The sequence below is a fragment of the Azolla caroliniana genome, unplaced genomic scaffold (assembly GCF_043228905.1).
Source record: "Azolla caroliniana isolate FFs.n. ecotype wild unplaced genomic scaffold, voAzoCaro1.0.p SCAF_11, whole genome shotgun sequence".
NCBI lineage: Eukaryota > Viridiplantae > Streptophyta > Polypodiopsida > Salviniales > Salviniaceae > Azolla > Azolla caroliniana.
Genome location: NW_028230446.1, coordinates 19,997,464 through 20,111,535, shown reverse-complemented (window position 1 = coordinate 20,111,535; position 114,072 = coordinate 19,997,464). Strand labels below are relative to the sequence as shown.

At 43.9% G+C, this 114,072-nt stretch overlaps 6 protein-coding genes across 6 annotated transcripts; 2 read left to right on the top strand and 4 right to left on the bottom strand.

Moving 5' to 3' along the window:
* Positions 1-2,056: 2,056 nt before the first annotated feature.
* Positions 2,057-4,808, bottom strand: LOC147858394 (multicopper oxidase LPR2-like). Its single transcript, XM_087326780.1, has 4 exons — positions 4,506-4,808; positions 3,753-4,322; positions 2,708-3,595; positions 2,057-2,536 (listed from the first exon to the last, which is right to left on the bottom strand). The coding sequence occupies exons 1-4, from the start codon at positions 4,791-4,793 to the stop codon at positions 2,483-2,485; spliced, it is 1,800 nt and encodes a 599-aa protein (XP_087182906.1). The 5' UTR covers positions 4,794-4,808; the 3' UTR covers positions 2,057-2,482.
* A 3,444-nt stretch (positions 4,809-8,252) lies between these two features.
* Positions 8,253-22,391, top strand: LOC147858393 (protein ACTIVITY OF BC1 COMPLEX KINASE 8, chloroplastic-like). Its single transcript, XM_087327595.1, has 19 exons — positions 8,253-8,486; positions 8,843-8,980; positions 9,901-10,040; positions 10,254-10,312; positions 10,386-10,607; positions 17,348-17,415; positions 18,811-18,921; positions 19,005-19,084; positions 19,179-19,248; positions 19,330-19,403; positions 19,482-19,551; positions 19,651-19,741; positions 19,818-19,940; positions 20,786-20,866; positions 20,946-21,006; positions 21,089-21,143; positions 21,219-21,317; positions 21,409-21,498; positions 22,269-22,391. Exons 1-19 carry the CDS (start codon positions 8,253-8,255, stop codon positions 22,374-22,376), a joined length of 1,974 nt encoding a protein of 657 aa, XP_087183721.1. The 3' UTR covers positions 22,377-22,391.
* A 4,483-nt stretch (positions 22,392-26,874) lies between these two features.
* On the bottom strand, positions 26,875-29,577 carry LOC147858392 (multicopper oxidase LPR2-like). The gene is made up of 4 exons (XM_087326781.1): positions 29,269-29,577; positions 28,553-29,122; positions 27,520-28,407; positions 26,875-27,352 (listed from the first exon to the last, which is right to left on the bottom strand). Exons 1-4 carry the CDS (start codon positions 29,548-29,550, stop codon positions 27,299-27,301), a joined length of 1,794 nt encoding a protein of 597 aa, XP_087182907.1. The 5' UTR covers positions 29,551-29,577; the 3' UTR covers positions 26,875-27,298.
* Positions 29,578-36,111: 6,534 nt separating this feature from the next.
* On the top strand, positions 36,112-38,447 carry LOC147858391 (succinate dehydrogenase [ubiquinone] iron-sulfur subunit 2, mitochondrial-like). Its single transcript, XM_087326689.1, has 2 exons — positions 36,112-36,831; positions 38,107-38,447. Exons 1-2 carry the CDS (start codon positions 36,125-36,127, stop codon positions 38,279-38,281), a joined length of 882 nt encoding a protein of 293 aa, XP_087182815.1. The 5' UTR covers positions 36,112-36,124; the 3' UTR covers positions 38,282-38,447.
* A 6,297-nt stretch (positions 38,448-44,744) lies between these two features.
* LOC147858390 (chloroplastic import inner membrane translocase subunit HP30-2-like) lies at positions 44,745-50,929 on the bottom strand. Its single transcript, XM_087327475.1, has 6 exons — positions 50,607-50,929; positions 46,994-47,112; positions 46,778-46,904; positions 45,522-45,667; positions 45,375-45,437; positions 44,745-45,270 (listed from the first exon to the last, which is right to left on the bottom strand). Exons 1-6 carry the CDS (start codon positions 50,889-50,891, stop codon positions 45,237-45,239), a joined length of 774 nt encoding a protein of 257 aa, XP_087183601.1. The 5' UTR covers positions 50,892-50,929; the 3' UTR covers positions 44,745-45,236.
* A 17,066-nt stretch (positions 50,930-67,995) lies between these two features.
* Positions 67,996-70,702, bottom strand: LOC147858389 (multicopper oxidase LPR1-like). Its single transcript, XM_087327626.1, has 4 exons — positions 70,279-70,702; positions 69,604-70,179; positions 68,530-69,417; positions 67,996-68,237 (listed from the first exon to the last, which is right to left on the bottom strand). Exons 1-4 carry the CDS (start codon positions 70,558-70,560, stop codon positions 68,184-68,186), a joined length of 1,800 nt encoding a protein of 599 aa, XP_087183752.1. The 5' UTR covers positions 70,561-70,702; the 3' UTR covers positions 67,996-68,183.
* Between the last annotated feature and the right edge of the window lie 43,370 nt (positions 70,703-114,072).

The window sequence follows — 114,072 nt, the reverse complement described above, 5'->3', positions numbered from 1 at the left end:
CAGGACCCCATCATGAATAAATATAAGCAAATCCTGGTTGATAGAAATGAAATAAGAAATAGGAGAACATTCATTGTTAGTCCTATTTATACATCCATGGGCTGCATCCACCACAAGCGCTACAAGACCTCATTATGCATGAATATCAGCAATCCTAGTTTATGTCCATGGGTTGCATGCACCACGAACTCTACAGGACCCCATCATGAATAAATATAAGCAAATCCTGGTTGATAGAAATGAAATAAGAAATAGGAGAACATTTGTTGTTAGTCCTATTTATACGTCCATGGTTTGCATGCACCACAAGCTCTACAAGACCTCGTTATGCATAAATATCAGCAATCCTAGTTTATGGAAACGAAGCAGGAACTAGATCATTAATGATTAGTCCTATAAATTCTTTCATGCTAGGTCGAATGAGGTCCTCCTAGGGGTTGACCTTAATTATTATCTTATCTACACTTGTTCTCAATTATTGAGATGGAGCAAATGTACAATCAATTATATCATGTCAATTGATAGACGGTAGGGCATAAGTTTGTCCATAGAACTAGATATAGATGAGACAAGGCATGGGCATGTTCACGTTCCCAATGTAAGAGTTGTGTCTTGTGGCTGGCTACCTTGTCCTCATAGGGGTTATCTTTATGTTCAACCACTATTGTGAGGTCAACATAGGTTAACCACCTTGCCATTAAGAGGATCAATATTATCAAAACAACGTGTTTGATGTAGAACATCATTTAATGGGTTATTGTATGAAGATACTATTACTAAACTTTGAAGAACGAAAAATTGGTCAAATCGAAGAGAATTAACACATAATGACAACCCATTGACAAGTCTTCATCTTCATCAGAGCAAATGAGACACATGAACCGTTATTCCAATTGAGCCTCATGGAATGAATTGAATGTTTATGTATGAGTGTGTCCCATAGTGGTGTACAACTCTCGTGACTACCTTGTCTTATATATGCATAGTTGTGGTTTTTCAATTGGCGAATGATTGGCGTCCATTAGTTCATGGAATTTTCGGCCCTATGAACTGATGTGCGAATGCGGAAACTATTATGACCTTGGAGTTAATGGGGGTAAAGTAAAAAATTAATGCAAACTCTAACCTTGGATTTGCTAATGGAATTCTTTCGATTCATGGCAAGGAAGACCAATATTCTCCTCAATGTTTAGGTGATATCATGTCATTATTTAATTTGCGCGGTGGTCCAATATTGAAAGCTTATGTACTATGTATGTATTCCAATGCTCAAGAATCAAAAGTGATCAATTGTAATCGCCCCTCTGGCACTCCGCTACAATGTTTCTGTATCATTCTGTCTACCTAACAAGGCAGATAATTTTATTAGTATTAGGTAATCTTCTCATGAATGATTATCTTGTCCATCGTTTGAAGCAGTATAAAAAACTACCTAGTTGCCTCATCATGACATTGCCGTTTAACTTTTAATCAAAGCAAATACTTTCTCATTGCGATTTTTTCCCTTTTTATTGTTGAGTTCGCATTTCTTGATTCGTAATACATTTTAAGTATTTCTACTTCTCTTGCCTGTTTAATTGATTGGACCATTCCTGGACCATTCCTGTCTGTGCAGCACATTCCGGCATTCTTGTGTATTGAATTGTTCATTAGTTTTTTTGGCTGAATGATTTTGTTTTCATACGTGTATGTGTATGTGTATGTGTAACTATTATTCACATGCATTAATTCCTCAGGGAAAGATAGAATCAGAACGTTCAATCAAGAGATGGAGGGTATCATAAAGGTTAAGGTGACACTAAGATTAAGAAGTTTGCCTAGTCAGAGGAAGACTCCTCTATGGAGTGAATTTATGGCATAGTATCTCCTTAATTGAAGTGATTTTTTGGTGCTCGACTCTCAGTACTGACATAGTCTGTGTTTATCTTTTTCATCTGTATTTGCTAATGTCTGGTTTTATTTTGTGTCTGCATTATTAGAAAGACTACTTTTGTAATAAGTCTTGCCACAATAAAAAATTCTGTATTTAATGTAGCTGTGGTAGAATTATAATGTTTAGTGATAGATCTAATGTCTGCTATCATGATCATGAATAGTAAAAGTAATGTTTGAACTCTGATGCTTTCTTATGCGCATCAATGGTAGTATCATAGTCTACAGTTAAATTGATCTTAAGGCAGCGAAACCCACAGTCCAAGTGACATTTTATGTACATATAACTTTATTAAATATTAATCAGAACTTACTGCTATGTACATATGGTAGATGTATGTGTATGACCCTCCAAGCTATAATCGAGGTCATTAGTTTTGACACAGGTAACGGAAGTGCACTATTCATACATTAGGCTCATTTACAATTGTATTACAGAAGGAACTCATTAGAAACAAGGAACGAATTATGTATGTTGTACTAAATCCATTATTTCCAATGAGAGCAAGCAATGGACCTGTTGCCCTCCTCTCAAAGTGGGTGCCAATATTTAGTGGGTGATCTGGTAAGGCCTCATCATAGCATTGTCTTCATGGTCGAGTATCTGCATGATGCATGAGGAGATTAGAAATCAGAAATTATGGAAGATAATGATGGTTTTCCCGGATTAAAATGAGATTAATTTTGCAGTAGTGAAATTAATGTGTATACTAAAATTTTCTTTTCGAACAATAATGACATAGTTTGCTTTGAGAGAGAGAGAGAGAGAGATCACATGGCAATGGTATGCATAACCAGGGGCTCCGGTGGGATCGAAGGGGAAAGGGCGGCCGTTGAGCAGCGAAAACCGAATCAGTATGGAGGTCACATGGAAGGGTTTCATCTTGTAGACATTCTTGAAGCCAGCTTCATTGGCTGGGGGTGGCTGGGGAGGCCCATCAAAGAAGCTCTCGAGATTGCAACCTTTCACACTCTGATGCTCCGCCACACAGTTCATGAGATCATCCAAGGTGTCATTGAGCTTCTGCTCATGTATCACCTGGAAACCCACAAGATGCACATGGAGGGGGTGGTTGTCGGGTGTGAGGTTGATGATGCGCCACATCTCGGTGCTTCCCAGGCGGGGTGTCTCTGTCACCGGATCTGTAAACCACCGGAAATTGATCAAGAGATGTGTGGGTTCATCTTCCGGGGTTGTGAACTCTGAAAATATTATGTCCCTGATTTCATGAGTCACGTTCGATGATGACAGTCTCTCTACTTTCATGAGGTACTCGGGGATTCGAGCTCTCTCTTGTGAAGTTCGGTTCTCGATCACGAACTTCATGATCATGCTGTTCCGCTCGTTCACCGGATCTCCATCCGGGAAGGGATACGATGCATTGTTTGTGAGAATTGCAACACTGGAATTCGATGTCGAGAAATCCAGGATGACATCTACACTCTCGGATGGTGCCATCAGGAGCTCTTTCACGTGGACAGGTCTCTCGAGGTAGAAGCTATCAGCTCCGATCTGGACGAAATGCATGCCATTATCCAAGGCAAACCTGTAGAACCTCGCGTTGCTAGCATTGATGATTCGGAATCGGTATTTTCTTCGCTGAACCTTGAAATACGGCCATGCCTTCCCATTCACCACAATAACATCTCCGAAGTACTCGGGCTGAATGAATGGTAAGTACATACATCCAACAATGGTGTCAACACAAATAGCTCTGCATTCTAATGTATGGGAATGAAAGAGATCAGACACACACACAAGCCTAAATATTCATACATACATACACGTATATACATATATATATGTGCAGATACATAACCTGCCATTGAGGGTGGATATGGGGATTGTTTCCTGTTGCATTCATGTAGATTTGGCCCTTCCTGGTAAAGGCATGATCCATAACCACGAGCTCCACCTCGAACCTCTTATGGGGAAGCTTCCAGGTATGGTTTTCGAGTTGGGGATTGACTACCTTATAAACACCCACAAGGCCTGCCAAGAGGTTCAAACGCGTGTAAGCATCGGCATGGTCGTGGTACCAGGTACCGCTCGTTTCTTCTACATTATCGTACTCGTACACTTGCTTGGTCCACCGGGAGCCTTTGCGCTGGAAATCACGAGTGAACCATGCGAACGCATTCCCATCACTGTGTGGTTCGGAAGCAGCCCCGTGCACATGGACGACGGTGGGAACGCCCGGTAGAGAGCTGTTGGGCTCGCCCAGCGTGGGATCGACCACGAAGAGGTGGTGGTCAGGAAGGTGATTCTCCCACTTCACATATGTCTTCACCCCCACCATGGCCTTGATGGTTGGGCCAGGCACTGTGGCCTCCTCCTTTGACCTCCCATATGCAAACACATCGGATAATGGAAGGTCTCTATGGAATTTCTGCAACCCAAGGTTTGTATCAATTTCAATCCATATGATGAGAAGCATATGTATCTATCTATCTAGTATCTATATGTATATATTGGGATCATATATCAAGGACAACTTGCATGGGTGGGTTTTTGACATTACTGTAAAGAAATTCAGACTTAATATTACACATCTAGAGATTGTGTGGGTTACCCATTTCTTGAGGTACATGCCAATGGTGAGATGGGCTGGCGAAAAGCGTCCATCCGATGCTAGGGTGTAGCCATTGATAATGGGCATTCTCGGAAGCTTGTCAACAAACATCTCGAGGCTGGTGGCGGTGGCAGCAAGTGTGTCTGCGGTCTCGTGCTCATCAGTGGAGTGTGATGGGGAGATAAGGAGTAGGAAGAGGGCCAGAAAGAAGCACAGGGTAAGGGCAGGGGCATTGAGGTGTGAGACATTCACATAATTATTGGAAGTGCACTGCCTCTTCCTTGCCATGGAAGAGTAGTTGAAGAAGAATGTGATGGATGGGGAGGGAGGATTGGGAGAGAGAGGGAAGGAGAGATGGTTGCAAAGGGGTGTAGAGTTGACATTACATTCAAGTCATATAAATAGGATATATAGAGGTGACTAGATAGAGAGAGAGAGAGAGAGAGAGAGAGAGAGAGAGAGAGAGAGACTGTTCCAACTATTAGCATTGTCAACGCCCATGAGGCCTGAATTTGTCGATCACAAGCACACAAATATGGTGATTTGGAATAAAATTTAAGAGCTCATAAACAGGAGAAGGTGGGGAAGGGCACAATTACTTACTTAATTACTTATCTCAGTCGTAGGTTTGTTCATCTCAATTATGTTTGATGGATTCAGAAGATTCAGGGAGATGACATGTGAACCAGCTAGCTAATTCAAAAATAAAATCTAATCTTATGTTGGTTGAATTTGAGTGTGTTTTTTTTTTCTATATATATATATATTTTGGGGGGGGGGGGGGGGGGGGGGGGGTTGAATTCCTTGTTCTTTTGTGTGTAGAAGATTTGGGGTGTGTTTTTTAAATATAAAATTTTGCTGCAAAAAGGCAGAGGCCTCATGCGTTGTCCCAACACACGCCTCCACTCCCCCCATCATTTTCTTTTGCATTTCCTCAAATGGAATGGAAACTTGCAGGACCAGTTCAAACCATTGGTAGATGGAGGGACCATGCGGCACCAGGACAGGAAGATTACTCATGCCCATCGCCCCCCGTTTTCATATATATATAAATTAATATAATAATAAATAAATAAATAAATATGTGTGTGTGTATCATAGAATCATCCCAAAAATACTTCTTCCCCTTTTGTTTTTCTTATCCTTTTTTATCCAAACATTTTGTCTCACATTATCGATGATGATGATGATGCTGTCGTAAACAATGCTAAGAATGGTGTGTGTGTGTGTGTGTATCTGGCACTCTTAAAACAAGTACTCATGCTGAACAATAGAGGCTGATCACTTCTTCGCGCGAAACCCAAATTCCTGGACCCACATGTTACCAAAACATGAATTCGCGCGTAATTTTTGTGTGCGATGTTTGTATATACTTTTAAAAACTAGGCGAGGTTTCATCACGGGTCAAGTGACAAACCTCCAAATTTTGCAAGTATTTGTTGATAATTAATTCCATTAAATTTAAATGTGTTTCGTGATTTAATTTATTGGCACTTGGTAACTTTGCAATTCTTTAGCATCGTTACATAATCATCTATCGGTAGGAAGCCTTACTAATAAAACCTAGCTATCTCTCATAGAATATCACTTTCATGGGGATAACCAAGGAGCATAATTGCTAAAGCTCGGGCTATTCATACTTTTATGTTTGTCTTGGAAATTAAGTGCAAGTTCTCTTTTTGTTTCCATTCCTAAAGGACAACACCCTAGATTAAAGTATGGCTTGAAGTCGAAGCTTCCTTTGCATTATGGAACCAAAGTGTACATGTTAACTAAAACGGAAACTATGTTTACTCGTGAATATGTGCAATATTTTCCTATTTGTACCTAGTATGATTTCCAAAAAGTGTAGCAACAATTTCAAATAAGGATTTTCTACAACATCCAACATTGAAAATATTGTTCTTGCGTAATGGGATGACTTTGATGACAACAACAAACTAAATACCATCTCCTCAAATGGAAATTTAACTAGACCTGGAGTGTATAGCCCAATATGAAATTTTACCTATTCTTCAACGAGAGCCCAATGAAGTTATAAAATCATTTATTATTATTATATCATAGATGATACTAATATTTTTTCATCATGAATGCTACAAAATAGACAACCACTTCCACGGTTCCGTTAAGAAAATGTTGTCAAAGTATTTAGTTCTAATAGGATTCCGTATGTCCTTAACTAGAGAGCATATATATCGACTTAAGTGGCCATGGGAGGATTGGTGTGTGTTTGACTTGAGAAGTTGTTTGAGGTTAGTGCCTCTCGTAATTAACAAGAAGGAGCATCGTTGGATGATAATGAATGAATGTTTCACATTCTAGTTATATTATAGTGTGAGAAGCTCCTCATCCTCAATAGATAAATCTAGCTAAAGGTTCAAGTAAATATGTATTGTGGTGAAAATCTTAGTGAGAGCATCCATTGGAAAAAACTAAGGAGCTCACCTAGTTTGAAATTCTAATGGGAAAGTTATGACATTTTCTCTAGTAAGAAACCTAAACATTTGCCACTTATAACCTCTTTCCAATAATGGGAGTAAGATAAGTTGGAAATATTTGAAGTGCTTAAAAAGGTTCAAGATCTTGAAATGGCCTTTCTCGGATATGGTGTTGAGACTAAATTGTAGCTTGTTGTTGTAATTCAATTTTATCCTCAACTGTTATGCATGCTAAATCCAATCCAATGTACATTTTACATTGTTTCATGGTATTGAGTACATGCATGAAGCAAAAGTATCCCATCTGTAATTGATGTTCAGTAGATGCCTTCCCTTTATGATTGATTGATTATCCGAAGCATACGACTTAGAAGCCTTACAACCTTGAGTAAGGAACGACTTTGCAAGTGGCAAAAAACATGATCCTTCAAATTGATCACAAATATCGCTATCATGCTCTTCATGTTAACTTTTTCGCCCATTCTTTATCCCACATAGTTTGGGGAGGTGGTTTGGGAGTTATAAATATGTACCTCATTCTCCTTAGTTTTACATCCTCAATTTTGTATTATTCTCTCCCAACCTCAATAGAGAATGTTGCTTTGGAGGACGTAGGCTTAATTGGCCAAACCTCGGTAAATTTTGGTGTTGTTTTCTCTCTCCTTCTTACTCTATCTAATATCTTTATTCTTGGTTATATATTGTTATTTTGACGCTTCCGCAACAATTGGTATTAGAGCCAAGGTTTTGTCTGAGTATGCTCTGTGGTCCCAACTTTGTCTAATCTTTCACATAAGAAAACAATTACTTTGGTCATTCTGAAACCTAGAGTTGTTGATAGTTGTAATATTGAATATTATTTATCGAGTTTGTAATGACATCAAGAGATGAAAAGGCAAAGAATATTGTGTCAAAGATTCCACTAGGAACATCGGGTTCGTTGTCATCATGGTCAAGGTTCCCGGTGTCCAGTTTGAAACTGGCGGTATAAATATTTGATGGTACTGGTCATTTCGGCATGTGGCATGGAGAGGTTTTAAACTGTCTTTTTTGGTAGGGTCTTGATATTTACTTGAACCTTTAGCTAGAAATTTTAATAAAGATTGGAGCATCATTAATCGGTTGGAATGCGGAACAAGTCAATCGTGCATGTTTAGAAAGCAGAAATATGCTTTCAAGAATGAGACTTCTGCACACAAATTGTGGAAGGCATTGGAGGGCAAATTTTTGAAAAAAAGTGGTTAGAATAAGCTCCTTATGAAGAAGAGGTTGTTTTGATTTGACTACAAACCAGGTACTACTATGAATGAACACATCACTAGTGGTAGACCTGTTAAATTTAGATGTTAAATTTGAGGATGAGGATGTGTGGGGACCCGCCAAGACTCCATCCATTGGAGGTAGGCATTATTTTGTAACTTTTGCTGATGATTTTTCCACGAGAGTTTGGGTGTATACGATGAAGAACAAGAATGATGTGCTTGGAGTTTTCCTTAAGTGGAAAGCTCAAGTTGAAAACCAGACAAAGAGAAAGGTCAAGGTTCTCTGAACAGACAATGGTGGAGAATACAAGTCTAAGTGATCCGTTTTTGGAAGCTTGCCAAGATTGTGGCATAATCAGCATTTCACCATTAGAAGAACACCACAATAGAATGGGGTGTCAGAGCATATGAACAAGACACTTGTGGAGAAAGTTCGTTGTATGTTGTCTAACACTAGATTAGGCAAATTTTTTGAGGTTGTGACGTACGCTCAACATCTCGTCTATCATTTTCCATCGTCTGTTATAGGTGGCAAAACTCCATTAGAGGTATATGGTTTGGAAAACTTGCAACTAATTATGATACTTTGCATATTTTTGGTTCTACTGCATATTATCATGTGACTGAATCAAAGTTGGATCCACGAGCAAAGAAGACTCTTTTCATGGGCTTCAATGTTGGAGTGAAGGGATACCGTTTGTGGTGTCTTGAGGCAAAGAAGACGATTATCAATAGAGATGTTACCTTTGATGAATCTGCCATGTTGAATAAGGTAAGTCTAGGAAAACCAAATTATACTACAATGCATGAGGAGGGTACTCCGAAGCAGGCGGATTTTGAGTAGACAATGGTGACTCCAAGGCGAAGCACCACCAGTGACTCTCCTATGATAGAAAAAGAGTCAGATGAGGAAGAGGTTCCGACCTAAGAACCTTTGCAACAATCATAACCAATTGCAGTAAAAAGACAGAGACGAGTAATTTAGAAGCCTACTCATTTCTTTGACATGGTAGCTTATGCACTTCTAATTTGTGATGATAATGTTCCATCCACCTACCCAATGATCATTCAGAACACAAAAAGTGGCAACTGGGCTAGTGCAATGGAAGAAGAGATGCAATATCTTAAGAAAAACAAGACGTGGAAGCTGACACACCTACTGAAAGGGAGAAAGGCAATTGGGTGCAAATGGGTATTTGCAAAGAAATAAGGATTTTCGAGTAAATAAAACATTTGCTACAAGGCAAGGTTGGTAGCCAAAGGCTATGCTCAAAAGGAGGGAATCGATTATAATGAGGTATTTTCTCCAGTTGTAAACATTCCTCCATTAGAATTTTGTTGGCCTTTGTAGTACACTTGAATTTGGAGCTAGCTCAACTTGATATGAAGAGCGCTTTCTTACATGGTGATTTGAAGGAGGAAATCTATATGACTCGGCTAGAAAGATACAAGGTTGTTGGTAAAGAAGATTGGGTTTGTAAACTTAGTAAATCATTGTAAGGACTAAAACAATCTCTGAGACAATGGTACAAACGATTTGATATGTTCATGAAGGGACAAAAGTACAAGAGAAGCAAATACGATCATTGTGTGCATTTGCGTAATCGTCAAGTTGCTTCATACATTTACTTACTCTTATATGTTGATATGCTGATTGCAGCAAAGAGTTAAGGTGAGATTGACAAGTTGAAGGCTCAGATGAGTAAAGAGTTTGAGATGAAGGATTTGGGGGAAGCCAAGAAGATTCTTGGCATGGAGATAAGTAGATATAGAGAGGGGCAAACTTTGGTAGTCACAGAAGCAATATTTGAAGATGAGACTACAACGTTTTGGTATGTACAATGATACAAAACTTGTAAGTACTCCACTTGCTCCTCATTTGAAACTAAGTAGTCGATTATCTCCAACAATTGATGAAGAGCGAGAATACAAGGCAAAAGTCTCGTTTGCAAATGCAATTGGAAGCTTGATGTACGCAATGTTGTGTACAAGACCCGATATTTCACATGATGTTAGTATTGTTAGCAGGTATATGCATGATCCAGGAAAGGGTCATTGGCAAGCTGTGAAATGGATTATGTGGTATCTTCAAAATACCGTGGATGTTGGATTGACTTTTGAGCAGGATAAATCACTTGATAAATGAGTAGTTGGATATTGTGATTCTAATTATGCAGGTGATTTGGATAAGCGACGATCTACAACTAGCTATTTATTCACTTTGACAAAGGCACTAGTTAGTTTGAAGTCCACTTTGCAATCAACTGTGGTTTTGGCTACAACAGAGGTTGAGTATATGGCAATTACAGAGGTTGTGAAGGAATCAATTTGGCTTCATGGGCTTCTTAAAGACTTGGGAGTTGGTCAGAAACAACTTTATGACATTGTGTATTCTAGCAGTCAGAGTGCCATTCATTTGGCCAAGAACCAAGTCTTTCACTCACAAACGAAGCACATTGATGTTTGTTATCACTTTGTGCGGGAAATTCTAGAAGAGGAGGAGATACTTCTCTAGAAGATTGATACTAAGGAGAATCTTGCAGATATGCTAACCAAGGTGGTTACAAGGGCCAAGTTTGAACATTGTTTAGACTTGGTTAATATCCAACACATTTAAAGTTGGCGCCTCACAACGTAGATTTGAAGGCACATTGTTTTATTATTTGTTTGTTGGAGAAGATTTGTATTTGGAAGGATAAGATATTGTGCCAAGGTGAGGATTTGTTAACTTTTTGGCCCATTCTTTATCCCACATAGTTTGGGGAGGTGGTTTGGGAGTTATAAATACGCTCCTCTTCCTTTTAGTTATACATCCTCAATTTTGTATTCTTCTCTCCCAACCTTAATAGAGCATTTTGCTTTGGAGGATGTAGGCTTAATTGGTTGAACCTTTTTAAATTCTGGTGTTGTTTTCTCTCTCCCTCTTACTCTATCTAATAGCTTTATTCTTGGTTATATATTATTAATTTGACGCTTCTGCAACACTTCATTCTCTCGATTATATGGTATTTGATCTTTCGTTTTCCTACAACCTCAGTAAAGTGAAACTCAAATGAAACTTTATTTCACAAATTGATTTTTCTTTTTGGGTAGCATTTATATGCATCAAAGTTCGATACATTTTTTGTATTGTATATAAAATAACAATACACATACATATAATATATACATTGGTGCATTATCTTGATTCTTTACAAATGGGGGACCTTCAACTAAAGCATGAAGAGAGGTTTCTCACATGTCTCTACCTCAATGCACTCATTTAAACAAATAAATAATATTATATTCATGTACATGACAATGTGTAATATTCTGCGAATGTAGGATAAAATGTGAGTTGGATGTGTTTGGAATAATTCTATAACCATATTAATTGCAGTTTCACATGCCACAATATGTGCCAACGCAATCACACACGTCTGTTTTTTTCTCAATAACAAACATACCCACACACTCGTGCACATAGATAACCAATTATGACCACACCCATGCATGTGCACACATAAATAAACATATTAAAATTATAAATTTAGCCAATATTATAACCTAGAGGGGCATCAAAAGGAAATACATATGTATGGATTCTTTTGTGCTATGATACGGAATCTTAAGCTCTAGTAGAGGAAGAAAAAACAACAAAAAATGAATTCGTGAACGGTAACTTTGGTGTTACTGATCAATGCGTTTCTAGAACTGCTTCCTTTTTGTTGACACATGCCTAAATATATCATATTAATGTCTACTTACTACATGAGTAGATTTGATGAATTAACATTTAGCACTTTGTGAATTATCTAATGGGTTCAATGCTCTAACACGAGAAACACATTTTGTGTACATATCATGAAGAACATATCAAACCCATAACTTAATGGTGCTTTAAGGTAACACTATGGTTGATACATATATACAGAATATTTTGAGGGGGGTATTCAAAGTCACATATGTAATCTATAACAATCATGCTCACACATAATTTATGCTCAGCATGATCTATGCTTTAAAAAACATATTGTCTCATTTTTATGCGTTTATGTTTGAATGTGATTCTTCTTTTTATAATGTATATTTGAGTATGTTGAAGCATTTACGTAGCGAGCTAGTTGATTGTAAGAAAAGTAAGGTTTATACATGAAGCCATTAAATTCGCTTTGAATCATCCTAAAAATGATAAGGTTGGCTCTGATCGTATCTTCTTCCATGCCATTAAAGTACTTGAGTACCATATAAAACATGATATGAGGGTTGGTAAAACATGGTGTTTCATTGAACTTAGAGAAGCCATGAAGCACAATGTGAATTGTAAACATTTTGATCAAAGTCAATATCCATTTTGGCCTTGTAAGTGTAAAGTATAGTTTATAAGTGTAAATGATTGACCCTATTCCAATCACCATACATTTCCCAAGGGCAATTAGACAACTTCTTTTGAGCATAATCCCCAACTTTACCATACCTTTGTAATGAGAACTTGAGAAGGGCCACATGATGCTTGCTTCTTTTTATCTTAATCAAGTGTTCCAACTCTTGCCAATCTTTTGCTTCCTCAAGGACGTTTGATGTAAGCCATGCATGAGACAATGGGTAATTATCTATTCATTACCCATGGATTGTAGCTCAAAATAAGACCTTGGAAGTTAAGGTAGGCTTGATGGTGCTCTTATGTAATGAGGTGAGGATATCATCCAAATGCAAACATAGAAGGCAAGGACAAGTATGGTGACTTGAATATACACCATGGCAAGGATGCATCAATGAGGGTTCTTGGCACTTGCACTCCATAGATCAATATAGAGGATGCACAAGATCCTAATGGTGCATCCTATATTTATCAATGCTAGTAAATTAAGCCTACATACATTTTGTGAAATATCATTTTCTATTTAGTTTTAGATAATCCTATGAACATTGATTTGACTTAATTTTAGTGGATATACCCTACATGATGTACTCTGATGTAGGGCATATCCACATTATCCATCACCTCCACACCAAATCTTCTCTTCATCTCTCTAATAATTTTCTAACCACATCGTTATTTACTAACCATTTTCTACTGTCTATACACTTCTACACCCCACAATGTAAAAGGGTCACAATTTATATTACATTTTCAATATATAGGAGATGAATATTGGTAAGCTCTAATATTTTATCACTGAGTCTAAATCATGATTTTAGTTAATATGGTCGACTTAGAAATTGTCTAACATAATAATAATAGCTTTATAATTACTCCCTTCATACAAAGATTAATTTAAATTCGAAGCTTGAATCGATAATATTTAAGCTATTGGAATCCTAAATACCACTTAAATAAATTACATAAGTTAGATAGTCTTTTTTGTTAATGACAAAGTATATATTAAGAAAATTAAACTTTTTTTTATATAGTTGGGATTAATTAAACATATTTCATATTTTATTACCGATTCAATGTTGATATGATTGAATTGTTTGACTAATTTCTCCTATTTGATATAAAATGGGATCAGCATGTTTAGCTTCTCCGTGTTTCGCACACGATTTTGTGCTAATTCGTGTATTATTTATTTGAAGAAACAGATAAATACCTGGCCATAAAACAAAACGAAATGACGAGCGAGGGTTACACTGTTTTATACGTGGTATTTGTCTGTTTCTTCAAATAAATAAATGGAGTGCGAAACACGCGGAGAAGCAAGACATGGTAATCCCATTCATGAATTTTCTGGGAAGGTGGGGGGTTTGAGTTGATTCCCAGTCTGCTTGTTTTCTTGTGGGTTTCCCATTCATGAGAAAAGGTCGGACGACCTAGTGAGGCGAGTTGTACACAGCTTAAATCACCTTCCAAGAAGACAGACAGGCGATTTCTTGATTGTATCCCTACCAGGCCCAGCTGCCACATATCCTAAGGCCAAAAAAAATCATACAGAAACCCTTTCTTTCTTAATGGCTGTTTCACTTCACATAAACCCTAATTGCTATATTTAGTAGAGGGCCTACAAGCAGTGATCCCTATTTACTATATTTAGTACAAAAGGCTACATGGAAGTGATTGTTAAAGCATGGTGTTCCATTACAACAAAGAGTTATGGCTCATGTGCTCATTCATATGTGAGCATTTTTTTTTACATGTATAGAAAGATATAAACTCAAGAAGTGGAATTTTACAACCAGCTCTAGGTTACACTTCCCATGTTTGGTTAACAACAATTTAACATATATCTACCACATCCAATTCTCCTTCGTTTTTTGTCTTTGTTTGGGTGGTGCGTGTTAGGCTTTGTTGGTGCTTGCTTGGTTACACATAACAAATTTCTTGTCAATAACATATAATTGTGGGGTGTAAGAGAACATCTTGCGGCAAACGTTGATAAATCGAGGGCGAGAATATAAAAGCGTAAAGGCTTGTATATCCGCCACGGAAAAGATGTCTCAACAAAGGCCACTTGCACTCCATCCAAACAATGTGTACTTCAATCGTTTTGGCATCTACCCGACTTGCAATTTATCCCTAATATCGAATCTTCCTAAGACTTTGCGTTTGGATTAAGAACTAATACTCTTAAGTATTAAGGAGATAAGCAAGCTAGAACCAACAAGGAACCTATTAATTATCCTACTTATTAAAGGAGATAATGAGGCTAGAACCAACAAGGACCCTATTAAATATCCTACTTTTTTTTTTGGAATTTAAAAAAAAAAAAAAAATCCTACTTTTTCCATTTCCACCAACATTAAGAGTGTTTTATTTGAAGAACAAAACTTTCACAAAATAGAATAACTCCCATTGTTCCCATTTTTCTTCAATGTGGAGCATAGAAATTTATTTCTCCTTAACTTTATCGACCATGAAAGAGACTACTACCTACATATCGAAAACAAAGTTTGAGGGAATATGGAATTTCTGATGCACATACTTTAGCTACCTACAAAAGGAACCAAACTCTTTACTATATTTGGCCTTACATTTGCAACATGTGGATAAATTATATGTACACGTGTTATATTGAGTGCAAAGAGTGAAAACACCCCCACATGAACAAAAGATCGGCATGTTAAGGGTGCATTCTGTTTTTTCCAAATATAATTTATGTACGAATATTGTGAGATAGTAAGAAATTTCCCTTTTCTCATTATATATATATAGTGTTTGATTATAAGTTTTATATAACAAAGAAAGAATGTGGATGACTCATGAAGACCTAAAAATCGGTAAGAATATATATGGAGTTTTGACTCTGTATTATATCTGCGGGTTTGACTATTTATTAAGATTGATTGTGAATTTCCATGAATATTTAGATAACGTGAATAGTGTAGAATGGCACATTGAGTATTTGAAATGATGACATAGTTTAAACATGAAAGGTTGAGGCTTCATCAAACAATCTAGATACGATCATAGAATGAACCATACGTATCATACGCGCATTCGCATTCGCGTTTGATTCAATAAAACGTGAATGGTAAATCAACTCAAAGTTGGATTGGTTTGACACGTTTGATTGGATTAACTATGGTCTATATTATGGGCTAAATTTGCAATGAAAACAAATGAAAAAAAAAAAAAAGAGCACATATTTTTCCCCTTTCAAACGTGTACGTTTTCAAACGTGTACGTTTTCAAACGTTTGAATGCCTCCACGAACACGAATATTACGTTCTATGGATACAATGTTTCGTTAGAAGTTTTATATAACAAAGAAAGAACGTGTATGACTAATCAAGACTTAAAAATCGGTAAGAATATATATGGAGGTTTGACTCTTTATTAAGACCGATTGCGAATTTCCATGAAGATAACATGAATAGTGTAGAATGGCACATTGAGTATTTGAAATGATGACATAGTTTAAACATGAAAGGTTGAGGCTTCCTCAAACAATCTATATACTTATGTTTTATTTGAAATTAATAATATTCGGATATAGGGAGTGAAAACAATCCACGAATAGGTTAGCTATACCAAAGTGAGGCCTCCTGAACAAATAATTAATCACTCTGGGAAAAGATGGATTTGTCCCTTACCTTGATTAATGTACGTGCCTTAGGCTCCATGTTCTAAAATTAGTTCGCTTTTCATTCAAACAAGCCAAAATATGTTTGATGTGTACAATGTCATAATAAGGCCACATCGAGTATTTTTGAAAACACAAGAAAAATCTTGAACAAGGATTCCTTTCTTTTTAGACACAACATGCATATGTGGATGTGTATCTAACTATGCAAACAAGTATATATATGTGCCTTACGTTGAACTTGGAATTGGGAAAATATGTTTGTTATGTTGGTCTTTTATAGTTGAGATGTCGAGACTTAAACTTAATTTTCAAAATTGGAACCCTAAGGGAATTGAACCCCTTAAAGTGAGAAATGATGTTAGAGTATATTTGGGATCACATGTGATTAATAATTAATATATACAATAGTCTAAATTAGAATAGTTGAGTAATAGAATTGAAGTTTATGAACAAACATATTCATTAGGTTATAAAACACATGGGCATACATTCCATGTATCCTTGAACTTTTCTTTAATGTGGAAATTCTTCCATAGTTGTAAAGGAAGAATTGTGAACTCATGAGAAATGGCCTAGCCCATGACAAGGATTGAACTTGGGTTCTCTCAAATTTATAGCTTTGATGTGAGAGAGACACGAAGACAAAGACATAGACGGAGAAATTTACCATCGGAACATCCAAGTAAAGAGAAGGATTCAACTACCAAATTACAAGTGCTAAGACCTCATACTATGGTCTATCTTAACAAGTCGATAAAGACTCAATGTCGTGTCACTATAAGACCTACTAACCTTCGACATTCAATTACATATAAGAGAAGAATGCAAAATGAATGCATACTTTGACGTAGTTTAGAAACTCGTCAAGCCCACATTAGCCAATTGAGAGAACTTAATGTTGAAGAAGTGCTAAAGTTGAACAAAAACCTTACAACCTATGGTGCACTATAAATTGCAAAAGGAGAACTTTGGGGTACTTCAGTATATAATACAATTACTTAAACTTCAACTAACCACTATCGAAGGTGCACATGTTCTTCCCAACAAGATAAACAACATCAAATAAAAGAAGTGACCAAATGGGTTACTCTCCATGGAATTGTTGTGAACCAATTTTGATATACCTATAAGAGATTATCATGTTTTCGCTAAGGGAGATCGGGTTGCGATTTATGATGAATGTGCCTCTGTTTTATACCAGGTTTGATTTGACACCGATAAGTTTGCTTTGCAATTGGGTAAAGGTAAAACCTTTTAAGAAAATATTATGTGAAAGATGTGTCCTCATGCATATTGTAGTTAGTTTTTAAAGCTTCCACCTACTTATGGACCTTGAAGCTTCACTTACTCCCAGGCACTGATGATATAAGTAACAATCAACAACGGTTTGGTTTGAATTGAACTGAACCGCGAAACCGCGGTTTCAACGGCTTAACGGTTCGGTTCGGTTTCAACAGTAAAAAACCGCGGTTTAAATGGTTTAAAGAAATTTTTTTAAAAAAAAAATTAAAAAAATTGTTTTTAAACAATCTTTTCATTTTTAGACCTTATTCTCACATCTTAGGAACATCTTAAAACTTTTTAAAATTTTAAATCATGAAATATTATAAATTTTAAAAAATAAAAAATAAAAAATTTGACCTATGTTCAAAACTGAAACTGAACCACGAAACCGCGGTTTTTATGGTTTAATGGTTTGAAAAATGTATAAAGGTTCGGTTCAGGTTTATTTTTTAAACGGTTCGGTTCAAAACCGTTTCGGGTTGGACTCTCTCGAACCAAACCGAACCGTTACCGATTGTTAGATATAAGTAGTAACTTGTAAGTAGGATGCTGTTAAATATCGTTGTTCCAAATCTACACTGTGCGTGAGGGCCATAAATACTGTTGTTAAAGATATTTTGACATAAAAGACACAAACAGAGTGTCTGATCTCAACTGTATACAAACAGCGGCATTAGTTTCTTGTGAAGAATATACCTAGCAACAACAGGTGATTGTTACAAATCAGGACTCATGTCCACAGTAAATAGTATGCAGAAATGTATGTCTAAAGAGAGCAGGTAAAGTGTCCAACACTCAATAGAATAGAGTTTTAAGTCAGCTCATAGTGCATGGAAAGAAGGAAGATTTGTAGGGAAATTCCTGAGGATAAAAATACCAAAGCAACAGTTTGTCCATATTTTCCTTGAACTAACATGTGGCTTTGATCATGTAACCTATCAACTCCATTTATTACATTTTTACGTTATGTGGCCTTGATCTTATAACCTATAATTGCATTACATTTATAACATTTTTCCTTTTACTTGTTCCTTTTCTAGCATATAATTGCAATTTGCCTTTTTTTGTGTCGTTGATTGCACACTCTTTTCTAATCCACGATTAAACTATTTATAAAACATAAAACATATTTACATTTTTCATGAAAATGAAAAATAATTAATCTACATTAAACTACGTGGTCTAATGCACATAGTGATTTGGAGCATATGTTTGGGATGCTGAAATTCTCTATGAATATCTTATATCTCAGAGTGCTTTCTGGACAATTGATGCTTTAAGTAATCTGGTGGTAAAACTGTTTGGCTTTCAGGAAATTGATTATAGTAAGGAGGCTGTCAATGCTGAACGTTTTGCACACAATTTTAAGGACTTAGATTATGTAAAGGTTCCCAAAATATATTGGGAATTTACAACACCACAGGTAATTCAATACACAAACTATTGTTTACTTAGAATTGTCTGTTATTGATTGAGATTATAAATGGGATTGGCTTTCTGTTTTAGGTGCTTACAATGGAGTATGTTCCAGGCATTAAGATCAATCGCATTTCAGCTTTGGACCAACTTGGTGTAGATAGACAAATGTGGGTATGAGAGTGAAATTCAAATGGCCACTGAACCATTGAACTGTTTGGGGAGAAACCTCTTCAAATTTACCGCGATATGTATTGATTGCAGTCTAGCTAGATATGCTGTAGAATCATATTTGGAGCAAATTTTGAGGCATGGTTTTTTTCATGCAGATCCAGTAAGCTTATTTTGTGTTGTATGAAATGCATAAAATTCTTACCTTTGTTATTCATATATTACGGTCCATGGTGGTTATCAGCATCCAGGAAACATCGCTGTAGATGATACAAATGGAGGACGCCTCATCTTTTATGATTTTGGCATGATGGGAAGGTTGATTATGATATTGGGTTAGTGCCTATGGTTCATCCATTGATATTCCAGACACTTAGATTTTTTTCTGAAGTGCAACGTCAGCCCAAACATAAGAGACGGCTTGCTTGAAATATTCTATGGAGTGTATGAGAAAGATCCTGACAAAGTGAGTAAACTTGACCCAGATTTTTCTGAGTGAAGAGGCAAAACCTGTTACATAAACTTATTTAACTGACTTCACCGTTTGTTTATTTAACTGTAAAAGGTTCACCAATCAATGGTTCCAGTGGGGGTTCTTGTCCCAACTGGAGATATGACTGCTGTTCGACGAACAGCACAGTTCTTTTTGAACAGGTCTTTACACTTTTGATATGTATCTTGGATTTTCTTGTGGCATTTAGGTTGAATTGCAAGATGTTTTAAAGTTGGTAATTGAGGAACGATTAAGTGCACAAAAAGCAGAGAAAGAAGCAGCCACGAGTCCCCTTGTTTTCAAGAAACCATTATCAAAGGAAGAGAAATTAGAAATGAAGAAGATGCGCCTTGCCGCTATTGGTAAGGCTTAAGTCTCTGGTCTGGAACTATGCTGTTGGTTCTGCTCTATGTTTTCATTGACCTTTTCAGAAAGGATAGGATCTCATATGCTTTGTATTCACATATAGTGGTTTTTGCATATATATATATATATGTGTGTGTGTGTGTGTGTATGTATGTATGTATAATATTATATTACATAGTACGTAATATACTGGAATGCATTCGCAAACATTCTTTTTCATAAGAATGCAAACAAATGCATCTGTTATCAAAACATTCTTATGTTCTTTTTTACACTTTTTACCTTAACTTTCTTACAAAAGTATGGTATTTACCTTACTTCGAGGGTGTTTACCATACTCCAATGCAAATGCACGTATGGTTCATCCTATGTTATATTATATAGTTTCCTTTGTATTTATAAAACCTTGTTATTGTATTTCTTTATTAAATGTATTAACTTCTCTTTTCTTGGTGCCATACTTTAATTTACATTATAGTCATAGTGTATTGTGCCAAATAATTAAGTTGGGCACCTCAATTTCCTATCAAATATTGGCATTTACTTTTATATGTTGCTCATGGGCTACTTCCAAAACCTGATTCCCAATGGGTCCTTTGACTGTCTGCTGGGTTTGATACATAAAAAACGCCTTTATTAAGATGTCTTTTAATTTTTATTTGGCATAAAATTAATGATTCATTAGATGCCAACGTCATGGAGTTTTGACCATTATCTGACACATGTAATACATCAAGATTAAGCACTTCTTAAGATGTTGAAATATGGTTGTCGCATACAACGGAAAATTTCATTACATGACAATGATGTTGGATTTTCTCTGTTATCTGCTCTTGTATAGGTGAGGACCTTCTGTCAATCTCTGTGGACCAACCTTTTCGATTTCCAGCAACATTCACATTTGTTGTACGAGCTTTTTCAGGTATATGAACTTGCATCTACAGGACCTGTTTATCAGTTTAGAATCCGACATGCTTACTCTTCGGCTGTTTGATTGTTAGTGTTGGACGGCATTGGTAAAGGTCCAGATCCAAGATTCGATATATCAGAAATTGCAAGACCGTAAGGAAATTAATCCTGCAATGTTCATTGGTATTAGTGCCATGGGTAATCCCTTACCTGCCCTATATCATAATTTTCTTAGGTATGCTCTGGAGATACTGAAATTCTGGGAAGTTGGTGCTGATGTTTTCATTAGGGTAGGGTTTGTTTGGAGAATATTTATAGGAACCAAGTTTTTTGCTATGGCTGATAAGTGAATTGGCAACATGTAGGATTTCACTAAACGATGGAATAGACAATCTCAAGCATTTGCTAATCTATTTCACCAAGCCGATCGAGTAGAAAAACTGGCAGAAGTTATTCAGCGGATTGTAAGCTTTTCTTTGGTTATTCCAGAAAAGTAACATTTGTTTCAAGATTTGGTCACGTGATGACATGCAAAAATGCAAAAGCTTTCCTCAGGAGCAAGGAGATTTGAAGCTTCGGGTTCATACACTGGAATCAGAACGAGCATTTAAGCGAGTTGCAACCGTGCGAAAGACTATAGGACAGGTACTAACTTAGAGTTGAATTGATTTACTAGTTTACATCACTGACAGAGGGTATTTGTCCTTTCCCACCCATAGTTCTAGCCATACGTCCCATTCGTGTCATACTCAAACGCCAATATTCGTATCATACTCATACGTGAAAAGGCTCCAAGTATGATTGAAATCCATACACGGTACATAGATATATTTTATATACATATGGTGTATATGGTGTACATAGTGTGTGTGTGTGTGAGGGGGAGAGAGAGAGAGAGAGAGAGAGAGAGAGAGAGAGCGTGTGTGGTCTAGAGAGAGAAGCCTTGTTTTGCATGTGTGAGGAGACAGTGATTGAGTGTATATCTAGACTCTAGAGAGAGAGAGAGAGAGGAGCTATGGGTTTTGTCTGTGTGAGGGAGTATGTAATATGTATATTAGATATCTAGATTTTGTAGAGAGAGAAAATCTGTCAGTTCTCGTGTGAGAGAGAGAGAGAGTGTGTGTATGTGTGTTAGATGTCACTTCTATTCACAAAATATTATGAATATCAAAAATTAAAAAAACCAAAAAAAAGTGAAAAGAAAAAAAAGAAGCCAAACGAATATCGCGTATCATACGCGTACGTTTTCAAACGTTCGCGTACGTCCAGTAAACTGGACGTACCCGAATATTAGGAACTATGTTCCCACCTAAGCCAATGTAAAGATTGGGATTACCATATTTTGGTAAAAATCAACTTTTATTATCTTTTGTTTCATGAAGAATTTTCATTTGTTGCATGCTGATGAAATTCAGGGTATTTTAGCTGGAACTTTGCTGAACCTCGCTGCATTGCTGCACTTCAATGCACTCAAAGTATATACTAACCCTAAATCTAAAACCTCAGAGTTAAGTATATTCTGATGACATAAAAACCTACCCTTAGGTGATTTTCTAGAATACCTCCAGAGCACTCTGGAAGTTTTCAAAAATTACCAAGAACACCCTGTCCACTTCAAAAGTTTCCAACACGTGTATATTCTAGTAAATTTTGAGAACTTAGGGGTATTCTGGAGAAAATATGGACAGCTAGTTTAGAGGTATTTTGGTGTTTTTTGTTAGCCTGAATCATATATAAGAGTTGCAAGAGTTGCTGGAACATCATCGGCTTCTTCTGTTGCAAGAGTTGTTGCAACATCCTTAAGATGTTGTAATTGTATTATATACACCCATTTAACATCAGACAAGAGCTGCCCCAGAGCATCAGTATTGGGGCGCTGAGGTACACCAAGACTAGACATCCATCAATTTGCAACCCTTGCATCTATACTTGCAGTGGATGGATTTCTGATGGGAGAACCACCTTCTTCCTTAGAATCCATCCACAGTCTTAACCTCAAGCCCGAAGAATTTGTCATCCTTGCCATTACCATCATGAAACAACATATCATGCATTAGTTTGACTTGTGCATTGTATGGAGAAATCACTCCAATACCTTCCCACCCATTTTATATGTCATTGCTGGACTTTAGAAGCTGTAGAACCTTGAGAACCAGGGTTGCGTCTACGTGTTTAAGCATGGAATTTCCATGAAATGTAAACTCTTCTTTACCATCCAAACAATCCACAAAAGTGATGGGTTTTCCCTTATCTGGCCAATAAAACCCACATGCCACTGGCCTATCAGAGGGTAACAATTCTGTCCTCAATATTCCGGAGTGAAATATTTGCCAGGAAGGTAAAGCCGAAATTTCTACGTGCGTCCTGTATTGTGTATCAAGGAAGCAAGGATTTAGACCACATTCTTGTAATTGTTGATAAAGGCTCACGTCCAAACCTTCCATTATAGCTTTTGAGAACAAAATAGTGGCCCTTAAGGTTCAAATCCAAGTGACCCTCCTTTTCTCTTCCTTGGAATCCTTTTTCAGTGGTGAAATCTTTGAAACGATGAATCATGCGGAGGATGTTAGGCATCAACGACGCGCAGGGGCTGTTGCTATGCATCTCGTCTTCTTTTCACTCTACCGCCATAGACATTGGCCTCTTGCAAACTTCCGCCGCATGTAATTCATCTACTTCTTCTCAAGGGGGGTCGTCCCATCGGGTGTGCCAAGTGTTGATGGGTGGGGTTGAGCGTGAGGAAGAGAGATGGAGAGAGAAAGAGAGAGTGACACAATATTGAGAGACAAAATTTCCCCTACTACTATTCATTTGTACGGTAGGGTTATATAGGTACATTACATGAGGATCGCAATCTAAGAACATCCAATGAGGTTTGCAGGTGAGTTACATAACCTTCTAACAATCTAGACCACTTTACAATACTCTCATTTTTGCACACATTCACATAAATGTGCATGTGTTTACACATATAATGATGTACTAAGTGCTCACACTTACTCATGTGCACATTTGCACATACACTTACACATGCCTTTTAATACAAAGACTTTTTATTTATTTATATATGTACTATCGCTTATACACTCATACACTTATAATCCCGCGGATAACAATGCACCTATGACTAAAGGAGGAATGAAGTTCTCTAAGTCTTATTGCAACATTTGCAAAAGATCAAGCCACACACCACAAGAATGTAAAGCAAAACAAAAGATTCGAAGATTCCCAAGCATCATTCGTTGACCACAAACGCATATTGTAGAAGAATTCGAGGAACAGAGAAATGAAGAAGAAGAAGAAGAAGAGGTTTATGCCGCCTCAATGGAAGAAAAGGATGAATATGAAGAAGAAGGTTACAAGGACTTGATGTAGGCTTTTGTGGTTGAAGCATTTGCCAATGCCACTGTTGCCTTCTGCCGCCTCTCTACTAGCATCGCTAATGCCGCCTTTTGCTGCAAACAGAACAATGTTGTTGCTAACGTTCGTTGCCATCGTGTTCTGCCACCAATAGAACAACATCATTGATGACACCTGGCGCCCTAAACATAGTGCCATTGTTGCTGGCCGTGGACAAAACAATGTTGATGCTGTTATTGCTGCCAACCATCGATCAAAGAAAGTCGCCACTCACTTTGATGACGTCCCTGCTGCTGTATATCGTTATGTGGTAATTCCTCGCCCTTTTATTCATGCTGATCAACCACTACCTCTACCCATTGCATATGCTTTGATCTCCCCTGCACCTCAACCCCTTGCATCTTCTCCCATCTCCTCTGCTCCAAGAACTCCTCCTGTTCGACTCTACATAAAAAACCAACATTCAAATTTAAAGTTAATAAAAATAAAAGTAAAATAAATAATAAACTTTTAAAACTAACCAACCAACTTAAAAGAATTACCCAACTTAAACAAACTAACTACATTCACCCAAATCTTGATATTGGTTTCACACCATCCAACTCTACATATTATCATAACCTCACAAACACATCCTCTACATTGACCTCGTCTTCAGCACGTTTAAATACACTAAATACTTTACCACTCTCTTCATCAAATTTCTTGAACTCTAATCAATAAACTCAAAATCACAATCCTTGGAAGACTATCCAAACTCATCTGATAATGACTCACCACCTCACCGTACCGCAAGGAACTCCTTGTCTGATATCGATAAGGAACTCGACCAATTCAAGGCACACTTTGTGGACTTTGATATGGACGCCCTCATAGTTGAAGAAGAACTGGATACCGCAAATGAATTAATTATTACCGTTCGAGAAGCATTGTCTGGTATCGATGGTCCGAAATGGAGAGCAACTTTGGAAGAAGAGACAACCTTATTGAAGAACAAAACTTGGAGCATTGTCGATCCACCACCTGATCAACAAATTGTTAGTTGTAAGTGGGTTCTTCGAAAGAAGACCAATGCTAATGGAAATATTATAGGTTTCAAAGCTCGTCTTGTAGCTTGTGGTTTTTCGCAAATACCCAGAATCGGCTTCAAAGATACATTTAGCCCTACATTGCAAAGTATCACATTTGGCATATTCGTCTCTCTCACTGTCAAACTTGATTTTGAATTCCATCACTTAGATGTTCAAACTGCTTTCCGTCATGGAGAACTCGACGAAGAGATCTATATGCAACAACCACCACATTTTGAAGATTTAACTCGACCCAATGTTGTATGTCACCTACATCGATCCTTATACAGTCTATGACAATCTCCACGAATTTGGTATCATCGACTTCATAATTTTCTAACTAACAATGGTTATAAACGATTAAAGAATGAACCAAATGTACACATTAAAAGAGATAAGAATAATTTCATCATAATCGATGTTTATGTCGATGCCTTACCTCTACTTGCCAACTCACTTGCGTATCTACAAACTGCGAAGAAGGAACTTCAACAAACTTTTCCAATAACTGATCTTGGTCCAATGAAGTATTTCCTTGGAATGAACCTACAAAGAGGTCGTGCTAAAGGAACCATTTCTCTTTCCCAAACTCAATACATTGGAAGTGTATTAAAACGTTTTGACATGCTACATTGCAAGCCTATCTCTACACCCATGTCAACTCCATACAAATTATCAATCGAAGATGCTCCTAGAACTATGATCCAAGAACGAGATGAAATGCTCAAAATTCTTGCATGTATATGCTACCTTGTTAGTTGTACACGTCCCGATTTATGTTTCACTGTTGGAATTCTTTCAAGATTTATGCAGGATCCCGAACCAAAACATTGGCAAGCATGAAAACAATTACTACGTTACCTAAAACGAATGAAAGATATGGTGTTAACTTACTCTAGATCGCAATCAAAGTCCATCAAGTTCATGAAACTTGAAGGATGGACCAATCCATCACAATTGTCTGGATGGACGGACTCAGATTGGGGGGGAGATATTGATGGTCGTAAGTCAACAAGTGGCTTTGTATATTGTCTCGCCGGAGCCGCTATAACATGGAGGTCTAAGAAGCAAACATCGATCACGCTATCTTCAATGGAAGCCGAATATGTAGTTGTTGCACTCGTTGCTAAAGAAGGAATATGGATGCATTCCATACTTGAAGAACTTAGCTTATTTAAGACTTCAAAGCTAATCCTTCATTGTGATAATCAATCATGTATAAAGTTAGCGTGTAATCCGAATATGAGTGATAATATTCGACATGGGCCGATTTTCTAACAAAAGCCAGTACCTCAAATAAAGCATGTCTCTTGCTGCTGAAAGATTGGTCTAACAATGCCAAACTATTCTTCAAACGACAATATTTTTGAATAAAATAATATTTAGCTTAAGGGGGGGTGTGGAAATATCTAACCTAAATATTATATTATTATTAATTAGAAATATTTAAGTAATTACCAAGTCTAGTTATTTATTATTAAACTTTAGAGACAACTCTTCATTGAAGAGACATAACTTTTTGAACACATCAATGGTAGTACCATAGTCTACAGTTAAATCGATCTTCAGGCAGCGAAACCCACAGTCCAAGTGACATTTTATGTACATATAACTTTATTAAATATTAATCAGAACTTACTGCTATGTACATATGGTAGATGTATGTGTATGACCCTCCAAGCTATAATTGAGGTCATTAGTTTTGACACAGGTAACGGAAGTGCACTATTCATACATTATGCTCGGAAAAAATGACAGCTACCTTAGCTAAATAAGCTATTGGCAGTGCTGTAACATACAACACAAAATGCTCAAAATGAACATCTTGGCCGTTTGGATTTTATTTTGTTGATCTCCAACCCATGAATGAAGATGTTGATTCTCATTTACAATTGTATTACAGAAGGAACTCATTAGAAACAAGCAAAGAATTATGTATGTTGTACTAAATCCATTATTTCCAATGAGAGAGAGCAATGGACCTGTTGCCCTCCTCTCAAACTGGGTGCCAATATTTAGTGGGTGATCTGGTAAGGCCTCATCATAGCATTGTCTTCATGGTCGAGTATCTGCATGATGCATGAGGAGATTAGAAATCAGAAATTATGGAAGGAAAAGAAGGTCCTCCCGGATTAAAATGAGATTAATTTTGCAGTAGTGAAATTAATATGTATACTAAAATTTTCTTTTCTAACAATAATGACATAGTTTGCTTTGAGAGAGAGAGAGAAATCACATGGCAATGGTATGCATAACCAGGCGCTCCGGTGGGATCGAAGGGGAAAGGCCGGCCGTCGGGCAGCGAAAACCGAATCAGTATGGAGGTCACATGGAAGGGTTTCATCTTGTAGACATTCTTGAAGCCAGCTTCATTGGCTGGGGGTGGCTGGGGAGGCCCATCAAAGAAGCTCTCGAGATCGCAACCTTCCACACTCTGATTCTCCGTCACACAGTCCATGAGATCATCCAAGGTGTCATTGAGCTTCTGCTCATGTATCACCTGGAAACCCACAAGATGCACATGGAGGGGGTGGTTGTCGGGTGTGAGGTTGATGATGCGCCACATCTCGGTACTTCCCAGGCGGGGTGTCTCCGTCACCGGATCTGTAAACCACCGGAAATTGATCAAGAGATGTGTGGGTTCCTCTTCCGGTGTTTCAAACTCTGAAAGGATGATGTCCCTGATTTTGTGAGTCGCGTTGGATGCTGATAGTCTGTCTACTTTCATGAGGTGCTCGGGGATTCGGGCTCTCTCTCGCGAAATTCGGTTCTGGATCACGAACTTCATGATCATGCTGTTCTGCTCGTTCACCGGATCTCCATCCGGGAAGGGATACGATGCATTGTTTGTGAGGATTGCGACACTTGAATTCGATGTGGAGAAATCTAGGATGACATCTACAGTCTCGGATGGAGCCATCAAGAGCTCTTTCACATGGATAGGTTTCTCGAAGTAGAAGCTATCGGCTCCGATCTGGACGAAATGCATGCCGTTATCCAAGGCAAACCTGTAGAACCTCGCGTTGCTCGCATTGATGATTCGGAATCGGTATTTTCTTCTCTGAACCTTCAAATACGGCCATGCCTTCCCATTCACCACAATAACATCTCCAAAGTACTCAGGCTGAATGAATGGTAAGAACATACATCCAACAATGGTGTCAACACAAATAGGCTCTGCATTTTAAATATATGGGAATGAAAGACATGACATATATACCTATATATACATACATACATATACATATATATATGTGCAGATACATAACCTGCCATTGAGGGTGGATATGGGGATTGTTTCCTGTTGCATTCATGTAGATTTGGCCTTTCCTGGTAAAGGCATGATCCGTAACCAGGAGCTCCACCTCGAACCTCTTGTGGGGAAGCTTCCAGGTATGGTGTTCGAGTTGGGGATTGACTACCTTGTAAACACCCACAAGGCCTGCCAAGAGGTTCAAACGCGTGTAAGCATCGGCATGGTCGTGGTACCAGGTACCGCTCGTTTCTTCTACATTCTCGTACTCGTACACTTCCTTGTTCCACCGGGAGCCTTTGCGCTGGAAACCACGAGTGAACCATGCGAGCGCGTTCCCATCACTGTGTGGTTCGGAGGCGGCCCCGTGAACATGGACGACGGTGGGAACGCCCGGCAGAGAGCTGTTCGGTTCGCCCAGTGTGGGATCGACCACGAAGAGGTGGTGGTCAGGAAGGTGATTCTCCCACTTCACATATGTCTTTACCCCCACCATGGCCTTGATGGTTGGGCCAGGCACTGTGGCTTCCTCCTTTGACCTCCCATATGCAAACACATCGGATGATGGAAGGTCTCTATGGAATTTCTGCAACCCAAGGTTTGTATCAATTTCAATCCATATGATGAGAAGCATATGTATATATTGGGATCATATATCAAGGACAAGGTGCATGGGTGGGTTTTTGAAATTACCAATGTAAAGAAATTCAGACTAGAGATTGTGTGGGTTACCCATTTTTTGAGGTACATGCCAATGGTGAGATGGGCTGGCAAAAGGCGCCCATCCGATGCTCGGGTGTAGCCATTGATGATGGGCATTCTCGGAAGCTTGTCAACGAACATCTCGAGGCTGGCGGCGGCGGCAGCGAGCGTGTCTGCGGTCTCGTGCTCATCAGTGGAGTGTGATGGGGAGATAAGGAGTAGGAAGAGGGCCAGAAAGAAGCACAGGGTAAGGGCAGGGGCATTGAGGTGTGGGACGTAATGATTGGAAGTGCACTGCCTCTTCCTTGCCATGGTGGAAAAGGATGAAGAGGAGACAATGTGATGGATGAGGAGGGAGGATTGAGAGAGAGAGAGAGAAAGATGGAACTGCAAAGGGGTGTAGAGTTGACATTAGATTTCAGCTCATATAAATAGGATACATAGAAGTGAGTACTAAGTAGAAAGAGAGAGAGAGAGAGAGACTGTTCCAAGTATTAGTGCTATTGTCAACGTCCACGAGGCTTGAATGTGTCGATCACAAGCATGCATATATGGTAATATATGGAAATATTTAAGAGCGCATAAGCAGGAGAAGGTGGGGAAGGGGAAGGTTTTGTTTTTTGTTTTTCTTAATTACTTACACTGTCGAAATTTATTCATTCAGTTGTGTTTGAAGGAAGATTCAGGGTCCGATGCGATATGAACCAACTAATTCAAAATCAAATCTAAATCTTAGTTAGTTGCATTTGGGCTAAATTTGTGATGATTTTTACTTTTACTTTTTCTTTTTGTCGGAAATTTTGCCGGTGCATTTCTTGTTGCAATTACTTTACTTAATTTAATTAGTCACTCGTAGATTTATTCATTCAGTTAGTTGTGTTTGAGAAAGATTCAGGGGAGGGGAATCAGACATGAATTTAGATGAACCTGCCTGCTAATTCAATCATATCAACAATATAATCTTAGTTGAAGGAGTTAAATTTGAATTCCTTCTTGTTTTGGGTGATTTTTTGTGGCTGCAATTACTTGCTTAATTACTTATCAGTCATAGATTGGTTCAGTCAGTTCTGTTTCATGGAAGAATCAGGGGGGGATGAGATATGAACCAACAAAATTCAAAAGACAATCTAAACTTAGTTGAATTCGAGTGTTTTGTTTTATTTATCCTTTTTGCTGCAAAAGGCACGGGCCTCATGCGTTGCCTTCTTGCTCCCAACACACGCCCCCACCCCCCCATCATTTTCTTTTGCATTTCCTCAAATGGAATAGAAACTTGCAGGACCATTCAAACCATTGGTAGATGGAGGTCCGAGGGATCATGCATGGCCCATGCGGCACCAGGACAGGAGGATTACTCATGCCCATCGGGCCCCCAGCCATTGTGCCCGTCCAATCACGCATCGACAAGTCACTCGGCTTGTGTTCACAACGCGTTTATTTCCATTTTCATCATGTTACGTTTCTATTCATACATATATACATATGTATACATATGCATACACACACACACACACACACATATATATATGTAATATACATACATATCCATATATATAGATGTAATATGTATGTATCATGGAATTATCCCAAAATCTGCACGACTTTTTAGCTCGGAATTTAATACTTCCCCTTTGGTTTTTCTTGTCCTTTTTGTCCAAAGATTTTGTCTCACATGATTGATGAAGATGAAGATGATGCCATCTTAAACAATGTGAAGGATGGTGACTGCGTGTGTTTGGCACTCTCAAAACAAGGGCTCACGCTGAATCGGAGGAGCCTAAACCTTAAACCCTACCCCTGCCCCCCCCTCGCCTCGCAAACTTACCTTGCCTTTCGTCCAATTTAATAGAGCCGATAACTTCTTCGCACAAAACCCAATTCATTGACCTACATGTTATTCGTATACACTTTTAGAAACTAGGGGAGGTTTCATCACTGGTAAAGTGAAAGACCTCCCAATTTTGTGAGTATTTGTTGATAATTAATGCCATTAAATTTTAGATGTTATCGTTAAATTTATTGGCACTTGTTAACTTTGCAATTCTTAGCATCGTTACATAATCATCTACCAATAGGAAGCCTTACTAATAAGTTTGGATTATATGGTATTTAATCTTTTGTTCTCCTACAACCTCGGTAAAGTGAAACTCAACTCAAACTTTACCCAAATTTTCATTTTTCATTTTACGTAGCATTTGTATGCTTCAAAGTTGGATACTTTTTTGTAGTGTATGTAAAATAACAATACATATATATATATACATTGGTGCATTATCTTTACAAAAGGTGAACCTTCAAATCAAGGATGAGCAGTGAAAAGGGGTCAATTGGGCCCCCGAAACGGGATGGATCTCAAACATACTTTCTCCCGCCAATTGGAGGATAGATTCAGTGCATCCATGTGGAAGGCATGGTGTGACATTAGACGAGGGCTCAACTGCGATCAACCGAGTTCCGAACCTGCTTGGTTCAGTCAACGTATCCTATGGAACCCATGTGTCAAGGATGAATCTAATCAACTACTTGGATCAAGTAAGGGGTTGTCATGGGGATACATTGCAGAAGGTCCAAGAAAAGGTATAGAATGTTGGAGACGGTTTATGTCACTGCCACTACAAGATCAAGCCAACATACTCCATGGAATCAGGGTCGGATGGACTATGCGATAGGAAATCATTAACGCTCTATTGATTAGGGAAGCTACTACTCAAAGGCCGACAATGGAGAAATGGATAGGCTACGAGGAGGAGGGATCTTTGATCCCGAGAGGTAGGGGAACACCAGACAGGATCGAAGGCTCTGAATTGCGAGACAATGAGCCCACAAAGAATAACGCAATTCGAGTACTCGTGTATACTGGTCATAAATGGATTGTAGACCCTGATCCGATCAAAGTATAACCCGATTGGCACATATGTACTCATGAAAACACATGGCTCCGTAAGTTCAGTTGGGACCCTTTGCAATGGACATGGCGTGATCCTTACGTGGGGCAAGGAAGCAAACCCATCCCTTTCTTCCAATTCAGACATGCTACTCTCCGGTCGGCATACCGGAGAGCTCATCGAACTCGTTCGGAAACTGCGATTGACGTTTGCCATGAAGGACATCGGTCCGGCAAGACACATACTCGGAATGAAGATTAGTCGGAATCACGCTAAAAGACAGCTTTTTTTGTCTCAAACCGACTACATCGGACGTGTCTTGGAACGCTTCAACATGCAATCGGCCAAGTCTGCTTCGACCCCGCTCCCCGTTCATCTTCGGCTTTCTCAGCGAGACTGCCCTACATTCGGTCCGGAGGGGGAAGACATGAAGTCGGTACCGTATGCACCGGCAGTAGGCTCTCTGATGTACGTGATGGTCGCGACACGACTTGATATTTCTCACGCCGTAGGAGTCATCAGCAGATTTATGCACAATCTCGGCCGATCGCACTGGAACGCAGTCAAGCATGTGTTCAGATATTTAGCCGGCACAAAAGACCACAACATCCTTTTCGGTCCGAACTCAACTTCAGGCGTAGCCGGTTACACCGACTCGGACTTCGCCGGCTGTGTGGACAGTCACAAGTCAACAACCGGATATTACTTTAAATTCGGCAATGGAGCAATCTCGTGGAAGTCGAAACTTCAGGAGTGCACAACCACCTCAACGACTGAAGCAGAATATGTAGCTGCCTCCGACGCAGCGAAAGAAGCTTTATGGCTCGGTCGACTGGCGCACACATTTCGGCAAGTCGACTCTGACTTGGCTCCAATTGTCTACAGCGAAAAATCTGGTTCATCACAACGCCTCCAAGCATATCGAAGTTCGATATCACTTCGTTCGGGATTGCGTCATTTCCGGGAAAATCGGTTTAGAGAAGATATCCACAACCGATAATGTTGCAGATGGAATGACCAAGTGTCTTTCGGCAGACCGGTTCCGGTCTCTTCAGCAACAGATGGGCGTAACAACATATCGGTCCGGCTGAAGCCAGACATAGTGCAGGACGGTTTCGGACAACAGACATCGGTTCATTGACGATTGACTTCAGCTTTTCCGACCCGACCGGTTCGGTCCTCTGTCTTCGGATCATGCCGATTCGAACAAAACCGATCCGTCCGAGAACCTATGCCTATACCTGTATTTCTTTTAGATAGCCCATGTATACGCCCATTACGGGGGAGTGTCGAATACAAATGTATAATGGACGTATTCACACTATCCTCTTAGAGAGCCAAGTTCGGGCTATTTCTGTAAATAACATAAAGGGCAGTTGCCCTAAGTGAGTCACTATATAAAGTGACCTTGTAACCTTTTGTAAAGGTTGGTTGTTCATTGTTGTAACGGTTGCCCTTTTATGAATATAGACATATTCTTTGTGCCTCTCTCTCTCTCTCTCTCTCAATCTACGTATTCTGTTCTTCCTTCTCTCATACGCAGGTAATTTATTCCTCATCGATTCAGAATGTTGTGATCTCTTCCGCATTGACGACCTTGTCCATTTCCTACAACAACTTGAGAAGTCGGCGGAACAAGCAACCATGCAACAAGGTGTAGAGGAGCAACACCAACAAACGGCCTCGGATGTGGATCAACGACAACAACAGACGGCAAAGGAAGAAGAGCGGTCGAAATTGATAGACAAGGACATCTTGGACATACTTGAGGAGGAATAGAGGAGAGCTGGTCAAGATCCATGGGTTCGACATGCAAGGCACTGTCCCATGGGTGTGCGATGTGTTGGTCGAAGAAGAGTATGTTCTGGAGGTGTGACGCGGAGGAACGGATAATAGCTATTTAGTAATATTAAAGTAATAACGGATCTAGATGGATGTATCAATCTGGATCCACACTTTTTTGTACCTTGCCAATCGGTGCATGCACCGTTTTGTATCAGAACCGGATGCCTATGTAAAGGATCCGGATTGTATGTATTACAGAGCGAGTAATATACTATGCTGTGTCATTTTGTGTACTTGCCATCTGTGCTTTCATATCTTGATCTTACGTGTGTCAATCTATCCATCTCTCTCTGACCGCACCTTTGGGGAAAGTATTCCTCAAAGGGATACCTAGTGTTTGTAGCTAAGGTCTAGTCCAGGATTAACATCAACCACACATTAGCCAATCTTACGTGTTTTGGATTTTGTGCATGTGTTCCAGAACGTAACCGGAGAAATTATAATTATACGTGTGCATCAATCCATCCCTCCAACCACACCTTTGGGGAAAGTATTCATGAAAAGGGATACCTAGTGTGTGTGGCTAAGGTCTAGCCCAGGATTAACATCAACCACACATTAGCTAATCAATTGAATTTAATGTTGAAGAAGTGCTAAAGTTGAATGAAAATGTTCCTATGGTGCACTATAAAAGGCAAAGGGAGAACTTTGGGGTACTCAAGTAGATATTAGAATTACTTGAACTTGAACTAACCACTATCAAACATGCACATGTTCTTCCCAACAAGATAGATGGCATCAAATAGAAGAAGTGACCAAATGGGTTACTCTCCATGCAATCGTTGCGACCCAATTTTGATATACCTATAAGAGATTATCATATTTTCGCTAATCGACACCAAATGTTCTAGATGAACCATGGGTAGGTTGGTTACCTAATATGAAAGCAACCAAATGATGTCTCTCTATCATAAGTCGATAGAAGATAGAGCTTGGTTAGTTATAAAGACATATCTAAAATGACTCATTACCCAACTTATAGGATGGTAATGTCAAGTTTCAAGTATTGGATGTAGTATGAGTATCCCATCTTCCATTCCATGTAATGGTAGCCATCACCAAAGTTGAATGTAGGGTGACAAAAGTGTTTCTTTGATAGGCAATTGTAAACAACATAAAAGTTGATTCTTTTGAGACGAGACATGCTTTATATGTTTCGTGATTGATGAGAGTACCATGTATAGATTCTTACATGCCCAATTGCTAAAGCCATTTGAGTTGTTATGCCACAACCTTGGGCAATGATAACTAGGAACATTTTTTCATCCTTTACGTGGTTTTTTGTCAAGACGCTAGAGCTTAACCCTCACCATCCTGCAAGGCAGTGTTGGACCAATTTACTTATTAGGATCTATGGTATTAAATTGGAGCATGAGTGAGAAATTAATTATTGTTTGATGGTATTAATGGAATACAAGAATAGGTATGTTAACTTAAATGAAATTGTTTTGACAATTCTTGCGATTGAGGAGCTCTATGGTTGCGTTATCCTTATAGGATGTTCCATTGTGTCTATTAGTTTTAAGCCACCTTGGATGGTTTACCTCGTAATGAGATCCTCGCTATCAAAGTAGAGGATTTCATGAAAATGAGGAGTTACATCTTCCCTTCTTTTTTAAGGACCTATCACAACTTAGGCTGGCAGATATTAAAGAATTTGTGAGCAACCCCTTATCCATAGCGGCCCTTGATAATATCTTCTGACACTCAACTGACTCCTCCCGATTGTTTGGTCTAGTAGGTGCCCAATATACACGAGAGGTGTTTGGCCTAGTAGGACCCCTCCTAATTGCGTGCTTTACGCGAGCGTGATGAGAGATTAGCTTGTTATGAAGGACTTGTGATGGGCCAATCATTTTGGTCTTAGAGGATGTTAATATACCTATCTTTCTTGCTTGCTTTTCTCTAGGAATCTACAACGGTTTGGTGTCGGCTTTAAACTGGCTTAGGGGTTTCCAAACTTGAACCGAACCGGTTCTTAAACCGGTTTAATTGAGCCGTTTAAGCCTTAACAGGCTTGGTAACCGGTTTGAGCTCGGATGGTCAAGCCTAAACCGAACCGCGAGCGTGTCGATGTGTTCTTCGTTTCCTCTTCACGTAATGAATTGAATGAATGCAGGAACACGCACGCCGCCGTGGAGAACTCACACATAACCATGGCTTCTTCTCGCTCAAAGCTAATTCAAATAGCAGGGAGGGTCATTCTTAACCCTAACCCTAATCGTTCCATTTTCATCAGAGAAACCTCTACTGCAACTTCGTCACCATCAGTAGACCCATCACTATCCTCGTCATCCTCTTCTTCGTCTGAATCTTGGAAACCTCCCAATCTGAAGAAATTCTCCATCTACAGATGGCGTCCTGACGAGGGTGGGAAACCCATCATGAAAGCCTACACCATTGACACCTCGGAGTGTGGCCCCATGGTCTTAGACGCTCTAATCAAGATAAAGAATGAGGTCGACCGAACCCTCACGTTCCGTCGCTCCTGCCGAGAGGGCATATGTGGCTCTTGTGCAATGAATATAGATGGTTGTAATGTCCTCGCTTGTCTTACGAAGATTGATTCGAACCCTAACCGCGACACCCTTGTCTCTCCCCTTCCACACATGTATGTGGTGAAAGACCTTGTGGTGGATATGTCTAACTTCTATAATCAATTTAAGAGTGTTGAGCCTTGGCTTAAGACGAAGAAACCTCCACCAGTCATTGGGAAGGAGTACTTGCAAACGAAGCAAGATCGAGCAAAGCTAGATGGTCTGTACGAGTGTATCGTGTGTGCTTGTTGTAGTGCTTCTTGCCCTAGCTATTGGTGGAACCCTGAGAAATACCTTGGGCCTGCTGCACTTCTCCATGCTCACAGGTCAGCTCATTTATGTGTTTCTTTATAAAGAGTTTTTTACGTTTTCTGGCATTATCAAGGATGTGTTTAAAATGGTTTTCAACACTGACAATGATAATACGCTGTGACAATGATAATTCCAGCGTATATGTTTAATGTAGTGTAGTATGTAACCTTATGTTGATGGAGTGAGATAAGTGTCATTACATAGTGGATTGCTAAAAATAATCGTGACGTTTAATGAGTGAATCTGAGATTTGCCCTTTAGTTCGATGAGCCTTCTGGATCTCTGCCCCAACAAAATAGTTAAATTGATCGCAATTAAGGGAGAGGTAGGTCCTATATATTTGGGGAAATGATTGCACAATCAGCCATAGTGTTGCCTAGGACTTATTTATATATTATAAATCGGCCTTGTTTATGATGTAAATTGTTTATTTTTGGTTACAAAAGTAAAATGGTTTGGCACAGACGTGATATGTAGCCTTCCATTTGAGAGACAGGCCCATTAATCCATTGCATCAATTTGGAATAGTTTGGAAATATGCTTAGGGTACATTGTATATTCAAGGTCAAATCAACCAATATATGACACTTTGGATGGTTTTGGTTTAGACATAAAACAAGTGTTCATTGATAATAATTTCTAGCTAGTTATCGGTATTGCTACAAAAGTATCACCATATACCAGTTATTAGAAAGGATGAATTAGAATCAATCGATGTACCAACGCTTGATTGGTATATAATATGTAGCTAGTTATTGGTATATAACTAGAAAGGATGAGTTAGAATTGTTTGATGTACCAAGTGTTAATTGGTATATAATCTCTAGCTAGTTATTGGTATATAACTACATAAGTATCACCATATACCACTTGCGAGAAGGATCAGTTAGAATTGTTTGATGTAGAAGCATGTGTGTCACCATAGCTTACTTTGTTAGAAAGGATGATGTAGAAGCATATAGTAACCTTATGTTAATGATGTGAATTCGGCCAGAGCCTTATTAGGCCATGACTGACCACCTGATTGCCCATCATTTAGGCTATTATTATCTCTTCATAAACTGAAGGTTGGATTTGCTTACAAAGAGGGCTAGTTAACCTATTGCATACCAAAAGCTCTAACCAACTAAGCAGCTATCACCTAGACCTTCCCATTGTATGTTTTGTGTGCATGATCATTGAGAAACCATGTTGTGCTAGATACAGTTGTGCTTATTAATAACAAGGGAATAGCTTCAAAATGACATAGATAACCTTATTTCACATAAGCATTCTTTTTCTGATTACAGGTGGATAGCGGATAGCAGGGATGAATACACAAAAGAGAGGTTACAATCAATTGATGATAAGTTCAAGCTTTATCGATGCCACACTATTATGAATTGTGCACGAAGTTGTCCTAAAGGTTTGAGTCCTGGCAAGCAGATCGCAATCATCAAGAAGTTGCAGGTCATGCGAACGTGATCGTTTTTGTTCTTCAGAAGACCTTTATGACTTTCCAGTTTTATTCGTTTAATTTTTCAAATGATTTTAGATGTCGATTTAGAGTTGGAAGCACGAATTTATAGAATAGAACTTTCTGGACATTTTCATGAATATTTTACTTGTCACATATTAAATAGAATATTCATAGAATGTTTTACTTGTTGCATACCAAATCTGAGCCTTTTTATTTATGATTTGGTTGAATAATTTGAAATTTCCATCTACTTATACTGTTTTTGCATGGGATGCCATTTGTATATTGGCATATTTGTAGTCTCATTTAAATACAGCGTTCAAATTATGGAACCTGATTGAACACATAAATAATGTGTTATTGGTAATAATAATTGGATACACTAATGTGGGCAAGTACTGTAAGCCCCATCAATAAAATTAACTGAAACTCAGTTTCTCCCTACTTGATTCTGGAAAGCTTTGCTTGTTTACAACCAAGCACAATTGAGATAAAAAGCACGTGAAAATGTAACCAATGGATTTTGCACAACCCAAGGGTTTTGTTGAGAATCAAGCTCGACATAGAGCAATGTGTGAACACACCTTTTGAGAATCTATGATTACTTAAAGGTCAAGAGTCACACCACCACTCTCTACACATTAAACTATGTGTTATAGATTCTATGACACATAACTAATGGTTCCACATTCCACATGACCGTAAGACTTCACATTCTTCAAGGCTCTAGTGAGAGAGTGAACGTTGTAGTGAGTAAATGAAGAGAGAGGGTGACTCTATATAAAGCACCCTCCTCCTACTCCATATTAAGTTGGTTGTGACTCCTTGTAACGCTATTTTGTATCTCATATTCTACTTGTTAATATACATCTCTTTCTTCTTCTTGAGTACTTCATATCGTCTCTTATCTATCTTGTGTTTCTCTCCTCTCCTCTCTTCTCTCACACACACATAACTCACATCTCTTCCGCTTCACAAGAATCATATCTGATTCTTTACATGGTATCAGAGCGATTTGGTAGCTTGATCTAGCCCACTCGCCTCATCGTGGTCGTGTGTTGTGCTCTACACCGACGTTCAAGAAGAACTGGCTCATCGTTATCGTAGTGCCACTACATAGCTCGTGTTCGAGAGAGAAGGAAAAGAAAAGAAGGAAGAAATCTACATCGACAATGAATACTCGAATGGGGAGCGCTCTCCCTAGCAAGAAGTTGGATCGCAATAACTTTGCATCTTGGGAGCACCAATACAAGATGCACCAATACCTTGTCAGCCAAGGCTATTAGAGCTACATCAAAGGAGCACAAGAAAATCGGCCCAACCCCGAAGACGCCGACTATGCAACATGGGAGCAAGCGGCAAGCCGAGTAATGCATTGTTTGGCGACATGTGTTCACGACCACATGCTCGGGTACATTCGAGAAGCCAAGACGCCGAAGGAAGGGTGGGAGAATCTACGAAAGATTCTCGCTGCCAACACTACCGCGAGAAAGCTTCAACTCCGCCAAGAGTTGAATAATACCCAACAAAGGGATATGTCCGTCACGAGCTACACCTTGAAGATCAAGGAGCTTTGTGATTCGCTCGGCTCGATAAGCGTAAACGTGGAGGATGACGAGATGGTGCAAATATGCCTCGGCGGCCTTGCACCAAGATTCGGCGCGATGTGGACCGTCGTACTAGCATGGGAGAATCTGCCCTCGTTCTTCGAACTTCAATCCATGTTGTTGGTCAAAGAAAACCATGTTTGAACAAGGAGTAGAGCCTCGTATGGCCAAATGCTCTACACACATTCGGACGAAGGAAGAGGATGCTGTCGTGCAAGAAGAGGCCGATTCGGCCAAGGAAGAGGCAAACGAGGCAGACCGATTTATGAAAATAACTCTCAATTACGGCAACAAGATGGAGGCCATCGGGGAACCTTTGGAAGAAGGGGGAGCCACCATTCCGGTCCGAGCCGAAAAACCTCAATCGAATGCGGATATTGCGGGAAAGTCGGCCACCACAAAGAAGAATGTCGTAAGAAGATACACGAGTCGGCTTCCACTAGCCGACAACTCACCAACTACGCCATCAACTCCGACTATGACAATCGCGGCGAAATGTTCGTGATGAGATATAGAGCGAATTCTATGTCGGCCTCTACTTCTACTAATGCCTCCGGTCTGGAAGACGTATGGTTCGTTGATTCCGGTGCCTCGAACCATATGAAGTCGCATCAAGAATGGCTCCGAGAACTTCGAGAGTCGGACCAACCCGGCTATGTCGAAACCGGAGACGATACTAAGCACCTGATTCGGCACATTGGCAATGTTCCGTTCGGAGAAGAAGGTAAGCAAACTTATATTAAAAATTTCTTGCATGTACCAACTATCACGAAGAATTTGGTCTCTGTCGGCCAAATTGTAGAGCAAGGAATGCAAGTACGATTTAATCAAGGTGGTTGCTTCATCGAAAAAGAGGGCTGACTCATCGCACGCGAACGAAGAGAGGGCCGAATGTTCATTCTCGACTCACACGAGATGAAATCGGCCATGTTCGCAAAGGGCATGAAAGCCGATTCTGACATAGAGTTATGGCACAAGCAGATTGGCCATATCAACCTCCAAAAGCTCAAGAAAGGAGTCGTCATCAGGCTCCCGACATTCACGGAGAAAGAGATTGAAGACGTGTGTGCCAGTTGCCAATTCGGCAAGCAACATCGGCACCCATCTCCGAAGGAGCGGAACGTGAGCAAAGGCGTACTCGACGTAATTCATTCCAATGTATGGGGTCCGGCTCAAACGGCAACATTTGGCGGATGTCGATACTACGTGACCTTCATCGACGACTTCTCTAGGCACACTTGGATCTACCCAATGCGACAAAAGAGCGAAGTGTTCGGACACTTCCAAAAATTTAAGAATGAAGTCGAGAAAACCACGGGCCAACATGTACGATGTCTTCAGTCGTATGGAGGCAAGGAGTACATCTCCGACGAATTTTCGGCATTTCTACGAAAAGAAGGAATATGGCGAGAATTTTCGTGTCGACATACGCCACAACAAAACGGAGTGGCCGAACGCAAGAATCGGCACATCCTCGAAGTGGCACGGGCTATGCTTAACGAAAAGCACATGCCGAAATCGTATTGGGTAGAAGCAGCTAACATGGTTGTCTATCTCATGAATCGGTGTACGACATCGGGTGTGCACGAACTTACTCCGTACGAGAAGTTCTTCGGAAAGAAGCCGGACCTATCGCATGTTCGGATATTCGACTCCATTACGTACGTGCACATCCCTGACGAGAAGCGTCAAAAGCTTGACCCGAAGTCGGAGAAATGTATCCTCGTACGATACTCTCTGGAGCAAAAGGGGTACAAGTGCTACAACCCCTCAACTCGAAAATCTCGAGTAAGTCGAGACGTCATTTTTGACGAGTCCGCATCCTGGTACGCACCAGAGACAACTTCAACTCCGATTCCGCTCAACCCGAAATCCGCCGAACAAGAGATAGAGGATGAAGATCGCCTTACGCGCATGTTCGAAGAAAGTCCGATCACGACCCAACTGAGCGGACCATAAGAGCCTTTGAGCGATCAAAGCACGTCTCAACCAAGTCTGAAGTTGGACAAAGGGAAGGCCAAAATGCTGAAGTATGAAGATGCTCATTTCGATGGCAACGAATCGACTCACTCCCTCGATAGTGAGTTCGAAGGCCTTGACATCCAGACAAATTGAGTGATGAAAGCCTTAGAATCCGCAAACGAGAAGCTACGTCGATCCACCCGTGAAAAGAACCATGTAAGCCGCTTTGGCTACGATGAGTATATGGCATACCATTACACCTTTATGATGAAGGTTGCAACAGTAGGGGAGCCGGAAACCTTTTCCGAAGCCCCAAAGGACCCGCGATGGATCGAAGCAATGAACGAGGAGATGCGTGCACTACGCAAGAACGACACATGGGATATTGTTCCCCACTCACTGCACAAGAAGGCGATAGGCTACAGATGGATCTACAAGGTGAAGTATAATGTCGATGGCTCCGTCAATCGCTATAAAGCTCGACTCGTAGCGAAAGGATACGCACAAACACATGGAGTCGACTACGAAGAGACCTTTGCCCTGGTGGCAAAGATGATGACTGTGTGGACCGTGATCGCACTTGTAGCAGCGAAATGGTGGCACCTCCAACAAATGGACGTAAAGAACGCCTTTCTTCAAGGTGAATTAGAAGAGGAGGTGTACATGGTTCAACCACCTGGCTTTGAATCCAACATCCATCCAAAAGTTGTATGTCGACTCAAGAAGCCTATCTACGGCCTCAAGCAAGCACCACGTGCTTGGCATTCGAAGATTACGCAATATCTTCATCAAATCGGCTTTCGAATGTCGAAATCCGACAACTCCCTCTATGTACAAAACGAGTCTAAAAGCCCAATTGTCATCATTCTATACGTGGATGATCTCGTTATTGGAGGTGAGCATTTAGTCGACATCAACAAGGTGAAGTCCCTCCTCTCCAACAAATTTGAGATGACGGACATGAAGGAGCTACACTACTTCCTAGGCATCAAGGTGATTCGGAATCCGGCCGGCATTATGATCTCTCAATGGCACTACATTCTCAACTTGTTATACAAGTTCGGGATGACGAAGTGCAAATCGATCGCTACGCCTCTCGATAGAAACCTCAAACTAGATGCCGACTCCGGCACGAACGAGTGCGATCCGACTCAATATCGACAACTGATCAGGAGTCTCATCTATCTCACGATCACACGACCCGACCTTAGCTATCCGGTCAGACTCCTTAGCCAATTCATGCAAACTTCGCAAAATATCCATTTCGATTACGCTAAGCGAGTATTACGATATATGAGCAGAACAATGGATTACGACATTCTCTACAAATCGGCCACACCAATACGACTCAAAGGATACACGGACGCGAATTGGGCTGGCTATAAAGCCGATCGACGATCGACCTCCAGATTCGTCTTCTCCCTTGGCAGCGGAGCGATTTCGTGGAATAGTAAGAAGCAGCCTATCGTCGCTCTTTCAAGTACAGAGGCGGAATACAGGGGTGCATCCGTAGCTGCATGTGAAGCCGTATGGCTTAAGAGGATTTTGAAGGATCTGGGTGTTCCCATCAAGGATCCAACCCCCTTTTACTGCGACAACATGAGCAGTATTTATTTGGCTCGGAACCCGGTGTTCCACGCACGCACAAAGCATATCGAAGTGCACTATCACTTCATTCGAGAGCATGTTCATGCCGGAGATGTCGACCTTCTACACATCAACACAAATCTTCAAACGGCTGACATCTTCACGAAAGCCCTAGGAGCCGACAAGCTTCGGCAATTCATGTCAGACCTTGGATTGACGATCCCTGAATTGCCAAGCTTGAGGGGGAGTACAAGCAAGAATCGGATACCGACTGAACCGGGTACGAGCCGAAACGAACAACGGAGATAGTCTGAACCGGATACCAGCCGAAGTAGACATCAACCGAAAGGAGCCGACCCGAGTTGAGCTTGAGGGGGCGTGTTGAGAATCAAGCTCAACATAGAGCAACGTGTGAACACACCATTTGAGAATCTATGATTACTTAAAGGTCAAGAGTCACACCACCACTCTCTACACATTAAACTATGTGTCATAGATTCATATTCTATGACACATAACTAATGGTTCCACATTCCCCATGACCGAAAGACTTCACATTCTTCAAGGCTCTAGTGAGAGAGTGAACGTTGTAGTGAGTAAATGAAGAGAGAGGGTGACTCTATATAAAGCACCCTCCTACTCCATATTAAGTCGGTTGTGACTCCTTGTAACGCTATTTTGTATCTCATATTCTACTTGTTAATATACATCTCCTTCTTCTTGAGTACTTCATATTGTCTCTTATCTATCTTGTGTTTCTCTCCTCTCCTCTCTTCTCTCACACATACACACATAACTCACATCTCTTCCGCTCCACAAGAATCATATCCAATTCTTTACAAGTTTTAAAGCCTTACATAACAAATTCTAGATTTTGCTTACTGTGCATGCAACTATTATATGCTACATTTATTTTCGCATGACTGTAATCTCTGTTAGTTCTTGTACATGGAAATCAATCTTTTGATACACCATCATTAATTACAAACAAAATTGTGGTAGGTCAAGTTGTATGGGTTAAATTTTGGCAGTATAGCACATTTCTATGCTTAGAAAGAATTGTCATTGAAGAGTTCATGAAAGTGAAATTTAAGGTGCTGCAAGATTTTGCAGTCTACGAGATGAAATTTTGACACGCATGTTCCTCTCATGACACTAAAAAATAGGGTTGAGGCACACTTATTATGAAGTTTCTCATAACACTGCACAGGGAAAGATCAGACTCTTGTCATGGTATAGAGATTGTTTCTCAAAACATTGCGCACAGAAATTTTTTCCTGTACTTCTACAGACCTTTTCCTACCCCACAAAATAAAAAATTCGTCCTACATTTTAATGGATAAGATTACGATTTGGTCCTACTTATTAGACTCATTGAGATACCTCCAAGAGAAATGCCTTCATACATAGCAGCTCCAATGTGTTACTGTGAGCCGTGCCTTTCACTTATGCCAAATACTAATATTGAGGTGCATAACAGAGAAATTGGGCAAAATCTTGAACTTCTAGCAAAACGAACCAAGTTGAAACTCTCCTTTAGGTTTCATTTTATTAAAAATGTGTTCTAACACAAACTTGCGGGAGAGTAACCACAAATACTGAAGATTCACCAGATCCAACTCAAACTCACAGTTTCACTTTGTTCCAAGCATTCAACAGGAAATTCTAATTTGGGTCTGGAACACCACAATTGGGGCTGTTAAGCTGTTATAACTGTTCAGGAAATAGCCCAGATAATGCCTTTTCCTATTATAAATTTGTAAACAAGGCTTACTTTGATAAAGAAAAAGTGTCAAATTAGAGATCATGGACTTCGACCATCAGAAAACTCTGGATTCCTGTCAAGGATTTAGGGTTTGCAAATTAGTGTTCTCGTAAAATAGACAGCAGGAATTAATTGAGAGTTTTTGAATGAAAGAAGTGCAAAAATTTGAAGAAATACCTCCATACATGATCCAAAATAAGAAGCCTTGGCCCAGGAGGAATCTTGACATCTTGAAGTGCACTGCCTCAAAATTATAATTATTTAGCAAATGTTCTAACACCATAAATTTACAGAAAGAATCTCATTCTCACGCAGTACACAGACCTGTCATTCAAAAGTGGTAAAGTGCTGTCATTGAGTAGACCCTTTTTGAAATTCTTTTCGTAGCGCTCTAAACCAAGATTATGCAGCATGCTTTTCACATTCACATAAGACAAGTCAGTTGAATTGGGTTGGATCCGCTTTCCAAGCTGCATACAATAAAAAGTTTCAAGTTCAGGAAAAATAAAGATACTGTGTTATCAGTTGTCTACTGCATAAAACGGTGCATCAACACTCTGAACATGCTTGATCATGTCCAAAAGGTGTTAAGAGTTACAAGTGAGAGCTCATAACTAATTAGAAATGACCTTGGTGGTTTTATTGTGTAGTCCACATGACTTTATTTCTTCTGAAGGCTAGTATGTCTGAGAACGAAGTCTATGGATGTGACTTTGCTTACATAGAAGAAGACACGTGCACTTCAACGTGAATCAACCAGGGTGGTTCTATATTTTAAATATTTAACATGCTGAAAATCATGATTGCAGCAAAGCCATCAAAAACAAAAAAAACTGAATCTACTCTTACCGCCCACATCTTCGAACATAAATGAGTGGCTTCACGAAGGTTACTCCCATCAACCATCAACTAGCTAGAAGATAGTTCACCTGCAGCATTGCTGAGGCTATCCCATGTTGTAGACCTTAGATTCTGACCTTTCATTAATCCCCCTAAACCCCATCACTTATCAGCACCTATACTAATAATGCACATACGTACAACAGACTTGCATGTTATACACCTGGCAATAGCTCTTGCTATGGGTGTTCAGACTGACATGAGGCTTCAACTTCTCATTTCACCCAGTAAAATTCCTCTGCAAGCCTGTGCATTGCCTGTGTTGTTCTCACAACGTCATAACATACTAGAGAAACCACTTGGTTTGGGGAGGAATATCATATCTGTCGCGAATAAACTCAATAACATAAGTCACAATATCTTGCTCATTGCACAACACTTCTCAGATATGACTGGCTATGCCTGCAATTATCATAGATAATCATACTGCCTCCTATCTTGATGAACAGGGTGTCCGTTAGAACGAATCTAGATTCTGTACTAATTAATGCAATGTGTGGGCAGACATCAAATCTTGAAACCCCCTTAATGGCAGATTTTACAACAATATAATGTCCTTTTCGGTTTAATCTGTTGTATATTTCCTTTTTAGAAGCACTTTTTGTTTATTTACCAAAAGATCTTAAATGTTTTCCTTTTGTGGACACTCCCATGGAATGGTAAAAACAAAAATGTCAAACCTTGTACATGCCACCCTGTATAAGAGCGAAAAAAGACCCTGTCACTATTGCATTCGGAATCTTTTCTAGGCCCCCCACGCCACTAACCAGGGAGAATAGTGCACCTGATCCAAATGCAGATACTACACTGCATTGCAATATCCAGACAAGTGTTAAGGAAGCTAACACCAATATAACTAACCAGCATTATACAGATATCAAAATTGTTCTCCATACCTAGTTTGCAAATCATCAACCCCTCCTCGTGCTCTTTTCATTGCACAGGCTATTCCAGAATTTGCACCACTCATCACTGCAAAATTGCGAGCTTGAATGAATGGACCACCCGCTAATGCCTGCACAGACCAAACATGAGATACTGATTCAAGAATAAATGAAAGCAAATGTGTCGGCTAAAATGTTCAATTTACTGAAAATAAAATATTAACATCATTAGAGAAATAAAGATGCTCTAAAGAATTTCATTAAGAAAATGTGATCCATATGTTGTCATCGTCAACATCTCATGATATAACCATTCATTTGAAATAATTTGACAACCCAATCTGAGTATCACAACTCTTTGGGAGTTTATGTGAAAAAGTGATAGGCTTTCCTTTCCTGCTCAAAAAGCAGCTCTTGTTCAAATAAAACATTTAATCTGAAATGGTAACAACTCATTGGATATTTTGGTATCCACACAAATGCCAAATGCTCCTTTCAAGAACGCTGAACAATAAAGAAAAACGCTTTTCTAGAGTTTTTGAACAAAACCGCTCTCATAAATTTGCGTCATATAATCCCTGACCCAAAGGTGTTGCAATTAGCGAAACCTTATGATTCACATCAGAGAAAGCATTAACGTTATAGCATTTGGAAGTGAATAAATGGGATTATACTTTCCAACACCAATAATAGAGACAAATATTCTATTTTGAATCATATTTAAGCAACAAAATGAGCCATTTTCTAGGTTCATAAAGACATTTTCACACTTCAAACCAATTCTTAAATTCAATACCTATTGCTGCACATCCCCCACAGCTTACTTGGAAGGAATCTTCTCTTCTATTACTTTCTTTCGTTTAGACTAACCTTCAACCATTTGACGGGCTTTTCTCAAATGTTTTCAGTTTTCAGTCATATGATTTATCCTAAAAGCTTGGTGTAAACTTTCCGAAAACAAATCTCCCTTCCGTTTTTCTGGTTGAACTTGCTGAATGGTTTCCAAACTTTCACTTGGATCATCAAAAATTTCGAGTGTCAAGATGAACATCAATCAGTTTCGTCAAAGGGAAGGTATTCACACCTATGGACTCCACTCTGAGTACATCAATGATTCCTTAAAGTTGGTGGACGTTTATTGCCAAAGGGTTGAAGCTTTTGACTTATCTATTTTCTCGGTGTTCCTAAACTTCTTTGTTATACACACGACGAAAGATTCGTAATCTTTTTGTTTCATTGTTGTACTAATCTCTGATGACACTGTCAAAAAGAGTGTTTTCAGGTTTCTAGGTTTCGATAATCAGTTTTTTTGCTTGAAAACCTATGAAACACTTTTTTTAAATAAATAAATACAGAAAAACGAATGTAATTTAATTATGAAATATAAATCAGTTCTCAAGGATAACATCTGATGCTAGTTACATAAATGAACTGATTTCAGTAATTAATTAGGTTGTAAATCTGGCTAATTTCAAACCAAAGAGTGCCAAAATTCAGAAACTGGTTTCTGAACTTCTCAGAGATTGATTTATGAGACTTCAGAACTTGTTTCCTGATATTTCAAAAATGAAAATGAAAATGATTTCTGGAGTATCAGAAATGTGACAGAGGGGGAAGATGGAAGAAGAGTCAGTCAACAGTCAGAAAGACTTGATGCAGCTTGTGCTATGTTGACCTAATGAGTTACCACTAGGGTACCAATTGATCCAACCACAGTTGCTCGAACATGAGAATCATGATGAAGATGACCTGTACAGACAACTGTGTGATGAACTAACACTCTGCTGCTGCTCAGAAACCCTGATTTTAGATCTAAATGATATTAACACTCGCCTTCTGGCTACTATAGTAACTGAGTACCAATTGATCAAACCACAGTTGCTCAAACATGAGAGCTGTTCTCTATACTCAACCAAACAGATCAAAACAGCAAATCCCACAAAGGGTTTCTTGAGAGACATTCCAATGCCACATTGATGAATAATATCTCTGATGACTGATCATCTGAGAATAAGGGATGACAACAAAGATGCATAACCAGAAAATATAAGGAAAACAACAGTATAATTTGGAGACCTTTCCAAAAGCCAATAATTTTACCAGCAACAATAATAGAGAAAATATATACATATAGACCATTGGGATCCTAGTTTCATGAGGATGATTCAGTTCACAATTCAACACTTCACATACAAGTTCTTCGTTGATTATGGTGCAAATCACATAATCTGATCCTTGATTCAAACTGCGATGGATTCTGTAACATTCTCTTCAAACCCAAAAAAGAACTTCATTGCACAGTTCCCAAGGACTTGAGAATCAAATTTGAGTATGCATGAGCTCAATTAATCACGCCAGATACTTGAGCCTTGATTCAAACTGCAGTGGATGGTAACATGCTCCTCAAACGAAAACTTCATCATATAGTTCATTAGGTCCTGAGGAACTAAGTTGAGTATATGTGAGCTCAATTAATGTTAGATAATGCTCACTTGAGAACCATGAAATTTTCTTATCTCAGTAACCTAGGTAGATGATGCGAGATTTATCCTCTTCTCTAAGTTACTCTCAAGGCCATAGGTTAGATGTTTGATCTGATTCTAATCCTAGATCACAGTGAGTGATCCAGAACAGCTCCCTGATGATTGAATAAAATTCTTTAATCAAAATGGCCATCAGAAACGCACAAATACGTTCTTCCAAGAGGTCAGCATCAAAATGACCATCAGCTCAAATGAGATGCATTATCTTAATTAGTGGTAAACTATGTTCCAAACCAAAGTGAAACAGATAAATGAGCAACTACTCCCCAATACAAGTTCCGGGTTAATGCCACCCTAGAAGCTGGGTTAGCTGGGTTAAAGCTTAGATTTTCCTTGAATACCACGTCAAACATTGGGCTAGAGCAGAATGTTTAGCTTAAAGTACCCATATTTTATTCAAGCTTAATGTTGCTTAATTACCATCTCAAAGGGTTGAAACATAATATTGACTTAAATACCGCCTCAAAAGTTGGGCAAGAGCATTGCTTAAATACGACATAAAAGTTGAATAAAATCTTAATCTTTGGTTTAAATACCGCCTGGAAAATGGGTTAAGGCGTAAACTTGACTTCAATACGTACTACCTCAAAAGTTGTGTGAAAGCTTAGTTGTTGGCCTAAATGCCACCGCAGAACCTGGGTGAGAGCTTTAAATATGAACTTCAAAGATTTAATCTTCGTTTAAATACCACCTCAACTGTTGGGTGGAAGCTTAATGTCCATTGAATATCTCCTCAGAAGTTGGGGTGAAAGTTTTTGTTTTTTCTTGGCTTAACATAGATACCACTTCGAACTTTGAGTGGAAGCTTAGCCTTGCCTGAAGCACCATCTCAAAAGTCTGACGAAAACTTAACCTCAACTTAAACACGGCCTCAAACGTTGGGTGATAACTAAATACTGATGTTGGGGTGAAAGGTTAACCTTGTCTTAAATAGCACCAGGGAATTTGAATAATGTAGGCTTAAATAGCGGCATGGAAGAGGAGAGAATTAAGAAGAAGCAAGAAGCAAGATGCTTGCAAAGATAGAGGGAACTGGAGACGGATGTAAAAAAGCAGAGAAGAAGGGAAGAGAAAGGTTGTACCTGGGCTTGTTGGAAGGAAGCCATGAGTTGAGGATTGAGGCCTTGGGTAGCAGCAGGTGAAGGGAACGCATTACGGACGTCGCCAGAGAGAAGACCCATGAGGCCACCGAGGGCAGCCCCCTGCGCCGCGTGGATGACCGTGGTTATGCCCACCTCCACAGCCGCGGGTTGTTGCCTCATCCAACCATTGAATTCATCGCCTTGCAACACAGACTTGGCCTTGCCTTCTATGTCCTTGAGGCGCTGTAGGAACGAAGGCGGCGCAGCAGCAGTAGTCTCCGCCATGGATGAGAACCAGTGCCTTCTCTCTAGACTGCTATCTCTCTCTCTCTCTCTCTCTCTCTCTCTCTCTCTCTCTATCTATCTCTGTGTCTCTGTTTCTGTTCTTGCTTGCTTGCTTGCTGTGTGAAACAGAGCCTTCTGTGTGTGTGAGTGTCTTCACTCTGTGTCTGTATCTGTGTCTGTGTATGTAGAGCTATGTACATGTATTGTAATGACTCAGTGTGTCAGTGTATATATGTATATGTATAACAGTATATGTAGATGTAGATGTAGATATGTATACATATGTATATCATATATGTATATGTATATGTATATGTATATGTATATGTATATGTATATGTATATGTATATGTATATGTATATGTATATGTATATGTATATGTCTATGTAGATATACATGTATATGTATATGTACATTTACATGTGTATGTCTATGTCTATGTCTATGTCTATGCCTATGTTCATGTCTATGTCTATGTCTATGTACATTTACATTTATATGTGTATGTGTATGTAGATGTACATGTATATGTAGATTCACATGTGCATGTGTACGTGCATGTAGATGTAGATGTGTATGTATATGTACATGTACATGTATATATGCTCAGCCTTTGTGATTGGGAACCTACTATGACACTTGAATTATCATGCCTCATCTAATTATAAGTCATCATACTTCTCTCAGATTATCTTATATTATATGCAAAGCATGTGAATAGTACACGCTCGATATTCATCCTCCACTAGGTTTTCATTGCATGCATATCTTCATGGTTGGATGATGATGCCATGATGCTCCGTCAATGCCTAGCCTAACTTATGTGAGTCAGTTTGAAGAAGTGGTAAGGCTCTCCGAGAGGCAAGCCTTGTGGCAGTAGTAAGATGTGGTTGGATATGTTCCCTTACATTAGGGATCATTGTTTGCTACATTAACATCTTGTCCCTTTGTCCTTGGTGGCTATATTAATCTATCCTAGATTATCACATACTTCATCACTTCATTTGAGAGTTCTAATAGGTATTTTATTCTCCAGTGTTTAAACCATTTCATAATGTCAAGCACATGATCAAATGAGAGGATTTTGTTCAAGTATGTTTTTGCACCTTGTACCCTATGTTCCAAACCTGTTCTGGTATAAATTTGTAGTCGAGCATATTGTTAATGTTTATGATAAACTTGTACACTCTTTGCATCATTGGTAGCTCTATGGCCCAAGAAACTATTTCTAATAGCATAACAAGATAGGATGTTGAGGATTTTACTCGTGTGGAGAATCAAACTCAACTTCCCGTGAGTGGGAACACACTCTAGGATACTCAAGTGTGTGAACATCCCACCTCCTTGTATAGTAACTAGTGTGTCATATAAGTTAATGTCCTATGACACATATTCTTTAAGTAGTTAAGATACGACCTCTTTCCCAAGAGACGGTACTAGTGAGAGAACTTAGAGAGAAGGTGACTACATAAGCACCTTCTCCCTCTCTTTGTAACTGTTGGCCTTGAAATACAATTTTTTGATTTTTTGTAATCGTGAGCTCTCTCAATCTCAATCTCTCTCTACACACACACACACAGTTCTTCCGCTGCACAGAATCCATCTTATTCTTTACGTGGTATCAGAGCGCATGGTTGCTTGATCGAAGTCCATCGCCCATGCGTGTGTTGTGCCCGATTTCACGTTCAACAAGAACCGATTGATCGTTGTAGCAGCAATCTGCACAGTTCACATCAAGTAGAAAAAGAACAAGCTCAACATGAACACACAGATGGGAAGCGCTCTTCCTATTGAAAAGCTTGATAGAAACAACTTTGCATCTTGGGAGTACAAGATGCACCAATACCTTATTGGCCAAGGCTATTGGAGTTATGTCAAAGGGGCAAACAAAAATCAACCGAACCAACACATGACGATTACCTAGCTTGGAAGCAAGCAGCAAGTCGTGTGTTGTATTGCCTTGCATCATGCGCCTATTATCACATGCTCGGCTACATCTGAGAGGCCAAAACGCCGAAGAAGGTGTGGGGGAACCTCAAGAAGATTTTCATGGCCAACACAACCACAAGAAAGCTTCAACTCCATCAAGAGTTGAACGGTATACAACAGAGGGACATGTCAATCGGCAGCTACACCTTGAGGATCAAGGAGCTTTGTGATGCCCTCAAGTCGATCAATGTTAGCATTGACGACAATGAAATGGTGCAAATTTACCTCGGAGGCTTATCACCTCGGTTGTCCTCGCGAGGGAGAATCTTCCCTCCTTCTTCGATCTCCAGTCGATGTTGATGGTCGAGGAGAATCATGTTCGAACAAGGAGCAATGCGCAAGAAGGAAAAATGCTCTATTCGAACTTCGATGGAGGAAGAGGACAAGGTTGGGGAAGAAGAGGCAGATTAGGCCAAGGTCGACACAACCAAGAGCAACCCCGAGAACATAACTTCTATTACCGACAATACGTTTCGAACACGCGAGGAGGAGCATTCGGAAGAAGGGGGAGCAATCAAGCCGGATCCAGCCGACAAAATAATCCCACTCAGTGCGGATACTGTGGAAAATTCGGCCACTATGAGGCAGAGTGTCGGAAAAAGAAGAGCGAGTCGGCCTCCATAAGCCGACAACTCATAAACTATGCCTCCAACCCAACCAACACCTCCAAACCAGATGATGTATGGTTTGTCGACTCAGGTGCATCCAACCACATGACATCCCACGAGGATTGGTTCAAGGAGCTACGGAAGCCTGAACGTCCCGACTATGTGGAAACTAGGGATGACATAATCCACCCCATTCTGCATATCAGCAACGTCCCATTTGGGGAAGAAGGCAACCAAACCTACATCAAGAACATTCTACATGTTCCTACAATAACAAAGAACCTGGACGCAGTTGGCCAGATAGTCGAACAAGGCATGCAAGTCCACTTCAACGATGGAGGATGTTTCATCAGAAAAGATGGTTGACTCATCGCTAGGGGTCGGAGAGAAGGTCTGATGTTCATCCTCGACTCTCACGAGATGAACTCGAGAATGTATGCCGAGGGCCAGAGAGCCGACGCCAACATAGAGTTGTGGCACAAGCGAATTGGTCACATTAACCTCCAAAAGCTCAGAGGAATGCAGCCAAAATGAGTCATCTTCGGACTTGCAACTTTTACTGAAAAGGAGAGACTAGGCATGTGCGAAGCTTGTCAATTAGGCAAACAACACCATCAATTGTTCCCAAAGGAAAGGAACATAAACGAAGGGATCTTAGATGTAATACACTTAGATGTATGGGGACCAGCCCAGACGGCAACATTCAATGGTTGTCAATACTACGTAACATCCATCGACGACTTCTGCAGACACTTCCAATGGCTCAAAAACGAAGTCGAAAAGGCAACCAGTCAGCATGTTAGATGCCTTTGATCGGATGGGGGCAAAGAGTGTTGGGATTACGGTCCCTTCGGATGGGATGGTCGGATGTCGGAGATGAATGCCGATGAGCCCGGTTTCGGTTTCGGAACCGGATGATGAAGACCCCAGCTTCGGAGCCGGATGACGAATGTACCCGGAGAGAGATCCGGATGCGGGGACATATCCGTGAATATGTTTGCTAAGGGCCCTTGAGGCTATAGTTGTAAATAGCCCCAAAGTCATATGTGTATAAATATGACTTAGGGCAAACAGTTTTTAATGTTGCTTCTTATTTTTCTGTTTTTCCACTCAAGAGGAGTGAGGAGAGAGCAGCCGTGAGAGAGAGATAGAGCGTGAGAGAGGAAGAGGTCGACGCCTCTGTGTATTTCCGCCGCCTGTGGCGAGGACAGCGAGCTCAAGGTCGTCGCCTTGCAGCTCGCCATTGTATACTTCTCTGTGCATAGTTTTGGTTTGGAGTTTTGTACTCCCGTGGTTTTTCCCGTACAGGGTTTTCCACGTTAAATCGTGTGTCCACTGCATTTCCCATTTTCTGCAACAACGATTCGTGTGTTTTCCTTGGTTGTGGCCGAGAGGTGAAGTTTGGAAAGTTTCGACTATTTTCGTCAATCTGGTATCAGAGCGAACTGCTGCAGAAAATGGAAGGCGGCGGCAGCGGGCAGCCGGGGATGATGGTGCTGAATGCGCAGAATTACGCCGACTGGAAGATCAAGATGGAGGATCTTCTGATTGTTCGGGACCTGTACGAACCGATTGACAGGTCGGAAATACCGAAGGGGGTACTTGAGTCGGAATGGAGGCTTCTGAACCGGAAAGCCGTTGCAACCATTCGGCAATACGTCGACGTGAGCGTTCTACAACATGTGGCGAACGACACCAACGCATATGAGATGTGGCGGAAGCTGTCGGGCCTCTATGAGAGGAAGAATGCGTTGAACCGGACCTCCCTGATGAGGAAGATAGTGAACCTCAAGTACCGGGACGGCGAGAGTATGGTGGAACACGTAAGCACGTTCATGGGATTCGTGAACCAGCTTGCGGCGATCAAGTTCCCGCTGGAGGATGCAATGCAAGCCATCATTCTGATGTGTACATTGCCGGAAAGCTGGGAGAACTTGGTGGTGACTCTCAGCACCTCCTGCACCGAAGATAACTTGTCCCTACAAACGGTAAAGACAAGTATTTTGAACGAAGAAGCGCGTCGGAGAGATAAAGAACCGGCCTCCGACTCGAAGGCGCTGCTTACCGAATCGGAACGGGGAAGACAATGGAACCGGAGTCCGCAAAGACGGGAGAAGTCGGGGACCCGGTCGCAGTCAAGAGGAAGACCCACATGCTTCCACTGTGGGAAGCCGGGGCACTTCCGGAAGAATTGTCGGCATTACCGAAAGGACAACGGAGCCGACGACACCGATTCGAAGAAGTCACCGGAGAGAAACGGTGCATACCGGGGAGCCACGGACCGGAGAGGTCCGGATCGGTGAGGGCAGGACCGAAAAGGAACGACGGCACTCGCGGCAAGTGAGGAAGAAATCATGCTCATCACCGAAGAAGGTGAACTAAACATTGCCGGCGATGAGACTACCTGGGTGGTCGATTCCGGAGCGTCGTTCCACCTGACCCCGGAGAGAAGATACTTCTCATCCTACACAGCCGGTGAGCATGGCTGTGTTCGGATGGGAAATGAAGGTACGTGCCGGATTGCCGGCATAGGAGACGTGTGGTTGACAACCCCGACCGGATGCAAAATGCTGCTGAAGGATGTCCGACACGTTCCGGAGGTTCGATTGAACCTGATTTCGGCCGGGAGGCTAGACGATGAAGGCTACACAGGTAGCATCCGGAACGGCGTAATGAAGTTCAGCAAGGGGAGCCTGATAGTGGCTCGGGCCCGGAAAGTCAACACCCTGTACCTGATGAATGCCCGTTTATGTCCGGAAGAGCTGAATGTGGCAGCCGACACTGCCGGTGAGCTGTGGCACAAAAGACTGTGCCACATGAGTGAGAAGGGGATGAAGAGGCTTGCAGAAGACAACCTTATTCCAGTGAAGCATGTGCACCTGGAGAAGTGCACCGATTGCCTGGCCGGTAAGCAGAACCGAACCTCCTTCCACTCAAGGCCACCGACGAGACGTAGCGCACCATTGGAGTTGGTGCATACTGATGTGTGTCAGGTAGAAACGAAGTCACATGGCGGAGCCCAGTACTTCGTGACATTCATTGATGATCACAGCCGGAAGCTGTGGACGGCACCGTTGAAGACAAAGGACCAAGTGTTGTCCGTCTTCAAAGAACTCCACGCGAGAGTGGAAAGGGAATCCGGCAAGAAGCTGAAAGCGATACGAGCGGATAACGGAGGGGAATACCGGGGGCAGTTCGCGGAGTACTGTCGCTCGAAGGGAATCCGGCTCGAGTTTACTGTGCCGAAGACGCCGGAACTGAACGGGCTGGCCGAGAGGATGAACCGGACCATAATGGAGAGGGTCCGGAGTATGCTGGCGCATGCGGAATTACCCAAGGGGTTTTGGGCTGAGGCGATGTCGACGGCGACATACGTGATAAACAGATCACCCTCAGTACCTTTGGACGGAGACACGCCGCAGAGAGTGTGGACCGGTAGGGAAGTATCCTACCGGCATCTGAAGGTGTTCGGGTGTCTCGCATACGTGCATGTGGCAAAGGACCGGAGAGGAAAGCTAGATCCAAAGACCCGGCCATGCATATTCCTCGGTTACGGCGACGACGAGTTCGGCTACCGAGTATGGGACCCGGTCGACAAGAAGATATTCCGGAGTCGTGATATCATCTTCATGGAGAACAAGACACTCGCCGACTGGGAGTCGGAGAAGAAGATGAAGAGCTCTAAGTCGACCGGTGAGGATAAACTCTACGAGGAGCAGTCCCGACCGGCAAGGGACCGGTTAACACTCGAAGATCCGGCCGAAGACGGTGAAGAAACAGAACCGGCCGAAGAAGATGAAAATGATACCGGAACCGGCCCCGATCCCGAAATGGATTCGGATGAAGAAGAATCGGAAGAACCGGTTACCGAAGCTCCGGAATGGAGATATCCTCTAAGAGAGAGAAGGGCCCCCCGGAGATTTCCGGAACCAGAGCACGTGCTGCTAACCGACGAGGGGGAGCCAGAGAGCTTTGAAGAAGCAAAGCATGACACCCAGAGCCGCAGGTGGTTGAGTGCCATGCAGGACGAGATGGATTCCCTGCATGAGAACCACACATATGAACTTGTGGAGTTGCCGAAAGGAAAGCGGGCACTTCGAAACAAGTGGGTGTTCAAGCTGAAACCGGGAGATGCCGGAAACCCCCCGAGATACAAAGCCAAGATCGTGGTGAAGGGGTTTCAGCAGAAGAAGGGCGTCGACTTCGACGAGATATTTGCCCCGGTAGTGAAGATGACCTCCATCCGGACGGTGCTGAGCATAGCGGCAAGCATGGACCTCGAGGTAGAACAGATGGACGTGAAGATGACATTCCTTCACGGTGACCTCGAAGAAGAGATCTACATGCAACAACCGGAAGGATTCGAGAAGAAAGGGAAGGAGCACCTGGTATGCCGGTTGAAGAAGAGCCTTTACGGACTGAAGCAGGCTCCCCGGCAATGGTACCGGAAGTTCGACTCTTTCATGACCGACGAAGGGTACCTCAAAACGCAGTCCGACCACTGCGTGTTTGTGAAGAAGTTCGAAGGAGGAGACTTTCTAATACTCCTCCTGTACGTGGACGACATGTTGATCGTCGGACGAGACCAGGTCAAGATACGGATGCTGAAGAAGGCTCTTCACCGAACCTTCTCAATGAAGGACCTGGGTCCGGCGAGGCAAATACTAGGGATGCACATCATCCGGGACCGGAAGAAGAAGCAGTTGTGGCTGTCACAGGAGAAGTACGTGACAAAGGTGCTTCACCGGTTCAACATGTCGGAAGCAAGACCGGTCGGGTCAACACTCCCGGCAAACTGCAAGCTGTCCAGCAAGCAGAGCCCCAAGACAAAGGCTGAGAAGGAGGACATGATGAAAGTACCATATGCCTCTGCCGTCGGGAGCTTGATGTACGCAATGGTGTGTACCCGACCGGACATCGGATATGTAGTCGGAGTGGTGAGCCGGTACATGAGCAATCCCGGCAAAGAGCATTGGAACGCGGCCAAGTGGATACTCCGATACCTGAAGGGCACAGCAAACGTGTGCCTCCGATTCGGCTCCGGTAAGCCCGAACTCGACGGCTTCACCGATTCGGATATGTCGGCTGATGCAGATACCAGCCGGTCCACATCAGGGTATGTGATGACGTATGCAGGGGGAGTTGTCTCATGGCAGTCGAGGCTGCAGAAGACGGTTGCGTTGTCAACCACGGAGGCGGAGTACATGGCGGCTGTTGAAGCCGGCAAGGAAATAATATGGATGAAGGACTTCATTAGAGAGCTCGGTATCCGGCAGGAGGAGTACCGACTCTACTGCGACAGTCAGAGTGCAATCCACCTTGCGAAGAACGCGGCCTATCACTCCCGGACGAAGCACATCCAGCGAAGATATCACTGGATCCGGGAAAGGATAGAAGACAAGGAGTTCGTGCTGACGAAGGTCCACACGGACGAGAACGGGTCAGATATGCTGACCAAGGTGCTCACACCTGACAAGCTGGAAGCATGCCGGAAGAGGATCGGATTGGAAAGACATCCCATGCCGAAGTGAAGGGGGAGTTTGTTGGGATTACGGTCCCTTCGGATGGGATGGTCGGATGTCGGAGATGAATGCCGACGAGCCCGGTTTCGGTTTCAGAACCGGATGATGAAGACCCCGGCTTCGGAGCCGGATGACGAATGTACCCGGAGAGAGATCCGGATGCGGGGACATATCCGTGAATATGTTTGCTAAGGGCCCTTGAGGCTATACTTGTAAATAGCCCCAAAGTCATATGTGTATAAATATGACTTAGGGCAAACAGTTTTTAATGTTGCTTCTTATTTTTCTGTTTTTCCACTCAAGAGGAGTGAAGAGAGAGCAGCCGTGAGAGAGAGATAGAGCGTGAGAGAGGAAGAGGTCGACGCCTCTGTGTATTTCCGCCGCCTGTGGCGAGGACAGCGAGCTCAAGGTCGTCGCCTTGCAGCTCGCCATTGTATACTTCTCTGTGCATAGTTTTGGTTTGGAGTTTTGTACTCCCGTGGTTTTTCCCGTACAGGGTTTTCCACGTTAAATCGTGTGTCCACTGCATTTCCCATTTTCTGCAACAACGATTCGTGTGTTTTCCTTGGTTGTGGCCGAGAGGTGAAGTTTGGAAAGTTTCGACTATTTTCGTCAAAGAGTACTTCTCCGACGCCTTTACAACATATCTTCGACAAGAAGGAATCCGGTGGGAGTTTACCTGCTGACACACACCTCAACAGAACGCAAGAATCGGCACATACTCGAGGTGGCAAGGGCAATGATGAACGAGAAACATCTGCCAAAGTCATATTGGGCTGAAGCGGTGAATACAACCGTTTATCTAATGAATCGTTGCACAACATCAGGAGTGCACAAATTTACCCCCTGCGAAAAGTTCTATGGGAAGAAACCAAATCTATCTCACATTAGGATATTCGGTTCAATTGCATGTGTACATATTCCCGACGAGAAGCGGTAGAAGCTCGATCCCAGTTCGGAGAAATCTATACTCGTAGGGTACTCACTCGAGCAAAAAGGGCATAAATGCTTCAACCCTTCCACCAAAATGCCTAAGTACGAAGACTCAGTTGGAAATGAATCGACTCACTTACCAGATAGTGGGTTTGGTAGATTGGATGTGCCCATCATGAGGACACCAGGAGAACCACATTGATCCACCCGAGAAAAGAACATAGTCAGCAATTCAGCTACAACGACTACATGGCATATAATTATGTATTCATGATGAAGATCTCGACAATCAAAGAACCGGAAAACTATTCCGAAGCCACGAAGGACCCTAGATGGGTTGAAGCGATGAATGAGGAGAAGCAAGCACTCTCCAAGAAAGAGACATGGGATCTCGTCCCTTCTGCAAACCACCAAAAGGCAATTGGATGTCGGTGGATCTTCAAGGTAAAGCACAACGTCGACGACATTGTCAATCGCTACAAGGCCCGGTTTGTGGCGAAGGGCTACACGCAGACGCACGGTGTCAACTACGAAGAGACCTTTGCCCCAATGGCAAAGATGACTAAAATTCGAACCATGATTGCACTTGCAGCAACGAAAGGGTGGCACCTCCACCAAATGGACGTAAAGAACGCCTTTCTACAAGGTGAGTTAGACGAAGAGGTGTACATGGTACAACCACCCGGATTCATGTTGACTGCGGATCCGACTCATGTCTGCCCACTCAAAAAGCCTCTCTACGGCCTCAAGCAGGTACCAAGAGCATGGCATTCGAAGATAACGCAATATCTTCATCAAATCGGCTTCAACATGTCCAAGTTTGACAACTCTCTGTTCATCCGGAGCGACTCCAGAGGACAAGTATTTATCATCATTTACGTGGATGACTTGGTCATATGAGGAGAGCATTTAGCGGATATTGAGCATATCAAGAAGCTCCTCTCCATCCAAATCGAAATGACCAATATGAAGGAGCTCCATTACTTTCTAGGAATAGAAGTAATTCGGACTCCAGACAACATCATGCTTTCTCAAAAGCATTATATCCTCAATCTTCTTTACAAGTTTGGGATGACACAGTGTAAGCCCATCACTACTCCTCTCAATCAAAATCTAAAGCTAGATGCCGAATTAGGCACTAGAGAGTGTACGTCGACACACTATCGTCTGTTGGGAAGTCGGTCCCTTCGGATGGGATCCGATTATGAATGAAGAGGACCCGGTGAGAACCGGAAGAGATCCGAAAACCGGATCAGATGGACCCGGTGAGAATCAGAAGAGAAGACATATTTGTAAATATGTTTTGAGTAAGCCTATTGAGGCTATATTTGTAAATAGCCCTAAGTTCATATGAGTATAAATATGACCTAGGGCAATCACAGAAGTGGGTGTTGTCATATTGTTGTATGTGCATAACTGTTATATATAGAGAGAGATACAGAGCGATATTCTATTGTAACTGCCGCTTGGCGAGATACAGAGCTCAAGGTCATTGCCTCCGAGTCTCTGATTGTACCTTTCTTATATAGTGATAGTTTGGAGTCTGTGGGCTCCCGTGGTTTTTCCCTATTAGGGTTTTCCACGTAAAGATCTTGTGTACTCTCCATTGTTTGTGTGTGTATGTGTACTAATCTCCAACCCCATTTCTGTGTTTGATTCTCAAAGAAGTGATCTAAGACTCGGTTGTGTCCACGTGATATTACACGTGGTATTCTCTTCAATCTGGTATCAGAGTGAACAACACAGGAAATGGAAGAGTCGTTCGGCAGCATGTTCAAGCTCACCGACTCCAACTACTCGGTGTGGAAGTCGAAGATGAGGGATATGTTGGTGGTTAAAGATCTTTGGTTGCCGGTTCAGTTCGGGGACAAGAGAGCGGATAAGATCGATGCCACAGTGTGGGAGGTGATGCACATGAAGACGATGTCATACATCTGGTGCTTCATCGACATGAGACTGTACAACAATTTCAATGAAGAAAGTAAGGCTCATGAACTCTGGGAGAAGATCGACATCATGTTCCAAAACAAGAATGTTGTTAATCGGGTTTCGATATTCCAGAAGCTAGTGAGGCTCCGGTACCAAGACGACTCCAATATGGCAGAGCACATGAATGCCTTCCAAGGACTGATAAACCATGTAACCTCGTTGGAAGTACCTCTCGCCGATGAGGTACTCGCATTGCTCCTGCTCAGTTCCATCCCGGATAGTTGGGAGACGCTAGTTGTCACGTTGGGCAACGCCGGGCTGAAAGGAAAGCAGTTGTCCCTAGCAAGAGTCAAGTCAAGCTTGCTAGATGAAGAGGCGCGTTGTAAAGACAAAGAAGTGATTTCCGACTCTAAAGCCCTCCTTACCGAATCAGAAGCACAAAGAGGAAGCCAACGGAACCGGAGTCCCCATAACCGAGAAAAGTTGGGGACACAGTCAAAGTCAAGGGGGAGGCCTACTTGATTTTCTTGCGCAAAGCCTAGGCACTTCCAGAAAAACTGTCGGCACTTCCGGAAAGAGAAAGAAACCGACAGTGCCGATTCGAAGAACGGTTCGGACCGGAAAGGGTCGGATCGGAAGGGAATGTTGGCAATCGCGACAAGTGAAGAAGAATTGAGGCTCATTATTGAGGAGAATGAGTTAAACCTTGTCGGCGACGAGATAACGTGGGTTGTCGATTCCAGAGCGTCATTCCACCTGACACCGGACCGGAGATGCTTCTCATCCTACACAACCGGAGATCATGGTTGTGTCCGGATGGGGAATGAAGGTACATGCCGAATTGTCGGCATAGGAGATGTGTTGTTGACGACATAAACCGGATGCAAGTTGCTGCTGAAGGATGTCTGGCATGTTCCGAAGGTTCGACTGAATCTGATATCAGTCAGTCGGCTAGATGATGAAGGCTACACGGGTAGCATCCGGAACGGAGTCATGAAATTCAGCAAAGGAAGCCTGATTGTGGCTCGAGCCTGGAAGATCAACACGCTATATCTGATGCATGCCCGGATATGCTGAGAAGAAGTGAACGTAGCATCCGACACTACCAATGAGCTATGGCACAAGAGACTGTGTCATATGAGCCAGAAGGGGATGAAAAGACTTGCCGAAGACAACCTCATTCCGGAGGTGAAAGACGTGCATCTTGAGAAGTGCATCGATTGCTTAGCCAGCAAGCAAAACCGAACCTCCTTCTGGTCAAGACCATCGATGAGAGAATGCACCACTGGAGCTGGTGCATACCAATGTGTGTCAAGTGGACACGAACTCACACGCCGGATCGCAGTACTTCGTGACGTTCGTAGATGACCACAGTCGGAAGTTGTGGGTCTCACCACTGAAGACAAAGGATCAAGTGTTATCCGTCTTCAAGGAGCTCCACGCGAGAGTGGAAAGAGAAACCGGCCGGAAGCTGAAGGCGGTTCAAGCGGACAACAGAGGAGAATACTGGGGGCAGTTCGAGGAGTACTGTCGGTCGAAGGGAATCCAACTCGAATTTACCGTGCCGAAGATGCTGGAACTAAACGAGCTGACCGAAAGGATGAACCGAACCATAATGGACAAAGTCCGTAGCATGCTTGCACATGCCAAGTTACCCAAGACGTTTTGGGTTGACGCGCTGATGATGGCGACTTTCGTGATAAACAGATCACCCTCAGTACCCTTGGATGGAGACACACCATAGAGAGTATGGACCGGTAAGGACGTGTCTTACCGGCATTTGAAGGTGTTCGGGTGTCTCGAATATGTGCATGTTGCAAAGGACAAGAGAGCAAAGCTGGATCCGAAGTCCAGACCATGCATATTCCTTGGATACGACGATGATGAGTTCGGTTACCGGGTGTGGGATCTGGTCGAGAAGAAGGTGTTCCGAAGTCGGGACATAGTCTTCATGGAGGACAAGACCATTGCCAACTAGGAGTCAAAGAAGAAGATGATGAACTCCGGATCATCCAATGAAAACCGGTTTGAGAACACAAGGACCTACCCGGTTGAAAACCGGATGTTGGTCGGCAACCAGATGACACTCGACGAACCGGCCGGATACGGACAAGAAACCGAACCGACCGAAGAAGAAGAAGAAGAAGACACCAGAACCAAACAAGATCCCGAATCAGACTCGGATGAGGAACAAACGGAGGAATCGGTAGTCAAAAACCAAGGATGGAGATATCCCCTTCGAGAGAGAAGAGCCCCCCGGAGATTTTTGGATTCAGAGCACGTATTGTTGACCGATGAGGGGGAGCCAGAAAGCTTCGAAGAAGCAAAGAAAGACACCCACAACCGCAAGTGGTTGAGTGTCATGCAGGACGAGATGGATTCCCTGCATGAGAACCACACGTATGAACTGACAAAGTTGCCGAAAAGTTTCTTCATCTGGCAAGCTTGATTTTACCCTTGCTAGGGACAACTCTTTTCCTTCCGGCTTGGTGTTGCCCAAAGTGACAACTAGCGTCTCCCAACTATTCGGGAGGGAACCGAGCAAGAGCAACGCAAGTACCTCGTTAGCTAGAGGTACTTCCAGCGAGGTTGTTTGATTTATGAGCCCCTGGAATGCATTCATGTGCTCCGCCATGTTGGATCCATCTTGGTACCAGAGTCTCACTAACTTCCAGAATACCGAAACCCAATTTACGGCGTTCTTGCTCTCCAACATGGCACCGATTTTCTCCCAAAGCACATGAGCCTTGCTTTCTTCATTGAAGTTGTTGTATAGGCTCATGTCGATGAATCACCGAATGTATGTCGTCGTCTTCACATGCATCACCTCCCACGTCATGGCATCGATCTTGTCCAGTTTCTTGTCCCTGAACTATACCGACAACCAGAGATCTTTGACCACGAGCATGTCCTTCATCTTCAACGTCCACACTGGGTAGTTTGAGCCGGTAAGCGTGAACATGCTTCCGAATGACTCTTCCATTTTCTTCAAGGTTTAGAACCTTGTTCTGATACTAGATTGAGAGGAATAGCGCTCGCCCACAACCGAGCTGAACACTCAATGGAAGAACAAAACAAAAATGGAGATTAATACACTTACATAGACAACAGAGAGGACACAGGATGTTTACATGGAAAACCCTAATAGGGAAAAACCACGGGAGCCCACAAACTCTAACTATCACTATGAGAGGAAGGATACAATGTGAGACTCAAAGGGAACAACCTCGAGCTCTATGTCTTTGCCAACCGGCGGTTATAATAGAAAATACTTTATGTTTCTCTCTCTCTCTCTCTGTATAACGATAACGATAACAACTCACTCTACAAAGTGATTACCCTAAGTCATATTTATATTTATATGACTTTAGGACTATTTACAAATATGGCCATGACATGCACACTAGAAACATATTTACAGATATGTCCATGGATCCGGTTCACACCAGATCCATCCGCATACCTTCCGGATCCGTTTGGCCGGTTCCTTCCTTTGGTTCATCTGATCGGTCTCATCTGAATGCCATCAGGAGGGACCAAATTCACAACACTTCATACCCTTATCAACTAGCATGACGAGTAGCAAACACCCTCAATGATCTACCTAAGCATGAAATCGGGGTCCTTCCAAGACACCGGGTGGAAAAAACCATCTTGGTGGAGCATAGCTCCACTTTATTCTCTCTCCAAAAGAGGTGCAAACCTTTGCCTTTTTTCACATTTCACCAAAATGTTGCTCATGAAACACAACATCAGGCTCACCGGTTATTGCCTCATATTGACCTCTTAGAGTATGTAGAAACATCAACCATATCTCCCTCACTAACTCAACCACATTCTGTTTGACTTTCTGAAACACACATTTACATCGTGCATTCCACAATACCCAAACTACCAAAGAAGATATTGTAGACCAAACCTTGTTGTAATATAACAGACATCCAAATTATACTTGTCTTCCATCGGAGAGGAGAAGAAAATCGACAGACTCTGTTTCATAATTCTATATTTCTTCAACTAGCCCCCCCCATCTCACAAAACCCCACGTGTACACTTGTTTACAATAAATAGGATACAAAATTCTCAACATTCTTTTCCAAACTGCTCTAACAATAGGACATATCCATAAAACATGGTGAACTTATCAAGTTGAGATTTTATTTTAATATTTGTTTTGATTAGCAATTCTTTCTCAACTTGTAATATTGTCCTTTTGGTCTCTAGATCGGGCATCTGAGTATATTGCATTTGCAATGCTATTTTCTTCATTGCAAGCACCATCTCTTTCTCACCATTTTTGGCCTCAAGGTTGGATTGTATTTCACTTTAATTAGCGATTCTTTCGGAGATTCTATTAGTGTCATTTTGGTCTCTACTTCAACCATCTCAATATCTTGGGTTTGCAAAGCTGTAATTTTCTTAATTCATTTCAAGTAAATAGTCTTTCTTCACCTCCTTTTGCCTCAGGGTTGTATTTCATTGCAACATTTGCTTTGATTAGTGTTTCTTTTTTGGATTCTAAGATTGTCATTTTGGTCTCTAGTTTGGCCATTTGAGTATGTTGGATTTGCACTCTTCTTATTTTCTTCATTGCAAGTAACTCCTCTTTCTTCTCCTTCTTCTATCTCAAGGCTAGATTTCATTTCAACATTTGTTTTGATTAGTGTTTCTTTGTTGGATTCTAATATTGTCATTTTGGCCACTACTTCGTGCATCCAAGTAGGATTTGGCAACGACTCGGCTTAAGCCTAAACCGGTTTTTAATGGCTTAGCAGCTCGGTTTAGGCTTGAGCCTACCTAATCGGTTTGAGCTCGACTCGGCTCGGCTTGAGCCTTGCCAAACCGGTTAAGTCATTTATCTCATTTAATAATTAGGGTTTAGAAAGTTAGAAATTAGACAGTTAGAAGTTAGAACTTGATGTTGAGAGAGAGACTAGTAGGAAGTCATAAGCAACATATTGTTCAGTGACGAGAGAGGGAGGAACGGAGAGGGAGAAGGAGCCTGCATAGTGGACGATCATGAGGACCTCCTTTCTGTACATATAGGCAAAATTTTAGTTCCAATTTCTCTCTTGACTTGGACCTAGGACCTAGACGCAGCAAGCTCGACCTGAAGGTGGTTGAGGGATGGGCAATAGCAATTGAGAATGAACATATTGAGGTTCGGAAAGGAAGTGGTAGTTGTGTTTTTTGGGTTTCTTCACACCTCTAAAGTGTTTTTGTCCCAAACCAGTTTAGGGATCGGTTCGGTTTAGTTTTGAGAACCCTAAAACGGTTTAGGCTTAACCGGTTTGGCTTGGATAAGGCCAAGCCTAAACCGAACCATTGCCGATTCCTACATTCAAGTATCTTGAATTTGCAATGTTATTTTATTTATTGCAAGTAACTCTTCTTTTAAATATTTAATATCCATTGCTTGCAAATCCATCATGTATTGATACATCATTTTCCTCTCATTATGAGCATGCATTCATTTTGCAATTTTATCATTGTTTCTTGTATATAGACAACATGATTGCAATTGTTTAAATGGCCAAAGAATGTGGGTTTCTACCAGAATTTTTCAGCACATCATCGATGACCTTTGATTTGCTTCGAGCCATGTTGGAGACTATCGCAAATTTGATCCTTTGGTGACTCAATTCAATTGTAGCTTGTTTTACTAGCTCATATATTTTATCTCACATATCCGATTTAATCTTGCAAGTACTCAAAATGACCATCTCAACTTGCAGTTTAGAACAATCGCACTACCATTTTGTTCTAGAGGCACCAATGGCTTTGGCCCTATAACAATCCCAATGACCATTCCTCGTACAAAAAATGATGACCATCTAATAATAATATGAAAATCACAAGACTATGATGTGTGCACGATAACAAGGGAAACCAATATATCTTCATCTACATGGAGTAATAAGTTGGAAGGGTTGCAAGTTCAACTACTTGGCCAATAAGCATAAATACTAAGATGTGAAACGAGAGTGACTAATGAACATTATGACATGAAGGTGAAGTATTTAGTAAAGGTGGTTGTTTTTGTGACTAGACTTTTCTCATAACTTAATACTCATTGAAACTATATAAGGTTTGAGGAAAATAAAATAGTTGGTGAAACAACATTTCTAGAAAAGGAAAACATTATTATTCTTATTTTTTCTTGTACTATACACTAGAAAAGGAATATTTTATTCCTATCATTAACAATTCTATGCATAGAAACAAAAGCGGATTGTCATGAACCATTTGTCTTGTGAATGTTTAAAATCTCAAAAGCTAGGATTTGTTTTCAAGTTAGTAGAGTAAGCATTTAATGGATGATTTGAAACGGCCGCATCATTGCATTGTCTTCGTGATCGAGTATCTGTGCCATGCATAACCAAATAATTAGCACTTCAAGAAGAAAATGAAGCTTTTCATGATTAGGATGAGAATACACTCATGCATTTTGCCTATTTGTAAGGATGGAAGAATTTAGAAGAATATATTAACAACTACAAGATGCCCAGCTTGATCAATGAAATGAACTAAAAATATTTTATTGACCTTTATAATATGTATGGTTAGCTTGAGATTATCCATACTAACAAAATAAAAGCTTCATAAATATCAGTGATATTGATCTTTAATGGATGAGAGAGAGGGAGAGAGCTTACATGGCAATGGTAAGTATAACCAGGTTGCTTAGTGGGATCAAAGGGAAAGAGGCGACTATCAATTAGTGAGAAACGCACTACAATTGATGTCACGTGCAAGGGTTTCACCTTGTAAACATTCTTCCATCCCGCTTCGTTGACCAATGGTGGCTTAGGAGGCCCATCAAAAAAGTTCTCAAGATTACAATTTTCCACACCCTGATTCTCGACAACACAATTTATGAGCCCACCCAAGGTTTCTTTGAGCTTTTGTTGATGTACCACTTGGAAACCCACAAGATGAACATGAAAAGGATGATTGTCAGGTGTGAGATTAATGATATGCCATATTTCATTGGTTCCCATTGTGGGCATCTCTGTTACTGGATCTGTAAACCTCTTGAAATTGATCAAAAGATGAGTGGGACGTTTGCTGTTAGGTGAACCAAACTCGTACAAAACTATGTTTCGCCTTTTATAAGTTATGTTCAATGTCAACCTCTCCACTTTGACGAGCTGCATTGGAACTCGTGCCGTCTCTTGTGAAATTTGTTTATGTATTAAAAACTTCATCACCTTGCCATTCCTCTCATTCACAGGATTTCCATTTGGGAAGGGATATGATGCATTATTTGTTAGGATTGCAACATTGGAATTGGATATGGAGAAATCCACAATGACATCTACAATTTCTGATGGAGCCACTACAATTTCTTTCATGCGGATTGGTTTCTCCAAATAGAAATTGTCAGACCCTATTTGTATAAAATGCATTCCATTGTGGAAGGCAAATGCATAGAACCTTGCATTGCTAGTGTTAATGATCCTAAATCGGTATTTCCTTCTCTGAACCTTCAAATAGGGCCATGCCTTTCCATTCACCACCACCACATCCCCGAAGTACTCTGGCTAAAAAGAATTAAGAGTGATGTACTAAGAAAATGGTGTCAACATGCATAAACAACTATTAATGCATTTAATTGAGGCAAGAATGGCATAATACACAATGACATAGTAAGAAATTGGTGTCAACATGTATAAACAACTAATATTTTTTTGAATATAGCAAAATATGGTATAATTTGTAAATATCACCTGCCATTGAGTATGCGTACTAGGATTGTTTCCTGTAGAATTCATATAGATTTGTCCCATCTTTGTAAAGTCTCGATCCATAACGAGAAGTTCTAGTTCAAACCTCTTATGGGGTAGTTTCCAAGTATGATATTCGAGGGTGGGATTAATGACCTTGTAGGCACCCACAAGGCCTGCCAAGATATTCAAACGTGTGTAGGCATCAGTGTGGTCATGGTACCACATACTACTTGTCTCTTTGACATTGGCATATTCATACACTTCCTTTGTCCACTTGGGGCCTCTGTGTTTGAAATCACGAGTGAACCATGCAAGCATGTTACCATCGCTCTCTGGCTCGGTTACGCCACCATGTAAGTGAACAACTGTAGGAACACCTACTAATTGGGTGTTATTCGATGGCCCACCAAGTGTGGGATCAACAACAAAGAGGTGATGGTTGGGTAGGTGATTCTCCCACTTCACATATGTCTTTACTCCACCCATGGCCCTTATTGTTGGGCCAGGAATTGTAGCCTCCTCCTTTGACTTCCCAAATGCAAAAACTTGGGATGGTGGAAGGTCTCTATGGAATTTCTACAAGGGTTTATAAAATTCCAAGAGAGAAGATCAACAAGTAAAAAGAAAAAAAACTTAAATTCATGCATAATCTATGACTATAGAGCTATGTATTACCCATGTTTTGAGGTACATGCCAATGGTAAGATTGGCAGGGAGAATTTCTCCATCTGATGATGTTTGGATATAGCCGTTGATGATGGGCATTCTTGGAAGCTCGTCCACGAACATTTCGAGGCTTGTTGCAGTTTCTTTGAGGGTCACTTTGGTCTCGTGGTCATAATTACTAGAGAGTGATGATGTTACAAAAATGAAGAAATTGAGATACATGCACAACATCACAAATGCATTCACCACAACTAGTGAATTGTAATGGGTGCATTGCCTCTTCCTTGTCATAATGAAGATACATAGGAATTTTAGTGAAATACTAGTATAACTATTTCCGATAGAAGACAAGACATGGATAGATTACTCCAACAACAATTCAGTAGCAGAATCTTGATAACATGAAAGGATTAGGACAAAGGTATTTAAACAATTTTGGTCATGGAAGTATTAATAGGTGCAAAAACATCACTTCAACATCAATGTTAAAACCACTTATGAAACTTCAAGATTTAATGATGCCAAGATAATAGAAATCAAAGGTGTTGGCTAATTTTTTTGGAAAGAAGAAGAAGAAGGTGTTGGCTAAAATCATTATTACAAATTCAAGGTGGGCTCACTTAAAATCCTTTAAGCTAAGGATTGGGACCATAGAACCCATTTTAAAAAATGGCTATTATATTGAGTGAGTAAGCATGTGTGTTGTCAATGCTTTAAATGAAAAGTTCTCACAATCATCGGTTTTGTTTAGTTTCTTTTTATTATATATACAAAAAGGAAATTACTCTGTTGTAATGTATGTTTGTTTTTTCTTTTGGGAGGTCACACTTACCTAGACGAGTAGGAGAGCAATGTGGTCAGCCTACCTAGATGCTTTTCATAATTATTTGCTCCGTACTTGGCTACCCTATGTTTACCATGGGCGTGATAATTGGTAGACAACAGGTGCAACCTTTACCGTTCTCTCGTCCTAGGACTAAGGAAATATCTCTTCAACATCCACATCGAATATGGATTGAACCATCCAATGATGTTTCGAACCCAACTCATGTACCATTTGTCACGAGCATCTAGTAACTTAACCCGAAAGGTGGTGGTGACATATAATATACAAATTAAGTAGCTCACATTTTGTCAAAGTTTTAAAGTTGTTGGTTATGCTCAATATTGAGGAACCCACTAGTGTTATAAGTCATTCATAAATTTGATGATGAGCACAATTTTCATACATTGTGGCCTAATTAGATTTGTGTGAATATAGAACCTCTTCATGTTTAGGAATTCCTTAAATTATGACGAAAGGAGAAAATTCTATCAATTGGTTCATCTAATTCACGTTAAAGAGTACTACTTCATGATTACAATTTGCTCCCAATTTTTTCATTTCATGTCACATGTAACCTCAATCATATATAATATTCATTAATTTACCATAGCATTTTTTATTTTTGAAAAAATATCCTCCGTTGGTATTAAAAGTAAAGTGGCCAGAGGCAATATACAAAGTAGTCCAATATTACAATGAATATTGTAAAGCCATGCCGAACGACTGTAGCCAATCTAAGTGCACCACATTTTGCATACATATCCACCAAAGTCATGCCAAGCACCAAATTCTTTCCAAGCAAGTTCTTCTGGATATTTTCATCATGTACATGTTTTCCTTCAAGAATGGCCCCAACACTGCCATACACTTTCAAGATACATGAGAAAGTGACAACATTAGGAGGGATATCCTTGCATTTCATTTCGTTGAAGCATCTCATGGTTTCTTGGGCCTCACCACATTGGGCATATCCAGCAATCAAATGCATTCCAAGAGACCACATCATGGATACAAATATGATAAAGCACTTGATGTACTGTTTTCAACATGTCACATTTAGCATACATATCCACCAAAGCAGTGCCAAGGATAACGTTTTTCTCTAGCAAACCCATATTAACAATGTCATCATGAATTTCTTTTCCCTTTCTAAGTTCTTTTAAGTTAGCACAAGCTGCCAATGCACAAGAAAAATGTTATCGGATTTAGAGAGAATCCTTTGATTTTCATTTCTTCAAACTAGCTTAATGCTTCTATATCCTTTCTCCCACCATACCATTCCAAGAGACGGACATTTTGAATTGGATGCTCATCAAGTACTTGTCTTGCTTTCAAAAGATTGTCACATTTAGCATACATATCAATCAGAGCATTTACCATAGCATTTGATGTCATGTATTACATATGTTGTTATTTTATTTCTAGAGGATCATGATTCATGTAGAAATTTATGCTATTCATATCTAAATTTGGTTCCTTCTTCCTTTTCCAATACTAAGGATTAAAATAGGAATTTGCTACACAATGCAGCATTCAAATAATTCTAGTTGAGTCTTTGTTAGGTGAGAGATTTTTACTAGGTTAGAGAGGAACGTTTTTAGTGGTAGATCCTAGTGAAGAGGGAAATGAACAATTACTTGTATGCATGCATCAAAGGTTGTGTAGAACTATATTTGAATTTCATTTCCAAGCTTTCAAACAATTCTGGTCAAGCCATTATTAGGTTCATAACTATGGATCTCCTCATGGAGATCAAGAATTCCTTGTATACATCGATGGTTGCTAACAATCGACAACGGTTCGGTTTGAACCGAACTGAACCGTGAAATTGTGGCTTAACAATTTAAACAGTTCGGTTCGGTTTCAACAGTTAGAAACTATGGTTTAAATGGTTTAACGGTTTATTTTTTAAAATTTGTAATTTTTTTTAGAAAAAATCTTTTCATTTTGAAGCCTTATTCTTACATTTTAGGAAATCTTTAAAATTTTGAAAAATTAAAAATTAAAATAATGAAATATTTTAAAATTTTGAATTTTGACCTAAGTTGAAAACTGAAACCGAACCACGAAACTGGGGTTTTAACGTTTTGATTTTTTTAAACAGTTCGGTTTAGACACTCTCAAACCGAACTGAACCATTATCGATTGTTAATGGTTGCGTACACCTATTTTTGAATTCTCTTTCTATCCTTAAAAGTTAAAACATTCAAATATATATCATTTCTCATGTTGTTTAAAGGGTTTAATTCCTTAGCCCCTGGTTGGTAACTAAATATAATATCTAGATAATATAAGATTAATATTTTATTCTTAGGAAGGAAGTTATATCACTATATATATCAACATGTAATTAAGTTGAGAATATGTTTTTTTGGGATCAATTCTTTAGCACTCATTAGATACACAAGGGTTATAGAATGGGGGAAAGGGCCTTTTGCTCTAGAGATTAGGAATCGTCAACACCTCGGCTCAAGCCTAAACTGAACCACCAAACCATTTTTAAGGCTTGAGCGCCCTTATCCGTTTGAGCTCGGTTTGGGATTGCTTAAACCAGTTAAGCCTAAATTGGTTACCAAGCCGGTTAAGGCTTAATCAGCTGGGCTAAACCGGTTTAGGAACCGGTTCAATTCATGTTTGGAAACCCCCAAACCGGTTTAGGCTTAATTGGTTAGGTTTGGATAAGGCCAAACCAATCAAGTCGAAGCCGAAACGTTGATGATTAACGTTGATGATTCCTACTAGAGATATCCAGAGTTGGGTTTTTCTATGAGCCTCAAATGCAAGTGCTATGTAGGCTATAGATTAGTATTGTTTTAGGCAACCACAAAAAATATACATAAGATATCTATATGCAAGAATAAACTTGGTTTCCATTTTTAATATATAAATACATCTCGTCAGATCCACCAATAGAGGAGAGATTACAACTAAATGTCTTATTTTTTTATGAACAAAGTTAATGTCGAGTTATTATCTTAGTATCAAAGGGTTGGATACTAGTTCAATGCCTATATTAATCCCTAATCAATATAATACACATAATGTTCTTTCAAAGCCATCACATCAATAATATGAGAAACATCGATGTCAATGATCTGGCTTCGCCACCGCTCTGACATAACAAGTCATTCATAGTTGCACATTGTATGCCACTATGCATGAACACATTGAACAACATGCTCTCATGCATAGAGGTATGCAGAGCTCTAATCAATAAGGACATATGCCAAACATTAATGGTGAGTGCACAAGGTGTGTTAAACATACCATGTGTGTAACCTTTACAAGAAGTTCTGTGAGAGAAGTTAAAAAATAACATAGGATGAGTAGTGGAAGAGAATATTCGTAGTTCAGGAAAAACATAGTTGAAGAAGGTGGAGAGCTTATAACTACCACCGAAAATGGCATTATTGGAGGGATTGTCGTAGCCCTAACAATGTGTCGAATACATGTGTATAATGGACGTATTCACACTATCCCGTTTTGGCCATTTATGTAATTAGCATAAAGGGTAGTTGCCCTAAGTCGGTCACTATATATAGTGACCTTGTAACCTTTTTGTAAAGGTTTTTTTTTTGTTGGATGTTGTATTATTGCTTTGTGGAATAAAGAGTCTTTTGTGTGTGTCTCTCTCTCTCTCTCTGTGCAACGACCTAGAAATTGTCATACGCAGGTACTCAACAGCAATCGAATGCTTCTCGATCTTCCGCATAGACGACTTTGTCTCCAACATCTGGTATCAGAGCCTGCACAGTAGTCGGTCCTTCAATCCGCTGTCGGCCGTCGTCTCAGCCTGCACAGTATTCGGTTCCCTGCGTCATTCGAAGAGAGAAGAAGAAGAAAAACGAGGTTTGCATCTCATCGCGTTAGATCATCTTCGCTTGGAGTAAGCCAGCAGGTTGTACTCTGTTCCTTGTGATCGTAACCGCTCGAGGTGAAATCCCCTTGTGCAACTTTGACAACAACCCAAATTCGTGCTTCATCTGGCTGATCGACATTCGGGAGGATCAGTTGGATCCGTCTCTCTCGTTGCTGCAGTCAACCGAAGCAGAATCGGTCCAGATAATCGGTTTCAATAATCGGTATTCGGCATATATATCCGAAGCGAACCGGGCTCACTCCGACTCGGCAACATTCGGGAAGACCAGTCGGTTCTGTCCCTCAAGCTACCGGAGTCAATTCGAGCAAGTTCCGAAGACGAACCGACTCGGGTTCAAATCCGACTAGAACGATATCGGGTGAGCCAACCGACTGCACTCCAACAAGGTTCGTAGTCAACTCCGAACCGAGCTTCGTCAACCGAAACCGAATTTGATGGCATCAACATCCGGCTCGTCAGAAATGAGTCTACGAAAGTTCGATGGATCGAACTTCAACTTCTGGAAGGAGCAAATGCAGGACTATCTCATAGTCAAGGGGCAAATCGATCCCATCGAAAATGAAGAACCTCCAGAAGGATACAAACCAATTGAGTGGCAGAAGCTGGACAGAATCGTCCGCGCCACGATTCGGATGCACCTATCGGAATCGGTATACTTTACGGTGCAATCGTGTACGACAGCATTCGAACTGTGGAAAACACTGTCGGACACTTACGAAAAGAAGGTCGCCGCAACGAAGATGTTTCTGATCCGGCGCCTCTACAACTTGCGGATGAAAGAATCCGATTCGGTTCAAGCACACCTCAATGAGTACGAAAGCATAAGCTCCCAAATCTCGTCACAGGGGACGGCAATCGAGGATGAACTCAGAGCAATGATACTCATGAGCAGCCTTCCCTCATCATGGGAAACTTTCGTCACAACCGTGTGCAACGCGTCAACCACGGCTGTTAAATACTCCGAAGTCACGAGCGCAATCCTGACCGAAGCAGCTCGGAGAAAGTCTTTCGCCAAAGACTCAACAGACGACGCTTACGTAGTACAAGGTTCGACAGACCGATCGAACATACGAGGAAGAGATTCCTCACGGCCGCCGAACAATCAGCGAAGACGGAGCCAGTCACGGGATAACCGAATCTGCAACTATTGCAAGAAACCCGGACACATCAAAGCCGACTGCCGCGCACTCAAGAACAAGAACAACAAGAAGAGTGGCCGGCATGAGGAGATCAATTACGTCAGCTTCTCAGCTGATGTACTACCGGACGACCCGAATATACTATCAATCGAAAATCCAGTCGGATCAGAAGTTCTACTCACGACTGAAGAATCGAGCACATGGCTCTTAGATTCGGGCGCGTCATTTCACGTGACTCCTCATCGATCCCAATTTCGGCAATATACGATCCGTCACTCCGACTCAGTTCGAGTCGGCAACTCACAACACTGTGACATCATCGGAATCGGCACAGTAGAGCTCAACCTTGCAGGTGGCTCTACACTTGTACTCCACAATGTCCGACATGTACCCGAGCTCTCAAGGCCATTGATCTCAGTCGGACAACTAGATGAAGACGGCATTCGTGCCGGTTTTTCTTCGGGAGGGTGGACACTCCACAGGGGGAACCTCCTGCTTGCTAGAGGACCCAAGATACACTCCCTGTATCCGTTACATGTTACGCTCAGAGAGGGTAACCTGTTTTTGGTGGATATTCCTGTGTCATCACTATGGCACCAAAGATTAGGACACCTCAGCAAGGCCGGCATCACGCACCTATCTAGAGCCGGATACATCCCCAAACTCTCCTTCTCGGACCATCAATTCTGCGAGCATTGCCAGTATGGCAAACAAGCAGCCGCATCACACCCGACATCAGCACCAAGAGAAACGAGACCTCTCGATTTGGTCCACTCGGACGTCTGTGGCCCAATGCCGCATCAGTCTCTCGGCGGTGCCTCTTACTTCGTCACTTTTATTGACGATTCGACTCGAAAGGTGTGGGCTTATCCAATTCGCACCAAAGATCGGGTCTTCTCGATCTTCACCGATTGGCTCGCTATGGTAGAAAATCAAACCGACCGAAAGCTGAAATGCTTTCGGACAGACAATGGGGGAGAGTTCAAATCAGAAGAATTCGTCAAATTCTGCCGACAACGCGGCATCCGACGTGAATTTACGGCACCACACAGCCCGGAGCAAAACGGGATTGCCGAACGCATGAATCGCACAATCCAAGAACGGATAGTTTCCATGCTCCAACACTCCGGACTGTCGGATGGCTTCTGGGCAGAGGCTCTACTCACGGCAGTACACATAATCAATATGTCGCCAAGTAGACCTCTAGGACTTCAAATTCCTCAGGAACTATGGATCGGCAGTAAGCCGAATTACGACAAGCTGAGGATCTTCGGATGCGAGGCGTACGCCCTTATTCCGAAAGATGATCGCCGAAAACTTGCACCTCGGTCCAGGAAATGCATTTTCCTTGGATATGGATCCGACGGCGAAATGGGATACCGACTCTGGGACCCCGAACGCAGACAAATCGTTCGAAGTTCGGACGTTGTGTTCAACGAGTCGGCTATGAATCCATCAGTCGAAAAACCGATCGAAGTCCGAAGGGTAACATTTTCCGATGTGCTGACCCTTCAAGAAGGCCCTGCTCTCAACACACGGTCAGCTTCACGGGTAGCTGAACCTTACACTACCGACTCGGACAATCCCGACTCGGCACAGCAGAACAATCCGCTTTCGGACCATCCGGCCTTGATACCCGATGCGACCAGTCCAATCTTACCTCGCCGATCCGAGAGACTGTCGCAACCTCCGGAGAGGTATTCTCCTGGAATTTTCTTCACCGACGCCGGCGAACCGACGTCTTACGAAGAAGCATCGACATCTGTCGATTCCGCCACCTGGCATCTGGCGATGGAGTCGGAAATGCACTCCATTCGGGCAAACAAGACTTGGGATCTGGTCGAATTACCTAGGAACCGACGTGCTCTTCCTTGCAAGTGGGTTTATCGACTAAAAGAGACGTCTGATTCGACCACCCCAAAGTACAAGGCCAGATTAGTTGCGAAGGGCTTCCGACAAGAATATGGCGTCGACTTCGACGAGATTTTTTCACCAGTGGTGAAAATGACAACCCTTCGTTTTCTACTCGGCGTAGTGGCAGCCGACAACTTGGAGCTGATTCAGCTAGATGTCAAAACAGCCTTCCTCCATGGTGATCTCGAGGAGGAAATTTATATGGAGCAGCCAAAAGGCTTCGTGGCAACTGGCCAAGAACATCTAGTCTGCCGCCTCAGGAAGAGTCTATACGGCCTCAAACAGGCACCGCGACAATGGTACAAGAAGTTCGACGACTTCATCCAATCGATCGGCTTCTCAAAAAGCGATGAGGACCATTGTCTCTTTACCAACACAGCTCAAGATGGATCACCCATCTTCCTCATCATTTACGTGGACGACATGCTAATTTCTGGACGCCACGCGGGCGAACTTGCCGATCTCATTCGGCAACTGCGGTTGAAGTTTGCCATGAAGGACCTCGGTCCGGCACGACACATCCTTGGCATGAAGATTAGTCGGCATCGCGATAAACGACATCTTTTTTTGTCTCAGACCGACTATATCGGACGTGTCTTGGAACGCTTCAACATGCAATCAGCCAAATCTGCTTCAACCCCGCTCCCCATGAATCTTCGGCTCTCTCAGCGAGACTGCCCGACATCCGGTCCGGAGGGGGAAGATATGAAGTCGGCTCCCTTATGTACCTGATGGTCGCGACACGGCCTGATATCTCTCATGCCGTAGGAGTCGTTAGCAGATTTATGCACAATCCTGGCCGATCGCATTGGAACGCAGTCAAGCATGTGTTCAGATATCTGGCTGGCACAAAAGACCACGGCATTCTTTTCGGTCCGAACCGAACCTCAGGCGTAGTCGGTTACACCGACTCGGACTTCGCCGGCTGTATAGACAGTCGGAAATCAACAACCGGATACTGCTTCAAATTCGGCAATGGAGCAATCTCGTGGAAGTCGAAACTTCAGGAGTGCACAGCGACCTCAACGACCGAAGCAGAATATGTATCTGCGTCCGACGCAGCAAAAGAAGCTTTGTGGCTCGGTCGGCTGGCGCACACGTTTCGACAAGTCGACCATGACTCGGCCCCAGTTGTCTACAGCGACAGTCAAGGTGCTGTTGCCTTGTCGAAAAATCCGGTTCACCACAACGCCTCCAAACATATCGACGTTCGATATCACTTCGTTCGGGACTGCGTCATTTCAGGGAAAATCGGTCTAGAGAAAATATCCACAACCGACAATGTCGCAGATGGAATGACCAAGTGTCTTTCGGCAGACCGTTTTCGGTCTCTTCGGCATCAGATGGGCGTAACGACAAACCAGTCCGGTTAGAGCTGGACACAGAGCAGGATGGTTCCCGACAACCGACATCAGTTCCTTAATGATCGGCTTCAACTGTTCCGACCCGACCAGTTCGGTCTTCTGCCTTCGGACCCTGCCGACTCGAACAAAGCTGATATGTCCGAGAACCTAAGTCTATACCTGTAATCTTAGATAACCCATGTATACGCCCATTACGGGGGAGTGTCGAATACATGTGTATAATGGACGTATTCACACTATCCCGTTTTGGCCATTTATGTAATTAGCATAAAGGGTAGTTGCCCTAAGTCGGTCACTATATATAGTGACCTTGTAACCTTTTTGTAAAGGTTTTTTTTTTGTTGGATGTTGTATTATTGCTTTGTGGAATAAAGAGTCTTTTGTGTGTGTGTCTCTCTCTCTCTCTCTGTGCAACGACCTAGAAATTGTCATACGCAGGTACTCAACAGCAATCGAATGCTTCTCGATCTTCCGCATAGACGACTTTGTCTCCAACACAATGGACACAAGAATCTTGGTGGTGAGGAATTACTTATTTGTAGTTTTCAACGACATCTTGTTTGTCATTAGCATCGATCTTCATCAAATGGGACGATATAGGTCCCATGACAATTGATTATGTTATCTATTGGTATGGTTTGTGGGGTGCCAATAGATATCATATCCCATTACTTGTAATTTAACTTTCAAAATTAATACATTATTATTTACTATATATATAGAGAGAGTTTTTTTATAGATTTATTTTATTACCGTCTTTGGAGGTCAAATATGACATATGAGAGCAAAAATATTATATTTTCATGTAATACATGTGAAAATGAGTAGAGACTCTGGATGTTCAAGAACTTTATTGATGAATGTTGCAATTAAGAATCCACATTATAATTGGGAGAAAAATTCATGCAAAGATTACGTTTGGCCAAACAAAGAGAGATTATCCTTATAATATGTAGACATAGAGTGCTCACATTGAGGATTGATTTTAAAGACCTTTAATTTACAAGTTACAAGATTGATGCTCTAAACCTCTCATTATGTATGTATGTATTGATTTATACCAAGATCTAGGACTAAGGTGCAAGACATCACTCCGCTCATAAGGGGCCTTGAACACATAACCTAAATATTAAACATTTAAGGAATAGGTCATTCTTATATATATATATATATATATGATATTTGTACTTTGATATGTAATAAATACTAGGGAGAAGTACCAGGATACCCATGGAAGTTCGTCTATTTACCAGAATGCCCTGGAAGTTCCAAATTTACCAAACTACCCCTATGTCCAAAAAATTACACTTTATAAAGTAATTATACACCCAAATCTACAAGCCTTATTTAAAAATAAAAAATAAAAAATAAAAAAATTGTTTTTAAACAATCTTTTCATTTTTAGACCTTATTTTCACATTTTAGGAACATCTTAAAAATTTTAAAAAATTAAAAATTAAAAATTAAAAATTTGACCTATGTTGAAAATTGAAACCGAACCACAAAACCGCGGTTTTTACAGTTTAATGATTTAACGGTTTGAAAAATGTTTAACGGTTTCGCGGTTTGGTTTGGTTTGGTTCAGGTTTCAAAAAATTTAAACGGTTCGGTTTGGACCCTCTCAAATTGAACCGAATCGTTGCCGATTGTTATATGGCACCCCATTTAGGATAGCTTGCTTTTGACCATGAAAATCATGTTCTCTTGCGTCTTGATCATTTGTGGCATATTGCAACTATTTGTCTTAAAAATGCTCACAAATTCAACTAGAATAGATTCCATTTACAGTGATCACATTGTAGATTAAATTCACACAAAATGTCTCAAATTATGTAGTTCTAAATCATGATTCTTGGTCAAGGTCAAAGAATTCTTGTAAAGACTATCATAAATTCAATTCACATTATAAATCAATAGTCGATTGAAATTAGATTTGGTTATGCTTGAAGTATTTAGATATCATGGTCTTCCAGATGATGTCATTCGTGATCGAGGCCTACATTTTATCTCAAGATTTTGGAAACACTTTCTTCAACCCTTCAAGCAAATTTTCAAATTCTCTTTGAGTAATCATCCAGAAAATGGTGGGCAAACTCAAACATATCATTCAAACATTGGAGCAACATCTACGTGGTTCCATCAACTATACTACTTGCAGTAATATTGTTCTACTAGATACATTCCCCTCTTTGCGAGCATCGAATGCCACCGATATTGAGTGATGCTTGAACATTCAAAAACCTCAAAATGTCCTGTTTTTAAGAATTGTCTACTTCAACTTCAAGAGATTCACACTCCTCTTTCCCTCATTTATACGATGTTTTTAAGAAATTTGTAGATTGACATGTTCATCATTTCAATTAATCACAATAATAACCTAAGTTTCAAGTTAGGGATCATTTATGGATCTAATGAAGTAGCATAAAGAAAACTAGGTCTCGAAATAAGTTGGATTATCAACATCTTGGATCATTTAGTATCATTGACTAGATTCGTGAGGTTATGTTTTGCCTTGATCTTCTTCCTCATATGCATCTTCATCAAATGTTCCATGTATCACTTTAGGCTCTATTCTGGATTGTGTTGTTCCTCATCCATCTCTTACTAAGCTTGTTGATGGTCTAAAATATGAAATGAAAACCATTTTGAATTGTAAAATTGTGTGCAACAAATTATATTACTTGGTTAATTGGTTAGGTTATACACTTAGCAATCAAACATAGGAGCTTTCAAAGAATCTCACTAATAGAGTGTATGAGACAAAGGATAGCCGTACACAATATGGGAACTTGACCAAACCAATTAGAGAGAGTTGTGAATTATAATTGTCATGATATAGCATGGTATGGCATTAAAAAGATTTGAACCCATGACCTAGTGTCACATGGGTTGAAGCCCTACCATTAAGCTATACATTGTAATACAAAAATAATTGTTTTCATTTATTATTTCACTATAGAAAATTGATGTACATTCCAGATTTCTCTAGAACATTCTAGAAACTTCAGGAGTACTCTTGACAACACTATAAAAAGAGACACAAGGCATTATTTCGAATCAATTCGGTTCAACGCCAGTCTTAAGCCTCCTAGCTATTATTGTACTTACTCTTCATATAATATATCACATGTTATCATCATTCTCTCTCTCTCTCTCTCTCTCTCTCTCTCTCTCTCTCTTTCAAAGCTCTCTGTAAGTTCACTTCGAAAATCATTTTCTACGTTCTATAGCTCGTTGGAAAGCTCTTTTAGAGAGCTTTCTAAAGAATGTTCATTTACTGAATTCCGTTACCGTGGCGAGAAGTTATGAGCATTTTCATCCGCAACCATCTTTGCCCCACGGTTCCTCAAACGCAAGGTAGATTTTGAAGCCCTAAATCGAGTGAAAGGTACATTCTCTCTCCTTCCCTCTCTATCTCTCTCTTCCCGTAGGGTTTGTCCCTACAATGGCAAATACTCGTAAAGCCGCCGCAAAGTTTGAGGGTATGATTGATAATGAGCCGAGATCACCAACAAATCTCGATTCCAATGCAATGGACAAAATGCTTATGAGTCACTTGATTTCTCTTCAAGAAACCATAAACAAGCAAGGTGAAGAGATTAGGACGTTAATGAAAGAGAATTCTAAGCTCCAAAGTGTTGTCATTGAGAATGAAAGTCTTAAACAAGTGGTTGCAAAACTTCAAGAAGAGATTCAAGAATGTAAAAGAGCTTTTTTCGAAACAAATGAGTGCCTTAACAAGATTGAGTTAAAGGAAACATTAAAAGAAGAAAAATTGGACACGATGAGGCGGGATGTAAGCGAGATGAAAAATGCATGTATAACAAAGTCATGGGCCGATGTATGTGGTGGGGATGTGCTATCAAACTCATCTAATATGCATTTGATGCATCAAGAGAAGAATATAGAAAGCATAGATGTCTGAGAATTGAAAGAACGTTGTCGTGAAGATTTTCGGAAATGGTGTGAAAATCACATAAAACTATAAAAGGATGGAGGTCTTGAAGAGGTTTCGGATGCACTTTACTACATAAGAAACAGACATGTAAGTGTCAACTTATGTGGGTATAAAGTTTTGCAAAAGAAAAAAAAGAAAAAAAAACTGTGAAATATCCCACATAGATAGGAAAGTTAAGGCCCTGGCTATATAATCACATTGAGATCCTTTATTTTCTCATTTGTGCTAAGAGCACTTTGGCCACTTTGTCTAGATGGATGAATGTGGCCAAATTCCCAAAACCCGACTGACAATAAAATGGAACCGACCGGTAATGAAACCGGAATCGGCCGGAAATCAATTTGGAATCAGTCCATAAACTAGAAAGCAAACTGGGACCGGTGGTAAGCAAACTGGAACCTGTCGGAAAGCAAATCGGGACCGGTCGGTAAGCAAACCGGAACCGTACGGTCGGCGGCGGATCCGACGACAGAGGTGTCAACTCGCGGCGGAGCCGGCGTCATCCGACGACCGACGATAACCAACAGCATCCAGCATCTAGCGACCGGATAGATTATAAATAAATCTATGTATACATATATATATATATATACACACACAAGGAGTGCAAGTGTGGATTTAAACCTTGCACCTCCAAGTTGAGAGTCTATAGGCTTACCACTAAGCGAAGACATTTTCATGAAATAATTATTTTGTCATTATAATTTTACATGTAAATTCTCATACATGAGACCTTAAATGAGTGACGTGGTTATCATGCACCACATGTAATACATGAGTGCCAAATGGCAAACATGCATTTTATGCATGTCTTGTACCCTCAAATGCATGAGGGCATCTATAAAAGAGGGGAGGAAAAAGATGAAAGGACTAATGTAAAATTAAAATTAAAATTAAAAGTAAGAAATTCGTTATCCAATTGTTGATATATCTTGTCTCTGAAAAACTCTCTCTCAATCTAAAAATCAAGTGTTCTATCTTATCTCAATCTCTCTCTTTCAATCTATCTTAAAACCTTTCTCGCTAAAGCTAGCGCCAACTTTGAGTCCTTCCGGTCCAGAACCCCGATGGTTCCGCCTCACGATCCGCGCGTAGTGACGAATCTTCACGACATAATTAAATGGTGAACCCGACGTGAAAGAGGCGGCAGGAAGGATCAAATCGAGGATCAACAGATACTTGGAGATGGCATCCTCAAGCAACCAAGTGGGAGAGTTCGAAAGGATGATGATAATCGTCGAACAAATTATGAGATCTTGAGACAACGATGCGAGTGTGGAGAAGGCCGTCGACCGTGTCGTAGAGCTCGAGGGTCAATTTGATGGAAGGAACATTACGAAGTTCCTTAACGCATACAAAAGGGAGATGAATCAAAGAGACGTGTCTGAAGCACGGGAAATCACGAGTTTCAAGAGGGTGGTCGCCAACAACATCCAAAGACGCGTCATCGAGCTTCAAGAAGGAAAGATAACATGGTTCGAGTTTGAGAAAGCGATATTAGCGGAGTTCGGGACTGAAGACTCAACGAGGATGACTTGACATGCCTTGATGAAGTTGATAGAAAAGAATGTTAGGAAACAGGTCCCTCCGGATGGGAAGTGAGAAGAACAATGTTGATGAGCAAACCCGACAACGGAAGACCCGGTGAGAACCGGATGTGGAGTACCCAACAATGGAAGACTCGATGAGAACCGGATGACGAGTACCCGACAAGGAAGACCCGGTGAGAATCGGATGACGAGTACCCAGCAACGGAAGACCCGGTGAGAACCGGATGTGGAGTACCCGGCAACGGAAGACCAGGTGAGAACCGGATGACGAGTACCTGGCAAGGAAGACCCGGTGAGAACCAGATGTTGTAGGCTTGATGAGAACCTCTCATCGGATGGAAGGGACCTATATGTAAATATGTTCCAGAGAGCCCACTAGGGCTATATTTGTAAATAGCCTGAAACCTCCATTCCTATTTCGTCTATGTTTTGATTGTCATCAAGTGATCTACGCTTCGGTTGTGGCCGGAGATTAATCCATGTATTTCACGTCAAAGAAGAATAAGAAGATGAGCGCCTCGAGGGTGTACGACAAATTCGACCAGATGTTTAGTCGTCTCCCCAACACGGACCAAGTGTTGCTTGAAGAAGACAAGACTTTGTACTTCTTGAAAGCTGTGAACATGAAGGATAGACGAGAATTGGGGACTCTTCTCGAAGACGATACCCAAGCAAATGGGCTTATGGCGGACTAGGTTGCGGTAAAGCGAGCATGCAATAGGCTCGACAAGCGTCGTCAGTGGGTTGATGACACCGACTTGGCGGGATCGACTGTTGTGGAGAAAACAAGACAACCGAAAGTAGCTGAGCCGCCCAAACAAAGCAGCCCAGAAGAAAAGAAGATTGATGACGACATCATCGAAGAGCTAGCGAAGAAGTTCGAGAAGGTCACGCTAGCCAACATCAATCGTCGGGGCCCCAAAAGAAAAGAACCCTTTAGTTGAGTGTGGTGCGATAGCATGGACCACATGAGAAGGGATTGCGCGAGCCTTTGAGAGGCGATTCGACAAAATATCGTATACATAGAGGACAACATGATCTGCTCGACTGAAACTCGAAGACCCCTACGGGTGAATTTTGGAAGAGGGTGAATGAAGAAATCTATGGAAGATGCTGAGGCGACTCATGTGGATGCGATGCACTATGCTGCAACGGCTGGAATAAGATCGGGAAAGACAACAATGAAGCTGCGAAAGTAGGAGCAAAGTTTTGGTCTTCCATTCTCGAGTATGAGAAGATGGGGAAGGTCACATCGAATGAGGTGGAGCTTGCGGACCGAAGTGTGCAAAGGATAACCGGGTGGTCGGATCTGGTAGATGACAACACTATACTCGCGGAAGTGATGTGCGACAGCCACGAGGTGTTCGTCGAAGAAAAGAGCAAAAGAATAGAAGAGCAAGGCCCATCAAAAAGACATGAAACAAGGAACACAAAAAAGAAAGAAGATGCAGAGACGAGTCGACCCTTGCAAATGGAGGAAGGAGATGCAAGCCAAAAAGCAGAGTCGAGCAAACGAGTCGAAGAAACGGTTCGGCCCGTGAAGATTGGTGTTGAAGACCCCGCTCGGAGGACAAGGGCTATGCCTACCTATAAGCTAAGGTCAGACATAGAGCAGACGACGGACCTAAAGAAGATTCTCGAAGAACGTGTTCTTGATAGCCACGTGACTTTGTCCTTGAGGGAATTGCTTGGCATTACAAAGAAGGAGTTCCATGACATGATCGTGGACCTTGTAAAGAGGAAAAGACAACAATCGGATGAGGAAGAAGAGAAGCCGCAAAAAGCAAAAACGAATGTCATAACGATGGCAAGAGACGAAGTCGATGAAGATATGGTGGACAACCACTATACTTGACCTCATTGGGCACGAGCGACAACGGAGACGCCAGTGAAGATCGGGGAGAAGAAAGAGACCGTGGTAGCCTTGATCAACCACGGCTCGGAGATCAACCTCATGTCAACCGACTTCTACAAAAAAGGAAGATGACCAATCAATACAAATCACGGATGGAAGATTCGTGCGACAACAAAGACTACGTAGGACTTGTACGGAGCTTGTCCCGATGTTAAAATCACGATCGGGGATGTGGAGATGGATCAACACTTCTTCGTGCAAGAATCGACGTCACATCCTATCATCCTAGGACAACCGTATATCACATCATCTCGGATGGAGACCAAAGTGTTCGATAATGGAGCAGCCTTCGCACGAATAAAGAGTCTTGACAACCAAAGATCGCTCCAATTCCTAATGGTGCGAGCTAATCATGAAAGAAATCGAGATAGTCTTGGAGGCGAATCCCCGGATTTTTAGAGCAGACTATTGAAGCATGGGGCACAAATAGTCCGAGCAATCGCAAGTCCCCACAAGAAAGTAGAGCACGTGGATTGCGAGGAGAAGCAACATGTGTCACACCTAGTGGCGCATGTAAACTAGTACTACCCGACAAGAAGGACAAGCATCGGATACAAAACTTCGAGAAGATGCTGAAAGAAGAAAACATAATAGAAGAAGAAGAGTTCGTGACTCATATTATGGAAGAAGCCTCATTTAACGACACCATCGGCGAAATCAAGGACGTCGTGGACTTGAGCTATCTTCACGATCATCACGTGATTTCGGTTAGCTCCATCAACATGTACATTATCATCGATGAATATCATCGAAGCATCTTGATGAAGGAAACTGACGTCAACACAAAATATAAAACAGTGGAAAAGAAGGTCAAGCCAGTTGCGGTTCCGCTACCGGAAGATAGCTGGCAAAAGATGAAGGTAGTCGCTAACGATCCAAGCTTAAGAGATCCGAAGACAATAGGTCATGTCTTCACCAAAGAGATGAAGGGAAAGCTACGAGTTAGAAGGGAGGATTTCCTTCTCCTTGAAGAGGAGCAAAAGTTTCGCGACATGCTTGAGAGACATGGGAAGGCTTTCGCTTTTTTTCCACAAGAAATCGGATGTGCTGATCCAAGGGCGATAGAGCCGATGGTGATCTTCACGATGCCGCATGTACCTTGGAATTTGAAACCGATACCGGTTCCGAGAGCACACCTATCGAAGCTGATCAAGCTCTTAAAGGAGAAGGTGAATATGGGAATTTTGGAACCATCGAATGCTCCTTATTCCAATAGGTGGTTCACGGTGCCGAAGAAGAATGGATCATTGCGATTCATCCAAGATCTTCAACACGTCAACAAGGTGACAATTCAAAATGCCGGAATCGGTCCGAGCGTGGACGAATTTGCCGAGGCGTTTGCGGGCCGATCCATCTACTCCATTGGCGATCTCTACTCCGGATATGACCAATTCCAATTGGCGATCAACAGTTGTGACATTACAACCATGAGGACTCTGATCGGGCTTGTGCGGATGTGTACCTTACCTCAAGGCGCAATGAACTCGATGGCTCATATGGTGAATGCCATGAACAAAGTCTTGACGGATTGTATCCCGGACATCACGATACCATTCTTAATTGATATTCTGATAAAAGGATGTTCGGATGAGGAGAAAGATGAATCAAAAGATAAGGGTGTAGAAAGTTCGTCGCGAATCATATGAAAGATTGCGAGAGGGCGCTTCAAAGGCTCGAAGATGCGAATTTAACATTTTCGGGATAAAAATCCGCATTCGGGCAACCAGAAATCCGCATTCGTTGACAAAGGAGGAGGCTCTACGAATCCAGAAGAAAGCTTATCGATACTTCTTGAAGGGAGGCTTCCTTTGGCGACACCCTAAAAGAAGGATGGGAATACCATGCCGAGTGGTGGTGAAGAAAGAAGTGCAAGTGACGCTGATGACCGAATTCCACGAGAGTGCTTGGGCAAGTCATAGAGGAACATGGGCGACGTTCAAAAAGTTGAAGGAAAAGTATTGGTGGCCAAGCATGTACAAAGATGTACTCCATTTCGTGTCCACATGCGAAACTTGCCAAGTACATTCCAACATACATCATCGTGATGAGCTACGACCGACATACCCGCTCACCATACACTTCAAATGGATGGTTGATCTGGTCTTGATGCCAATGGGAGTGGGACAAATGAAGTACTTAGTGCTGGCAAGAGAAGACTTGACAAATCAAGTGGAAGGGCGGGCCTTGACAAATAAGACGATGTCAGCTGTTTGCAAATTTCTACTTGAAGAGATTGTCTACCGATACGGATGTGTGGGGAAGATAGTCACTGACTGAGGGGAGTTGGACGCACATGAAACAACTGAGCTTTTCGAACGACTAGGCATGAAGCTCTCCCTCACGACTGCCTACAATCCAGAAGCAAATGGGAAGATCCAGCGAGGGCATGAACCCATCGTCAAAGCCATCGTACAAGCATGCAACGGTCGAGTCGGGAATTGGCCACGACTATTGCCCTATGCCTTGTGGGCTGACAGAACGACACATAGCTCGGTGACAAGGTATATGCCAACGGAGCTTATGTATGGACAAAAGCCGGTGATGCCCATCGAAAGGACGATCGCCTCTTCGGTAGCGATACCATGGGATAATGAGATGAGCTGAGAAGAATTATTAGCGGCACGGATAAGGCAACTTGAAGGAGACCTGAAGATCTAGAACATGCGCGAAAAATGATGGAGGCAGCCCAAGTGAAGAACAAAATTCGGTTCGACAAGACGCATCAACTACGTCCTAAGAGGATCGAAGAAGGAGATTGGGTATTGGTCTACGACAGTAGCCTTGACAATCAACACAGTACAACAAGAAAGTTCACAAGAAGATGGTTCGGACCGTATGTGGTGATAACTGCCAACGACAATGCCACATACCACCTTGCGGAACTAGATGGATCAAGGTTGGCCATACCCATTGCGGGAAAAAGAGTAAAGGTTTTCAAGAAAAGACAAGACGAGGAGGAATCTTATTGATCACCGTAGCCGAAATCTCACACTCTCTCTTCTTGGCACGTACCAGAGGACGTGCGGTTTGGTGGGGGTGGAGATTTCGTGAAGATTTTCGGCAATGGTGTGAAAATCACATAAAACTATAAAAGGATGGAGGTCTTGAAGAGCTTGTGGATGCACTTTACTACAGCCGCAACAGACATGTAAGTGTCAACTTATGTGGGTATAAAGTTTTGCAAAAGAAAAAAAAGAAAAAACAAACTGTGAAATATCCCACATAGATAGGAAAGTTAAGGCCCTGGCTATATAAGCAGCGAACAACGGCGGGAATGGATGACGCGACCAACGAACGACCCGGTTACGGAACGACCAAGGAGACTTGCTGAACGGATGAGGAAGCGAGAGGCTTTCCAGCAAGCGGTAGAAGAAATCAGAGCGGATCTCTCATTTTCCAAAGTGATCCGGAGAGTTGCCAAGGAGTCACTTCGTTTACAACAAAACGACTACCTAGACGAAGGAAGCAGCCTAAGTAGCCTCCGGGAAGCGGATTCCCTTCTCTAGGCATTGGCAGCAGGCCAAGGGCGAATCCAAAGCATTTTCAGCTTTTGAATCGGGTTCGGACGGGGAATACATTGCGCAGACGAACTACCACAACAGTAATGACACCCCAGACGGACCGGAGGACGAGGAGTTGGATACCTTGCCGACACCAGAACCAGAATTGACAACGCTGGAACCTCCAGCACCAGAAGTCGAGCACACTCCGGAACCAGAAGTCGAGGACGAGATACCTCCGACACCGGAAGTCGAGGAAAAGCCTCTGACACCGAAAGAGGAGCAGGAAAGACCTCTGACGGCGATAGAAGACTGGGAAAGACCTCTGACGCCGACAGAGGAGGAGGAAAGACCACTGACACCACCAACCCGCGTACCGACACCAGACGACGATATGTCGATCCAATATCCCAGATACCGGGATGATCCGAACGCGGAAGCTCACGTCCATGCGTTTCAGCAAACGTGGGAGGCAAACCATGTGTCCCAACGCTTAAATGCGGCCAAAGAGGAACGCTCAAAAAGGGCAAAGTTCGGCATGACCCTAGAGGAACCGGCCGCCAGATGGCACCGAACACAAGATCCCAGCACCATCCCCACGTTTGAAACATTAAAAACAAAATTCTTGCATTTCTTTCACAAGGAGATGGACCAACGGGAAATGGTAGGCTTAACTTACAGTATCCAGCAGGAACCAACGGAGAACATTCAACAGTTTGTCATCCGGTTCCAGCGGATCCACAGTTAGCTCAGCCAAACACCACCGGAGGAAGAAATAAAGGCCATATTCTTAGCAGCACTCCGGGAACCCTTACGAACTGTGTGCATCGTCATTGATTTCCGCACCAACAACATAGATCAAGTAATCGACCGAGTGCGGGAAATGGAAAACTCAAGTTCATGGCTAACCATGGGCGCACTTCATCGTGCACTACCGACAGATGAGGACCTTCGTTTCCGGCAAGCAATTCAATGTACGACATGCCTGAATGCTAGACATTCGGCGCTGGAATGCACCATGCATTCCCAATGCTTGCTCTGCCACTCCAAAAGTCACACAATGGAACGGTGTGAGTATAACTTGTTAAATCGGCAAGCACCACCGGTCTGGCAAATTGAACCACGAAGCAACTGGGAGGAAGAAGAAGAACGTTGGTGGCGAGAGGAGCGATACCGGCCGGCACAAGATGTCCGGTACAACGATCGAAGAGACGCTTATGACCGGTATGACAGACAAGATAGATACCGAGACTATAATGGACGGTGCGAGGGATACAACCGGGATCACTCCCCTGGTTACAACCAACGACGGGACGACTATGGCAAGTAGGACGACCATCCCCGTCAAGGTTACCAACACAAAAAGAATTTCAACAAGAAACGACATTTCAACAAAAAGGGGGGTCATCCACGGGAACTGGAAAAGGGCGCTCCAAGCAGCCAACTGGACCAAAACCAAGCACTTACCATAGGACCTCAACCGGGTGCAGGCACAAACGCTGAATCCAGCAACACCCAGAAGGCGTACTGCTATTATTGCCGGCAAGAAGGCCACTATAGTAACCAATGTCCAACGAAGAGCTACGACAAGCGACCAGCGGTACACATGGTAAACAAGTCACTACAAGATTAAAAGGCAAAGCCACGGAGTGGGAAACTCAAGAAGCCATCCGGAAGCAGGCAACCGAATGGGTAAAGAAGGCAAACGAGCGAAAGGTGGCAGAGCTCAAACAACAAAAGGAGAATGTTGAAGAACTTACCGGCATAGGGCAGCCCGAAAACCCAACATGGCAAGCGTTACAAGAATGCCAAATAATGTTGCCGTTAGGCCGGCTATTGCAAATGGTACCACGCTTCGCGTAAGGATTGAAGATAGGAAGGACGGCAGCCGACACGCCAGTGGCTCCCGCATTCTTTTCAAATCCGGAGGAAGGACCGACAGTGGTAGACACGACCAGTCTGGCAATCACAGTCATCGTGAAAGGAAAAGAGCTACTCGGCACGATTATTGATGGAGGATCCGGCATGAACATGATCAGCCTCCGAACGTGTAACACTCTAGGAATCCATGACTGGGAACCCTGCCCGTTTTGGCTTTAGATGGCAGACACAAGCTCAGTATGGCCGACTTGATTAATACGTTGTCGTGAAGAAAACCGGCCATAGGCGGAATCGAAGAAAAAGGCGCATGAACCGGCTCTTACACGGGTGGACGCGAGGATTGATATATTGTACATAATTCGTAATTAGGGCGACTGGTGTAAATACTAGGTAGTGCACATTTATTAGGGGATTTTGTGCATATCTTTGTCAATAGGGACAGGGAATAAAGTAGTTTGGCTAAGGAAAAAGGGGCACCCCCTTTTGGGGAACTATGTAAGAAGGGAGAGAAGGAAGGAACAGGGATCGCACGTTAAGGAGGACGAAGTGTTGCAGGACCGAGAGCTGAACTCTCTCTCCTGCTCCGACCGTCATTCTCTGTGGGTACGGGGGAGTTCGACGCCTCTGCTTCGTGGGTAGCCCGTTGTCGTGAAGATTTTCGTCCACAAGCGGAAACCCTAGCAACAAGAGCCAAAGAGTGATGTGCAACGTTGCACACGTACATAATGTATTTGTAATAGTAATAAGGGTAAAGTGTATGGTGCTAGAAATGCCCCATAGGATCCCTAAGGTATAAAGGTGATGTGGTCTTGTGCGCACATCCACGCGAGAGAGAGAGAGAGAGGTACTATGCGGTACATAGGTACCTAGTTGTTTGTGTGGAGGTGGGAGTTAAGGGGCCATCAATCTCACCCTCCCCAAATCAAGGCAAATATCCCCTTTGAATGAAAGGGGACATTTTAGTCTCACTTTTGTAAACGGTCTTCCCTCCTTGTGCTATAAAAGGAGAGGGAAGGCACCATTGTGAGGGTTGCCTATTTGGAGTGTGTGAGGTATACCACATAGGTCGAGTGTTAGGGTTAGGGTTAGGGTTTCTTTATCTTTATCTTTATCTTCATCTTTGTCGGTTAGGGTTTCGAGTAGTCGTTTGGTGCGGCCACCATTTTGTAATCGTTCATTTCATTTTAAATATATCTTGTTGATAATCTTGTCTCCATCTTCCTCTTGTTCGATCTAATCTCTTGTTCATTCTTCTTCTTCTTGAGCAAAGCTTCCATTCCATGTCCGATTCCTTCTCCTCTACTCCTTAGTCCAAGACCCCCGTGGTCCCGCCCTTCTCCACGCACGCGTGTAGCAACGCGACATATTTGGTGAACCCGACGTGAAGAGGCGCCAAGGGAGGAAGGAGATGGAAGACGGAGACATCGCAGAAGTAATTACGAGAATGGCAAGGGATTACGCGACAGGAAGAGGCATACAAGTACGATCGACGTGAGTTCGATCTATGGGTGTCGTCGGCAAAGGCTCCTCGAAGCGCAATGAAGGCATTCCGGGAGTTCGATCTCCGGTTTTCCCAACTTTCAGTCCGGGATCAAGAATCGATGGGGGCGGACAAGGTCCCACTATTCTTGAAGTCGGTCAACGAAAGGGGGAGAATGGCCATTTTTCCCTACCTCGAAGACGATGAAGGGGCGTACGGCCTCACTAAAGATTGGAACGAGGTGGAATGGGCGTGCATACAATGCGATGAGAGGCGGTCGGCCACAAGGTGGCCCGCGAGCGGCGTAGAAGAGAGAGCGGTGACCGACTATGCACTACCGTCGGAAGAGAGCTCAACGCAAATAGGTTCGGAGGAGCTCGACATCGAAGCCTTGGTGCGGGAAGCGTACGAGATCGTAGAGGCACAAATCGAAGCCAAAGAAGGGCTTATTGCGGAGTCGGGCCCGAGCGGATCGGAGGATGAGGAGGCCGAGAGAGAATGGTACATCGGTACCACGGGAGAGGGTGCGGAGTGAGCCACCCTCTCGACATACGGAGAAAGATCGACCGAGGACGAGGTCGGGGACGGTGACATGAGGGAGTTCAGGCATGGAGGCCCGAAACATCGAGTGAGGAGGAGACAAGCGGCGATGCCGCGACCTTACACACACCGGCCCTAGAGGCACCGGCGGTCGGCCCGATTGCCGGCGTGAGACCTAGAGCGACGGGCGGTGGCGGCGGCAAGGCGGGCAACCGAGACAACGGTATGGAGACCGTGGAAGAGGAGGCGGCAAGCATAATTGATGCTTGCATATACGGAGGCGGGGTAGCCACGGACGACGATGTCCGAATGGAGGTGGCTACGGGCATAGCATCGACGAGCGGCGGCATTGCTACCTTACACGCACCGGTTCAAGAGACCCCGGCGGCCGGGCCGAGTGCCCGCGTGAGACCTAGGGTAACGAACCGGGTGAGACCTAGGGTTCTTGATCGAAGAGGTAGTGTGTCGGTACGGGTGCGTCGGGAGGATCGTGGCAGACCGGGAAGAGCTGGATGCGCGGGAAGCTGAGGAGTTGTTCGACCGGCTAGGCATTAAACTCTCCCTCACTACGGTGTACAATCCGGAGGCGAACGGGAAGGTAGAACGTGGGCACGGGCCGATCGTAAAGGCGTTGGTGCGTGCATGCGGAGGGCAGGTCGGGAATTGGCCGCGGCTCCTCCCTTACGCACTATGGGCGGACCGAACTACGCACAGTTCGGTAACAGGGTTTATGCCGGCAGAGTTGATGTACGGACATAAGCCGATCATGCCGGTGGAACGGACGGTTTCTTCATGGGTGGCGGTAGATTGGAAGGACGAAATGAGCCGGGAGGAGTTGCTGGCGGCGCGGATTCGGCAACTCGAGCGGAGGCCGGAGGACATGAAACGGGCGAAGGAAAGGCTGCGGGCCGCAAGGGAGCAGAACAAGACCCGGTTCAACCAGACGCACCGGTTGCGACCAAAGAAGATCGAGGAAGGCGATTGGGTCTTGGTGTACGATAGCAGCCTCGACAATCAGCACAAGGCGGTGCGAAAGTTCGCTAGGAGGTGGTTCGGGCCCTACATGGTGACGAGTGCGAACAACAACGGCACGTACCACCTCGCGGCACTCGATGGTACACGGTTAGCTGTGCCGGTGGCCGAGAAGTGGATCAAAGAGTTCAAGAAGCGGTTCGAAGACGAGCCGGAGCCGGCGAGCAAGAGTAACAACGACGATCAGTTCGGGTTCGGCGGAGAATCGGAGAACGACGAGTGAAGCCGGTTTTCTTCGGTGTCTACCCGTCTCTGGCGCATGCCGATGGATGCGCGGTTTGGTGGGGGTGGATGTCGTGAAGGAAACCGGCCATAGGCAGAATCGAAGAAAAAGGTGCATGAACCGGCTCTTACACGGGTGGACGCAAGGAGTGATATATTGTACATAATTCGTAATTAGGGCGACTGGTGTAAATACTAGGTAGTGTACATTTATTAGGGGATTTTGTGTGACAGGGACAGGGAATAAAGCAGTTTGGCTAAGGAAAAAGGGGCACCCCCTTTTGGGGAACTATTTAAGGAGGGAGAGAAGGAAGGAACAGGGATCGCGCGTTAAGGAGGACAAAGTGCTGCAAGACCGAGAGCCGAACTCTCTCTCCTACTTCGACCGTCATTCTCTGTGGGTACAGGGGAGTTCGACGCCTCTGCTTCGTGGGTAGCCCGTGCGCTGCCAGCATAGGCTTTTCCTTCTGCGTTTCTCTGGGTCCAGTGTGTTCCGTCTGTGTGCGTGGGTAGGGTCCCCGTGTCGGGTCCGTCGCCGCCTTGCCGGTTGTAACCGTCGGAGTTATTGTAATCAAGTGTTATTGTAATCTCTTGTTATTGTAATCGAGTGTTCCGTTCTATATCTCTCCTTCTCGCTTCTGCGTGTCTGTGAATCTCGCTCTCTCTCTCTCTCTCTCTCTCTCTCTCGCTCCTCGATCCAAGACCCCCGTGGTCCCGCCCTTCTACGCGCACGCGTGTAACAACGCGACAACGCGATCTGAAAGTGACCATCGAGGGTCACATATTTCGCATTTCGGCAGTAGTCCTCCAGCTACAGGCTCAAGGAGCTTACCCACTATTGTTGGGACGCCCTTGGTTAAAAACAACACACATCGAGCAAAACTAAAGGAAGAATATAATTACGTTCCAGTTTGGAAAAGCAAAAGTGTGAGTATCGACTCAACCACGGTCCGGTACCGGCAAGGAATTGACGCCGCTATATGCGGAATGTGTCAACATGCTGGAAGGATTGGCAAACGAAGAGGTCGATCAATACTTACAAGAAAATCGGAAAATCGTACCTCTATTCGAAATTGATGTAGCCGAAGCAATATCATCGTACATACTGCAACCGGACGGGACCGACGAGGAACCGGATAAAGAAGCGATCCGGGAGTTACGACAAGCACAGGAGGCACTGGAAAGAGACATGGCGGTGTCGCAGCGCGTAAAAGCATCCCAACTAGAAGAGGTAAACCTAGGTACCACAGAGGACACAAGACCGGTGCACATCGCCAAGGAAATGACCCCGGAGAACAAAACGGCAATCATCACACTCCTAAAAGAATTTCGCGATGTGTTCGCCCGGTCCTACGAGGACATGCGGGGACTCAATCCTCAGTTGTATCAACACTAGATACATCTGAGTAAAGACGCTAAACCGGTAGCGCAATGATGTTACCGGATGAACCCGAATTACTCAGCAAAAGTCAAAGAAGAAATCGACAAGTTGCTAAGGGTTGGCTTCATCCGACTGGTAAAGAAAGCCACATGGCTCAGTCCGATAGTTGTAGTACCGAAAAAGAACGGTAATATAAGAGTGTGCGTCGACTACCGGAAATTGAATGCGGCTACGGTAACAGACGCCTTCCCACTTCCATTCACGGATGGAGTCCTGGATGCGGTCGCCGGTCATGAGGTGTACAGTTTTCTGGACGGTTTCAGCGGCTATAATCAGATCCGGATGCACCCCGCCGACCAGGAGAAAACCGCTTTTGTCACCGAATGGGGAGTCTTTGTTGCCGTAGTGATGATGTTCGGACTGAAAACGGCGCCGACAACCTTCTAGCGGATCATCATGGAGATTTTCGGAGAATTCATTCCGGCATTCATGCAGGTGTTCTTGGACGACTTCGATGTTTATAGCTGGAAAGGGGATCACCTTTAGCACCTCCGACTATGTTTGGAGAAATGTAGGGTTTACCGACTAAGCCTAAACCCGGCAAAATGCGTGTTCAAAGTGGCCAGCGGAGCATTACTTGGCCACATCGTGAGCAAGGACGGTATTGCAGTAGATCCGGACAAGGTCAAAGCTATTTTGGAGGCACCGGCACCAACCACGGCAAAGGCACTAAACCGGTTCTTAGGACAAATTCGGTGGCATAGCCGAATGCTCCGGTGTCGTGAAGAAAACCGTCCATAGGCGGAATCGGCGCACCAAGGCGTGGGAACCGGTTCTTCACGCGCGCACGCTCCGAGTTGTACATAGAAACGAATTGAGAGGATAATCGGCAGGAACGGGCCCTAACTCAAGTGGAGACAAAGACCGCGCGAACAGTCTTTTCGGTCGCGCGCGCGAACTGTACGAGTCGGCGGCGTAACTACGCGGATCCGTGAAAAACGGAGCGGATCCTTGTCCAAAAGGGACAGGGAATAAAGCTGACACGACGGCCTGTTCGTCGGCCTATATAAGGAGCGGGAAAGAGCTGTTGCAGGGATCTGGCGCGGAGAGGACGAAGTGCTGTCGGACCGTTTCTGGACGCTTCGCTCTCTCTGTTTCCTTCCTTCTTGAGCTCCAAAGCTTTCTGTGCAGGGTTCCGGGGAGGCTCGCGCTGTTTCGAGGAACGCCCGAGTGCTTCCGGCAGCACCTCCGACCTGCTACCCCCCCCCATTTCCCCGTTTGTGCGTCGAAGCGAACAGGCATCGGCATCTGTTCGCCGGCCTGTTCGGTTGCAACCAACCTGTGCCCCATCGGGGGTTGTAGTCGTGTTAGCCATTTTGTTAATACACATATTTAGTCATTCGCATCCGTCTGTGTCGGTGTCTGTTCGCGTTCTCCGTGCTGAAGGGCCGTGTCCCTGTGTATCCCCGGTCCTGCGTAGCCGGTTCTCTCTCTTTCTCCTCCCTCGCTTGCTCTTTGGTTCGAGACCCCCGCGGTCCCGCCTCTATTCCACACGCACTTGCGTAATATCTCGACATCTTTGGTGAACCCGACGTGAAAGAGGCGGCAGAAGAGCAGAAGATGAGGGGGTCGGATCTCGCAGAGGCCATGGCTTCGGCCGTGGATCGGATCGTAAACGCGCGCGAGGGTACCGGTGCCCTCGACAGAGCTATTGAGGCGGTCGTCGGCACGATCGGCCGGTTCGATGGGAGGGATGCCACGAAGTATCTGGCGTCCTACGGTGCAGAAATGTTGATGCGGGACATTCCGGAAGAAAGGCGTCTTGCCGGTTTTCCCCGAGTGGCAATGCCGAGCATCCATGCGGAGGTGCTCGAGGTGCGGGCGGAGAGCCGTACCTGGGAGGAGTTCGAAGGTCGGCTCCTAGAGAAATACGGGCTGGACGACGCGCTCCGGCTTTCGAAGCGAAGGTTCATGGAATGGGTGGAGTCCCCGGGGAAGGGAAGAAACGCGTCGGCACTCCTCCGGGAGTTCGAGGAAAACTTTGCGCGCCTTTCGGCGCTCGACCGAACCATCCTGGACACGAGCCGGGTCTTGCTGTTTGTCAAGTCGGTCGACGAGCGGGATCGGGAGCAAGTGGGCCTCTTGCTGGAAACCGAAGACGGGCTCACTACCGACTGGGCGGCTGTCAGGAAGGTCTGTGGCCGTTTCGACAAACGGCGAGAATGGGCGGATAACGGGGCGACTGGGTCGGGCTCGGTCGCAGCAAGGAAGCTCGAACCAGCGCCACAGGTGCGCAAGGAAGAGACCCGGGAGTGGTTGGAAACCGGTTCGGCTTCGACCGGCGTAGTCAGAGGCTCAACCGGAGGAGCGGCGCTGGAGGAATTGACGAAGGCGATAAAGGACCTCCAAATCGCGCAGGCCCGAAGGGAAGGAGGCGAACCGGCTCGTGACCGACGGCCGGCGGCAGGAAACAGGTGCATGTGGTGCGATGAAGTCGGCCACGTTCGGAAGGACTGCGGCGACTTCGCGGAGGCGCTGAGGGACCGGGTGGTGTACCTGTGGGAAGGACGGGTGCATGCCAGCGACACCCGAAGGGCCCTGAGCCGAAACGACGGAAAGGGTGGTATGAAAAGGTTGATGGAAGAGGCGGCGGCCCGACACGCGGAAACCGTCCACTACTCGGCGTCGGCCGGCATTCGAGTCGGGGGCGGCGAGGCCCGAAAGGAAAGCAAAGCCGGATTCTGGCCGACGATGCTGGAAGGCCTTGCCGGTGCAGGGCTTAAAAGGGAGGAATCGGACCGTGCGGAGAAACGGGTACGGGAGATGACCGGGTGGAGCGACCCGGTCGAGGAAAGGACGGGCTTCGTGGAAGCCGCTTGCCGGAACTACGAGGCTCTGGTAGAAGAGAAGCGGGTGGGAAAACCCGGGACGACCGGGCCCTCACAACGATACGAGACCCGGTCCGGGCCACGACGGGACGAAGCCGGCAGGGCCGGTACGCAAGATAAACCCCAGAAGGGCGGGTACCGTCTGGGGACGGAGATAGAAAGAACCACGGACTTACGAAAGGTCCTGGAGGAACGGATCCTCGACAGCAAGGTGGAGCTGTCGCTACGGGAGGTGCTTGGAATCGCCAAGAAGGAGTTCCACGACTCCATCGTGGACTTGGTGAAACGGAAGAGGCTGTCAACGGAGACAGAACCGGAAAGACCGGTGGAAGTGCGGACGACGCACCTAGACGACATGGCGCTGGGAGACGAGTGGGCGGAAAGCCACTATTCGAGACCGCACTGGGCCCGAGCGACCACGGAAACCCCGGTGAAGATCGGCGATGTCCAGGAACCGGTGATAGCTTTGGTGGACCACGGATCGGAGATCAATTTGATGTCCATGGACTTCTATAAGAAGGGCAAATGGCCGATCAACACCAAGCACGGGTGGAAAATAAGGGCAGCAACGCGCGCCACCGAGGAACTGCACGGGGCCTGTCCGAATGTGCGAGTCAAGATCGGCGACGTCGAGATTGACCAGCACTTCTTCGTGCAGGAGACGTCTTCGCATCCGGTCATACTGGGAGAGCCGTACATCACGGCGGCGCGAATGGAGACCAAGGTGCTGGACAATGGTTCGGCCTATGCGCGGGTCAAGAGCCAGGACGGCCGCCATTCGGTCCAGTTTTTTACGGTTAGGCCGAACCACGAGCGTAACCGCGACTCCCTCGGTTCCGATAACCGAGAGGATTTTTAGAGAGGGCTGCCAAGGCGTGGGGCCGCGACAGTCCGGACACCCCGGGAAAACCCCACACCTGTACGATAAAACCGAAGAAACCTTGTACCATAGGTAGGGAATTTTTGTTCTCCGACAACGGAGCGTGTGCGATGGTCGGCATCGCCGGCCGAGAGAAAACAAAGACGGAGGCGAGACTTCGAGCGTGCGGAGTTCTCGGCCCGGACGAGGAAATCAACGGAGCCGTGGAGGCGGTCTCATTCGACGACACCTTGGGAATGCTGGGAAAGGTAGTCGAAGAAGGCCTTAACGACGACCGGACGATACCGGTGTGTTCCGAGGAGATGTACGAAGTCATCGCGGACTTCGGTCGAGGGCTCGAGTCAGTTCGGACGGCCCACGTAAACACCAAGTACAAGACTGTGGACCGGAAGGTAAGGCCAGTAGCGGCACCCTTACCGGAGGACAGCGCGTCGAGAATCAAAGGGGTTGCATCAGACCCTAGTCTACGAGATCCGGCCTGCATAGGGCACACCTTCACTGACGAGACGCTCCGAGAGCTCAAAATCGGTGGGGGCGGGTTCCTACTGCCGGCGGAGGAAGACCGGTTTCGGAGAATGCTCGGAAGGCACGGGAAAGCCTTCGCATTCTCGCCGGAGGAAATCGGGTGCGTTGACCCGACGATCGTGGAGCCGATGGTGATATTCACGGTACCGCATGTACCATGGAATCTCAAGCCAATCCCGGTTCCGAGAGCTCACATCCCGAAGTTGATGGAGCTGCTGAGGCAGAAAGTTGATATGGGAATTCTCGAGCCGTCGAGCGCCCCATATTCGAATCGATGGTTTACCGTACCGAAGAAAAACGGTTCGCTGCGCTTCATCCAGGACCTGCAGCCGGTCAATCGAGTGACCATTCGGAACGCAGGAATCGGACCGACCATAGACGAGTTCGCGGAGGCCTTCGCCGGAAGGTCAATTTACTCGGTCGGGGATCTATACTCAGGGTACGACCAGTTCCAGCTGGCCGTGGAGAGCAGAGACCTTACGACGATGCGAACTCCCCTCGGCCTAGTTCGGATGTGTACACTGCCGCAAGGAGGGACCAACTCGGTGGCCCACATGGTGAATGCGATGAACAAGGTTCTGAGGGACTGTGTCCCGGACATTACCATGCCGTTTCTGGACGACATCCCGATCAAGGGATGCCCGGTGGAAGAAAAGGACGAGACGATCGGGCCGGACGGATGCCGGCGATTCGTGGCGACGCACGTCGACGACTGCGAGAAGGTGCTGCAAAGGCTAGAGGATGCGAGACTCACCTTCTCCGGGGAGAAGTCGGCCTTCGGGCAGTCAGAAATCATGGTGGTCGGACACCTGTGCGGACCATATGGCCGGAAACCGTCTCCGGCGAAGGTAGAAGCCATCTCCGCGATGAAGCCCGACTGCAGCTCGGTCACGGAAGTACGGAGATTCCTGGGGGCATGCGCGTTCTACCACATATGGATCCCGCATTACGCACACGTCGCGGAGCCACTGTACGGGTTGCTGAAAAAGGGGCGAAGGTTCGAATGGCTAGACAAGCACGCGGAATCGGTCCGGAAGCTGAAAGAGGCCCTTGCAGCGGCACCGGCACTCCGGAAGGCGGTTTACGGGAAGGGTACCCCGGTATTCATAACGGTGGATACCAGTCCGACCGGGATCGGATGGGTCGTGAACCAGGAAGACGAGGACGGCAATCGGTTTCCGATCCGATTCGGCGCGAAAGTCCTCAGTGAACGGCAGCGAGGATACGCCCAGGTTAAACGCGAACTCTGGGGTATTGTTTCGGCGGTTAAGGCCGACAAAGACTACCTGATAGGGACGGAAGTGATCATCGAGACGGATTGCCTGCCGATTCTCGGTATGGTTTCCGGATGCGCGACTCCGGACCTGGCGATGCTCAGGTGGATAGCGTACATCAAGTCCCTGGACCCGGAAATACGACACATTTCCGGGAAAGACAACGCCATGGCCGACATGCTTTCGAGGGCGAGGTTCGACGACGAGGGCGGCATGGTTTCGGAAGACGAAGAAGTCGGCGTGGATTTCTTCGAGGCGGCATACATAACGACCGACGGGATGAGCACTCCGGCGCTTAACGAGTTCGACGCGAGCAAGTACGACGGGGAATGGCTGCAGATCGGCGGGTTTTTGAAGACGATGACGCCCGATGCGTCATGGACGAAGGACGAGGCCAACCGGATCCGGAAGAAAGCATATCGATTCTTTCTCCGAGATGGGCATCTATGGAAGCACCCGAAGAAGAGGGACGGCGTCCCGCTCCGAGTGGTGGCGATGAAGGAAGAACAGGAGGAACTGCTGACGGCCTACCACGACAGCCCTTGGGCTGGACACCGTGGAACATGGGCTACGTTTGAGAAACTAAAGGGGAAGTATTGGTGGCCGGGGCAGTACCGGGACGTGCATCGGTTCGTGACAACTTGCGGGAGCTGTCAGATGCACTCCATAGTCCGACATCGGGACGAGCTTCACCCCACGTACCCTCCGACCATCCACTTCAAATGGATGGTAGATCTGGTGACGATGCCAATGGGGGTAGGACAGATGCGGTACCTGGTCCTAGCGCGGGAGGATCTGACGAACCAAGTGGAAGGCCGGGCCCTTCCAAACAAAACGACCGCGGCCGTATGCCGGTTCCTAATCGAGGACGTGATATGCCGGTACGGGTGCGTCGGGAAGATCGTGGCTGACCGAGGGGAGTTGGACGCCGAAGAAGCCGCGGAGCTGTTCGACCGGCTGGGAGTCCAGCTCTCGCTCACCACTGCGTACAATCCGGAGGCGAATGGAAAGGTGGAGCGCGGACACGGACCGATCGTCAAGGCGTTGGTTCGGGCATGCGGAGGCCGAGCCGGTGACTGGCCGCGGCTGCTACCTTATGCTTTGTGGGCAGACCGGACCACGCACAGTTCGGTAACCGGGTACATGCCGACGGAGCTCATGTTCGGCCAGACGCCGATCATGCCGATTGAACGGACGATCTCCTCGTGGGCAACGGTCGACTGGAGGGACGAGATGAGCCGGGAGGAGTTGTTGGTCGCACGTATACGACAGCTCGAGCGGAGGCCGGAGGACGTGGCACTGGCTACGGAGAAGCTCCGGGTGGCGAGGACAAAGAACAAAGCCCGGTTCGACCGAACGCACCGGCTACGACCGAAGAAAATCGAAGAAGGTGACTGGGTGCTCGTCTACGACAGCAGCCTCGACAACCAGCACCGAGCCACACGGAAGTTCGCACGAAGGTGGTTCGGGCCTTACGTGGTACGGAGCGCCAATGACAACGGGACATATCACCTGGCGGAACTTGACGGCACGAGAATGGCGATACCGGTTGCAGGGAAGCGGATCAAAGCGTTCAAGAAGCGACACGACGACGAGCCAGACCCGGCTCTCCTGGTCGGCAGTGACGAACGATCCAAAAATGAAGAAGAACCGACGGGCGAGGAGTGAAGACGGGCCGGTTTTCTCCGTCCCAACTCTCTTGGCGCATACCGGAGGATGCGCGGTTAGGTGGGGGCGGATGTCGTGAAGAAAACCGTCCATAGGCGGAATCGGCGCACCAAGGCGTGGGAACCGGTTCTTCACGCGCGCACGCTCCGAGTTGTACATAGAAACGAATTGAGAGGATAATCGGCAGGAACGGGCCCTAACTCAAGTGGAGACAAAGACCGCGCGAACAGTCTTTTCGGTCGCGCGCGCGAACTGTACGAGTCGGCGGCGTAACTACGCGGATCCGTGAAAAACGGAGCGGATCCCTGTCCAAAAGGGACAAGGAATAAAGCTGACACGACGGCCTGTTCGTCGGCCTATATAAGGAGCGGGAAAGAGCTGTTGCAGGGATCTGGCGCGGAGAGGACGAAGTGCTGTCGGACCGTTTCTGGACGCTTCGCTCTCTCTGTTTCCTTCCTTCTTGAGCTCCAAAGCTTTCTGTGCAGGGTTCCGGGGAGGCTCGCGCTGTTTCGAGGAACGCCCGAGTGCTTCCGGCAGCACCTCCGACCTGCTACCCCCCCCCATTTCCCCGTTTGTGCGTCGAAGCGAACAGGCATCGGCATCTGTTCGCCGGCCTGTTCGGTTGCAACCAACCTGTGCCCCATCGGGGGTTGTAGTCGTGTTAGCCATTTTGTTAATACACATATTTAGTCATTCGCATCCGTCTGTGTCGGTGTCTGTTCGCGTTCTCCGTGCTGAAGGGCCGTGTCCCTGTGTATCCCCGGTCCTGCGTAGCCGGTTCTCTCTCTTTCTCCTCCCTCGCTTGCTCTTTGGTTCGAGACCCCCGCGGTCCCGCCTCTATTCCACACGCACTTGCGTAATATCTCGACACCGGTATCTGGCAGACCTGGCTACACCATTGCATGCCGCGGTACATCGGACACCGTTCCAATGGACGGACACAGAAGACCAAGCTTACCGAGCACTAAAAGTATTGTGGTCACAAGCGTCGGTGGTGCAACCTCCGAATTGGTCTAAAGAGTTCCATGTGTTCATTGACACGTCTGACATCGCAATCGGGAGCGCGCTTATGCAACTTAAAGAACCGAAATGGTACCGACTAGTGTATTATGCCAGCCGGGAGTTGTCCCAAGCAGAACGTAATTATTCCACAATGGAAAGGGAGGCCTTGGGTATGATCTACAGTGTCACCAAGTTTAGGCACTATCTGTTGGGAAGGAAATTTTCCTTTCACGTAGATCATTCAGCGCTCCTCTACTTGGTGTCCAAAGCATCACTCACTGGTAAGCTGGCCCGGTGGACATTACTATTACAAGAATTTGAGTTCGAGATTTTCCACTGACCCGGCATACAACATGCGGTAGCAGACTATTTGAGCCGGTTAGATTCCGGCGAAACCGGTGACGGCATCCCAGACAACTTTCCGGATGTAGAGCTGTTTAGAGTTACATTAGAAACGGCAACGGATGGTACGGTCGCAGAGGAAGACAAGTGGCTCACCAACATGCACCAATTTCTGAACACTGGTTTACCCCCGGAGGAGATGAACATAGACGAAAGGAAACGCTTAGCGGTTCAAAGCCGGCACTTCTGTCTATTACAGGACACATTGTACCACAAAGGCGCAGATGGCATATGGCGGCGTGCAGTGCGCAACGACGAAAAGGAAATAATATTTTCGAGCACACTACGGAGTGGTTGGAGGACATTATGCCAGAGACGCTACGGCAAGGAAAATATGGTAGAGTGGACTATGGTGGCCGACAACATTGAAAGATGCAGTTTGGTATGCTAAAGAATGTGACCTATGTCAGCGAATGGGCCAACCAACCGAACAAGCCAGGATGCCTCACCAGCCCGTGCTACCGTTAGAACCATTTCAGAAATGGGGGCTGGATTTTGTCGGTCCATTCAAACCACCAGCAATGAGAACCGGCAACCAGTACGTAATTGTAGCTACGGATTATTGCACAAAATGGGTGGAAGCCAAAGCACTACGCGACAACACCGCGGCATCCACGAAAAAAAATTTATATGAATACATCTGGTGCCGGTATGGATGTTCGATAGAGCTAATAAGTGACCAAGGTGGGCACTTCTTAGGGCAAGTAGTGGAAAGTTTGACGACATTTTATGCAGTGGTGCACAAACGGAGCACTCCCTATTATCCGCAAGCCAACGGAATAGCCGAGTCAACAAATAAAACACTACAGAACATCCTTCGAAAAATCATCAATGAGAACCGGACGGATTGGGATACAAAGCTACACAGTGCACTCTCAGCCTACCGAACGGCATATAAGACAAGTATTCGCATAACATCGTTTCGCCTAGCATTCGGATTGGAAACAGTGATGTCGGTCGAGTTCCAGGTACCGAGTTTACGAATACAGATTCGGGAACCCCTAAATGAGAAGGAATCGGAAGCTATCCGGTTAGCCGTGCTGTGCAAATTGGAAGAACACCGGCTAGCCAGCATCATGCACCTAGAACTAGAGCAGCGACGAAGGAAAGCGTTCGTGGATCGTCACCGAAAAGGGAACGAAAAGATGTTCGGAATCGGTAAGCCGGTACTAGTATTCCAAACCCGGATGGGTAAGATGCCGGGGAAGCTACAGTTTCAGTGGACCGAACCATACTGGATTACAAGTGAGTTCAACGGTTTGTACCAGTTAGGGACACTCACCGCCGAGGTTATGGGTAAATGGGTCAATGGGTTCCAACTCAAACCATACAATGGACCCATGCCAAGGAACCCATTTGAACAAGTAAAGGCCGACACAAAACCGGACACCACAATTAGCAATCGGCAAGAGGGAGCACGAGCCGGCAAACGGCAAGAACGCCGCGATGGCAGGTAGTCCCACGGTCGGCAAGTCCCACAATTTGGATAGGGGTCCGACGGGACTGGATGCGAACTAACCAAACAATTTTATTAAAAAATTAAAAATAATAATAATAATAATATTAATAATAAAAATAAAAAAAATCAAAGTAAATCATGCAAGGGTGAGGTGTGAACGGACACATGCAAGAACAAGGAGTGAACAGGCACTTGAAAAGGTACGAAACGGGCTATTAATAGGATATTAAACCGCCGCCACATGGCACATCATTTTAGTACACGACGTGCACACGCGCGAGTCAGAAAAAAGGCACCAACATGCAACAAGAAAACTCCCACCGTATGGAAGCCTTCACATTTCGCGAACAGAGGAGCACAAACGAGCACATGTGATTGAAGATCATCAGACATGAGCCCACGCACACAAAGCCTCCTCAAACACACCCCTCACCAGCGCTCACCGACCTCGAAGAAGCCATGGACTGCCAAGCACTCTCTGAAGCAGCCAAGAAGTGGCTAAGGTAACACGGGTTAGAAGGTTTCCTCACAATCATGGAGGCGCCACCGCACCGAGAGGCGGAGAAGATAGTAAATGAAATCGACACGGAACTGATCACGGAGGAGGCCATCCATGCTTTGATTGGCCTTCCAGAGGGGGGCATCTTCACTATCGACAACCCTACCCCGGAGCAGCTCCGAAAATATTTTTGGGAATACTCTTTGGCCAGCAAGGCCTACCGGACATAGGGCGGCGAAGATCCACTATTTCGAGAGATTGCCCATGTGCTCCATGAATTTGGACATGTATACCCTCGACCCCCTTGCATGCCTCAGAACCGAGCCGGCTTAATCATAGCAACATATGAAGGCGTGAAGGTGGACTGGCCGATACTGATTGCGGATGGCCTTTGTGCGGCCATCAACTCCGTAAGAGGCAAGGAGGGTCGGAAGATATGGACAGCAGTGGCGCAATGGCTCACCCTATTGGCACCACCTATCAAACCCGTCAAGACCACGAAGCAGGGAAGAACAAACGAAGGCACCCCGAAAATGGCCTCGAAACGGCAGCAGTTGTTGGCCTCTAAGGCAACCAAAGGGAAGGCGGCCGACACGGACTAGGCGGCAAAGGAGTGCGCCAATAGGAAGCGGCAGGCGGAAACGCAGGAGGAGACATCGGCACGGCCAATCAAGATCAGACTTCACCGACCGGTTCAACAAGAGTCGGACCCCTTGGCAGCAAAAATCAACATCGGGACTCAGGAGGAGAAAGCAGAGAAGGAACCGTTACAGCACCTCCAGTAGCACCAGAAGGCAAGCACCTCTGAACAGGACAGGGAGCGGTCAGACCCAAAGAAGGATGGAACGCCTCTACCCCGCACTGAGCATCCCGCACCAAGGGTGGAACTGGAACCGATTCAGACAAAACCGGTCACAGAGCTCCCTGCACAACAAACTATACCGGCGGGTCAGGATACAGCAAGACCCGAAATGCAAGTGTCGGAAGTACAATTGCCTACCCCACTGGCAGGTCAAGAGCAATCTGAGGCGGAGTGGCCAACGGAGCCGCAACCGGAACCAGAACAGGAAAGTGGTCACCAACCAGAGACAGAGTTGCAGCTCGGCGCAACCAGACAAAACCGACCACTGGCCAGCGACACCAATAGCCAACCCTCCGGGCAGACACAACAACAGGGCACCGGCAGCCAATGGCTCCGGTGGATTGGAGAACAGATTGCCGGAGTGGTGCACTACATAGAGGCGGAAGAGAAAGCGCAGATGGACCGGTTGCTAGTCACAATCGGAGAACTAGAGACGGCCCGGTCGAGGATCCGGAGCCTAGAACAAGACTTGGACCTGGCCACAGAAGAATTGGCCAAAATGGCCTTAACCGGACCACGGCTCCAAGCACTGGTGACTCTGGTAGAGGTACAAAATGAAGACACTCCAGCACTTGTACATAGTAATAAGACCCCGGAGACAGAACCAATCCCGAAGATAGTGGTGGCGCAAGCTTGCTGAATTGAAAGATGAATTGGCCGCACAAGAAGCATTACGCAACCGGGAAAGGGACTTGAAGAAAGCGGCAGAAGAATAGCAAAGAAAGACTGTTGAGAACCTCCGTCGGGCAGAAAAGAATCTGCAGAAAGGACATCAGGCATATCACCGGCTTAAGGAGGAGAAAGAGAAAGTGCTGCAAGAAAAGGAGAAGTTGCGACGGATGGCGGAAACGAAGATTGAAAGACTTAAAGAAGAACTCCGTCAACAGAAGGATCGGGAAGACCGCGCTCGCCGGCAACTCAACCAGAAGCTGAAGTTGAAGACCGATGATTTTGAGCACCTGCACCGGGACTACAAGCACCTGGATACGGAGCATAAGAAGCGGTAGGAGAAGATGACAGAGCTCCGGCAGGAGGTTCATCGAGCTAAAACAGTGCTAGCGGAGGAACGAGCTGAAAGAACCACGCTACTGGAGGAAGCCGCGTAGGAACGTATGGAGTTCCATAAGCAGCATTATGAAGAAAAGGAAAGAGCGGCAATGGTATTGCAGAGGTTGCAGATCACATACCAAAACCAATTGTCACATTACTAGGAGCAGGAGGCGAACACGGTGACGTTGATCAAGCAATTGAAGGAAGAACGACAAGTCGCGGAGGACAAATCGAAGATGGGACTGGAGCGGATCCAATTCATTGTCCAGGCATGGAGGAACAAGACAAAACGCTTGATTGACGAAAGCTCCGCGCAATGGTGGGACAAATGGGCAAAGCACACAGCCGAGCTCCACTTGCTAAGGGCGGACGCGGAAAACCGGCAGAAGGAGGGCGACGACTGCGACATGCTAACAAAGGAGGACTTCACCGCCGTAAGAGATGAGTTAGCAGAAGATTTTGTAACTCTGGCGGAGGAACAGTCAATAGTGGTCCGGCAACTGGTAGCACAGTTGGACGATGATCGACTGGATGCTCAAATCCAGTTTGAAAGTTATGAGCAGACCAAGCTACGGAAAGCAGAAGCAAAGCAGGCGGCGACCGTCAACCTCAACAATGAGGAGCCATCGCCGAGGCAAGGACTAGACGGAGACAAGGCCGAGGCGAGTCAACCGGAGTCAAATCCAGCAAAGCAGCTGACAAAGGAATTACCGCCACAACCACCGGTACCGGGAGCCGATCAGACGCCATCCAAGGAGCAAGAGTCGGAGGATCCGGAGCAGCGGCCACAGCAACAACATATTTCCGAAGAAGCATTGGATACCCTAGAGCAGAGTATTCTGGATATCTTGGACGAAGGCTAAGGGCCAGATGGTGGGATTCGACGTACAAGGTATTGTCCCACGAGCGTGCCATGTGTTACCCGACCGGCAAAGGAGTTAAAGACCAGAATGTGAAAGGGATGGGTTATTCGGAATAGATTATAATTAAGTAGTTTATGGGACGTGAACGGACGGACCGGAATCGGTATGCCGATTCAGATCCAGACCAATTCCGAACAGGTGCCAGTTGGCATCGTTCTGTACTCAGCATCGGTGACCTATATAAAGGCCCGGTTACAATGTAAAACTTTGACGGATAATTAATAGAGCTTCTTGTTTTATCTTTAAGTATTGATTACCGTTTTGTACTAATTGTTCTATCATACGCGTGTATCAAATCTAATGCCATATTGCTAAGTAACCAATTAAGTCTAATTAATCGTTGTGTCTTAAGTTATCTCGCCGTAACACCCTTTGGTGAAGTGTCTTCCGTAGACACCGTGTGTTAGGCCATTGTCCGGCCCTAAGGAATAACAATGATACTCAAAGGATTCAAGGTTTAGGAAACTATAATGTACACTCTTTGATATGGAAGAAAAAATCCAAGACAAAGAAGAGGACAAGGAGGGGTGGCATGTTTGATTAAGAAGGAAATAGAGAAATATGTGTCAATCATAAAAAATGATGAACATAAATGCTACATATGGCTCAAAATAGAAACACCTAATGATTTGCCCACTTTTGTAGTTGGATGTTACATTCCTCATCAAGATTCTAATTTTTATGCTTGTTTGGATAAAGATCAACCGTTTGCCAATCTAGAAGATGATATTGCTTATTTCAAATCCAAAGGGGAAGTTATTGTCTTTGGTGACATGAATGCTAGTACAAGAAGTTTCCTACTTGATTCACAAGAATCTTTCATGCCACATATCTCAAGGATGCAAGAGGATATGCAAATGTATAGCCGCCCTTCTAGCGATGAAAAAGATTCGGACCAATTTGGGAAGTTACTCCTACAAATGTGCAATAGTACCGGATTGCTTATTGCAAATGATATTTCCTTATGGCCCAACACTAATGGTTTTACATGTAGAAAACACAACGGAAATAGTGTGATTGACTATGTGTTGGGAATCAACGCTTCGATTCACCTTCTTCCCTCGGCCACAACCGAGTAATCACGGATCAATGCAGCAGAAAATAGGAAATACAGAGAAAGACACGATACACAGGGATTAACGTGGAAAACCCTATACGGGAAAAACCACGGGAGTGTGAGACTCCAAACCAAACTATGCACAGAGAAATATACAATGGCGAGCTGCAAGGCAACGACCTAGAGCTCGCTGTCCTCGCCACAGGCGGCGGAAATACACAGAGGCGTCTACCTCTTCCTCTCTCGCGCTCTATCTCTCTCTCTCTCTCACGGCTGCTCCCTCTTCACTCCTCTTGAGTGGAAAAACAGAAAAATGGGTAGCAACAGTAAAACTGTTTGCCCTAAGTCATATTTATACATATATGACTTTGGGGCTATTTACAACTATAGCCTCAGGGGCCCATAGCAGACATATTCACGGATATGTCCCTGTATTCGGATCGCTCTCCGGGTACATTCGTCATCCGGCTCCGAAGTCGGGGTCTTCATCATCCGGTTCCGAAACCGAAACCGGGCTTGTCGGCATTCATCTCCGACATCCGACCATCCCATCCGAAGGGACCGCAATCCCAACAAACTCCCCCTTCACTTCGGCATGGGATGTCTCTCCAATCCGATCCTCTTCCGGCATGCTTCCAGCTTGTCGGGTGTGAGGACCTTGGTCAGCATATCCGACCCGTTTTCGTCCGTGTGGATCTTTGTCAGCACGAACTCCTTGTCTTCTATCCTTTCCCGGATCCAGTGATATCTTCGCTGGATGTGCTTCGTCCGGGAGTGATAGGCCGCGTTCTTCGCAAGGTGGATTGCACTCTGACTGTCGCAGTAGAGTCGGTACTCCTCCTGCCGGATACCGAGCTCTCTAATGAAGTCCTTCATCCATATTATTTCCTTGCCGGCTTCAACAGCCGCCATGTACTCCGCCTCCGTGGTTGACAACGCAACCGTCTTCTGCAGCCTCGACTGCCACGAAACAGCTCCCCCTGCATACGTCATCACATACCCTGATGTGGACCGGCTGGTATCTGTATCAGCCGACATATCCGAATCGGTGAAACCGTCGAGTTCGGGTTTACCGGAGCCGAATCGGAGGCACACATTCGTTGTGCCCTTCAGGTATCGGAGTATCCACTTGACCGTGTTCCAATGCTCTTTGCCGGGATTGCTCATGTACCGGCTCACCACTCCGACTGCATATCCGATGTCCGGTCTCGTACACACCATGGCATACATCAAGCTCCCGACGGCTGAGGCATACGGCACATTCATCATATCCTCCTTTTCAGCCTTTGTCTTGGGACTTTGCTTGCTGGACAGCTTGCAGTTTGCCGGGAGGGTCGATCCGACCGGTCTTGCTTCCGACATGTTGAACCGGTGAAGCACCTTCGTCACGTACTTCTCCTGTGACAGCCACAACTGCTTCTTTTTCCGGTCCCGGATGATGTGCATCCCTAGTATTTGCCTTGCCGAACCCAGGTCCTTCATTGAGAAGGTTCGGTGAAGAGCCTTCTTCAGCATCTGTATCTTGACCTGGTCCCGTCTGACGATCAACATGTCGTCCACGTACAGGAGGAGTATTAGAAAGTCTCCTCCTTCGAACTTCTTCACAAACACGCAGTGGTCGGACTGCGTTTTGAGGTACCCTTCGTCGGTCATGAAGGAGTCGAACTTCCGGTACCATTGCCGGGGAGCCTGCTTCAGTCCGTAAAGGCTCTTCTTCAACCGGCATACCAGGTGCTCCTTCCCTTCCTTCTCGAATCCTTCCGGTTGCTGCATGTAGATCTCTTCTTCGAGGTCACCGTGAAGGAATGCCGTCTTCACATCCATCTGTTCTACCTCGAGGTCCATGCTTGCCGCTATGCTCAGCACCGTCCGGATGGAGGTCATCTTCACTACCGGGGCAAATATCTCGTCGAAGTCGACGCCCTTCTTCTGCTGAAACCCCTTCACCACGATCCTGGCTTTGTATCTCGGGGGGTTTCCGGCATCTCCCGGCTTCAGCTTGAACACCCACTTGTTTCGAAGTGCCCGCTTTCCTTTCGGCAACTCCACAAGTTCATATGTGTGGTTCTCATGCAGGGAATCCATCTCGTCCTGCATGGCACTCAACCACCTGCGGCTCTGGGTGTCGTGCTTTGCTTCTTCAAAGCTCTCCGGCTCCCCCTCGTCGGTTAGCAGCACGTGCTCTGGATCCGGAAATCTCCGGGGGGCCCTCCTCTCTCTTAGAGGATATCTCCGTTCCGGAGCTTCGGTAACCGGTTCTTCCGATTCTTCTTCATCCGAATCCATTTTGGGATCGGGGCCGGTTCCGGTATCGTTTTCATCTTCTTCGGCCGGTTCTGTTTCTTCACCGTCTTCGGCCGGATCCTCGAGTGCTAACCGGTCCCTTGCCGGTCGGGACTGCTCCTTGTAGAGTTGATCCTCACCGGTCGACTTGGAGCTCTTTACCTTCTTCTCCGACTCCCAGTCGGCGAGTGTCTTGTCCTCCATGAAGATGATGTCTCGACTCCTGAATATCTTCTTGTCGACCGGGTCCCATACTCGGTAGCCGAACTCGTCGTCGCCGTAACCGAGGAATATGCATGGCCGGGTCTTTGGATCTAGCTTTCCTCTCCGGTCCTTTGCCACATGCACGTATGCGAGACACCCGAACACCTTCAGATGCCGGTAGGACACTTCCTTACCGGTCCACACTTTCTGCGGCGTGTCTCCGTCCAAAGGTACTGAGGGTGATC

Coding starts and splice junctions, on each gene's coding strand:
- LOC147858393 (XM_087327595.1), top strand. CDS start 8,253: ATGAACACATCACTAGTGGTAGACCTGTTAAATTTAGATGTTAAATTT. Junction 19,085..19,178: donor CTTGGTGTAGATAGACAAAT/GTGGGTATGAGA, acceptor TATTGATTGCAG/TCTAGCTAGATATGCTGTAG. Junction 21,499..22,268: donor TGCGAAAGACTATAGGACAG/GTACTAACTTAG, acceptor GATGAAATTCAG/GGTATTTTAGCTGGAACTTT.
- LOC147858390 (XM_087327475.1), bottom strand. CDS start 50,891: ATGGCGGAGACTACTGCTGCTGCGCCGCCTTCGTTCCTACAGCGCCTC. Junction 47,113..50,606: donor CTTCCTTCCAACAAGCCCAG/GTACAACCTTTC, acceptor TGGTCTGTGCAG/GCATTAGCGGGTGGTCCATT. Junction 45,271..45,374: donor ATTTTGGATCATGTATGGAG/GTATTTCTTCAA, acceptor AATCCTTGACAG/GAATCCAGAGTTTTCTGATG.
- LOC147858389 (XM_087327626.1), bottom strand. CDS start 70,560: ATGACAAGGAAGAGGCAATGCACCCATTACAATTCACTAGTTGTGGTG. Junction 70,180..70,278: donor GCATGTACCTCAAAACATGG/GTAATACATAGC, acceptor AAACCCTTGTAG/AAATTCCATAGAGACCTTCC. Junction 69,418..69,603: donor GTACGCATACTCAATGGCAG/GTGATATTTACA, acceptor AATTCTTTTTAG/CCAGAGTACTTCGGGGATGT.
- LOC147858391 (XM_087326689.1), top strand. CDS start 36,125: ATGGCTTCTTCTCGCTCAAAGCTAATTCAAATAGCAGGGAGGGTCATT. Junction 36,832..38,106: donor GCACTTCTCCATGCTCACAG/GTCAGCTCATTT, acceptor TTCTGATTACAG/GTGGATAGCGGATAGCAGGG.
- LOC147858394 (XM_087326780.1), bottom strand. CDS start 4,793: ATGGCAAGGAAGAGGCAGTGCACTTCCAATAATTATGTGAATGTCTCA. Junction 4,323..4,505: donor GCATGTACCTCAAGAAATGG/GTAACCCACACA, acceptor CTTGGGTTGCAG/AAATTCCATAGAGACCTTCC. Junction 3,596..3,752: donor ATATCCACCCTCAATGGCAG/GTTATGTATCTG, acceptor CCATTCATTCAG/CCCGAGTACTTCGGAGATGT.
- LOC147858392 (XM_087326781.1), bottom strand. CDS start 29,550: ATGGCAAGGAAGAGGCAGTGCACTTCCAATCATTACGTCCCACACCTC. Junction 28,408..28,552: donor ATATCCACCCTCAATGGCAG/GTTATGTATCTG, acceptor CCATTCATTCAG/CCTGAGTACTTTGGAGATGT. Junction 27,353..27,519: donor GTTATGCATACCATTGCCAT/GTGATTTCTCTC, acceptor TGCATCATGCAG/ATACTCGACCATGAAGACAA.